At 38.1% G+C, this 144,179-nt stretch overlaps 4 protein-coding genes across 9 annotated transcripts; all 4 read left to right on the plus strand.

The window, feature by feature from the left end:
• Positions 1–309: 309 nt before the first annotated feature.
• On the plus strand, positions 310–30,409 carry LOC127660100 (C-terminal-binding protein 1-like). Of its 3 annotated transcripts, none has more exons than XM_052150174.1 (11): positions 310–418; positions 2,947–2,996; positions 3,170–3,327; positions 17,333–17,487; positions 17,573–17,717; positions 17,825–18,031; positions 18,739–18,953; positions 21,490–21,620; positions 21,828–21,955; positions 25,982–26,102; positions 26,220–30,409. In XM_052150174.1, the coding sequence occupies exons 3-11, from the start codon at positions 3,270–3,272 to the stop codon at positions 26,407–26,409; spliced, it is 1,350 nt and encodes a 449-aa protein (XP_052006134.1). In that variant the 5' UTR covers positions 310–418; positions 2,947–2,996; positions 3,170–3,269; the 3' UTR covers positions 26,410–30,409. The 3 variants fall into 3 exon arrangements, with proteins under 3 accessions (XP_052006134.1, XP_052006135.1, XP_052006136.1); XM_052150175.1 differs by having other exon boundaries at positions 3,243–3,327; XM_052150176.1 differs by lacking the exons at positions 310–418; positions 2,947–2,996; positions 3,170–3,327 and adding an exon at positions 10,862–10,979.
• A 10,969-nt stretch (positions 30,410–41,378) lies between these two features.
• Positions 41,379–70,528, plus strand: LOC127660101 (spondin-2-like). The gene is made up of 6 exons (XM_052150179.1): positions 41,379–41,454; positions 47,440–47,668; positions 55,278–55,498; positions 64,948–65,139; positions 65,614–65,788; positions 69,668–70,528. The coding sequence occupies exons 2-6, from the start codon at positions 47,440–47,442 to the stop codon at positions 69,853–69,855; spliced, it is 1,005 nt and encodes a 334-aa protein (XP_052006139.1). The 5' UTR covers positions 41,379–41,454; the 3' UTR covers positions 69,856–70,528.
• A 6,390-nt stretch (positions 70,529–76,918) lies between these two features.
• LOC127660095 (lysine-specific demethylase 3B-like) lies at positions 76,919–97,499 on the plus strand. Of its 4 annotated transcripts, XM_052150167.1 has the most exons (26): positions 76,919–77,319; positions 81,236–81,403; positions 81,505–81,618; positions 81,750–81,855; positions 81,980–82,116; positions 85,206–85,274; positions 85,419–85,592; positions 85,737–86,141; positions 86,541–87,795; positions 87,939–88,146; positions 88,997–89,211; positions 89,553–89,705; positions 89,819–89,923; positions 90,027–90,158; positions 90,294–90,548; positions 90,757–91,004; positions 91,499–91,771; positions 91,867–92,038; positions 92,193–92,283; positions 92,384–92,514; positions 92,608–92,727; positions 93,700–93,723; positions 94,885–95,024; positions 95,180–95,356; positions 95,448–95,582; positions 96,532–97,499. In XM_052150167.1, exons 1-26 carry the CDS (start codon positions 77,155–77,157, stop codon positions 96,613–96,615), a joined length of 5,256 nt encoding a protein of 1,751 aa, XP_052006127.1. In that variant the 5' UTR covers positions 76,919–77,154; the 3' UTR covers positions 96,616–97,499. The 4 variants fall into 4 exon arrangements, with proteins under 4 accessions (XP_052006127.1, XP_052006123.1, XP_052006125.1 ...); XM_052150163.1 differs by having other exon boundaries at positions 85,419–86,141; XM_052150165.1 differs by having other exon boundaries at positions 85,419–86,141; positions 89,822–89,923.
• Positions 97,500–98,414: 915 nt separating this feature from the next.
• LOC127660103 (receptor expression-enhancing protein 2-like) lies at positions 98,415–112,350 on the plus strand. The gene is made up of 8 exons (XM_052150185.1): positions 98,415–98,568; positions 101,250–101,322; positions 102,142–102,218; positions 102,919–103,039; positions 103,126–103,239; positions 107,818–107,959; positions 109,594–109,760; positions 111,655–112,350. The coding sequence occupies exons 1-8, from the start codon at positions 98,537–98,539 to the stop codon at positions 111,727–111,729; spliced, it is 801 nt and encodes a 266-aa protein (XP_052006145.1). The 5' UTR covers positions 98,415–98,536; the 3' UTR covers positions 111,730–112,350.
• The last annotated feature ends 31,829 nt before the right edge of the window (positions 112,351–144,179 follow it).

The following is a 144,179-nucleotide window of genomic DNA, read 5'->3' on the forward strand; positions in this document are numbered from 1 at the left end:
ACTCAAGATCAAGAATAATTATTTTTAGTTATGTAACTTTAATCTTAGCTAAGGGGAATACAACCTATTATTACATCCACCAGAATGATGCATGCACACTAACATTGTATCTGTATTTAAACTAATACACCTGATGTAAGACAAAAAATGAATATCTCAGAGGTCAGACCAATGGTTCATGTTCAAGCATGTTCATGTTCGTCCCTAGAGAGACTAAAGTATCACAGACTGACCTTTAAGAGGCGCTCTTCTGTTCAGCGCTCATGTCTCTGGCCTTGAATACTCGCTCTTTCCACAACACGTTGTCTGTGCGGCCTCGACTTCCTTTTCTGTGCAGATTTCATGGCGAGTGATAGCGGGGAAGAGTTGATTCATCTACCGTGACCGAACTGACCCGTACATCAGGCTCTATTCTCGGGTGAGTGGGGCTGCATTGCGCTTTTTGGGCTGTGTTTGAAGCATAACTCGCATCAGACTCTCGATATTGTGTGCTGTGAGGCTGCAGTGTGTTGTGATGACTGTTAGTCTCTCACACTGTGTGTGTGTGTATGTGTGTTTGTAATGTTTGGTAGCTTAGTTAGCAACCACAGTCAAAGCGCCTTTCTCACCGAGTACATTAACACTCATTGGAACAACACCCCCAGAGACTAACTGCTCTATAAAAGCGATCATTAATTACGAATTATTGCTTCGGATATATCCAGGATTTTCTTTAGGTGTTTTCCAAACTAGTTTTAGTGGTAATTGAGTAGGCAGTTGCATTGTGTCCTGCTGCATGTGCTAATTAGCTAGCGCTGCGCTAAAACTGAAGTTCTTGCACCCCGTCGACGCGACACAACTAAAACGTCCCTGTTATAACCAAGGAAACGGCACGTTATACCGTTTCACGTGAATGTTTTGAAGCCGCGAGCTCACTGACCGCGCAGTTTTGGAGTCTCGCGAACGCTCCCATTATGACGAGCGAAGAACGACGCCTCAGAACATTTATTAATGTTTTTACTTCATATACAGTACGGCGCATAAGTCTTAGGCACATTAGATGTTTCACAAAAGCATTTGTCTTAAGGTGGTTATTTATATCTTTAGTGTGTCAATAGGAAATATAAATGTTAAGACTTGCAAACATTACTTTTTGCTAATAGATTAGATTAGAAGAACAGGGAGCCCTGCAACAGATGTCATGGCCCCCACAGAGCCCCCACTGAACATTGTGTCAGTCTGAGATTACATGAAGAGACAGAAGCAATTGAGACAGCCTAAATAGATTGAAGAACTGTGGTGAATTCTCCAAGACGCTTGGAACATCCTATCTGCCAACAACCAAGAAAAACTGTGTCCAGGTGAATCGTACCAAGAAGAATTTGGGCTGTTTTAAAGACAAAGGTGGTCACACTGAATATTGATTTAACTTTTTTTATGTTTACTGGACTGTGTATGACATTAAGTGATGATAGTTTTCATTTGTCCTTATTTTTGAAGACACTATGCAACATTTTTGATAAGTGCCTAAAACTTTTGCACAGTACTGTGTGTGTGTGTTTATATATATATATATATATATATATATATAATGCGCACACACTACCATTCAAAAGTTTATGGTCACTCGCCTGAAATGTTTCGCATGTTCTTAAAAATCTTTTGATTTGTTACAGCATATAGATGGGAACTCCTTCAATACTTTTTAATAAGCATCCCACGTGATACCTCAAGAAGTTGGTTGAAAAAATGTCAAGATTACATGTCTGCAAATACTAAGCAAAGGGAGAATACTTTGAATGATGCTAAAATATAACACCGTTTTGATTCATTTTTGATTTTTTTTGTCACGACATAATTCCCATATTTCTATTATTCCATAGTTGTGATGACTACTATTATTCTAAAATGTGAAGAATGAGTAAGTGACCCTAAACTTTTGAAAGGTTGTGTGTGTGTGTGTGTGTGTGTGTGTGTATATATATATATATATATAATTTGCTGTAGTTTTGCTTGACCTTAGGTACTCTACACACTCTTAACTGATGGTCTTGTGTGTTATGAGCAACAGGGGTGGGATGGATGTCTGAATAACTGTAAGAAATGAGTGTATATAAACCGCTCAAAACAGCGACGTTTCTGAAATTTAAATGCCCACTATCTGACCCATGCCTTTTTGCTTAAAGGTGAAGACCCAACCCTATGTATGTTTTGTAATATTCCCTTATCTGTCAAACATATTTTACTAGATTGTCCTGGTCTTAACACAAGTAGAATGCTCTTTTATGAAGTTACCTCGTTAAAGGACTTATTTAATGAGATTGTGCCTGAAAAGGTTTTGGATTTCTTATCATATATTAATCTTAAAAAAAATATTGTATAATATGACTTGCTATTTATATTTGTTTTGTTTTTATTGTATTTATATGATATTTGTTTTTTGTAATTGAATTCTTGCCATGAAAATAGCTTTGATCGCTGACATGGCATTAAATAAAACATACTACTACTAAATGCCCACTCGTTTATTTTACGTTTTTAGATTTCAACTGTCAACAGACACAGAAATTGTCTTTTAAAATGTTAAATAAATTTGTGCGTTTGAAACGGCAGTCCGGTAAAGTTTCTCTGAGGCGCTCATCAATTGATAGTGAAGATCTGGCCGTGACGTCACTTCCAAATGCCCCAGCTGCCTAATTATTTGTGTTAAAAGTTATTTTAATATTTCTTTGATGTGTGTTTACTGTTCTTGAATGTAAAGCAGTAGAAGTACTGCATTCATGGGAAGAATATAGATAGTAGTTTGTTATGAATCTCTGAGTTTTCTTATGAACAATTCTTATATATTATTACTTCTATATATTTTAATACAGATGTTACATAACAAAATATTAGATTTTGACATTGTTTCTTTGTTTGCTAACATGATCTGTTATTATTTTAACACTTGTTCCCCTTCCCCTCCAGTCGTCAAGCACCGTGACATCAGAAGAGTAGTTGATTGGCTTTGACATCAGGCGAGTCATTTCTTTAATGTTTTCCAGTACCATCTACAAGTATCAATTGCTTCAAAATGTACTGTATATGGTCTTGAATACTTGTTAGATATTTATGCCCAGTGAAATGCATGCCATGTCACACAACCTGTAGCATACATTTCTGACTCAACCTGTAAAATTGATCATTACAGGTATTTTTAGGATTTGGGTGGTTTCTGGACCTGATTCTGTGCTGTGCCCTCTCTCATTGTGTTGTGGCCTTAGCTGGTCTTACTGAAGAACTGCCAGTCGATGGCTCTAATGGACAAACACAAAGTGAAGCGGCAGAGATTGGACCGCATCTGTGAAGGTGAGGACTTATTTAACGTTATTAGTTGGATGGAATGGATGCTGTTGACTTCAATAACCTAAACCTTCAACTACCAAAAAAATCAGACCCTTATTTTAGTCAGTGTGAAATTACTTTCTCAAACCATTTTACTTCTGTAATCTGAAATATTTCTTGAGTTAAACCATATTCAATGGGAAACAAATGCAGGCTGGAAAATTCTTTTATTCTGATTAGATTTTGAAAAGTGGGCGCTCTATGCCTAGAATTTGCAGTTATGGAGCATGATTCCTGTTTTGAAACTAATTTGGCACATGTTGGTTAAAACTTATGTGGCTAGGTGACTTCAGCTGAGAACAAAAGTCTTTTCAGATGCAGAGCAAGTTATTATACATTCATCAAATATATATATTTTTTCTTTGGAATTAATGTGCACAGATGAGAATTAGGGATGTCCCGATAAGCTTTTTTGGCTCCCGATCTGATATGTAAATATGAAATGTCTGCGGATTCAGAGTCCCGATCCGATACTTGTATTTGCCTAGATAATAGAGCTGCGGACTGTTTTTTTGTTTACAAAAATAACAAAGTAAACAAAGGAACTAAAAGATGTCTTCAGCTTAATGCATTTAACTTGGTGCAGCTAGTATTTTTATAAAACGCATATAAAATCAACTTCTACAAATCACTAATTATTAAGCAAATGCATGAAGATGCGGTGTCATTATTGAAGGTTAAACAGTTATACTTATTATAAATGATTTTGTGACCAACATTAATCTGATTTAAATTGGAATGAGGTGAGTGTGAGTGTATGTCTGTCTATGTGTGGCCCTGCGATGGACTGGCGACCTGTCCAGGGTGTCCCCCGCCTTTCGCCCAATGTTAGCTGGGATAGGCTCCAGCCCCCCGCGACCCTGTACACAGGATAAGCGGTTGACGATGGATGGATGGAAATTGGAATGAGTGACTGATGAGATAGTGAGAGCACCTGAAGAGTGCATGTCTTTAATTGACACTGAGTGCTCATGTTAAAGAGAGTAAAGCTAAAGCGCTCATGATTGCTCAAACAGTCTCTATCACTCAACACATCGTCTGATTGTCACAGCTCACTTCATGTATCATGTATTTGCAAGTTTATTTGCAGTTTAATTTGTTTTTAAACCTGTTAACAGCCTCTTATATCCTCTTCCTGTTCACTGTGCAATGAGTCAGAATAACTACCGTAATGACTTTAGAAAATGGGCAAATTAATATTCATACACATGTAATTCTTACACGTTTTTAAAAACAAACCGGCATATTCATCTCAATTACATCATGTCTGAAAGTTTAAATTGGTGAATGCTTAGAATTGCCAACAACTCCCCCTCCATAGGCCATTCTGTCATGCTTCAAGGGCTGAGAAAGCACTCATTCATTACAGCAGTGGATGTGTGATTTCCTGCATGCTGCAAAAAAGATCGGCTCTAAATATAGGCATAATCGGCTGATCACTGATTTAAGACGATTATCGGCTGATTTTGATCGTCGGCCGATCGATTAGGAGATCTCTAATGAGAATAATAAGACCTGGAATGTTTATTAAAGTAAATTTGGTCAGTGTCATGTTGACTAAATTATGTGCATTTCTGTTGCGACTGAAGGTAGTCAGATTTCAATTTGCTTAAATTATTAGACACACATGGTGTAGCCATGGGTGGGTCTGGGTGAGCTGAGTCACAACCAATCATTGTCTTATGCCCCTATTCCACAAAGAGCCAAAAGCTTGCTGGCCTTAAACCACAAATTGCTAATGTAAGTGGATGTTTGGCTGGATAAAGTCAGCAACAAAGGTTTCAAAATAACAGCAGCTCAAAAGCAAAACAGAATTACTCTTATTGTAATGAAGCGGTTTACACTGTAAACACCCAACGCAGCTATTAAACACGCGTTCCCTTATTGTGCAGTGGCTTCAACCACTTTATTATCCCTGTCTAAATTTTTTTTAACAAAGTGTGTGTGTGTATATATATATATATATATATATGTGTATTAATAGCTATGATTTGGATTTATATTTTAACTTTTAACCTGAGCATCAAAACTAGATCTAGTTGCAGAAGTAGCTTTAGATGTAAAACTCCATCCACTCGCCTCAATCTGGCGGAGGACGAATACCAGCTGCCTCTATGTCTGAGACTTCAACCTGTGCATCTTATCACGTGACTTGTTGAGACATAGTATGTATGGAGGCTTCACGCTATTCTCCGAGGCATCCGTGCTCAACTCACCACGCGCCCCTCTGAGAGCGAACCACATTATAGTGATCACGAGGAGGTTACCCCATGTGACTCTACCCTCCCTAGCAACCGGGCCAATTTGGTGGCTTGGGAGACCTGGCTGGATCACTCAGCATGCCCTGGGATTCGAACCAGCGAACTCCAGGGGTGGTAGCCAGCCTCTTTACCACTGAGCTACCCAGGCGCCCTCACACTTTTCTTTTTTTTTTAAAGATATGTTTAGTTTAATTACACATAAATATGAATTGGTTATGAATTTTATTTGTTATAATTATTTATTCATTGCATCAAAAGCAGCTTGTAACAGCATAAATAAGCTACTCTGAAATTAATTATTTTTGATCAAATATTTTCAAAACTCTTATAAATTTCAAATGTGTGATTTTTATTTTTTTATATATGTCATAACTCGCAATAAGTGATGGGTGTAGATTGCTCAGAATATTTTTTTCTCTACCTCGGAAACTGATTCCTTTTAAGGTTGTGCTATCGAATTTCTCACCTACTTTAATGAGAGTAGAGTTGCGACGCAGTGACACGATCAGAGAAAAGTAATTTTATTGACAGGAAACCATAGCTACAACACACATTTACCTAATTTACATCCATCCAAAACCATGTTGACAAATTGGTTCATTCTATGGTTAAAATGGCTGTTCTGTTTTTAAATAAAGAAATTTAGGGTAAATCCCCTGATTCCCCATATAATAAATATCTGTTCTCAGCCACAAAGCATCCTAAATTTCCTTATGTTATGCATGTTAAATAAAAAGTGTCTAATTGCACTCAAACACGAATATTGTTGCTTGATCTTTTAATATTCTTAAAGTAGATGACCTTTAGTATCTAATTGTCCTAAATATGCCCCTGAAAACAGTTTGCTAAACATTAAAAATTTATAAATAACTTTTAATAAATTAAGTTTACATATTTACAAAAGTTCTCATGCAATCGATAATTTCTCTTGGTCAATCCATCCAAAAGTTTCGGAATACGATTTTGCTTCCATCCAACTGTTTATAGCGAAATAAAGTTATTTATGCTAGAGTAAATTGTGTGGCTCTGTCTGACTCAGAGTGATGGATGGGGCTTTATGATTGTTTCTTGAATGTGTGGCATGTTTGTGGTAAGACAGGTAAAGGAGCTTTGAGACAGTTAGACCTCTGTTCTCTATCTTTTCACCTTCCTGTCTGCTGCAGGGGCAGCTTAATAAGTGATCTGAGATCAAACGCTCACATCGCTGTTTTTAAAAACCAGTGACAATGTGTGGTTTAAAGCGTTGCTCAATTTCATACTGTATTGCTTCTGAAAGAACTTTACAGCTTAATTCCTCTACATTTTCTCCATCTGTCTATCTCACAAAGAGCTGTGATATTTAATCAGAGAAATGGGAGGAATAAATCCATTCCACTGTATAAAAATGCCTCTTCCAGAAATGACTGACATGGCACAGCAGTATTATTTAACATTACATCACAACACAGGCATGATTGTTAGATTTGCTAATAACACCTTATGTAATTCTGCATCATGAACTTCTATCTCGAGGTTGCATTTAATTGACAAAACAATTTGAGGATGCTCTCACTATATTTAATATTCTTATTTTTAGGTTATGGCCTGTGTTAGCATGTCTTGTGATTTGTGCTAAGCAATTCTTTTAAATGTGAAAATGAATCATTAAATGATTCAAAAGGTGTGAATGAATCTTTTTATATAAAAGACCAAAATGAAAAATACATTCGGAAGCCAAATGAAGGCAAATAGAAAATGCTGCTCTGGAAAAAATTGAGACCACTGCACAATTTTCAGTTTCTCTGGGTTTACTACTACTAGGTATGTGTTTGAGTTTTATTCTATAAAGTACTGACAACATTTCTCCCAAATAAAAATATGGTAATTTAGAGCATTTATTTCAGAAAATGACAACTGGTCAAAATATTAAAAAAGATGCAGTGTTTTCAGACCTTGAATAATGTAAAGAAAACAAGTTCGTATTCATTTTAAACAACACAATACTAATGTTTTAACGTAGGAAGTGTTCAGAAATCAATATTTGGTGGAATAACGCTGATTTTCAATCACAGCTTTCATACATCTTGGCATGCTCTCTACCAGTCTTTCACATTGCCATTGGGTGACTTCATGCCACTCCTGAAGCAGCTCTGCTTTGTTTGATGGCTTGTGGCCATTCATCTTCCTCTTGATCACATTCCAGAGGTTTTCAATGGGGTTCAGGTCTGGAGATTGGGCTGCCCATGACAGGGTCTTGATCCGGTGGTCCTTCATCCACACCTTGATTTACCTGACCATCAAACAAAACCGGGCTGCTTGAATTTTTGTGCCAGGAGTGGTATGAAGTCACCCAACAGCAATGTGAAAGACTGGTGGAGAACATTTCTAGATGCATGAAAGCTGCGATTGAAAATTTTCAAGTTATTCCAACAAATATTGATTTTTTTTTTTTTTGACCAGTTGTCATTTTCTGATAATAAATGCTCTAAATGATGATAATTTTATTGAGAATTTGGGAGAAATGTTGTCTGTACTTTATAGAATAAAACAAAAATGTTCATTTTACTCTCAAACACATACCTATAAATGGTAAATCCAGAGAAAGGAATAATTTTTCAGTGGTCTCTTCATTTTTTTTCCAGAGCTGAATTTTCTGTATTCGTTTCTTGTTTTAAAATGGATGGATCCGTTCCTGGATGTAAGTGTTCAGTATAGCACTCATACAATGCAATTATGCTCTATAGTAACCGCTTGGAAAGGGGGATATGACTAAACTATATCTTGATAATTTTCAGCCTATTGACGTTATTTGATGTATATGTTGATAATTATGTATTTGCTCTGTAATGCTCTAAAGTGTTCCTTGTTTTAATCAGAGGAACCATCTCATCCAAAGACCCATTGTAGTCAAGTAGATTCAATATTTTAAAGGCATTTAATACAAATCTATTTTAAAAATAATGAAGGCATGTTTTTCTAAATGAACACAAGGGCATATATTAAATGTTTTTTATTTGCACTTTTCATATATTTGTTACTTGCAATGATGCATAGCAGCTTAATAAAAAACATTTACCTTTTATATTTTTATTAAAATATGTTTTTAATGAACGAGGTGTGCAAAAAAACTTGACTTTATTTTTGTAACCTAGTTGAATATTGCATTATAATAAATTATTACTTTGGGACACTGTAAACTTTATTATTATACTAAATTATTATTATTATTGTTCAGAATATTGGATTTTTTTTAATACAAAAGTAATATATTTCTGTCTTATTTACTTCACCTTCACAAAGCTTTTATTTTGACATTGAAAGTACAGCGTCAGTGTGTCTTTGACAGTTTATAATGTTCTGCATTTGGTGAAGCGCTGTCATGTTTTGTAGATTTGTTTAATTAACTTGTATGCTTGAATCTTTAGTACTTTCACTATGTGAACCGCTCTAAAAGTGCAGAAAACACGAGTCCATGAGCCCGTGCGAGGAACGGAACAGCGTGTCACCCGCTTTTTCAGAAGCGCACAGATCATGTTTAATTGACATTATTGAATGCTTTTTGCAATTTACTAATCACATATTACCATGGAACCATTAGAAAGGATTGTGAAATGAGTCTTCTAATGCTCTTTATGAAACTTAATGGGCAAATAACCTTAGCAAAATCATCAAGATTATATGGAAAATGTTCGCTATATTCCCAGCTCTAGTAACGGCTATGACTCAAAGTACTTTTTTACAAAAATTCTATTAATATTGTAGAACAGCACAAATATTGTTTCTTCTAGTACAAGGTTGGGCATATTAAATTTACCAAAGAAAAATATGGCTTAAATTAAGAGTTTTAAGAAATTTATTGTTTTATAAAAGCAATATAGAAGGCTGTACACCACTACTTCAGTCCTTTTTCAGCCTCTGTGCCTTATTGCTTAATGGTGGCATTTTAAAGGAATATTCTGGGTTCAAACAAGTTAAGCCTAATTAACTGCATTTGTGGTATAATGTTGATTTACCAAAAATAATTGACTCACCCCATGTAAAAAAAAAAAAAAAAAAAGAGGATACGGTAAAAATGGAAGTGAATGGGTCCAGTCCATAAATGCTAAATACACATTGTCCATTGCAGGGTGTCATTAATCTCAACAAAGTTTGATTATTGGATGCACAGAGAAAGTTAGTTAAGGTCAAAGAATTCTTCTGTTGCCTGCGTTGCTGATAGGAATGCACCCAGTATGTGTGACGCAAATTTCTTCCGATTTTCTCGACATGCGGGCAGTCCTCATCTGTGCGCATCACATGTGCATGCACCTGCCGATGACTGAACAAAAAGGGTATGTCATAAAGCATTCGTAGTGCACATGTGTAGAATGAGTTCGTATTCACTTGCGGACATTGGAGTATACTTTGAAAGGCTGAGCTCTCAACCACGTGTTAAATAAAACTGAGCATTATATGATTATATCACACTAAAATCATGTTAACATGGGAATTATTTACATCTTGTGGCTAAATCTTTTGAAATAAGATGTAGTGTAGCGTTTATGGAGTGACCCTCATGGACTCTATTGCAATGCCTCACTGTAAACATGATTTGAGCTTTTTGTTAAATTAACAACGAACAAGTAAGCAAATAATTTTTTTTTTTGTTGTGGAAATCAACATTATACCACAAATGCTGTTAATTGAGCTTAACTTGTATTTTACTTGCAACATCCATGTAAATGCTAATCAAATAAGTGTCTTGTGCCACTATGAAATTTACATAGACCTAGTAAGTGGCAGCTTTACTTGCTGATGTGAGTGGTAAGATTACCCCAGTTGCCTGAGCACAAGTCATTTTGCTTTGTTTAGTAAACATCCTTTGAGTGTATTTTTAATCTCCTCTTCTCGGGCCATTTGACATAAAATTTTTTATTTGATTTACTAAAATATACAAAACAATCTTACTAATGTTTCTCCAAGGATACAAACTCAGTTTTGCTACAAATGGTAATATTTATTTTTACAAGTTACCGCGAAAGAGCAATTGAGGTCCAATGGGTAGTGTGGGGGATGAAAGATGGATAAAGGAGGGGCTTATTCCGAAAAGTGGGGTCATTGTAGATTCAAGTCGAACAAGACGCTGTCCCTTTAAAAAACAACAACTGCCTAACTGCCTTGTCAATGCTGTGGAGGTTTGTGCTGGTTGGCTGGTGCTCAAAGCCCAGGCCTCTGATTGGACCAGTGCAGTGAGGGGAGGGGCAGAGTGTGGATGACATAGGAGATGGGTATCTGCCAGGCAAAAACAGCCTGACACTGATTGTAAAGGGTGGAGAAAGAGGCCGATAGAAGGAGAGGAGGGGAGAGAAGACAGGCGTGTGGATATCATGATGCAAGGTTTGGATGAACATGTACCTGTGTCATATTTGCTGTTTTGTGTGTGTGTAAAGCTTGTAAAATGCAGTGGGAGTAATGCAGATGGGTGTGGTGTCCAAAACGGCCGTTATGTTCCTTTTTGGTGAGTCTAGAGTGTGTCCTTGCTGCTTGAGAGGGTGAGATTTTGTGTGTGTGTGTGTGTGTGTGTGTGTGTGTGTGTGTGTTGGCCAAGCAGGAGGCAGGGTGTGGTGCAGCTGTTATCATCCCACCCACCCTTCCCCCCTCTCCTTAAGTGTGTGTGTGTTAATGCCATGTGTGGGGTGAAATGCGGAGGGAGGGAAAGCGGGAGAAGGTTTGCAAGGGGGGTGAAACGGAGGAGAAATGAGCGGTGAATGAATGGCATTGTTTGCATGGCCATGCTTGTGTTGCAGTCTTTTCTCATGCACTCTGGCGCGGTCTCAACACACGGCATCTGTGCTCTCAGCGCCATTCTTGCGATAACCCTTCAGGAGCAAGTGTTTGCATTGTTCCTACGAAAGCATCATGGACTGATTTTTGCCACTCAGCCATTTTACACTCCCATATCCCACTTTTGTGATGGATAGAACTAGAGCCTAATTTTTTTTTTTTTTTTTTTTTTTTCCTGCACCCGGAACAAAATCTATCACTGTCTTTGTGTGTACACTTCCAAGAAGCAATGATATGGAGGGTAAAGAAGGCAAATATTTGTCTAAGGCCTCATCATAGCACACTCCTTAATCAATAGTTGTTTGTGTGTCTGATAGCATGAGTGTGCATGTTAGTGAACATCATTGAGGCATCTTACCCCACCCCCCATATCAGCCGCCACTGCAGCAACACCTGTCAGGGATGGAGGGGGGTGGTCGGGTCTTAAAATCATAGAATTTATCATGGCTTTTCGGATCATCATAGTAGATTTTGTTCTCACACAAACATCGTTATTAGAAATATGAATTATTGGATAAACGGCTTAACACCCGTTTACCTCAGCTATTCTTAGACAAATGTGATAATGAGATAAAGCTAAATTTCGTACCCAGTTTTTCAATACGTTTGGCAGTTGTCACATGATTGTGTGAGAAACTGGATTTCCATTTTGAAATGTAATGGCTTTTTTTCTTTTCCACTGTTTTGACTGTCTTGTCCTACCATGACTTCCTACCATCAATGACATGGTGTTCACTTTGTAACCCTGTTTGATTTGCGATCCAGTTTTATGATCTTGGCACCTCAGGATGGATGATAGGAGAGTCATTCCATGCCAACTTAATCAAAGCTTCCACAATGGACATTTGTTTTCAGGGATGAAATATTAATGTGCCTGAAAGCAGAATTCCAAACTGTAAAACACATTTCTGAATGGGGTAAAAATGACATTTTCAGAAATTTATAAAACGGCTTGATTTTGGAGCCAAATTGCAACCCTAGGGAACGTCTTTCTAATCGATCAAGACCCAAATATTGCCACTTTGTAAAATGGCTGTATTGTAGAATTCATACTGAAGTCAAAATAAGCACCAATCTTTTCATGTGCATGGCTGGATTTGAGGTTCATAGAAAATGCAAGTGTATAGCCCAAAAGTTTTTTTTTTTAGGTTGCCGTCAGCCAGCTTTTGACTGAAGTACAATTATATGAAGGCTAGGAGAAACTTAAAGGTTCAATATATAAGATTTAGAAACCCATGTTATTAATGACACCTGTGGCCGTTAAGTGAACCGCAGCCAGCTTACTGGTGCTCGTGCTCGTGCACACACTCCATAGGGACTCGAGCATTGACCAAAACAGTTACGTAATGTACAAAGAGACTGAACTTGATTCACCAACATCATGATGACAGATGAGGTAGCGTAATTAAAATTACACAGTTATGATTGTTTTACTACAAACTTTGAGACTGTATATTATATTTGACTCTCCAGTGCTGGAACAGGGCTAAAACAAAGTGTGGATATACTGTAGGTCTGATTATGCGAGACTGTAGTTTGAAGTAATCACTTTTCTTTGCATGATACATTGACTGCATTTATACAATGTATATTATGTCGGCGTTAGCTAGCTAGCCAATTTTATCAATATCTGTTAGCAAAATCTGTTGTATGATGACAGTAGCTGTTTATAAAATAAACTCTTCATTTATAAATATGTTGCGACAATTCAGTATTGATGTGATTCCATAAAAACTGTCATTTTGATATATCGATGCGCTATTGTTTTATAATAATAGAATGTAAATATTTTCTGTATAACCAAGTTACGTTACACTAATTAATGTGTCTCTTTGCATTATCTTCAACATTGTCTAGCATTAATTTCATGTGTTATTGTAGTTTAGCTAAAATTACACTTATGACACTATATTTCACATGATTTGCAGTTATGTAAGCTTACCTGTCCAATAAGAAGAATGGCAATTCAGGGTCTGTTTTGATCCCCAAAACCGAACTACGGTCCCTCCAGTAATCAAATGCCCTGCTGATATTCACTCTAGTTTTCGCTCGATCACGTTCCCGCTTAACCAGATGGGATTAAGTAGATACATTAAAATTTTTTTGGCTAACTCAGAGTTTGTGTAGTAGTCGGTGTTGTGCTGGGAGCCAGACGTTTGCTGGATTCCATCTCTAAGATAACGGTACCTAGTGTTGCAGACTGTCTGTTGCCGCTGTTGCGGAACAGATGCATGAGGCAAGGCTCTCTGGTGCATGCATAAACGTCACATCCTTTGGATTTTCCCAGCAATAGCGACCCGGTCCCTTCGCATGAAAATCAGGCTTTAATAGGCAATCTAGGAAGACCGGGAAGGGCTAATTTAAGTTTCTTTTCAAGCCGTTCACACATTGTCAATTGTTTTTTATTTTAACATATTGCACCTTTAATTTTTATTAGCAGCCAAAGTCAGTTAGAGCTTGAAAATACAATATGAAATGTTTTTTTATGTTACAACATTTTATGACTGCAATGTGATCTGAATTAATCAAGTGTTCCATGTTTATTTGTAACCACACTTATTTAAAGCAATTGTAAAATAATGTAATTGTATTTAAATGTTAAAAATTATAAACTGTTTCTGGAAAACCAAAGGTTTTGGATCTGAAACCTAGGATTACCTCAACCACAAACTTCATAGAAACCGAAAATGGGGAATGTGATCGCTACATTAAGTACACATCTTGACTGATGTTATCAGTGACCAGTTGTATCATTGGGGTTCATCTAAAAAAGGACAATGTCAGAAGACTGAGTTCACAAGCAAGAAGGCTTTGTACACCATTTTTGGCTTGTCAATAGAAGAGCATGATCTGCTTCTCAAAAGGACAGAGCCAGAACGAGATGCAACTACTAATGTGTTTTCACCATTTAAAAGTTGTTTCTCTGGAAATACAAGTTCAGCATACCTGTTGTGATCCATGGAAGCCTCTGGGAAAATCTCTTCACCCCCTTGATATGCCTTCAGCTGACAGAATAAATTGAAATGGGGAGAAAGGCCAGAATCTCTGTATCCAGTCTGAAGAGCTGTCTCAACTAGATGAGGCCATGGAAGCACTGGATGCCAGGCTCAAGGATGCAGGCTTCTCGCCATTTAAAAGTGAAAAGGATCAGTCAAAGAGACTGACTTAATTATGGCAAACGAAAGGCGGTAGAAGGTAGAGAGGTCACATTGCTTGTTCAAGAACAAGTAGAAATGAATGGAAAAACCGTTCTGATTACATGTCTTTTATGGCTGCACTTCAAAAAAAGTTCAAGCTTCAAGAAAGTGCAGCCCCAGAGTTGGACACACTAGAAGCCTGCCAAGGATTTGGGTATTTCTGTATGTCTAATAAAAGATGTCAAGAGCCCTATAGAAAATGGCCAGTATTTCTGATGTTCTAATGATAAAGATGCTGACTTGGTTGTCTTTCAAGTTATCATGATACAAGTATACAGGTTTTGTTTTTTCTTACTAATTGTTACTTGATACTATCCTTTTATCTCAACCATCATGTTCTTCTTCCGGAGCTTTTGTAAGCATAATTTGTGTATGTGCGTGTGTATGTGCGTGTGTATGTGCGTGTGCGTGTGTCTACTAAAATGCTTCTTTTACACACTTTAAGAGCTTGATTTCATTTATTTATTAATTCCCAAAATGCACTGAAGACTCTCTGACAACATAAAGCTTGTGTCTGTACTGTATATGCAGTTAATTCAGTGCTGCTTTGTGGGATGGTTCGGCAATTCGGAAGCTAAATGCTTTCGTGAGTAAGACCATCCCTTTTCGTTTTACATTTTGCCCTGTTATGATGCTAGATCTTCACTGTAAGACTGTCTTGTCATCTCCCTCTGGTCATCTCCCACCCCTCTCTGCTATTAAATTTAGCCAAATAAAAGCTATTTTAAATTCACGTTGATCAGACATTTTGCTTAAGGATATGTGGTTGCTGTATAAGAAGTCCTCCAGGAGGGTAACTGACAGTATGCAACTAATGAATAGGCTAAAATACTTTTAATAGCACAACTCTGAGGAGCATCTTTAAATTAATTGTATCTTTTAAAATTCCCGTTTATATAAAGCTAAAAACAAACCTAGATAAATTAATTATCCAACCTCACTAATGACTAGTCCTGACACATCATTTGCTATGTTTCTTACCCAAGCTTACTCAACTAAAGTGTCAGGCAATTTTTGATTTGCAGACTTGCGGCATATCTGATTAAATGAAGCCATTAAGATATTTGATGCAATAATAACAATGAATATTATATAAATTTCCTGCCTGTTAAAAGTTCTATGAAACATTTCAACCTATTTGGTTTTAAGTTTTGTGATAGTTGTATTTTTCTTAGATTTTTCTTTGTTATATTTAGAGCCGGTTATATTATGTGTATTACGCCTGAAGTAGTTGGTAATAGTTGGATGGAGGAAACAAAGATAATTTAGCTTCCAGTCTACTGAATGTAGGTCATTATGAGTCATGTGAAGACTCCCTGCCCCCTTTCCTCCTCTCCTTCCCTCCCCCTGTCCCCTGTTCACACTTTCATTTGTCAGGTTCAATACCACACTACAACAAGGCCAGAACATTTATGTTGTTATATTTGTACGCTTTGTTGTAGTTTGGCATTGATTGTTTGGCATCATGTTGAAATTATAAATCCCCATATCATCTTTTTGACTGGAAAATTGAGAGAACTTTAATACTCTTGAAAGGATCATAAATTGAGATGGCTATGGTTACTGGATGTAGTTGTTTAATGTAGCTTAATTTTGGGCCAACATTGCTAGAGAAAACTGCCATTCCCAACAAGCCAGTGAACCGATGATACACTGCACCTAACCTGAAGTAATGAACCTTGAAGTAATTTTCATCTTGGTAGCAGAAGATGGCCTATATGGCTGCTGTTTATTAAAAGGGATGGAACACTGGTGATTGGACTACAAATGTTTGTTGCCTATTGCAATTTTGGTGGCATTTTGTGATGGGTTTTGGTGCCGTTTTACATTAAGGCCCTGATTTACTTTCGGAGAAGTTATTCTTTGTTCTGTGTTAAAAAGAATGTCGAAACAGCCTAGCAACTGTATACTGTTTGTGAACATTCAGGCACCTGGCATATCACTGTGGGAGGCATTTAGAATTATATTTAAATGACAACGCTCAAAATTACATGTAAAGCCTTAACTAATGTGACATTAAAATGCGTTATCAATGACTTTGTCTCAGTCTATGAGTAGAAAATGCATGAGGTCAGTAAAAGTTGTTTCAACCTCCCGATGATTGAAAGTAATATATATGCAGTAGATAATATTTAATTTGTCTTTACATTCTGAGTACACAGAGTAAGACGTTTTCCTGAAGATTTGCCCCGGCGAGGTGATTACAAACCACTGATACATCCTTGGACACCTTCTTTTTGGCCAGATTTTGTTCTAAATTATGTCTCGCCCATTTGTTCTTTGATTTCGTATGAAGTATATCAGGGCCTGTAGTGTCAGCGCAGTGCGTCTATAAATGGTTTTAAAATGCTAATCTTTTTAGAAAAGATTGTCCCCCATAACACCAATACATTACTGGGAGACCTGTCATCACTGATTTTATTTGGTAATCTGTATAGCTTTTAACTGAATCACTGAAGTTTTAATTGGTTATATTTGTTCTATTTCTATATTTCTAACACTGTTGTTTGTGCTGGTCCATGTAAACATGGCTGTTAAAGGGTCTTTCTTTTTTGCTCAATATTATATTTTTTTTTTTTTGCAAATTCTAAGTGGATTTTTTCAGTGTTAAATCCACTTTTGTCTTTTGTTGCCCAAGTAAATCATTAATGTAAATTTAGCATTTAGCAATGACTTAATGCCCACTTAAGTGATGCATGTATCATGCAGGCATTCGACCACCCATCCTCAATGGGCCCATGCACCCTCGTCCTCTTGTGGCACTGCTGGATGGGCGGGACTGCACAGTGGAGATGCCCATACTGAAGGACGTGGCCACTGTGGCCTTCTGTGATGCCCAGTCCACCCAGGAAATTCATGAGAAGGTATTGTCTCTATACAAATGTCTCTGCCTACCTCTAATACAATAGTTTTTTCAAGTTTTTAATTTGACCGTTTGTGCTACTGTAGGTTCTAAATGAGGCTGTTGGAGCTTTGCTCTACCACACTATTACGCTCTCACGAGACGACCTGGACAAATTCAAAGGTCTTCGGGTCATTGTGAGGATTGGCAGTGGATTTGACAATGTCGATATTAAAGCTGCAGCAGATCTGGGTGAGGTTTAACCCAGTTGTGTCCAGTTGTGTATTGTCAAATGTTCTTTTTTTTGGGTTGAGTTTCAGAATTGACCATTTAAATTTGTTCATCTTGATCATGAACAGGTATTGCAGTATGTAATGTGCCAGCGGCATCTGTGGAGGAAACGGCAGACACTGCCATGTGTTTAATTCTAAATCTGTACCGCCGTGTCACCTGGATGCATCAGGCTCTACGTGAGGGCACTCGTGCCTCCAGCGTGGAGCAGATCAGGGAGGTGGCTGGAGGTGCTGCCCGCATTCGAGGAGAGACGCTCGGCATCATCGGGCTTGGTGAGTCCTTGATCAGTCCTTAAGATGATTATTGGCTATTATATGGCTATTATGTTGTATTTGATTTTAGTGTTTATTGTAGGGATGTTAATGATTAATTAATCATCTTTTAAAAATTTGATAGATTAAGCTTAAATGCGTTCAGTAATCATGCCAGCAAACTTTGATAAGGCTGTCTTTATATTTATTGCGCATTCATCAGTGTCTCCTTATTTTGACGTTTAGTTGGGTTAAAGTATAAATGATGGAGAGCTGAACTTTTATGTAACAATTAGCCACATAATTTGGTCTCAACTATGGCAGTTTTGTGAGTATAATGGCTTGTCTGATTCAACTCATTAAAAAAACCTAGCACCAAACCTAACTGCTCTGTATCCAAATTGTCACCATTATTTGCAACCAAAAAAGTTCAAATACTTAAATGATTTTTTTTTTTTTTTTGCATCAAACCTCACTTTGAATTTGAGAATAAATCAGATAATTTAAGTGGAAAATTCAAATTTGGTGTGAAGGATTTCATAGAGATGCATTTAATCTTTAAATCTTGTTTTGGTTTGAATTGGTCCCAAGACATTAAAAAAGTAAATAGTCTTTTGATTGAGGAATCTGTCTAATCCAGTTTTTATACTGACTTCAGTTTACTTAGTGATCCATTTTTAACACATTACTAATCTGAAGACTGGTTTCTGATAATGGCTGTTCTTTAGGACGTGTGGGCCAGGCAGTTGCTCTGAGGGCAAAGGCCTTTGGGTTTGGCGTGATTTTCTATGATCCGTACCTGCCAGATGGTGTAGAGAGATCACTAGGGCTCCAGCGCATGGCCACACTACAGGACCTGCTCATACACTCTGACTGTGTGTCGCTACACTGCAGTCTGAATGAACATAACCATCACCTCATCAACGACTTCACCATTAAACAGGTACAAAATACAGCTTTCCAGCAACACACTTCTTATTGTGAAACGCCACTCAATACGATGTGTTGTGCATATACACATGGTAATGCACTGACTAGATATATACATGAATCAAAGCATAGTGACCCAAACCCATATTTGACTGATCATAGTCCAGGGCTCTTCAGTTACTTGTGGGGGCAAGATTATCCAAATTAAAACTTAACAGGGACAGAATATTTAGCATTTCATTATAAGTAACATGTTAACATGAAAAGCAAAATTAAAGGCCATTAAGGCCATAGGTTCCTCATTAAGATCTTGCTGAAGTAAAAACATGACTTCATAACCTTAACCAACAAATGGGTTTGGATCCACTTTGAAAATAAAAACATAATTATAATTTTTTGACATATGTTTACAAACTATGAAAAGTACGAGGAACATTTAGATTTCAAAAGCATATATCTTTGACAGTATCAAACCACAAAACTATAGCCATGTAATATAATAATTGTCATTTAAAACTGAAAAAACAAGAATGTCTATTCTTTCCCCCCCCCATCTTGTTAATATTGTGCATTTGCAAACAGGAACCACTGCAGGAGCCAGATATTTGTGCAGATAATCATTGGTAAACAAAGAGATTTGATGATATTCGGGATTGAGAACACTGATACACATCTGTATATAGAACCAAACAAAGACAGGATATATGCAGGTTCAGTGGTTCTTCACGGTAGCACCAGGGATGCTCCGATCGATAGGACAATGCTCGTTTTTGGCCATTATCTGTTATTTAGCTGATTGTTTAAACTGATTGTTCTTGTCGCAAAATTGTACGGCTCCTTTAAGACTTGAGCAGCACTGTCATGGAATCACAGAGTGCTGGGATACTGGCATAGTGTTTTAAGACAACAAAATTGATTCAGCAGTTTAGAACGATGTAGTGGGAAAGGTATGGCAAATATGAAATGCTTGTGTACTGTTAATGTAGCGTTTCACAAGCTACAAGGCAAATGGAAAACAACGCGAACAGTGAAACAGTCCTTATTATCATTCATGGCGGCGGCAGCTCCGTCTCCGCCGGGCATAGGCATTTCAATAATAACACGAGTTACAAGATGTGGGGTAATTTAAACATCTTTATTAAATATCTCCTGATTAAACGGCATTACCAATAGTAGCACCCATAAAAAGTCCAGAAACATGCGCTCTTTCTCCGCTTCCTTTCATCTCTTACCCTCATGAGAGAGCATGTTACCCTCTTTCAAGTTCAAGCATCAAGTGAAAAATAAACTATTAATACAATCATCCAACTAAATGAAAAGGCAGGGAAGGAATTTATAAATATAATAATTCTTTATACAATATTAAGATACCACAATTTAAATGCAAAAATAAAATGTGGAATAATAATTATATGAAATGATGACCATGAATCAATAACATGTCACATTAAGTTTTATTGCACCTATGGGATATCAGTTTGACACTAAGCTTCATTTGTTTATAGGGCTATCTATTTTAATATAGGGAATATTTTGTTAGCCTATACTTTAATAAAAAGTCTTGTTAAAAAAGCTTTTTTAATAAGCCTATTTAACTATTACAAACTTTTCTTTGCATTTTCTTTGAAGGTTTGCTTGTCGTCATTGATTTCTTTTTCGTTTAATAAGATTGTGCATTTGAGTGACATCACTTCTATAACAACTGTTGTGAGATATTTTTACATCTGTAGATTTGACCGAAATCTTTCAGATTTGCAGCTAAGAAATTTGCATAAATACATTTGAATAAATTAGTGGCGATCAAGTATGCTCACCTAAATTGTCTTTGTTCATGTATTGGAAAGCAGTGTGACTGACCTATCGGCAGAAAAGGGTAAACGCGCACTCCGGTCCAGATCTGTACGCTTTTGTATGCTGTTGAACACTCCTGAGTTTTGCGCAATGTTCTGATAATCGGACTGCAAGATGATTTTTTTTTTTAATCCAAATTAGACAGAGGGTCAGATAAAAATTATTGGTGACCCACCAAATGAATAGCCCTGTCATAGTCTAAAAGACCTGATTTCAGTCATAACAAAATGTTTTATGCGTTGGTACTGCAGTTTCCCTTTCCGTGGCAGTACATTTCAAATTGACTGCAGTATGGCTCACAGTTGGAATGAAAGCAATCTGGCCTAATTTGTGGATGTGAACTGGTGACGCCATGTGTTTGACTGTTACACAATCATTCCCAAGATAAATGCCAAAGGTTTATTATAATATTCCAATGCATCTGCCGCAAACGGTCGCAAGTTTCTTTCTGTGTCAGGAACAAAGCGGAACAAAAGAAGAGTCAAGAAGTGAAGCAAAAGGCGTCATTACATAGCTTCAGTGGTTAACAGCTTGCCACACTCGTTTTTCTATTGACGCAAGCTAAATTTAGAGCCAAATAGTACAATGTGTCAATTCTTTGGGAACTTTGGTTCTTTTCAAACCAAGTTTGGAATTTTTTGTGCAAAATCTGAAGCAGATAGTTTTCCACTTTTAATACTGTTTAATGTGTGTTGCAGATGCGTCAGGGCGCTTTCCTAGTGAACACTGCGCGTGGAGGGCTGGTGGATGAGAAAGCTCTGGCCCAGGCTCTAAAAGAGGGAAGAATACGGGGAGCAGCCCTGGACGTCCATGAGACAGAGCCCTTCAGGTAAGAGAAACAATGTTTGCTCTTTACTTTTAATATGACATGTTTTGGACTTTGGTGCAGCCTAAATCCTCTGAATTGCGTTGCTTGGTGTAACTGAACATCAAAGTGAGAAGATTAAGCAATTTTATAATCCACATTCAGTAACTGGTCTATGAAAGAACCCATAGCCATTACTGCGACAGATAACATTATTTGCTTCTGCATCAGTTTCTCTCAGGGCCCTTTGAAGGATGCCCCAAATCTTATCTGTACCCCACACACATCCTGGTACAGTGAACAGGCCTCCATTGAGGCTAGAGAAGAGGCAGCGAGGGAGGTGCGCAGAGCCATTACAGGTCAGAAAACCACAGGTGTTCATTATCGATCTGTGCCTGCTGATTTCTTTGCAGATGGACATTACTGCTAAACATCTGCAAATTGTCATTGGATTTTTTTAATTTTTTTTAAGCTTACAGGTCATTCGTTAGTGTTGGCAAACATCTCTAAACAATTCCATGTTTCATAAAAATAGAATCAAAATCAAAACATTGATATATTTTGTTTCCACATTCAACAGGTTAGCCAAAACGGCTGTGGTCTTTTTGGCGAAATTGACGTTTTCATTTGTTACTTTATTTCCTTCCAATTATCACAGTAATATAGTATAGGACTGTCTGTGACATAGTAATTTAAATACAATTCTTAAGCTCTAAAATTAATTGACGAATAAACGTTATACTTATATCACTTCACATAGTGAACAAGGGGTTCTCCTCAACAACCACTAGTGTGCAGCATCCACCTGGATGGTCCCACAGCAGCCATAGTGCGTCAGTCATGGTATGCCAGTACGTGCACCACACACCAGCTATGGGTTGGGAGGAGATGGTAAAGTGATGGAGCAATTCATTAATGGGGATTAATAGGAGGCCATGATTGATAAGGGTCAACAGGGGAATTTGGCCCGGATGCTGGGGTTACACCCATACTCTTTTTTTTTTTTTTTTACGAGAAGTTCCCTGGGATTTTTAATGACCAGAGAGAGTCAGGACCTCAGTTTAATGACTCATTTGGGAGATGGTGCCTTTTTACATTATAGTGTCCCTGTTACTAGACTGGGGTGTTAGGACCCACACAGTTAGTGAGCACTCCCTGCTGGCCTCAATAACACCTCTTCCAGCAGCAACCTTTGTTTTCCCAGGGGGTAGAGCTGTGGCGAATTGTGAAATTTGGCTGACTATTAATGGTCAAACAAATAATTGCTATTTATGAGTATTAATTGTCTGTTTTAGGGCTTTGATGATCATAATGATTGATTGTCGTACAAGTTGTCATGCTTTTGTCATAGGTAATTTTTTGTGCATTTGTCATTTATTCATATTTTAACTTTTAAATTATTTTCTTTTTAAGGTTTTAAAAGTTATGATTATGAATTACATGAAATATAATATTTTAAATATCAAAAAGTTGCAAATGACTTAAAATATCTGTCTTTTGGTAAACTTTAGTCTTGGTCATTTTGCATTTACACTGTTGTTGTTGGAACCAAGCCAACCTAAATATCTATTATATATATATATATATATATATATATATATATATATATAGAGTGAGGAAAATAAGTATTTGAACACCCTGCTATTTTGCAAGTTCTCCCACTTAGAAATCATGGAGGGGTCTGAAATTGTCATCGTAGGTGCATGTCCACTGTGAGAGACATAATCTAAAAAAAAAATCCAGAAATCACAATGTATGATTTTTTAACTATTTATTTGTATGATACAGCTGCAAATAAGTATTTGAACACCTGTCTATCAGCTAGAATTCTGACCCTCAAAGACCTGTTAGTCTGCCTTTAAAATGTCCACCTCCACTCCATTTATTATCCTAAATTAGATGCACCTGTTTGAGGTCTTTAGCTGCATAAAGACACCTGTCCACCCCATACAATCAGTAAGAATCCAACTACTAACATGGCCAAGACCAAAGAGCTGTCCAAAGACACTAGAGACAAAATTGTACACCTCCACAAGGCTGGAAAGGGCTACGGGAAATTGCCAAGCAGCTTGGTGAAAAAAGGTCCACTGTTGGAGCAATCATTAGAAAATGGAAGAAGCTAAACATGACTGTCAATCTCCCTCGGACTGGGGCTCCATGCAAGATCTCACCTCGTGGGGTCTCAATGATCCTTAGAAAGGTGAGAAATCAGCCCAGAACTACACGGGAGGAGCTGGTCAATGACCTGAAAAGAGCTGGGACCACCGCTTCCAAGGTTACTGTTGGTAATACACTAAGACGCCATGGTTTGAAATCATGCATGGCACGGAAGGTTCCCCTGCTTAAACCAGCACATGTCAAGGCCCGTCTTAAGTTTGCCAATGACCATTTGGATGATCCAGAGGAGTCATGGGAGAAAGTCATGTGGTCAGATGAGACCAAAATAGAACTTTTTGGTCATAATTCCACTAACCGTGTTTGGAGGAAGAAGAATGATGAGTACCATCCCAAGAACACCATCCCTACTGTGAAGCATGGGGGTGGTAGCATCATGCTTTGGGGGTGTTTTTCTGCACATGGGACAGGGCTGACTGCACTGTATTAAGGAGAGGATGACCGGGGCCATGTATTGCAAGATTTTGGGGAACAACCTCCTTCCCTCAGTTAGAGCATTGAAGATGGGTCGAGGCTGGGTCTTCCAACATGACAATGACCCAAGCACACAGCCAGGATAACCAAGGAGTGGCTCTGTAAGAAGCATATCAAGGTTCTGGCGTGGCCTAGCCAGTCTCCAGACCTAAACCCAATAGAGAATCTTTGGAGGGAGCTCAAACTCCGTGTTTCTCAGCTGACAGCCCAGAAACCTGACTGATCTAGAGAAGATCTGTGTGGAGGAGTGGGCCAAAATCCCTCCTGCAGTGTATGCAAACCTGGTGAAAAACTACAGGAAACGCTTAATTGCAAACAAAGGCTACTGTACCAAATATTAACATTGATTTTCTCAGGTGTTCAAATACTTATTTGCAGCTGTATCATACAAATAAATAGTTAAAAAATCATACATTGTGATTTCTGGATTTTTTTTTAGATTATGTCTCTCACAGTGGACATGCACCTACGATGACAATTTCAGACCCCTCCATGATTTCTAAGTGGGAGAACTTGCAAAATAGCAGGGTGTTCAAATACTTATTTTCCTCACTGTGTATATATATATATATTTTTTTTAGGGCTGCTCCTTGATAGTCGACCAAACATTAGTTGAAGTTTTGATTGGTCGGTTGGTTGCAAGAAAAAAAAGAAACTGCAGGAAACGGAGCGTGTATTACTGGTGATTGGACACTAGGTGGTACTGTGGGGGTAATTTTCGTTAAGCAGGGTTATGGTTAATGAACTGCTCTGTGGAAATAATGTGATCTGAACTCAAAACACTTCCTGAGCTGAGATGTCTGAGGTAATTTGCAGCACTCATAGATGATACTGTTCTTGCAAATAATAAAATAAATCTGAAGACCGAAAGAAAAAGTGAGAACCTTTTACATGCGCGTGTTCCATGAGACTGCACGCCTCTGTATCGGCGTGTCATACATGCGCATAGACGGCTTTTCTGTCATCTGTTCTTAATAATATAATAAAGTATGTTTCTTCAAGTGTGTTTGTTTTGTGTCTACGGGCAAATTATTTGATATTAATTTGATGATAATTATAGCCTAATAAGAATTTAATACATTCATGGGAAAACATGCCAAATATCGTCTTGACATCGTCAAAGGCATCAGCTATTGTGATCTCTCTGAACATCGTTGATCCCCGAGATCATAGTCTGTCGGCACAACCTTTATGTGCATTTCTCTATAAATTAACAAAATGTTTAGACAGTCTCCTTGCTGGTTTTACAGACACATTCAGAGTCATTACCGCTTTTGCCGGTGTCGCTGCGGCTCACTTTCTGCATGCGCTTGTAAAATTCATATTTTAATGGCTCATTATTACAGTTTTAATATTTCTCTGTAATGTAGAACAGTGTTAACAATGTTACTTCTAACATTCTCAGCCCTGGAACTCCATTTTCTGATGCCCCCCAATTCCCTTATTTGAACAGTAAAATGTGATTGGAATTTAAAGTGCACAATAATCATGGTTATCTTCATTAACCACGGTTGGATCATGTACCAATTACACCGCAGTTGGAGGGGGTTTCCCATCCAGGTACTGACCAGTCCCGACCCTGCTTTGCTTCAGTGGCTGCTGGCTGGCATTATTTTGGGATAATGGTAGAATTTGTGTGCTCCAATTAATAGGCTGTGGTTGATTAGGCAAAGTGTTCATATGTATTCTGTTGCTGATGTTTTTGTAGTAATTGTTAGTACTTTGTGTATGTGCAGGCCGTATCCCGGACAGTCTCAAAAATTGTGTTAACAAGGAGTATTTGATGTCAGCATCTCAGTGGCCATCTATGGAGGCAGCCACTGTGCACTCTGAGCTCAACGGAGCTGCAGCCTATAGGTGAATATACCTCAAGCCAGTCTCAATTCACAGCTTAAGCTGCCATTCTTCCTCTTTCCACAGTATTATAGCTTATTTGATAAGTAAAACCTACGATCATTTAATTTGCTTTTACAGGTTCCCTGCTGGGCTGATTGGTGTAGCAGCGGGTGGTTTGCCTGGAGCCGGGGCAGGAGTGGAGGGCATTGTGGCTGGATCTCTGCCCCTGGCCCACGCCATTGCCCCCGTCTCTCACCCCCCTCATACCCCATCTCCTGGGCAACCCTCCAAGGCAGAGGCTGACAGAGACATCCCTTCAGACCAATAGCATCCCAGCACATTCCATCTTTGCCCAGATTGATGCCCTTTCACCTCACCCAGGAGTCGGCCAAGGCTGACACCCCTGCTTTCGATGTGACCTTTGGTCACCCCAGTCCAGCAGAACATGTGTACAAACCTAGGAGTGACCCACTCGAAACCCTCTACCCCCAGTTTACCTGTCATTTCCACTCGCTGTATTATCTGTTTCTCACTTTGGCAGTAAGCAATAACTTCTCAAGGACTCAATAATTGGGTTGATACACACTCTCTAAGCTACAAAATCCCAGTTTCTTTGCTTTGTATTTACTCTGGACTAGTTGGAGTTTGTTTCCGAGTAGTGTTTCTTAAATTTCTTTTCATTGACCTTCTTTTATTTCCTTCACCCCCCCCATTCTCCTCTTAAGCATACATTTTGTAAACCTTCTCAATCTGTCTTGTCTTAGCAAAACATTTGATCATCAAAACAAAGCAACAGCTGGCTTAAGTCTTTGATTAAATTCCTCTAGCCACGGTTTCAACAGCCATCAGCGTTTTTCACAGCTGGTGTTCAGAAATGGAGATCATGGCCTAATGATTAGCCCATGGCTAAGAGTAACTCGGTTTATGGGAAGAACTCCGATGTTTTGAGTTCCTCTCACTCTCTCTTCATGTGGAAGGCATCTTCTAGAATTTCCCATACGCTCCCACTCTCTCTCAGAAAGGTGTTTGCAGAAAACATGAGCTTCACCCGCTCAGAGCTGTTCGGGGTTGGTCTGATCATGTGCTCGCTTTAAGTCACAAGATTTACAGTATCCATTAAGCCTGAGGTCAGCATTAGTGTCATTGAAATAGCATAAGTGAAATTCCATCGTCTTGTGATAGCCGATTTAACTTTTTTGTAGCTGCTTGTGTTGCTTGGTAAACCGGTTGATGATGATAATGGGAGATCTAGGATTGCTTATAGCCAAATAAAGCCATATTCAAAGTCACATTGTGTAACATTGCTGGTAAAAAAAAAAGACATACCTTTTTTTTTTTTTGCTGCAGTGCCGTTTGAAAAATAATCAAAAAAAGGTTTTTAATACACCTTAAACTCCCCCCAAAAAAGAAATGCCCTTTTACAATGTGTGTACAACATTGACTTCCGCTTGACTCATACTGAGATCCACCATAGCTGATAATATAGGCACCTTTTTTATGCTTAGCCATGTAAAGTCAGAATATATGCCTTGTTTTCCATATCTTGTCTCTGTCCTGAATATCTCTTGCTGTACTTCCTCCTTGTGCCTCCTTTTCCAATTTGGCCTTCTCTTTGTGACACAGCGAGGTGCCCTCCTCCTCCACCCTTCATATCTCCACTCATCCTCACACCCATCTCTTCCCATGAAATCACTGTGTAGCACAACATCCCTGCCCTTCCTCTCCAGTATCTCCCACAAGGCACTTAACTCACTGTCTCTCCACTCACAAACACATTTTCATACAGGCCTAGTATACAATTGCAAAGAGCTTCGATTCATCCACCTTTTTGGGAAGAAGTCCTAGTTTAGGCTAGGGCTTATTCTGCTGATTTTAAGCCCAATATTTGCTTTGGAGGATGCATTAATGTGATTTAGCCAGCAGGAGGCAATGGCTTGCTTTCTCCCTGTGTATGTGGCCAGCTTACAGCCTATTACCTCACTTGTTGTGGATTTGGCTGGTTAATTCATCCCAGCTCACCATCACATGGCCAATGGTTGCTTGCACAACCTACCTTGTGTTTATAACAGACAATTTAGCATTAAATCAGACTGCTAGGGCTGCACTTTCCACAGCTCATAGTCTTGAGACTTCTAAGTGCTCTGGATGAGTGATGTGACTGTTCTATTCCACACTTTTCCACTAATCTGCACAGACATACCCTGCTGTCAACAAGTGGCATTTTTACGGGTGTCTTCTATGATATCAGCATATGAAACAGCTGTTTGACCATTTTAGATAACTTTTAGAGCACACATGGTTAAGTGAAAAGGATGCAAGAAGCTAGGTCACACAATAGCTGGTTGCTTTCCAAAGAAGGTAGGTCATCCCAAGCTTGAGAGTGTCTCGGGATACCGTTCTGTGTGAAGAGCAAGGCCTTTTATAGTACCTCAGTAACAGATATTGAATGTATGCTCAAATCTTTTTCTTTGTACAGCTTTTTTTAGGCCATAGGTTCGTTTGTCTGAGGGGGGGTGTATGCGTCTGCATGTATGTGAAGGTGTGTGACTGCTTATCCAGTACATCAGTTATACGCAAATTACAGAATTAAGCTTTTTTTCTTTCTGTCTCTCCCTGTGCTTAGGATGTCTTTATATATTATTTCATTATATGTAGTTAAAATCTCAGGCTTTAGCTTAAGAACGTTCTGTGATTTTGTAATTTTCTGTACAAAGGAGCACAGTTTCATGTCTTCGTTGAGATGTTTGCTAATAAATGGAGATGGGGTTGCGAAACGATGTAATTGGTACATAAATGAAACTTAATTTTTGAGGTGATGCTTTGCAGCCTACCAAAAGTCCATTCTGTGTACCTGATGATGTTGTAAGTGTCCCCAGATGGTTGTCATCCTTGATAGTCCCTACTCATAAAATAATGCAGAAAAATATTTCTATCAAGTTGTACCTTTTAGGACCCTCCCCTTGTTCCTCAATGGCCTCATTTTGGTGTCGAGTTTTGAGTGACCTGCAGCTTTCCTAGACTGAAGTGACGCCCCTTTATAGCTGCTCTGTAAAAAATTTTATGCTACGGTTTTTAAATTCTATTGCATTTTTTTTATGTTTCTTCTAGCATTATCGTGGTGTTTCTTTGCTGTCAACATCATCCAGCTTTGATATGAGATGTGCACTGTGTTAAAACCAAGAAATTACAAATTCTGGTCTTGTTTGTGTCATTCAGTGTTCAACATGTTGTACTGAAACATTTCAAGATGAGTATTGATCAATATTTTTGCCAACTGTTGTGATTCAGCATCCAGAAATCCCTCTTGTTTGAAGGCCCTTGCTATATTAAGAGTGTAGTTTTCATGTAGTTCCCTCGCTGCCTTATGGTTGTAGATTGTGGTGGGCTTGGTGAGTTTCCTCCCAATCCTTTCCCCCACTTCACAGCCCTCAACCTCTACCCTTACCCCCGCAAACACACATGCAAGAGAGAGAAAGCTGTTTTCTTTAGCCATGTGTTGCTCTGTTTGCTTGATGCATGTTTCTGGAGAACACAAATGGCTTTCGCTTTTAAGTTGTGAAGTGCTCAGGCACTATGAATGACCCTTTCAGGACATGCCGATCCCTGCGATGGGATGAAGCTGTGGCTAAGTCTAGTCCATGAAGGGAGGCTGGAGAGGAAAGATATGGACTTGGAGCAGTCAGTTTCTCTCTCAGGGTTCCATAAACACATATCCTTCAACCGTCTCTCATAATCTTCATCCATCCTAATGACTCATGTTCTAGTTCTCTCACAAATTCCATTTCTCTTTGATCTTTTCCTTTCTATTCCGCTCTCTCTCTCTCCTCTGCTTTCTTTTTTGCGTATTTGTCGCACTGACACCTAACAGAAGAATGAATGTTTTAATAAAACTGCGTGTAACGTTGAAGTTGGGAAATGTATTTTTACAACATGTGAACTTTTGATTCCTTTCTCTTTTTTTTATTTTATTTTATTTTTTTTGTGTGTGTGAATTAATTCCCCCATCACCAGACTGCAAAAAAGGTAAAAACAACACACACAAAATGTATCCTGTAACTAGGCTCTTAAGCTTTACTTTTGTTTTGTTTACTTTTTTATTAGAAAACAATCATGTTTGTGATGGTAACCTCTGATGGTAAATTCCACAAGGTATTTTAATAAAATCGTAAAGATTATTCACTTGGTGGCTCTTTTTTACTGATGTAAATTGAGAAGCTGAACTTCGTCATGAAACTGCATTTGCAACCTTGTATGTATATAATACACACAAGTTTAGTTGGCAAATTTATCACAATAAAATCATGTTAACAAGCATACCGTTTACATCTTGTGGCTATACTTTTGAAATGGTTAGTATTTTAATGTTTATAATTTGGCCCCATTCACTTCCATTGTAAGTGCCTCACGGCAAGCTTGATTCTTGAAAAACTAAATTGTAAAAAAATGTACGTCCAAATAAATGTTTGTGGTAACCAACAAAATAATGCCACAAATTCAGTCATGATCTTAACGTTGATTGAACCCGGAATTTTCCTTAAAGATCGAAACATGAGATTGCTTACACAATGGCTAAATGGCTATTTGACTATTGGTTAACACTGAGTTTGTTTACATGCACGTCAATGCGTTTGTAACTATCAAAAATGATTGGATTTCAAATAATTGGGTTACTCTCTCCTTTTGTGTCAGAAGGTAAATGGGCATGTGCACAGAAGCTGCTCGCATTAAATGAGTAATATGCAGCTATGAATTGCACAGAAAAGGACCAGGAGTGTGTATTAAATTAAATTGAATCTCTTGAATTCAAGCAATGTTTTTTTTAATTCCTTCTTGGAAAAAATCTCGGCTAGACTGAACATGATGTTATTGTGCATCCTGTCCTTACTATTTGCTCAAACACATTGTACAAACCGATTTGTTCCACTGTTTTGGATGTAGGTCAAAGAAAAGCACATTTTGGATGTGGGTCAAAAGAAAAGCATATTTTGGAGACTTGGAGGTAATAAAAGGAGAAAAAGTGTTTTGTAGTGTAATTTTAGTGGGGTGCACCCACTAAATATGCCTGATGGCTGTTTATCAGCTAATGTCCCAGGGTGGTGATGTGTTGCTAATCAGGTTAATGATGTTTTCAGGGCATATACCCCTACCATGTCTACCAGCTAAAATTGACACCAGATGGCTCCTAGAGAAAACTGGTTCTGCCACATTTTAAGTTCCGTGTTGACATCTGTTACAGTTAGAAAATCTTTTTATCTTAGCAAAAAAAAACAATTTTTTTTTCCATTGTGCAGTTTGGAGTCCCTGCCATTTAAAATGTTTATTTTTAACCTTAAAGTTTAGGAGAATAGTTTAGCCCTAAAAGTTTGGCTATAAACAGTCTTTCTCTTGTTAAATCAAGGAAACCCCTCTAAATAGGCTTGGAAAAACAGTGTAGCTTCTAAAAACTACAACAACAAAAAAAAGTGGTTTCCTCTCTACTTAAATTCCTTGGGTATATAGGCACGAATATCCTGTTGAGCTGAGTGTAGTTGTATGTTATAGATGTATTGTTTAGAAACAAAGTAAATTGTGAGATTTTGACTCCCAATTGTGACTTTCTCGCAATTGCGACTTTCATAAGGCCCCATATTTCACTGATGCAGTTTGAGACCAAATAAACCTTCTTAGGCCTACAGGTCAGTTCATCTATTCAAAGTCTATATATATATTCCAAACTTTTTTTTTATAGTTAGTTATGTAGTGTTAAGCATTTCGGGGCTGATTTCTTCAAAGTTCAGCAGTTACCTTTTCCAAAAAAGAAAGAAAAAAAAGATGATTTAAAATGCTTTTTTATAAAGGATGGGCCTATTAAAGTAGAACCAAAGTCCATAATAAAGGTCATATGTTTAAGTGACCCAAGCTCTACTACAGACATGATACTGTATCATATGACTTCAGATGAGGTGACTATGTATTATGTCTAAAACGGCTTCCCTCAGACAAAGACGTAAAACTATATACCACTGTTTATGGCAGTCAGTCAAGAGAGAAGGATTGTTTATGCTTTAGTCTGTCCCCATATAAATGTTTTTTCTGCAGATGTTATCTCAGAGTTCGAGTTGCTGTATACTGTCAGCTTATTTGACATCGCTTCAATGCATCTTCACTTAATCCCACAAAATGAGGTCATGCGTTCCGTTGACAAGTTGTCAGATGTGAAATGATGGGGGGAAAATGAGCTTGTGAAGGAACAGACAGCCGCACCTGAAGAACTGCAGAGCTGAAAAGACTTTCAGGTTGATACTAAAAATGTTTTATTGCGGTGAGACGACACAGCAGTGATCTCATTTAGATTAAGTCATTCGTAACCCATTTGTCTCAAAACAAATGGAAGTTTTTGGATCACCGAACTCTCTGTTGGTTACGCTTTCATAACATAACCGCAATTACAGTTGCAGGGGGAGTAAAAGCCATTGGTTCACTATTGATTTGTGCATAAATTGGTCATAAAATTGGATCTGATCTTCAAACGAGTCACAACAAAGACAAACACAGACTAAACACACTAATGTTTTCCTGTCTTTATTGAACACACCCTTTAAACATTTACAGCATAGGGTAGAAAATGTTAAATGTGTTCGATAAAAGCATGAAAATGTAGCTTTGTGTGAGATTTGTTTAAGCAGACTGTTGTGGCTAACTGAACATCAGTTCAGGTTTTATGGCTAATTAATACAGAAATCCAAGATAAACTCAAAGGTTAACATACATTGTCCTGCAACTGCATTGAACTGAACCAATTCAGTAAAAAAAAAGTTACACTTTACAGTAATGTTCTAATTGTTAGCATTAGTAAATGGATTTGGTATCGTGAATGAACAATATTTTTAACAGGATTCATTAATCTTGGTTCATATTAAATTATAAATACATTTTATAATTTGTTAACTAATGTTCACATATGCAACTTTTAATTTTGAAAATGTATTAGTATGACATTAACATTAACCCAGATTAATAAGTGCTGTAAAAGTTAAATATTAATGAATGCAGAACAACCTTGTTGTATAGTGTTAAAGTAACTGAAAATTCTAGGTTAAATATTTGCAAATAAACGGAGCACCAAGCTTACAGCACTTGTAAATTGTACTTAAAAAAAAATTGTTTTGGTGAAAATGCTAGGTCCTACATCCTCTTACATTTCCAAACTCTTTTGCTATCTTGGCCATTTCAACTCTTTCTCTCTTCCTCTCATTTCTCCCACTTGCCCATTGGCAGATTTATCAAGGGCCTATGTCCAAGTGAGGTTCACGTTAGGGTCAGTGTACCCAGCCTGAACTTAACACTCACGGAGAATGAAACTGGTCACTCACCCTTTACAGTGTCAGCTAAAGCTTGATCTGTCCAAACCCATCTGCGTCAATGCAAGCTAATCACAGTCCAACCTGGGCTCTGATGAAGTGCTTTGTTCCCCTGCTAGTGATGACTACCTTCGCCTTCTAGATCTGACTTTTCCTGTGAATGCCAATCTTGATTTATGGGCCCTGGTAAAATACTTGAGGTTTTAAGCTACAGTATATTTTTGCTAGCATCTATTCTTGACAGGCAAATCAGTTACAAATGTGTCTTTTGTTGAATTCTCCAATGTCATTTACATCTATGAGTGTAGTACTATGAAAGCCAATCTTCCTGTACTGAAACCTCTTATGCAAGTGTAGGAGCTGTAGATCAGCCATATTCTCTTTTTTTTATATTAAGGCTTATTACTGTTGCTCATACTTGCAGTTAGGGATTCGAACAAACCCATAACCTTAAGTATTAAACGTAGGTGTGCAATTTCTCCTGCATCCACTTGTGCAAGATACAGACATGAATGACACTTTAAATGTTGCCTTGTTGAGAAGAGGTATGCTAATGAAAAAATATATTTTTGTAGCTTGTTCAATTTACTTAATTCAAATAAAGAAAGCAACGCAGCTATAGAACATTTTGTCTCATCTTGATTTCATTGCATTTTGTACTAAGTTTACTTAGGCTAATACATTTGAGTTGGGACTACATTAATACTTTTTGTGGTGTTATTGTAGCAAAACTGGGCAGATGATTTCCATTTTCCAGCATGCTTTGCATGGTTTTCAATAGGGAGAGTACATTTTCAATTTAAGGGTTTATTTTATGTGTTTTCATACAAGATGAATACATAGAGGGATACTTGTTATGCTGAAATTTAGAATAGTTTCTGTTTTGTTGGAGTTTTTGGGTTACCATTATGGTGAAGAGTGGAGCTTGAACTAATGATGAGATCAGGTAAACATGTGGAGCCACTGTCCACAACTGAATCAGCCAAAGAGCTATTTTCTGTTTGTTCAAGTGTATTACTTCTCTAAGCAATTTATGAGATTTGCAAATTTTTTTCAGAATATGACAGACAATAGAGTTGACAGTTGTAAAAACCCTAACAACCACCCTGAACACCCTAGCAATCACATCAATGCACTAAAAACCACTCCAAACACATTAGCAACCACTGTAGCAATGCCCTAATCACCCACAACAATCTAGTATAATGCCGGCGAGATTTGCACTTGCAGTCTTTTAAAAAAAAAATGTTTTAGCCCTGCCGGTACAGGATTTATGGTATAACCAAACGTGACAGGATGGGTCTGATATACCTTGCCAATATTAGACAGAGATTAAATATTTCAGAAGGTCGTGGGTTTAAGCCCCAGCACCACCAAGATGCCACTGTTGGGCCCTTGAGCAAGGCACTTAACTCCAGGTTGCTCCGGGGGGATTATCCCTGTAATAAGTGTACTGTAAGTCGCTTTGGATAAAAGCATCTGCCAAATGCATAAATGTAAATGTAAAAGTATTTTTGTTTTGATCCACTGCAAAAGAAAGAACGAAACAAACAAACAAACATGTGGATGCCAAAGATGTTTTAATTTGAACATGTTCTGGAAGAAATGTTGCATTATTTGAAAAAGAAAAAGAGACAAAGTTGCCAACATTTCTGTCCATGACTGTGAATCCTGCTCAAAATGTCTGTCCATGCATGATGAGAATGAGATGACTAGGGAAAATTTGCCCATTGATATCAAATTTCCCTTGAAGGAAACTATTCCAAATAAAGGAAACTTTTTCAAATGAAGGAAACAGATATAAAACCAATTGTGTGCCAACTCTTCTTTTTATGTTATGTAACGTAGCTCTGCTTTAATGAAGGTTTAATGTAATCAAAGCTATCCCCTCTTTGGCAATGCAGATCGATTTTGGTCTCGCGGCTCAACGTCCGAGGCTATTGGCTGACCAATTGATGGCCCTGGCTCATACTGGCCTGATAGTGAAAACAGTGATTTTCTGAAGTGTTTTTTTTTTTTTTTTTTTTTTTTTTTACAAATGTGAGCATGTTCAGAATCAGAATGAGCTTTATTGCCAAGTACTGTATGTTTACACACAAATAATTTGTCATGGTAATAGAAGATTCCAGTGTAAATAGAATGCATTTCTCTTTTAGTGACATAAAAAGATATAATAGATAAATAAAAAATACAATAGAGCAATAATGTAGTTCGAATATTTTATATATAGATACTGTATACAGTTAATTGCATGTGATGTAATGTATTGAAGAATAGGTAGGATTTGTTAAAAAATATAAATGAAAAATAGATATAAGTAGGAATGGATGGGTTAAATATTGCACATGATTGTGCTGACAAAACAAAGTGTTTTAGTTTAAACTGTTCATGATGTGATTCTGGTGCTCAGTGTTCTGTTTCGCCAGCCAGAAAGCAACATTTCAAAAAGTGAACTGGGTGAGTGTGGTCCAGAGTGATTTTGCCAGCCCTTTTCCTCATTCTGGAAGTGTACAGTTCTTGAAGGGAGGGCAGGGGGCAACAAATAATCCACTCAGCAGTCTAAACTGTCCTTTGTAGTCTTCTGATGTCTGATTTTGTAGCTGAACCAAACCAGACAGTTACTGAGGTGCAGAGGACAGACTCAATGACTGCTCAGTAGAACTGTATCAGCAGCTCCTGTGGCAGGTTGAACTTCCTCAACTGTTGAAGGAAGTACAACCTCTGCTGGGCCTTTTTCAGGGTCGAGAGTGGGGTTAAAAGTGATTTTACCAGCCCTTTTCATTACTCTGAATGTGTACAGTTCTAGCAGGGTGGCTAGGGGAGCGCCAATAATCCTCTCAGCAGTCCGAATTATCCTTTGAAGTCTTTTGATGTCTGAATTGGTTGCTGAACCAAACCAGACAGTTCCTGAAGTGCAGAGGACAGACTCAATGACTGCTGAGTAGAACTGTAAGAGCAGTGCAGGTTGAATTTGGCAGGTTGAATTTCCTCAGCTGGCGAAGGAAGTACAACCTCTGCTGAGCCTTTTTCAAATTGTCCACCAAAATGTGGGTCTCCCACTTCAGGTCCTGAGAGATGGTAGTGCCCAGGAACCTGAATGACTCCACTGCTGCCACAGTGCTGTTCAGAATAGTGAGCGGGGTTAATGTTGTGGTGTTCCACCTAAAGTCCACTATCATCTCCACTGTTTTGAGCATGTTCAGCTCCAGGCTGTTTTGACTGCACTAGACGGCCAGCTGTTCAACCTCTCTTCTGTATGAAGACTCATCGCCATCTTGGATGAGGTCGATGACAGTAGTGTTGTCTGCAAACTTCAGGGTAGGGTTCCACCAGCTGTGTGTAAGGTCTCACGTAAGTTGGGATGTAAAGTTCACACTAAGGGCTTAGTAACTACTAGATAGTTTGTAACTTATTCAGTGCTTAATTTGGTTGCACCAACTGTTCTGAAGGCAAGACTTTACTAGTGGGTCGTAAGCTCTCTGTAAAGTAATGCGTAGTCACATAATATGACGTTAACCTGTATTGATCCAATAAACAGCCTTAAAATACATATAAATACATATTATACACAGAAGTGTTAAAAAGCCGTGAATTTCAATTTGATCTTGTACCGGTTGATGTTCAAACCTTGTTGGCTCACATAACTCTCAGCTGTAATACATTATATCCCCATTAAATACAATATGTAATAAAAGTAGATTTGATGAATAGTATATTTTTCCTGTATAAATAACAATATATAGGAAATGTATCTGAAATAAATAAGGGGTGATAAATAAATAATTATACAACAGGCTGGAAAAAAACAGACATTTATTCATTTTACTATCCTATATATATATATATATATATATATATATATATATACATTCACCTAAAGGATTATTAGGAACACCTGTTCAATTTCTCATTAATGCAATTATCTAATCAACCAATCACATGGCAGTTGCTTCAATGCATTTATGGGTGTGGTCCTGGTCAAGACAATCTCCTGAACTCCAAACTGAATGTCAGAATGGGAAAGAAAGGTGATTTAAGCCATTTTGAGCGTGGCATGGTTGTTGGTGCCAGACGGGCCAGTCTGAGTATTTCACAATCTGCTCAGTTACTGGGATTTTCACACACAACCATTTCTAGGGTTTACAAAGAATGTTGTGAAAAGGGAAAAACATCCAGTATGCGGCAGTCCTGTGGGCGAAAATGCCTTGTTGATGCTAGAGGTCAGAGGAGAATGGGCCGACTGATTCAAGCTGATAGAAGAGCAACTTTGCCTGAAATAACCACTCGTTACAACCGAGGTATGCAGCAAAGCATTTGTGAAGCCACAACACGCACAACCTTGAGGCGGATGGGCTACAACAGCAGAAGACCCCACCAGGTACCACTCATCTCCACTACAAATAGGAAAAAGAGGCTACAATTTGCAAGAGCTCACCAAAATTGGACAGTTGAAGACTGGAAAAATGTTGCCTGGTCTGATGAGTCTTGATTTCTGTTGAGACATTCAGATGGTAGAGTCAGAATTTGGCATAAACAGAATGAGAACATGGATCCATCATGCCTTGTTACCACTGTGCAGGCTGGTGGTGGTGGTGTAATGGTGTGGGGGATGTTTTCTTGGCACACTTTAGGCCCCTTAGTGCCAATTGGGCATCGTTTAAATGCCACGGCCTACCTGACCATTGTTTCTGACCATGTCCATCCCTTTATGGCCACCATGTACCCATCCTCTGATGGCTACTTCCAGCAGGATAATGCACCATGTTACAAAGCTCGAATCATTTCAAATTGGTTTCTTGTTCATGACAATGAGTTCACTGTACTAAAATGGCCCCCACAGTCACCAGATCTCAACCCAATAGAGCATCTTTGGGATGCGGTGGAACGGGAGCTTCGTGCCCTGGATGTGCATCCCACAAATCTTCATCAACTGCAAGATGCTATCCTATCAATATGGGCCAACATTTCTAAAGAATGCTTTCAGCACCTTGTTGAATCAATGCCACGTAGAATTAAGGCAGTTCTGAAGGCTGAAAGGGGTCAAACACAGTATTAGTATGCTGTTCCTAATAATCCTTTAGGTGAGTGTATATATATATATATATATATATATATATATATATATATATATATATATATATATATATATATATGTTGAAACTTGACACCGGGCGACACATCCTGAAAACTGCCCTGTTAAAACAGTTTCATACTGAAGAACTGCTTAAAAGTAAAATTTTCTCTCTCCTAAATGTAAACGAGTGTAAATGTCAACATCATAATGTATGTTGAAATGATTGATGCCTCTCATGCAAAACATGAGTTAACTGATGTCATAAAATATCAGACTGCTTTTTTATTCCATCCGTTACTGCTGGTCAAAGGCTTCTGTAAATATTTAGTTTATACGTAGGGTTACATCCTACCTTAGTTTAATGGTGCAAATATATAGTAGTGCATAACTTGTGACTAAGTGCCCATTTATGCCACAACTATGCTAAGTTGTTTCTTAAGCACAGCTGGTGCAACCGGCCCCAGGAGCATAACAGAGGAGTCCTTGGCAGTGCAGTCGTTTGTGTAGAGGAAGAAGAGTAGTGGTTAGAGTACACATCCCTGGGGGGTGCCAGTGCTGATTGTACATGTGCTGGAGGTGAATTTCCATTCTCACTAACTGCTACCTGTCTGTCAGAAAGCTGGTGATCCACTGACAGATAGAGCTGGAACATGTTGAGCTCACAATGACTGATCCAATCCCAACAAATATTCTTTTTTTTTTTTTATAGAATACTTGAGATTTCATTTGAAAATAAATGCATGCTTTCTGAATTGCATAATATGGAACTCAAAAAAGCATCTAACTGTCTCAAAACTATTTGCATATGTTGACAATTTTTGCCCTGAACTATTGTAACTAGTAACAAGTTACTATTACTAGTAATATACAGTAAATAGAGCTATATTCCCACTAGAAGACTGTGTGTGGTCTGCAAATGAGCACCTCTTTGTAGTACCAACACAAAGTGGCACCAAATCACTTTCCCGGACTTTCGGCTTCACTGTACCTCGAACGACCTTCCCCAACTCTAATCACAAAGCAGACTACCTTGCTGAAGACACATCATTTTCATGAGCACTTGACCATTCACTCATAAAAATAAAAAAATTCTTGTTGCACTCTAGTCTCTGTTTTTTAGTAGTATTTTTCTCAGTGTTGTAGTCGAGACCAGCTCATCCTAGTACAAGTCCAGTACAGTAGGTCGAGTTTGAGTCAAGACAGAGACCAGAAGAGGGCCGAGTCTGAGTCGAGACTGAGACCAGTAAAGCCTGAGTCTAAGACAAGAGGTTTTTTATGAATGTATTAAGTGTATAGTTTAAAGAACTATTAACTCTAGCCACATATATCCAATAAACCTCATTTATTATTTTCTTAAGTTTATATTGGTTAAACAATATTACCAGTTAATATGTGAACAAATTGGCATTACTATTACGACATGACAGTTTTAACAAAATGTCAATGAAAAACTTCAATTAAAGATTCAAAGTGCTTATGTGGCTTATCATGGAGATACAAACTACCTGCTTCTGTAAACTACAGCATTATATTCCATTCAAGTCAAGTTAACGTTTCTGCTTTACAAAATACAGTATTACTGTACAAAAATGGGCCTAAAAGCTAAACAATTATGTATTCAATATGACAATATGGCAGAAAGTGAATATAAACATTTGCATTCAATTTGTTAACAATTTCCTCATTTGCACTACTACATTTCATTCATTGAAAGTGAAGAAAGCACTTCTGGTACTCACAGAAATCGTTCAATTTTTTTCAGAAACCATTCGGTTCTGATTACACTGAGAGAAGTATTTTTTTACATTTTCTTCAGTATGTGTAGCATTCATGTAACTAACGGTTCAAGTATTTCTAAAAGACTAGACGCCGTTCACACCAACGCAGTGCAACAAACCCAGAAAGCACATGTACTTCTCCGAGAAGTTTATTTTAGATCTTTTCATCTGGAAAGCATCTAAAATCTACAAACCATCTTAAAAAGATCAGATTTACAATCATTCTAAATCATAAACGTGTAGTGTTATTTCAAGACATTTGCTGAATGTCTTATTGACATCCAAGACATACTTATTGACATGTCTTATAGATAGTTTTTGTTTTGTTTCTTAGCTCTGTAGGTCCATACAGTACAGTGGCCAGAATTGTGGCCAGAACTTTGAAGGTCCAAAAAGCATATAAAGGCAGCATATAAGCAATCCATATGACTCTAGATGTTTAATCCATGTCTTCAGAAGTGATATGAAATGTGTGGGTGAGAAACAAATAAGTATTTATGTCCTTTTTACTATAAATGTCCACTTTCACTTTTACTTCCACATTCTACTTCTTTTGTTTTTGCCAATTTGCATTCTTTGTGCATATCACCACTTACTGGGCAGGGAGGAGAATTTATAGTAAAAAAGGACTTAAAGTTGCTTTGGATTAAAAGCCTGCAAAATTAATAAACGTAAATCTAACTAGTAACTTTGTAATCAGATTACACCCAATATTATAGTGATACATTTTGCGACCAGAAAAAAGGAACATTTTCCTTAAGGGGTGCCTTTAGCCCTGTTGTACCCTATTATTTCTTTCCATGATATCTAAGCTTACTGTGAAATATGATTTGCGCTAGTGAGAATGACCAGCTCTTAATCCAAACACAATGAACATGATTCCATGCCTATAGACAGCTATAAAGTATAGATTAGTGGTTATAATTAAATTTACATTTAAATACATCAAGTTCCTATATTACACATGGGACTGTGTATTATCTCAAAGAAGAGTGTGTGTGTGTGTGTGTGTGTGTGTGTGTGTGTATACCCATATATGGAGAGGTGGGGTGAAGAATGGGAGGGGAGGAGAAAGAGAGGAGGGGAAAGAAAGCAAAAGGAAGAATGAGAACAGAGAGGTGTCTAGATCTGAGGAGCACATCTCCACAAACCCTGTCCTGCAGTCCACTCGTCACAGCCAGGTAAGTGTGATCTTCTCAGGTTCCATGCTTGTTTGTGTGTGTGTGTGTGTGTGTGTGTGTGTGTGCATGCTTCTGTGAGTCTTCTGCACCCATGCTCTCTGCTGTGGCAAAGGTTAAGACAAGGCTTGCATTTCTGGATCTCTCCTTTCCTTCCTGCTGTCTCTATACGCCAACCTTCCCACACTCTTTTTCTGTAGGTTTGATGTTTCTTTGAGGAACAATTCCCCTCTCCTTAAATGATTTAACACGTGTGCCTCTCTTAACAGTTATTTTACTGTTTCCTCCTTTTCCTTTTTTTCCCTTGTCATTCATTTCTCAAACTCTAAAGTCTGTCCATGTGGTTTCGTATTTGCATGAAATTGCTCAAGATTTTTCAGCAGCACTGCGCCCGCATAGTAAGTTTAAGCTCTTTTCCCCCCTCTAAGTGGCCAAACGCTGCAAGCTCTTTTCTTTGGCACTTTTCCGTCTGCCCTGGTCTCATTTGTGCTGGGAGCCGAGAATTCCCTTTCTGTAGGATGTTTGAAAATATGGGTGCCTTTTGACACTGCATTTGAGAGCGTAAACAGAGAGACGTTTGCTTTGAGCTCAGTGTCAGGCAGCATCTGCAACCATTGACAAGTGCTGCTACTGATTTCATTGAAGTGATAGTTCATTCAAAAATGACAATTATGTCACCATTTACTCAACATGATGTTGTTCCAAACCTCAAAATGACAGCTTCAGTCACCATTCACTTTCATTGTTGGTAAAAAATAAAAAGATGCAATGAAAGTCAATGGTGAATGAGACTAACGTTATTCCTAACATCTCCTTTTCTGTTCAACGTTAGAAAGAAAGTCATATGGGTTTGGAACCACATGAGGGTAAATGATCATTTTGAACACTCACTTTAAAAGAGAAGATTTTATTCATTCTATTGTAAAAGCCTCAAATAAGGGAACATGGAAAACGTGATCCGGCAAGTGAGGGACTTGTGTTTGAACACTTGCATAATATCGGCACTAACCGGCAATCGAAACATTTGTACATTTGTAATTATTGTCAACAGATGTCTTGTGGAAACATTGAATTCACCGGACACAGACAACACAGACATTGCCTTGTTTCTACAATGCATTGGTCACTTTCTTACAAAGAACAGATTTGTTTGTTTTGAGGACAAACAACATGAAGGAATTGTAGAGTGTCTGTCTGATCCAAATGGAACTTTAGAGATTCTGAAAGATGCTGAAACTGAATCTGTCAAATATTTAAGAAATAAGGACTCTGAGAGTTGAGGAAAGAGAATGAAATGCCAACCGCAAAGGAGTGCACGCTCAGTGCTCATAAGATTTTATTTATGTCCTGTTGAACCTGCGGTTTAGCCTGTTTAAAACAAGAGACTCAACCCTGAACGGAATTCATTAGACATGAGGTCATTTCAGATGACTCAATAACTCTCTCTCCTAATGGATCTTAATATATCTGTTCATTATGAGCACTGTTATAACCCCATCTACTGCTTTATACACTCATGTGCATACAGGTTCAAATGTCTTGGATTCCAAGTCTAATCTAAACCTGGAATTAAATGGAAACTTTTAGTATTTTGAACAATTTAAAACAAAGTAAATAAGAAATATTTAAGATAATTTACTATTTCCTTGTCACTAATCAAATCAGCAAATGTATGTGTAAAGGGAATTAGACAGGTAAGGAGGAGACGAGAACCGGCTTGACAATATAAATAATAGTTTAATGAAGAAATAAACAAAAGACACAAACACACATGACGGTCAGCTGCCCGTAAACGATCTCTCTCTGTCGCAACACCATTCGCAGTCGGCCTTTGTCAGGCTTAATTAGCCTGATAAGGGGCCGGGTGTGCAGAATCACCACCTGGCCCCGCCCTCCGCCCTCCGCCCTTTGCCCTGTCACATTCCTCCCTCGATCTCTCAGACCGGGGAGCCCCCGGCATGACGTACACCCCCACCCCCTCCTCTTTCCCTGGGGGAGGGCATGCCCTAAGCCCCACCTACCGGCAGGTCATCCCCACCTTCCTGAATCTGGGAGGGGACAGGGGGAGGGAAACAGAAATAATTAAAATGGGGGGGTACTTCCTGTAACAGTTTAGTACCCCCCCCCCCCCCCCAAAAAAAACACTGCACCCCAGCCCCTGGCGGACAGAACGCCCCGCAGCGTTCTCGGGGAACAGAAGGGTTCTCTCCCACCCCTAGCAGCGGTTCTCCCGCTCCAGGTGGTTGGTAGCGAGCTCCTCCCCGCTCGCGGTCGGCGGTCTTAGACCCCGCCGCATTTCAGCGGCTGGTAGGGAACTTCTCCGCCCCTGGCAGCAGCTCTGTCTGCTCCAGGCGGTCGGTTAGGAGCCCATTCTCCCCTCACGGTTCTCTGTCCCCCGGCAGACGGCCGCGGCTGTTCCATTGGGGTGGATGGTAGTGGCGAGAACTCTACTACGGCTATCCCTCCTCCTTCCCGGGTTTCGGCACCAGTGTCAAGGGATTTAGATGGGCAAGGAGGAGGCGAGAGCCAACTTGACACTATAAATAATAGTTTAATGAAGAAATGAACAAAAGACACACACACACACACACACACACACACACACACACACACACACACACACACACACGATGGTCAGCTACCCATAAACAATCTCTCTCTGATGCACCACCATTCGAAGTCGGCCTTTATCCCTTAATTAACCTGATAAGGGACCGGGTGTGCAGAATCAACACAAGGCCACACCCTCCGCTCTGTCACAGTATGACATTGACCATGTTAACTCATTTGTACATAAGGCTCCATTAAAGCACACAAGATGCCCTTTGGAATGTTCTCATATCATGCTAGATAAAACGTATCATCAGGTTTTGCACAAACTTTTGGAGTCCATTCAAACTTGAGTGCATCCTGTTATTAGAGTAAAGGGTGACTTATCAAATACTAAGACTTCAATCAAATTGTTTTGCTGATAATGTAAGTTATAAAAAGAAAAAAGCTGAATAAAATATGCAAGTTAGACTTTTGAACCCCACTGTATATTTATAAACAACCTGTCTATCCTAAACCTACATTAATGGCATTCAAATTTAAAAAGCCAGCATAAAAATACCAGCAGCGGAGAGTCTGTAAGCCTGTGTCTTTGATATGTGGGAGTCTGTCATCTGATCATGGCTTGTTAGAAACTATAGGGATCCAATGTTTGGGCAAGAGCATTAGTCTGAGCCTGCGGCGATGAACTTGTGCCCTTTGTCTCTTTGCCTCTTTATTATGGGATAGTGGCAGACGGTGCAGCTCCATGTATCTCATGCAGTCATGCTCTAAATCTTCCGCTGGAGTCTAATCCAGTCTTGTGTAACACACACACAATCATAAGCTATATGAGATGAAAATAACTCACAACAGGATTGCTAGTGTAGTGTTATTTCAATTTAGTAGAGAAAGAATCGTAAGCCTGGCAGAGAGGGAACAGGTTTGATGTGATAATAAAGGGTTGACTATGGTGTGTGGTTCTGCGCAACCTATTCACCTCATCGCACATGCCTTCAACAGCTGTTAATTGGGTTTTATTTAAAGCATAAAGTAAGTATGTATTATAAAATAGATTTACCTTTGCAGGCTGTTCCCCTGTAAAGTGATAATTCATCCAAAAATGAAAATTCTCTCATTATTTACTCACCCTCAAGCCCAGTAGCAGTTCTAGCTTGTATTACACCCTGGGTGAAACACACTTCAAAGTCCAAAATTCATATAAACGCAGCATTAAAGTAATCCATATGACTCCAGTGGTTTAATCCATGTCTTCATAAGCAATATGACAGGTGTGCATGAGAAACAGATAAATATTTATGTCTTTTTTTGCAATAAATATCCGCTTTCACTTAAACTTCCAAATTTTTCTTCTTTTGTTTTTGGCAATTTGCATTTTTTTTGCATATCCTAACCTACCTTGCAGCGAGGAGAATTTATGCTAAAAAAGGACTCAACTATTGATCTGTTTCTAACAACACTTATCATGTCGCTTCTGAAGACATGGATTTTACCACTGGAGTCGTGTAGATTACTTTTATGCTGCCTTTAAATGCTTTTTAGACCTTCAAAGTTCTGATCACCATTCACTTGAATTGTATGGACCTACAGAGATATGGTCCCTTCTAAAAATCTTTATTTGTGTTCAGCAGAAGAAAGAAAGTCGCATCTGGGATGGCATGAGGGTGAGTGAATGATGAGAGAATTTTCATTTTTGGGTGGAATATCCCTTTAATGCTCATAAAGAAATGCTAGTATGTATCCTTTTCTGCTGATTGGACAGTGAGTGCAGTGTAATTTCTCCAGATGGCAGTCTTTCTATAAAGGAATGGCTCACCCAAAATGGAATATTTCACAATTATTTATTTACCCTTATGTCTTTCTGAACTCATATGACTCTTTCTTATGTGGAATCTGAAATGAGATATTTTGCAGAATGTTCATGCTGCTCTTACAATGAAAGTGGCTTTTTAGCTTAAAATATGGCAAAAAACTGCCATTAAATTGTATTCATGTTTGCATACGTTCAAACACGGCACGTCAGAATCAGAATGAGCTTCATTGCCAAGTATGCTTACACATATAAGGAATTTGTCTTGGTGAAAGAAGCTTCCAGTCAAGACATTTTGCTGCAGGTTTAGTGACATCAAACGTCTCGCATGTCTTGTTACTGATGCTAAATCCTGCACAATGCATCATGTTGTGCCATGTTTGAATGAATGCTAACCTGAAAGAGATTTGAGAACTATAAGGGAGGGGAATATTTACATTAAATAACGACTTAATGTTAGTCTGTTTCTAACACAAATCTACTGCATGGCTTCAGAAGATTTTGAATAAAGTGTGCATTTAACATGGACTACTTTTATGGTGCTTTTCAGTCATTTTGGAGCTTGACAGCCTCAGATCCATTAGCGCAGATGTGGGTGGGGTGGTGCAGACCTCCTGAAATGCTGAAATTCAAGAATATTAATTAGGTTACGAACTGATTATTTCAAATAGTCTTTACTCTTTTGATAAAATAGTCACTCTTGATGACCCATTAAAGCACTTCAATAAATATTTCACATAATTAATTTGAATTCATCCCTGCATCTGCCACTGTTGGTCCTGGGATTTTGTTAGTCTTAGGATCAATGGCGTCATTTATGGGGGGACAGGTGGGACATGACCCTACCACTTTTTGCCTCTTGGCTCTTTTTGCCAATTTTTTTCCCATTACTTTTTGAAATATTAAAGAAATGGAAGCCTAAGCAATAATCCTCGCAGAGCACAGTAGCATTATGTCATTAATTAATTAATTAAATTCTGGCATCTCATCCAATCATGATCTAGCCTATGCCTTATAAATCCCACAACTGTGTGTCATTGCTCATATGCCACGTTACTTTCACCCACCGCCACCCCAACACCACCAGTTTAGGTCCCGTCCTGTTGATGTGTGTGTGTGGGGGTGGGGGGGGGGAATGGACATACAAACATTTTCCTTTTATATTCCACTAAAGAAAGAAAACCATATGGGATTGAAACGAAGGCGAGGGTGAGTAAATGATGACATGGGTGAACTGTTCCTTTAAGCTGTTTTTCAAGTGGGATTTAATAAACTGATGTCACTTGTTTACAGCAATTTATTACAGTCTGACAGTGTCTGTCTTTAAATGCACTCTGAACCACAGCAAGCTGAAAATCTCAGATGCTTTCCTCAGACAACTCTGGATTAAGGTGTCTTGGTTCAGGATCCACTGTTATATAATATCCTCTTTCAAAACATATTTGCTCCATGAGTGGATCAGAGTTATAGTACAATAAATCTCTGAAACGTGATTGATGAATTAATTGTATTTGCACATGGCCGTTTCTTTAATATATAATATAAACAAACTGTAGAAAAGAAAAAAAAATCCTTAAAGAGAAGTTGTTCATGGCTAATGACTTTTCCTGCTCTTTTTTCTGACACAGATGATGTCATCAGGGATCCTCGTTCCTGGTTGGCTGCAGCAGCTGCTTGTGTTGCTCCTCAGGTTCACCCTTTCATGTTCCACCACGGTGAACCTGACCAATGGGACGGAGTGCACAGCTCGAGGACCCGCCTCCTATATCCTTGTGTTTACTGGCCACTGGAGTCCACAGACCTTCCCAAAACAGTATCCCTTATTCCGACCCCCTGCACAATGGTCAAAATTAATGGGTATGACTCCCTTGAAATGTGAGAATGTGAATGAGAGTTTGTGAGCATTGTCAGATGAGGTGAATTATCAACAACCTAGATGTAGGTTGCATTTAGTGACAAAATGTCTGGTCCTTACTGCAGCTTATTCTGGCCAAGAACCATCCATTTACATAGGAAGAGCTGTTTGACTGACATGGAAAGTGATCAATCGCAGTTCATATTTTCTTTCTAGGTAGCCTACTGTTTAGGGCAGGTTTATTTGGTAATAGTCAAACCTGAAAAATAAATAATGGTGCAGCATACTCCATAAATGATTGTACAGAAAAATAGCGAGGAAAATGTGCAGAGAATCTGGGCCAATGACGTGATGCCCTTTTCTTTGGCCTGGATCAAGTAGGTTATTTCAAAAAATACATAACAAATGGAATTCATTTTTGATATTTTTTTTCTGGGGCTTATAGTAAGAAATGTCATGTAGTGTAACCATCTGGAGAAATGTTGGCAGTAGTTGGAGTAGTGCAGAATAATCTTTTATTATTATTAAAAAAAATCTGTGAAACACTTTTGTTTCTAAATATGATTAATATTTGAAAAACCTTTGTCCACCAAAGCAATGAATTTTTTTTTATTTAGAAAATGACAAACGTTTTTCAAAATTGTATGAAACCAAACTAGACAAAGATTGCATTTCTACAAACTTGACATGTCTGTTTTCAACCAGATTTTTAAAAGATTTCTTATTTTTATCACCTCAGATAACCTTATTTGTCAATGACCACAAAGTACAATAATTACATTGCAGAAAATAAGTACAGACTATTTTACAGACATACTTATACAAAGTAGAATATACAGTTTTGATTGTGGATATCTAGTTTACTTGCTACTAAGAGCCTCAAACAAAACTACAAATGTCTAAAAGGTTTGATGTCCATAACCAGACAAACTATGGAAAATCCAGTGATTATTTAATCATCAAAAGTGCTCATTGTATCAACCCGGTACCTTGTAAACAAAAGAAAAGTCAGACTGATAAATACATATTAAACAACCCTTACGTGTGGAAGCTGGTTCAAACCAGCCAATCAGATTAGCATTAACTAGATTGAGACAGTGTTTTCCAGTTTTGTGGAATCAGTCGGTTAGCGAACTGACTGTGGACTGAATGTCTCGTTCCATGAGTTTAACCGCAGCTTCTCCAGCAATCATTCCATGTGCTCTACGATGCTGTCAGGGATGAGGACATTCAAACTTGTCTTTCCTCACCTTACCATATGTCAGGCATAGAGTACTCACAGCTGGCCTGTTAACCCTGTGATCTGCCCCAACGACCCAAAACACTCCCCAAATTATATGCGACACCACCCAGCACTGTGCCATATGGGAGCAGGGCAGTCTAATGAGGAAAGCAGAAATCGAGAGGGAGGTGGAAGAGAATAACTGTTGCCAGATGACATGAGCTGCCCTGTAGGTTTGCCCTTGTCTTTTATGCTCCTTCCATAAATACATGATGCATGCAGCCAAAGTCCAGCGGTCTACAATGTCCATTGATTTAAATGCAACCCCTGTGTGCTCGCATTTTCTGAGAATCTGCTTTCTGGGTGTCACCGGTATGTCATGACATGCCACCGCACGCCAGCCAAGATGAGCAGCAGACGTGGACAACCTCAGCCAAAACATTTACAACCCAAAGCTCTTGAAAGTTCAGGCTGCGGGTTTGGAGCACATAGATGATGACTGTGTGGTTTCTCCTGCCTCCTGGATGGCTTTCCGCCCCCTTTCTTTATCCATTTATCACTTTTGTATCACAATTGTGTTGAAAACCGCACATTTTTTAATCATATGAAAAGGTTGTGAATGATTACATACTTATACTGTGGACCCACTGTATTTAAGAAAGGGATAGTTCACACAAAAATGAAGATTTGGTCATCATTCACTCTTCATCATGTTGTTTCAAACAAAATATCAAAGAAAGTGGCATTTATATTAAATGAATACAGCACAAGGAACACTTTTCAAGCAAAACACAAAAAGAACAAAGAGAAATTGGTTTTTAAATGATAAACAAAAGATATAATTTAAAAAATGAATGCATTTAAGTAATATAGCATGAGCAAGAGTGCTGTTTTACTGAAAATCAGCACTTCTGTGATTCAGCTGTAGACACAAGGCTGCAAGTAATCACCATGCTGATATTCAGTACAACAGGACGTTTGAGAGTGTGATATTGCTATTATAACAGTTCTAGTAACCTCTGTCTAGAATTTTAGACACAATTTGGCCAGTTAATTTGTTTATTTATTATGCTAATTAAAATAGTTTTAAATTCAGCTAAAGCAGATACTAATTGTTGTATTAAAAGTATGGTTGTCAAATGTTAGTGAAACATGTCCATAGTCCAACTAAAGGGGAACTGACTTCATAAATCCACTAAAAATGACATTGACACCATTCACTTAAACGTCATTGCATAAATAGCCAAGAAAAGTGAAGTTAGTTCTTTAGCATCTGCAGATGCCACTAGGTTTGATGTTTTGTTATCTATGCAAAAAAGAAAAAGAAAAAAAAAGAATACCTTTTTAAGTGTGGCTAAAGTGTCCAATTACTTCTGGGGCCACTGTATGAACACACCAGATAAATGCATAGAGAATTAGGAGAAAGACTAATGAGAGACAGTGAGAGAGAAATGGTGGGAGACGGTTTTGGTTTGTGGTTTAGCTGATTGAGGTCAGGTCTCTCCAATTTTTCAGGTCCACATTTGCGCCAAGCCGGTCAGACATGTTGTGTGGTGAGACAAGACGTGTAAATGTGCCAAACGTGCTGCTTGCCTTCCTGTCATTCTCACTTGTATCTTTTTCTTTCTCTCTCATTCTCTTGCACTTTTGCTCCCCGAGGCCTGCCAGACCAAAATGGTTTGTAACTATGAAGAATGCAGTAATACATTAAAGAGAAGCTGAAAGCATCATTTTAGCTCTTTCCTCTTTCAAAGCTTCTGTTATGAAATCAAGCTCTAGTGGGTGAATTATAAAGCTCTTCAGTTGGTTTCTAGGCACATTTTGTACTTAATTAGTTATTATTGCTCTCACTTAGGGTTAAGGATTTAAACAAACCCCTAACTAGGGATGCACCAATGTGAAAGTTTTTGGGTAATACCGATTTAAACAAAATCCTATAGGTCGACAAGCGATACCAGTATTTTGCCACTTACCTTATTTTGTCAGGTTTAGTAATCGCACAAGGCCACATTGCAATTTCAATCTTACTTCAATCAATCATGCAGCATTAATGGATATCATACATATATCTCAGAAGTCAAAGTCTGCTGGTTTCAAAGCATTTTGGATGGTTTCCCTCATCATGTAGCCTAAAGGGAAGGGCCGCTTTCACAACTGTCATGTGCGTTAATAGCGTTTATTCCACATACCGTGAAAAAGAGACTTACAAATTTTAAATGACATGTTCCTAGGAGTGTCAACCCTTCTGCATACTGTGGCTTTTATTATATCTGTATTGTGCATGTAAGTTTTTACAAAGCGTGTTCCTAAATAATTATAAATAAACCATCTGTTTGGAGACACGTGACGCCATGCGAGGTTCGGACGTGTGAATGGTGAGCTTTGCGCACTTTACTAGTTTTAACACTATTCTATAGATCTGATACACTCTGTTCCATAACTGTTCAAGGAAGACAATATGTGAAAGAATTCAAAATCATCAGGCTCTGGAGACATTAAAAGATACTTATGTTCTCAAGCTGACACCCCCGAGAAGGCCGCTAGCCAGGGAGCCGATTTGGTCGGAGAAATTAGGGAAATTCTGCGAGAGATGTTGAACATGTCAGCAATGCTGACGAAAGCCGTTGCTGACTTGGAGGATCTTGCTGTAATACATTGATCGATCACTGCCATGGAGACTCAATTATCTGAGGTGGTTACAAGAGTGGGGGATGTCCAGAAACGGATCGATTATCTGGAGTCATCAGAGAGGAAATTATCTGCTAATCCGCTAGCGACCAAGGTGGATTTGTAGCATGTCTGGGAGAAGTTGGAGGACATGGAGAACTGTAGCTGGCGGAACGGCCAACCATCGGAATTCCTGAGGCCAAAGAGGGTCAGGATATGGTGAAATTCCTGGACGGGATCTTTCTGAATCTGCTTGATATAGCAGGCCATAAGCTGGAAATCGAGCAAGCTCACAGGGATCCTGCAGAGGGAGACAGGCCCCAATCAATTCTGGCCAAATTTCTGAGATCATCCGATCTTGTGTTATGCGAGGCGAGGAGTAAAGGAAGGCTTTTTTTGAAGATCCACAGCATTTTCTTGTTCCTGAACTTTGCGAATTATAAAAGAGAGAAACGTGATCGATTCAAGGAATGAAAGAAACTCTTACATCAACGGAAGGTCGCTTTTGCACTGATATTCTCGGACAAACAGAGAATAGATGCTAAGGATGGCTGTAAAACTTTCACTTGCACACAGCAAGCGATGTCCTTCATAAAGTCAATGAACTGAGTAAGTTATTTTATGGTACCCACATTGCAGCCGAGAGGACCGACTGAACATTCACTTAACTGAAACCGAGCGCTCTTTTTGTTTCTTTTTGTGCTGGTTCTGCCTAGCGGCTGGAGTTTGTTTTGTGGAGTAACACTCTTTTGGGACAGTTTTGTGGATGATTATTTTGTAAAAATCTTGGTCTTACAGATATTTAGAGACTTTTGAACCCATCTGGTCTTTTTTTCATCAGTCCATAAGATTTACTCTAGAATAGATTTTCATTTCATCTGTTGTTGATTGCTCAATTTGAAACATTTTAGTCTCGAGGTGTTGCCATATAAAGAGAAAAGGAAATCATATAGTTGTCACATTAATGTATCCCTTTTGTTAAAGGCTGAAGTCAATGTTTATATGGAGACCAACTAATCCTCAGTATCCTTTGTGTTCGTGGCTTTGGAAGCAATTAAGGTGGTTCTCAGGGGCCAGATCATTCAGTATGCCTCATTTACCAAAAAATCCAAAGCACGAGAACTCGTGAAATTGGAAGGAATATTAAAAGTGCCGAGGCAGAGCTGAAAAGCTGAATGTCGTCTGATGGCCTCAGAGAATTGACCCGATTGAAATACAGATATAAAACTATTTTGTCACGGAATGTGGAGTTTTGGCTATTCAGGGCAAGACAGTCATACTTTGAGTTGAGGGACAAGGCAGGAAAACTTTTTCTACTATTCCCTCAGTGAAATCTGCTGGTGGTGAAATTTTTACCTCAGCCATTGATATTAAAAATGCTTTTAAAGAATTCTATCTTGATCTCTATAGTTCCATGTCTTCATCTGCTGATGAGGATATTAGAAACTTTGTGGAACAATTAAAACTTCCTAAACTGAAGACTGAGCAAAAAATTATCTTGATTCTGATATAACCGGTGCTTGGCGAGGTACTTAAGGCCTTGCCTACAGGCAAGGCTCTGTGGCCAGATATATTTGCTGCTTGTTTTTTAGATCTTATGCTACAGAACTGGCTCCACTTTTGCTAGAAGTTTTTACGGAATCATTAAAGAATGTAAAGCTTCCGCCAACCATGATGCAAGCCCGGATCAGTCTGATTCTTAAAAAGGACAAAGATCCAAGCAAGTGTAAGAGTTACCGTCCAATTTCCCTGATCCAGCTAGACATTAAAATATTGTCATAAATTTGGGCTAAACGAATAAGTAAAGTTATGACTTCTCTTACATCACACTTACTTATAGATCAGGTGGGGTTTATTCAGGGCTGTAGCTCTTCTGATAACATTAGGTGTTTAATCAATATCAATATGGGAGAAAGATTTAAACTTGGTATTGGAGGAGGGAGTGTGGGCTAGGATTCTAAAAACGTCAAGTCTGCATCTAGAGATGCAAGGGTACGCCTTATGTACCCTTGCATTCTACACTGATTCTATTGGACCTCCTCTAAATTGTAGAGGCTTGGCCTTGGTCTTGGGATGTTTGCTGGGTGTTAGGTTTGGGATTGGGAGGTGGGATCAGAAGATGGAGACACAACCCATGTTTTTTGGTGGTGTATTAAGATCTTCAATAGAGTTTTATGTGTGACGTTTTGGGCACTCAAATTTAATTTTGTCCCAGACTCTCACTGTATTTAGACGATGAGACTGTCATCAATATAGGGGATAAACACATAAGTGTTATGATCAGAAGACAAATTGTTTTAAGGGGATGGAAGTTAGCTGGAGTTCCCTCATTTCAAGAGTGGTGCACAGAGATGGGGAGGGTGGAAACTTTCGAGGAAATATCATGTAGAAGGCTGCGGAAAATGGATTCATTTGATGGGAAATGGGGCAGCTATTTGGCATTCTTGGAGTGCTCTCGTGGAGGGGTAGTAGAGAGGGAAGTATAGTTTTAAATGTGTGTGATTATTATATATATATATTTTTTATTTTTTTAAAGAATTGCGTGTGTGTATATTCATATGTGACCACATGGGTGTTTGTTGAGGGTTAGGGTGGGGTTGGGAGGTGTAATAGTGGGGTTAAATGTTGATTCTGTGAATATATGTTTTGCTTTCCTTTGTTAACTGTATGAATCAATAAAAACTGTTAATCAGAAATAAATAAACCATCTGTTTTTCATATCGTCATTTTCATGCTTATAACCAATATGCATATGGTTTTAATTTGGTCAATAATTGGCTGATAAATATCGGCAGCCGATGCATCCCTACACCTAACCATTAATCTTTGGTGTTTAGACCCATGCCATTGGTGTTAGAGACATGAATGATACCTCAAACCGTGCTACTTATTGAGAAGAGGTATACTATTACTTTAATAAGCAATCAGACATATAATTTTGCCAGGCAGATGATAACGCGGTGGGAAATAAATCCTATAGACTTGAATTGAAAATGGAGCCACTTAAGCCATATATGAAGACTACAATATCACAGACTGGGGTGTATTGTGTCTTTTGGCTCAGTCTAGAAAGCAACCATTGTCTTGTAAAATGTAAAAATCAATTTAGTTTAAGCTCTCATTCGGGTTTTCGTTGGCTCTCGAACTGATTGTTATTAAGGAAAAGGAACTGACTTTTGAAAAACTGATTGGAACGTAATGTGCTTGATTGATGTGGACAGAGGTGAGAGATTTGGCTAATGATCAGATAAATCTATGTGCTAAGCACCCAAAAACAGTGTTGCACCACAATATTTATTGTTTATTTTGCCCCTTTATTTAATATATTGCACAGCCTTCTTACATCCCCTGTTACCCCTGAACTTTAGGTGTGCTCAAAGCTTTCTTACAACCCAGAGTCTGGCTTTTCTTTCAGGCCTAGAGATTTTTTTTTCAGATGTTAAAGGTTTATTTTCTAGGCAACCACATTTCTGCATGGCTTTATTTGAACAGCTCAATGTGTGTTTCGCTGACACACAAGGCTTGTGTGTATTTGTGTGTTTCACAGATTTTTATAAAAAGCCATAAAAAGTCAATGGAGTGGCAGTAATGTTCAACAGGCCACTACGGAACCTGCCCATTTAAGTGTTTCCACTCAGTTTACCTTTCATGCATTGGCTACTTTTTTGATAACTTGAGACAATTTACAGGGAAATATTCTTTGCTCAATTTCTTCTGTGCAGCTGTGACCCATAATGAGCAGTACCGACTTTGGCAGGAAGGGACGCTGGCGAGTGCTGGAATGCAGAGCTTTGCTGAAGTGGGTTTGACAGTGGAGCTGGTAAAGGAAGCAAAGGAGGCAAGGAAGAGAAGGGTGGTGGGGTCCATGTACCGCACAGCTGGGATCCTCTCTGGCATCGGCCACAGCTCCACAGAACTGCTTTTGACGCCCAGGAGTCCACTGGTAAGATGGGCATGGTCACTAATACATATCTGAATAACAGTCACAAAAAGCATGATCTGCAAGTAATTATTTGTTTCATAGATAGAACAAATTATTTATAAGTAATAATAATAATAATTACAATACATATTCTTAATTAACTACATTTTGGAACATGTTTTCTCAGATTATTTCTGAATCGAGAAAAAAATAAAATAAAGCAAAATCAACAATTTCAGTTCATTGGACTTTCTTCAATGCCTTAAGTAAATGTAATCAAGGCCAAAGCTGTTAAAGATGTTGCAAGTCAAAACTAATTACATGAAACAAGTAACAACACTTGACTGTAAGTAAAGGCAACTGGATTGAATTAACCAATACAAATTTGGTATATAAGCAAATATGACCTTTCCCATAAATATTTCTTTTATCGTGACAATAGTTTTATTTTGTTTTCAAAATAGTGTAGCATTTCCAGTCACAAGCTCTCCTAGAATGACTTCTTTCTCATAGACAGTCTTAATTATTTCAGTGGATTAGTTTGTTCAGACTCACTGATTCACTTCAGTCGCTGCACAACATTTTAAATATTTTTGTAGCAAAATATTTTATAGGAATAGTTGTTTTTTATTCACCTTCATGTGGTTCCAAGCCTGTATGATTTTAAAACTTATTCGGAACGCAAAAGGAGATGTTTTGTTGAATATTGCTGACTGTATTTTCAACACAATGGATAGTGCTTCACATTAAAGCATAAAAAGGACCCAAAAGAATCATAAAAGTAGTTAATGTGATACAATCAACATTTTGCAGTGAAAGTCTTGATGAGAGAAGCTTGTGCACAGTGGTTTGTGTGTTCACATGAGAACGTGCGCTGTTTAGAGCAAAAACAACGCAAGAATGACTTTATTATGGTTTATTGCTGTATTTTGGACCAATTATATAAGTTAGGGTATTTTCTAGTTTATTTGTTGTATATAGTATAAAGTATCTGTGCAAGTTTAATGTTGTCACCCTGTAAAGGTATTCAATGGAAAGGAGAAGGCGAGAACCGGCTTTTCAATATAAATAATAGTTTTAATGATAACTCAAAAGACCACATAAACACACACATGACGGTCACACATAAACGATCTCTCTCTCCCGCACGATACTCTGCAGTCGACCTTTAAACCTCGGAGGCTTGATTAGCCTAATACGGGACCGGGTGTGTATGATCACGACACGGCCCCGACCTCCACCCTGCCACACACCCTAACTAATGTTTTTTTTACCTTATAAGTATCATAGGCTAATGCTAAATATTGCAAAAATAGATTGTTATCCAGTAGTTATACACTCACTTAGCACTTCATTAGGAACACCTACTTAGTCATGGGCTTATCTAATAAGCCAATCATGTGGCAGCATTGCAATTCATAAAATCATGCAGATATGGGTCAGGAGCTTCAGTTAACGTTCACATCAACCATCAGAATGGGGAAAATATTTGATCTCAGTAATTTCAACCGTGGCATGTTTGTTGGTGCCAGACGGGCTGGTTTGAGTATTTCTGTAACTGCTGATCTCCTGGGATTTTAACGAACAACAGTCTCTAGTGTTTACTCAGAATGGTGCCAAAACCAAAAACATCCAGTGAGCAGCAGTTCTGTGGACAGAAATGCCTTGTTGATGAGAGAGGTTAACGGAGAATGGCCAAACTGATTCGAGCTGACAGAAAGACTACGGTAACTCAGATAACCACTATGTAAAATTGTAGTGAGCAGAAAAGCATCTCAGAATGCACAAACCTTGAGGCGGATGGGCTACAACAGCTTCGGGTACTTATAGTGTCCATAGTGTTCCTAATAAAGTGCTCAGTGAGTGTATACTGTATATTCATGAAGCAATTTCCCCATTAAATAGCTTCAATCTACTTTTTGTTTGTAACTTGTAAAGTACCTTTCCAAAAGTGTAGCTTGATTGTAGTTAGACTACTTTTAATTATGAGTTGCTTGTAGCCTGCCAAACTACAGTTTCAAAGTAGCTTCCACAACACTAATTTGGGCACTGGTTGCTCAAACTAATGGGACATGGAACAACCTGAATGAAACTCAATGAGTCAATTTCCTAGAAGACATCTTTAAAAATGCAATATATATATATATATTATATATATTGTACAAAGACAGACAGAACCAGAGCAGGTCTCCAAAACCACATCCAGAGTTCCAGGACCTCCAGACCACAACCCTCATTCCTCCCTTCCGTTTTCTGTGCTGTTTTCTGCACCCACCAGATCTCTGCAGATATGGGAAGGCTGGAACTCTTCCTTCTCCAGCTCTGGAATAATTATTTCACTGTTACCCATGAGTCAGTTTGTTATAGAGTCTACAGGCAGCACTGGTGCTGCTGATGACCTACATATCTTTATTGCCAAAGTTGAGAATGCAAAGGAGACTTATTAAAAAGCAGCAATTACCCTTATATGTGCCTGGCATTCACTCCTGCTGGCATATAACCACAACAAGGCGGGATGTCTGCACCGCCGTTGCTGTTTTTAGAGTTGCAGGGCAGTGAGGTATGAGTAAAAGTATGAATGTGGCCTTTGAATGAATTGGACTGTGTATATGTGTTAGGGATTTGCAAAACAACCAATTTTCATAAACGACTAGTCAACTAGTCGGTGATAAGGATAATATTATATATTAAGATGTTCACGTGACCCCGATCAGACGCCTTTAAGAGGGATATACGGATGCCAAGTGCAGCACTTCAACATGGTGACTAATGGATATTCAACAAATAAATAGGCTAAATAGCTATTACATCATATTGCAATTAATTTTCAAAGTAGGAAAAGTAATAAATAAGAAATCTCTAAATCATTAATCTCTCCACAGCACCTCATAAATACAGGAATATTACTTACAGCAGAGGATTTCATGTCTGACAATGTTCTTCTTGAAATATATGGTTGATGTGCTGTATTGCTGTAACCACAGTGAATAAAAAGATGAAACTTAAATCATTAAAGAGACGAAACTGACTGTTATTCACTGTTAAGCACATCAAGCTATAAGCACAAAAACACTTTTAAAAAGTTGCATCTCATTTGAGAATTGTATCTCCCCTTAAAACCACCACTATTTAAATTATTAATGTTAGTAGTCAACCACTAATTCACTAGTCAGTTGTTAGATGACTAGTTGATAAGTCGACCATCCTGGCACATCCCTAGAGTGTGTGAGCAATAAGATCTCACTGAGAATTTGGCAAAAGTACGTCAAAATTTCTGTCTCTTTATGGAAATTCAAACCACTACCCCCAGTGGACAAAGCTGGAAGTGTTGTTTAACGTATGGGAACATGGGGAAATGCCCACAAAATTGCACCAAAAGTTCATTGTTTTTAATTGGAAATTATGTTATAAAGTCAACAGGAATGCATTTTTGATTTACCATTAAATGTAAAAATGTAATCTTCGAATTGCACTCATCATTGATTATGTGAATGCATTTACTTCCTGATTTCCACAGGACCAGAACACATGTATTTGAGGCTGCTCAAGCAACGTGCTATCAGTAGTGCCACAGGAAAACACATTTGAATTGATGCAAAGATGTCTGATGGGGATGGTGCTTATCAGTATCTCTGCAGAATGGGGTGGATGTCAGGATACTGTATAATTAGGTAGCAACATGTCGAGATTCTGTGTGATCATGTTGGTTTAGGATACGTTATAGGGGCGTAAGGGAGCTTATTATTGATGGATGTACTATACACTAGACCCTAAGTGTAGCTGGACATTTGAGCTAGGGGAGGTAGACTGAGCTAGTCACTATGTAAAATGCCTAACCCACAACTGTACTGGAAACGTATGGCAGTAATGAACATACTGTGTTTATTTAATCAAATGTGTTACTTACAATAATACCACATGCTGAAAGAGAAAACACTACAAGGGGGCGTAGTGCACTGTGCACCTCTATAGCATGCATACAAGTTAAATCAGCTCTACTGGCAACCACAAAGTCAGATGATAAATATAATAATTATAACCAGATGAAAAATGCTCATATATATAGTTGTACCAATAAAGTTACATAACAAAAGAACATTGTACCACTAAATCTGCACCAAACCATGCAAACACACATAGACATAAAGCAAAATTTTTAACAACATTTTGTTTTTGGGGATGAAAATGCAGTGCCTTACCTAGTGAAAATATAAAGCCTTTTCTTTCGACCTGCAAAGATATCGAGTCGCTGTAATATCTGCTTCCATGTGAAGAATTCCAAGAGCAGAAAACCTTTGTTCACTCATTGTTGTGTGTAGCCAGTTACGAATTCTCCACATTGCCAAAAAACTCTGCTCTGTTGTGGCTGACCTGACTGGGAGGGTCAGTGCCAGCTGAAGAAGTTTGTTAAGATTTGGATACGTGTCTTTTTTCACACTGTTTTGAAGATGTATCAATGAAACAGTGGGTCAGAGTGGCAGAGGCCTTAACAAGGTCCATCTCCGCTCTCACCAGAAGTGGGTGAATGCACAGTGGTTCAGCGTACTTCTGTAGAAGATGTTCGAATCATTCTTTTTCACATTTAAACACTGCAGCACATGCTTTAGCGAGGTCAATTGCCTCTCCTGTTAATCGCCTGTCAAAGATCACAGCATCCAACACAGGAAGATAGAGATTTTGTTGCATACTCCGTGCAGAGCATTGTGATGTTTCAGCGTGTGCTTCACCTCTGTTCTTTTCTCTATGGCCTAGTGAAGTATGTACTACGTAGCTGTCCAAGGTACATGGGACTTTGTGCTAAATGGACAAATATACAAGCCATTTAGCATAGACTGCAGTTCTCTTGACAGGCGATGAACCGCCAAAATGCAGATGAATCACATCACAACTTCATACGCAAATGAGATTAGGGGGTGGGATTAGTAATTTAAGTTTCATTGGATTTATTTTTATTTATATATAAAATAATGGTTAAAAATTGAAATACCTACATATATAAATATTTATTTTGGGGTTCAAAATATCCTTTATTTGTAAAAATCTTTAGTAACATCTTTCACAATCCCCCTTGTTCTCCCCCTGGTGACTCATTTAATCCGTCCGGGGTTCAGAGGAGCAGGTCCGGCCGAACCCCTCCCAACTCTGGTCATGGGTGTGCGAGGATGCCAGTGTGTGCACACATGGAGATTTGAAGCCGGCTCCCAGAGAAGAGGCGCGATCTGTGTTTTAAAGACAGCGGTGATGAAACATTATTCACATTAGGTGTGCTTCATCCACCGCTGTCAGAACAAGGCTTATTAATTATGCACCTCTTCTTGCTCTCCTGCCCAACCCCTGTCATGAGCCTGGCTGAAGGGCGGCCCTAAGAGGCGGGGCAACGTTGATGAGATGGCGGGCCGGAGCATTCTGCCACAATTCTGACTAAATACTTTTTTCAAACAATAAATCGCAAGTATTTTAGAGACTGACTGTGACCTTGAGGGCAGAAGTGACATAATGTGAGTTGCAGGTTTTTGCTTTGGCCTGCAGACACAGTGTCTTACTTCAAGAATCGAAATGTTGGGCCACTGTTGGGCCACAGCCTAGTTTGAATCTTTTGCCTCAGAAGCCTCTGATTGTTTAAGAACTCAGAATGGAGTCAAATTTCAGATTCTCACCTATACACCTGATGAGCAACACCCTAAATTCAACAGGAAAAATAAGTAAATCACAAACAGCAAACATGCCCCTCAAAATTACTCATGAAGTCTCTCGCATTTAATAGGATCCAGACAGCAGGAGTGCTGTGGCTTTCTACAAACCGAGAGCCATGCAAGAAACCACAACACATTCCAAAAACACATGCAGACAGACAAATGAATAGATGAGTTGTGTATTATTTTTCCTGACACTGTTTTGGCAAATGAGAGGATTGGTTTGGCTTGGACAGGTGTCAGTTATGTCTTAGTGTGACTTTATGCCCTTAAGAGGGCATCAGCTCTATTAGCGCAGAGCCCTAACAGACAGCAGAGAGATGAGGCACTGCTCGCCTCCAGTGCCAGAGAAATTGAAATAGCAGGAGGTATTCCTGGAAAAGCCACAGAATGAGAAGAGCCATAGGAGAGATGTGAGGGAGAGACAAGAGTAAATCCAGCCTGCTGAAGTGTCTGGGGTTGATTGGATATTTTTTATTACAAGTACCGTATGCATTACTACAGACTACAGATTTGTTTTGTGTTATGCTTCTAATGATTACATTCAGAATGACCTATTCACGGACAAAATGGACAACATAATATATACGGAATCCCTGAACCGCAAGGTGAAGAAAAAAAAAATAAACGATTTGAATTTATTTAATTTATTTTGTTTTTGCCTTCCTGTGCCTATGTCCTACAATTTCTGGGGAAAATTTTTATTTTTTTTTGTCTTCTAATACATGAAATCCCACAATTAAATGAATACATCTCAGGTTACATATATTTCATATGGCTTTAGTCATCAAGTGTGACAACAGGAGTTATTTCTGATAGTTTGATGACCTTTACCACTGGGAATATCTATGCTGCTTTTGATTTTATGCTTTTTAATTTGTTGGCCTATGAAAACATGCACTAGATGGACATCTTTGACCATTGCAATGTGTCTCTGTTTTTTTTTGTTTTTTTATTTCAACTGTGTTGAAATCTTGATTGATATGACAATGAATGCAGTATGAATCATATATTACCTGAGGTTAGTTTAAAGGAATATTTCACCTTCTTCTGTAAAGCCGATGTGTGTTGTGAAAGGTACTATACAAATAAAATTGACTTGACTTGACCCAACAATGAAAATTTCACCCTGATGCCATCCCAGATGTGTATGACTGTCTTTCTTCAGCAGAACACAAATTAAGATTTTTTAGAAGATAGCGCTCTGTCAGCATTTTGATGGTCCAAAAGTTATATTTAGGTAGCATAAAAGTAAACCATATGACTTCAGTTGATCAACGAATGTCTTCTGAATCAAATCAATAGGTTTATGCAAGAAACAAGTTGATAATTTAAAAGTTTTTATCTTTAAATCGGTGCTTCCATCAAGTGATCTGATGCATATGTAAATAAGCGCCGCTTCCGAATTCTTGCATGAACTCGGCAACACTTTTGCATCGGCTGCTGGCAGTAAGCACTTTTTAAAAGTTAATAATGGTTTAATAATCAATTTATTTTTACACAAACTTATTGATTTGCATGTGGCTCTCTCTCTCCTGAACTGCCGCATTCCTCTGCACTTATTCCTCTCCTCGGCTGATTAGCCAAATTGGGGGCCATAGTCACGGCCTGATCGCACCCTCCTCCTCGTCACACTGACTATGGGCTGTCAAAGTGCTGGCACCCATGTACTTCTATTATAAGGACCTGACAGAGCTCTGTCTTCTTCTAAAAATCTTCATTTGTGTTCTGCTAAAGAACAACAGTCATACACATCTGGGATGGCATCAGGGTAAGTGAATAATTAGAGAATTTACATTTTTGGGTGAACTATTCCTTTATTTGTAAGATTTTGTGTATTAGAAGTAGAAGTCTGCAACCCGACCTGGGCTGACGGGACCCGAGAACCTGACGGGTTTTGGTCTGGGTTGGGGTCAGTTTTTCAAGTAGGACTTTGGGTTCGGGTTGTGTTTGGATTTGTAATTAATAAAAAAAAAACAGGCTTACCGAACTTGTTTCGCGCATGCGCTCTCACTCACAGACACGCGGAAACGAATGAGTTAGGGGCCGTTCACACAAAATGTGTTTTTGAGCTGTTTTCCCATTGTTTTAACACGTGCTGGACAAATGTCTTTGACATTTGCAATACTTCTTGCTTTTCCTTCAGCATCTTGCGTAGGATTGCCATATTTTAAACACCATGTCATGATAAAAAGAACTTAAAATTTTCAAAAACGCACGTTGAGACACCTGCGATGTTTCATTCTATGTGCTGCTTCTAGATTGTTTTTAGCACAGTTGTCACAAAGATTCAACAATCAGAATAGGTTCAGGCTGCATAGAGGGGACTGTTGCATTGTTTCATTTTATTCTAGATTGTTCTGCACCAAGTGAAGTTTCAGCAAATAAACGGTAATTCGATGCTTTTCCCCCTTCTGCTCTAGTGTACTAAGGGGCTGCTGTGACTTGTTAAAATTGTGTATATTTACTGTTTCAGTACTGTTATTAATGTTCCCTATATGCTTACATAAAATATAGCCTATTGCAACAGTACTTGCTAGGAGAAGATATTAGATTGTGATTGATTTCAGGTTCGGGCTTAAAATCTGATGGTATGGTTTGGGCTGGGTAGGATAGGGTCAGGCCACACAGTCTCGGGTACGGGTCGGGTTCGATTTTAAGGCCCGTGCAGACCTCTAATCAGCATTGACTGTCTAACATGTTTTTTTCTTGATTAAGATTTGCAAAACATTCTTGTTATTGTATAATACTATAGTTATAAATCAATAAATCAACAGATAAATTACCACAGACATTCTGTCACCTTTAAGCATAACATTTAATACTTACTGGTAGTGGCACCTGGTGGAAGAAGTTGGCACCATGAGGTTGGTTAGCTAGCAAGAACAAATCTTTTTTGTGGTGACTTTTGAGGAGAAAAAAATTCCGGAGCGAAACAAAACATTTTTAGAGAGAAAAAAATAAGTAAGAAAGAAAAAAAATTCAGAGAGAGAGAGAGAAAAAACAGATTTTTTTTAGGACGTAGGCTCGGAGAGGCACCAAGACACTGAAAAAAAAATTCATCTAGCAAATTTGTTTTACTTTGCAGTTCAGGGCTTCCGTAATATACTCTACAACAACAATTTCTCAGGATACAAGTTTGAGTTAACACAGAACACTTTAGCAACCTTATAGCAATGGCAACCACCAACCATCATAGCTTAGTATTATGGTGGTGAGTTTTGCACTGGCAAGCACCACTCACATTTTATTTTTTTTTCATGAAATGTGAAAATCTAGTTTGTGAGTTTTCTTTTCTATGACATTTTAAGTGATGCCCTTTAAAAGAACTAAACCAGGCAGAATTGCCTTGGTATTACTGTATGTCTGACAAATGATATCAGTCAGGCCACTTGTCCTCATCTTGAAATAGCCAATGTCACTCTATGCCTCATTTCTCTCTGTGTGTGACTGTGTGTGGCTATTCCCTCATTCTGCTCTGACCAAAGGGCTCTTCCTGCATGAGGTCATAGCCAAAAAGGAAACATTCATCACTATTTAAAGCAAAAAAAAAATTAAATAAATAAAAGCCAGATGGCGTAACCTAACATACACAGGAAAGAGTGGAAAGTATTGGAAATGGCTACAAAGAAAGGTTTCATTTGTGACTTATGAAACCAATTAAGTTAGCATGTTGAAGTAAAGGGCATACGTTGCCAAAGGTGAATCAGCTTATAAATGTCTATGTTTAACTTTTAAACATGTAAGTGACAGATCATGTTGTCCTTTTTCACACAGCTGTCCCTGATAGTGAAAGTAATCCCCAGTCCTGATTGGTTTGTGGGAGTAGACAGCCTGAACCTGTGTGAGGGCGGCCAGTGGAAACAGGAAGTGACCATTGACCTGCACCCATTTGATGCCGGCACGGATAGTGGCTTCACTTTCTCCTCACCGAACTTTCCGTCGATACCACCAGAGAATATCACCATGGTGAGATGCGTTTCCCATTCAACTGCATCTACACTACCAGTCAAATGTTTGGATACACTTGACTGAATTTGTTTGCGATGATCTTAAAAACCTTTTGATTTAAAGGTTCATCCTTAAATGTTTTAAAGTAGTTTTGTAGACAAATATAATCTGTGCATTCATATGAATTTCTTTTCAAAACTATCATTTTAATAGATAAATTAAAAATAGATAGTCAAACGTCAAACATGGGAATACCTTGTGGTGTGGTATGTCCATGTTTCCATGACAAAGTAAACCCTGATTCTTGTTTGATTCAGGAATTGGTTAAAAAAACAAAAAATATATATATTTTAGTTTTTTAATTTTGTATGCTCTCAAAAAAGATTTGAGAAATTTTAGATTTGGAATGCAATTGCAAATGACTATACTAGCACATCTATTACTCACACCAGTGCCTGCGTTACCATTTTTCTGTTGTTTTATTCTATACAGATCACCTCTCAGAAGCCAAACCACCCAGCAAATTCCTTTTATTACCCTCGGCTAACAGAACTCCCGCCTCTGGCCACCATTTGGCTGAAGCGACAGGCACGCTCACCTGTCCGTCAACAGAACCGTGTGTCTAATCACATTCTGCCCGATGTAACCAAACCTCAGAGATTCTCAGGTACATTTGCATACACATGTAGGGGAATAAAAGGGCATTAAGGGTTAAATGTTCTCCAAAACAGAGGAGATTTTTAAGGTTAATACTCTATCGAGTTTTAAAGGGGTCATGACATTCTTGTTTTTATTATTTTATTACCTTCCCTGAGGTTCACTGATTATGTTAAAGTTTTTTTTTGCACCAAAACAGTAATCATTTAGTAATTTATGATAATTTTCCACCTTGTCTCTGGCCCTCTGTCTGAAACGTTTTGTTTTGGCTTCAGCCAAATGGATAACAGCCCCTCGAATACAGCCATATTTGAAATTCAATCGGAAGAGAATGAACAAGCTCCACATTATAAAACAATATTTCCGGTTTTACACCTAACGCAATTGTCCAATCCAACAAATTGCATCCAAATATATTAAATTGTTCACTCAAGCACAACAGTAACATAACTAATAAAGATTTATAACATTTGAAATATTCATGAATGAAACTGTTGGTATGGTTTTCCACTCAGGTCCATCCTTCAATAAGAGTTCCTTTGCAAAGCTTGAATCATATTGTGACTGGTTCGCAAGAAATCCACGCTAATATGAGCTGAAAGCAGAAGTGGAAAAGACCAGAACAGACATGTTTAAAAAAAGTGCGTTTGTACCACTCTTAAAACATGATGCACATATCCAGAAACTCATCAAAAGGAACAAAGATGTCCATCTAGTGCATCAACATAGACCAGCAATTAAAAACAGCACACATGGGAGCAAAAATGCATCCTGGATGCGTTTATAAACGCATTTTTACTCCCATGTGTGCTGTTTTTAATTGCATGATAATAGTTAAAGCAGTTTGCCTAGTGCATGTTTATGTAGAAAAACATTTAGGCAGGTGTTCTAGGTAAGTAAGTCCCCTTTGGTGCAAATTAATTTCCCACGACAGATGAGGCCCATCTCTATCCTCTTCACCTGTCTGACTGAGTGTTAGTAGTGGGTGTTGATGTCTTGCTGTAGAGCAGGGGTCGGCAACTTTTTTGACATGGAGAGCAATTTTTTATTTTCCTGGTCAATGGCTGTGCTGATTTTGTGGAATCTTAAATATTTCTTATATTATGTCATTGTACTCAATGATCAATAGCAAAAAAGCAACAGCGAGGAGCAGGCTATTTTGTTTATATGAAGTTTTTCGCACCTGCATTCCAGTCTACATCTTGATGTAATCCTTCCTCATGATCACGCTACGTGCTGAATTAACTTAACACTATTAAAGTGTGACGAGACTCGCCCTGTGTGTGCAAGCCATTCGCGCATCCTGAGCTGATCAACTATTTAGCCCTTTTCTGTGAATTGGACTTGCTAAATCCTAAAACTTTATTTCCAGGTTTAATTTATATTTTGAATAGACTCTTTTTAACCCCACAATGTGACCATGGTTTAAGGAGGGTGTACCTGTATGCTGGGTTGGTAATCTCAAGGAATAATAATGGTGTTTTCCTTATTATATGTAGTTCTGAATGCAAAAAGACAAATGCATCACAGCTCAGCCTGACCGTAGCAAAGCGGGCATGATTAACCGAAAGTGTAGCACTGCTCGTGATGCGCGAATGGCTTGCACGAGTCTGTTGGGTATACTGCTTGTCACATTTTATCTTTTTGTTTAGTCTCCCATTCAGCTCATGAAACTTGCTGCATGAACATTAGGAATGATTACATCAAGATGTAGATTGGAATGCAGGTGCGGAATTTATTTTTATAAAATAGTCCACTCCTCTCGCCGTTGCTGGCATGCCAGTAATTACCCCTCCACGTGCCAGTGCAGTGCACATGTGCCATAGGTTGCCGACCCCTGCTGTAGAGGCTGTCTTTTGCTGAAGTATTGGTCCTTGTGTCTTCATAAAATCCCAAAAAAGCAATTTTTGCATCTTGGTTTAAAGGAATGGTCTTTTTCTATTGAGGAGGAAGTTTTGAGTTCTCAAACTTACAATATGTTTTTTGCAGTAGAATTACCTGTTATCAGAGTTGGGAGTGTTACTTTTGAAATGTATTCCGCTACAGATTACAGAATACATGCTGTAAAATGTAATTTGTAACACATTCCATTAAATTACAACAGGTCAGTAACATATTCTAAATACTTTGCATTACTTCTTCAGCACTGGTAGATATTTTCACTTGTTTTAACTATAAAAACTCTGCCAGTACAATTTGACAAAATACACACATTAAAAATACATTCTCTGAAAAACCAAAATATCTTATGCCATGTTGTTTCTTAAGGTAAATCAAATTTATCTTGTTTTAAGGATTGTTAGATATTTTGTACAGGAAAACAAACCAAAAATTATTATCAAGAATATGATTTTTGCCCTAATATCAAAAAGAAATGATGATACAATGTGAATTTTCCTGATAAAAAATATGATCGTGCCTGGTAACATGTTCATGTAAAATGGCTAGAAATAGCATTTTAGCTTAACGTAAAGCTGACAATTTACACAAGGTTTTTTCTATTTCTTCTGCTCCAAACTTACTTCTCTGTCTGCTCGTATGAATGTAACACATCATAAAAAAGTGTTTCACCACTGTTCAAATGCACTTTGGATTGCATCATTTATATGTAGAAATGTTTTCCATCTGAAAGGACTAAATATTAAATGAAACAAATGACAATAAAATGCAAAGTAATCTCTTCAGTTATCAAAATACTTTTTGAATGTAGCTGTATTCTAATTACCAATTATTTAATCTGTAGTGGAATACAGTTACTTTTATTTTGTATTATAAATACGTAATCCCAATACATGTATTCCGTTACTCCCCAACACAGGAAATATCAACCAAACCAGCCTTCCAACCCTAAACCTTCAGCCTAAACCTAACTGGTAGTATCATAATGTGAGAAAATGTGAACAAATGTGAGATGAAAAATGCAGTACATCGCAAGTGCCCTACTCTATCAGTTTAGCTTCTGCGCAATTTGATTAGAACGAGCTTGTTATTTGGTTATGTAAAGCAAATATTAAAATGTATTGCCTTAGAAGTCATGCACTACAGTAAAAGTGTTTTGATGTCATCAGAAAGCGCCATTTGAGGAACAGGGTGATAAGTTAGTGTTTATGAACTGATAATCTGCCCTTTTACTATTCATTTTTGTGCAAGTCAATAAAAGTAATTGTTGTTGTAGAGTCTCTAGTGTTCATTTCACCAGGACACTGCTGTGAGCCACGTAAAAATCATTTTGCAAAAATGTAGGTATAGTAACGTGATTGAATGAGACCAGGTTGTCATCTTTTAAAAGAAATTGAACTTCGTTTTTACTGTTGCACAAATCTAATTTGGAATAGAAAAGGTGTTTTTTTTTGGCTGGAAAAACAAAAAACTAGTGTGACACTCTCTGCTTTTTCTAGCAGTTTTGGTTTACCACAGTCATGTGGCACGATTTAACGTTTTGCACCATGTTGTTTTTTATCAGTTCTAAATTAAAACAACAATTCAAACTTGATGAGAATCCTAATGCACACCATATGGTAAACACACTTTTATTGGCCTGCACAAAAATTTTAAGCATGTGTGTTTTTTCCACTAACTAACATGTTGGCTTTCAAATTCAATTTTTTTTTAAGGGATTAAGTATTAAAATGTCCATGACATATTGCTAGAATCAAGTGGAAATTTTGACGTGTCTCACAATTGTTTTCATACGCCTACTGTAAAATACACATTTCTTTCATTAACTGGGAGATCTGACCCTGTTGGTCCTAAATCTTGAGTACGCCAGTGGCATTCTTTGTTAAATTAACCATGCATAAACATGCACATTAACAAACACAATATCTTTAAGATTGTTTCCAGACAACTTTTATAGCTAGCATCCTCATTATTCCTGCATGTCTTGCAGAAACACCGCTGGACTGTGAGGTGTCAATGTGGTCGTCTTGGGGGTTGTGTCATGGGCCGTGTTCTCGCGGGGGACTGCGCCATCGCACCCGTTATATCCATCTGAAACCCGCCAACAGTGGCACGCAGTGCCCTGAGCTAGAGGAACAGGAAGAGTGCACTCCACACAACTGCCTCACATATCAGTGATGCCGGTCACGCCACTGGCATAGACACTTCGACGCTGTCCAAACAGAGAGCCGAGTTTAGCTTCATGCCAATGCTGAGTCACTGCTGCAGAATGCGGGCAAGCCACCCAAATGGACATCCAGTGAGCTGCATTGGCCTCTCTCCTCACTGGAAAAAAATGCCTCATATTTTGTTAATAGAGACTTTGATTATGGGTGCTGTGTTTACAGTAATCTCATTGTATCTTCTTTACATAGTCGCACTGTACTTCAACAATGTAGATCTGTGGAAGAGACAACTTTCAGTTGCCAAAACCACTGTTTCAAAAGTCTTCATCTTTATCTCACAACAATAGCAACCTTTTACAGTAGCCTAGTTGAGTTTTTAAATGATTTGACAGATGGTGTTTTTAACAAGGCATTAGTAGACTGTAGTTGTCAACTACAGTAGTAGCCCATTAGAAGTCTGTCAAAGTAAAGTAATAATAATAACAACGACGATAATACAAACCTTATTTTTAAGATGAAAGATCATGCATTCATGCATTAGAAACGCTAAAAATAATGTCAGAGATCAATGCAGTCCTATCATGTGAAGGAGTGCACGTCATATCTCATTTACCACATAAGGGACTGTTAATACGTTGTATATATGTTATATTTTATGTTTCTTCTAATAATAAAATATGGAATTCTCCCTCTTAGATTGTCTCTTCTTGCAGGATTGTATTCTGGTGACACTTTACAACTTCCTTCATTAATAATATTAACAAACAGTACTGTTCCTGTAGGTCAACTAATTGTACCTGTATGCAGGATATCTACACTCATCAGCCACAACGTTAAAACCATTGACAGGTGAAGTGAATAACGTTCATTATCTTGTTACAATGACACCTGTCAAGGGGTGGGATATATTAGGCAGCAAGTGACCAGTCAGTTTCATGTGAATTGCATGTGCTGGAAGCAGGAAAAATGGGCAAGCAGAAGGATCTGAGCTACTTTGACAAGGGCCAAATAGTAATGGCTAGATGACTGGGTCAGAGTATATCCAAAATGGCAGGTCTTTTGGGGTGTTCCCAGTATGTAGTGTTAGTACCTACCAAAAGTGGTCCAAGGAAAGACAATCGGTGAACCGGCGACAGGGTCATGAGCGCCTAAGGCTCATTGATGCACGTGGGGAGTGTAGGCTAGCCCACCTGGTCCAATCCCACAGAAGTTGCACAAATTGCTGAAAAACGTAATGCCGCCCATGAGTTGTCAGAACACAATGGGGCTGCGTAGCCATGCTGACCCCTGTCCATCGCTGAAAGCACCTACAATGGACACATGAGTGTCAGAACTGGACCATGGAGCAATGGAAGATGGTGGCCTGGTCTGATGAATCACATTTTCTTTTAGATCATGTGGACGGCTGGGTGCATGTACGTCATTTACCTGGGGAAGAGATGACAGCAGGATGCACTATGGGAAGAAGGCAGGCTGGCAGAGACAGTGTGATACTCTGGGCAATGTTCTGCTGGGAAACCTTGGGTCCTGGCATTCATGTGGATGTTATTTTGACACGTACCACCTACATAAAGATTGTTACAGACCACGTGCACCCCTTCATGGCAAAGGTATTCCCTGATGGCAGTGGGCTCTTTCAGCAGGATAATGTGCCCTGCCACACTTTAAAAATGGTTCAGGAATGGTTTGAGGAACATTACAAAGTGCTCAAGGTGTTGACTTGGCCTCCAAATTCCCCAGATGTCAATCTGATTGAGCATCTGTGGGATGTGCTGGACCAACAAGTCTGATCCATGAAGGCCCCACCTCGCACTTAAAGGATTAAGAGGATCTGCTGACTACTTCTTGGTGCCAGATATGACAGGACAACTTCAGAGGTCTTGTGGAGTCCATGACTCAACGGGTCAGAGCTGTTTTGGCGGCACGAATGGGACCTACACAATATTAGGCAGGTGGTTTTAAAAAAATTCAGATTTCAAAACTTTGGATATTTTTATATTCATATTTGAGTCCATACCAAATTATTGATCTGTTAAGCATTATTCAATGTTTGCTAATGAAAAATTATGGTTTACTTTACAGATGTAGGCCAAAACCAACATGATCCTTTTCAAGTGATTATCTTATAGCCCAAATTTTTAGCATGAGTCATGATGACATGATTGTGTGTGTCACATTTCACACTGTGGTTTTAATTAACTGCTCACATTTATATTTACCAGAGAATGTGATAGATATACTAAATAAAGATAATATTGTCACATGGCACATGTATAAATAATGTACTCTGATGACGGTGTGTGGATGAGGACACACACTCTTTTAAAAGCATTAGCTGCAATTGGAAGTGCTTTACATTTATGTTCGACATCGTAAAATAATGCATTCAGAGAATTACTCTATGTATAACTACACTGATGCAATTGTATCTCTTCATGCAAAGTAGTGGGAATAGACATTTCAGTCTAGATATTCCTTCTCAGCAGGTATGTATTCTTGCTGTATTTGTGGAAGTATCTTTGTAGTAATGTTGATTAACATATAAAAAAAGATAACTTCCCCCAAAAAAACGTTACAATGAGGCACTTAAAATGGAAGTACTGTAAATGGGGGTCAATTGTTGGAAGGTTTAAAAGGCAGAAATGTGAAGCGCATAAGTGTAAAAAGCACTTGCTTTAATTTAGCTGTTAAAACTTGTGTATTTAGTCATGTTATGTAGTCATGGCAACGAAGTTGTAAAATTGGATATAACTTTACACAGAAAAGGTTAGTAAGAAATTTTATCACACTCAAATAATGTTAATACGCATATTGTTTATGTCTTGTGGCATTGTCTAGAGTATTTTAATGGTTTACAGATAAGCCTCATTTAACTTCCATTGTACAAGTACCTCACTGTAACCCAGATTTTTGCAAAAAGGGAGGACAAAATAGATTTTTGTGCCAATCAACATTATGCCTGTTACAATCCTCCCCATCTAGGGTTTAACTAACAGGCAGCTAAAGAGTGTCCTCTCCTGTCCCAGCTCTCACAAAGATCACTCCAATCTTAAATCATTTTTATTCACAAGATCACACATGAAAAAGGGAAGCTTCAAAAGGGGACCAGGCCAAAAAATAAAATATCTTCTGACTTAAAAAGAAAGAAAAAAAAAAAAAAAAAAGTACTTGCTAGCCTTTACAAATAAAATTGAAATCAACAACTCTTCCCTTACTTCCTCTCTAAACCAAAAACAGGAGAACAAAATGTTAACATGAATAACAAAAATGGCATCCTCCCTACAGCTTCCAAAAATAAACAATAGATTCTCAATTAGGATTCTCTGGGAGTATCAATATATACAAATATTTAACCCTTAACACCGTTACTTCAATAAGCAACAGGCTGTACAATCACAAATGGTTACAACTACAACAAGTTGAGGAAACACTTTATATTCAAGCTCTTCATCCAGCAACCAATCAGAACAAGGCAGTAATCATAAGGTAACCATTGTTGGCTGGTGTCCATTAACCTTTGCAACGAGGAGAGAGAGTGAGAAGGAAAGAGAAAGAGAGAGCAAAACACCACAAAACACTGCCACAATACAGACAACACCTACACAGGAAGCAGTACAATTATCACTGCCCATGTATCACATAAATAATCACGCCCTGGGACGTAACAATGCCACAAATGCTGTCGCTTGATCTTCATTTTTATTGAACTTGGAATGTTCCTTTAACTTTTTGAGACTTTTTTCTTTCAAGAAAGTCAGAGGTGTAGGAAAACCTCAAACACTTAAAGAGATGGAAAAAATAAACATATTGCTCTAGAGGGTTTTGTTGTAATTTTTCATCTATTTGAGGCAACTAACGGATATGTAGCTACTTATGCGTGGAGTCAGAGGCCAACAACTGAACTTGAGGAGTCCTGTATGTAGATGAGTTCTGTGTGAGGGCGATAAGTGTTCACTAGGGGGAGCTCTTTCTTTTTCTATAAGTGCTTAAAAATGACAGGTTATGAGCTTAAATGTAACTGTTTTTTTCTCAGCATTGTCATAATTTTACCTTCATTTTAATTCGCATTTGGATAAAAAAATTATGCAGAGTTTCATTAACACCCTGAGTACAGAGAGTCTGTCAGGAACAAGTCAATCTTGAGACACATTCTATTACACACCATTATTTCCTCAGAACATTCAGTCTCTTAGTACAAAAAAAAAAAAAAAAGAAAAATCACACGTTTTTAGAAGATTTACAACAAAGTGTAGATATTATGTCAATTGCAATTACAAGTGTGGGTGGTTGAGAATATGTGTAATAAATGTACACAGCACAATTTTTGGAAGTACACTTTTTAGATTTGTTTGTTAAGGTTAATACATTTGGCTGTAATTTTAATGTCAGTGTGTCAGTGTCTTAATTTCTCTCGCATCTCAAGGAATTTTATTAAAGGCTGACTCAATAATTTCTTTCCTCATTTCAAAAGTTTTACTTCTAAAGAAAATAATAGTAATTTTGAAACATATTTAAAAAATCATGGCCATTCATGTGAGAAAGTCCAGTCACATCAGTAAACGTATAAATTATGCCTTCACGTGATTTTGGAATTATCGTAAATATGAGTTTCCCACTCGGAAGTTGCACATGAACAACCGACACCTCAAATCGAAATTACGACAGGGAAACTCTGAGATTATTTTGATACCTGAGTTTCCGAGATGGGGGGAGTCATAAACTTTCAACATGGCAGAGGAAATTACAGTTTCTGTACTGAATGACAGGTTTTGTTCATTTTTCTAAATACAGCTAATAAAGCTTGCCATTTATGTATTTTAGCAACCATTCTAAGCATGTTGTAGATTTGAACACCATGAAAATAACTTGTATTTGACCAAAATTCAATTTTCCAATTCCAATTACTCTGAATTATTCAACATATTTTGGTATTTTTTTTTGCACAGAAAGTGTAGGCAGGTGCATCTAGCTGAACTAGAAAGGCTGTCTAGTTAGGCAGCTCACTCAGACACTACCATATATCTATATATATTCAGCAGAGGGCCCATTATGATCAAAACTCATCAAACACAATGGCTGCATCCAAAAGCAAGAAAATGCTGCCTTCGTTGGCTGTATATGGAGGTAGGATGTATATAAATCAGTGCTTGAATTGGAAGAAAAAAAGCAAGTGTTGCCGGTACTCTCCAAGATAGTATTTAACTTGATAAAATAATAATAAAAAAGATCTGTCTGAAGCACAAATATGACCTTACATCCTCAAATAACAAAAAGGTTTTGATTAGCTTTCCAAAGTAAGGCTATTATTTATGAAAACTGTGAAAGAATATTTAGATTTACTAAAGTCTGTATCTTTGTCAATATTAACACGCATAAGAGAACAATGGCCATCTAATGTAGAACTGTCTTTTTACACAAAATAAATGTAGCCTAAAACTGAAAAAGAGCATTATGTCTGTTTTTCCTTTTTTAAATTTGATTCTCCTCCCATTCAGTGAAGGCAAAATTTGCCGTTCTTATCCTGCACAAATTAATTTGCACACAAGAGCCAGATACTTGTGCAGATAATAATAATTAAAAACGGTGAAAAAAATTATTTGATGTTCAGGATTGTGAATGATGTCCAACACTGTCAGGATTTATGCATAGGCAAGTTCAATGACAATTCACATAATCTTTTTACAAGCACTACAGAAAAGAATGGGAATAAAAGCTAATTTTCCTATGTATTTTCATCATCGTTTTGCCTCTTGTGAAAAAAGGTTGTGCATATGAGCTGAGATCCCTTCTGTTACAGCTTTTTTTAAGTCTGTAGTTTTGACTGCACCGAGCAGCTAAGCAATTTGCATAAATATATTTGAGTGAATAAGACACGATAAAAAGTGCTCACCCGAAAGATGCTGGTTCATGTTTTGAAGAAGAACGAAACTGAACTATGTCCAGAGACAAGCTTAAACATGTGAGCTCCTCTGGAACTGGACCACGGATAGCTTGATGATCACTGATGCTGTTGCACGTGTTGAGTGTTGTTAAACTCACCTCTGAGTTTTGCTCAGAGAGCATTTGGTTGTTTACCGTGTTTTTATCAAAATCATTTGGAAGGTCATATAAAAGTAATTGGTGGGCCACATCAAATCACCGACTTACATAAAATAAAGACATTATATCGTACCGGGAGACTCTGAAAATTGATAATTCAAGCTCTCTTTGACAAGAAAAACTGCCGGTACTCTGTAGAGTACTCTGCGCATACACTGAATGTGTGCCGGGTCTTCCAGAAACAGAAGACAAGAAAAGCACAGGGCCCAGATGTGGTTTCACCCACTTGTCTAAAATCCTGTACCTCCTTGTTTTGATTATTCCCGCCTGAATCTATGCCCCTGTTTGTATGTATGTATATACATTGCATTCTCTTGCACCAAAAGTGGTCCAAGGAAAGAACAGGGTCATGGCATTTCAGCCTCTTGCACAGGAAGCTTCTGTCACCATGACAAATTCCTTGTGTGTATAAGCATTCTTGGCAATAAAGCTCATTCTGATTAGAGTAAATTATAGAAGTGCAGGTACTGCGTACTGCCCAACTTCAAGCACTGATATAAAACAATTGTGAAGTTTGCACTTTTTGCAAGTCACTCTGGATAATAAAGGGTATATGCTAAATGTCTGACATGTAAAGTACTATCTGTTCAATAAACTTAAAATGAGAAAAAGCAACAGAAAATAGCCCCCTGAGTATAGAAGTTAAAGTATTACACTCAAGTCAAATAGTCAGTATGATTGTAAGTATGTCTAAATGTCTCCATCATCAGTTGGTGGATCATTTTCAAGATAATACTGTACTTATTTTTTGGTTGTCATGTTTACTTATGGCACATGCCGTTTTATGTACAGTCCAAACCAAACCAAGGCCAGACTGACTCAAGACCAAAAGAATAAACTGCTGTGTAGCTCCACCATCAATAGACCTCCAGAAATGTGCGTTCACTGCATGACGCTTACAGTGTCCAGCAGAGTGCGCTGCTCTATTTCTCGGGCACCCAGTGAAGCGCAGTCCCGCAGCAATACGAGGGGTGCGTTTGAGAACTGCACAGCTAAATGGCGGATGAAGACAAGGGACTGTAGCGCGAACAATAACACCACAAACCCAACAAAGCTCTTGTGAATCGGTTCACTTTGCAGATGCAAAAGCCGCTTGCAGAGGGTGCAGCCATACCTATGTGTCAATAAACATACATTGATTAAGTTTAGGCGCGATTGAACACGGGTTTGAGCGAGCTCCAGAGGAAGTCAGTCTCTTCATGGTGGTTGTAATATGGGGGATTCGCTCGGTCTGATCGGGAAGCGGCTGCTGCTGCTGCTCAATGATGGGAGCACCGCGGCAGCGGCTGGAACGTGTGGTGAGATGGATCAGGCGGCCTGGCTCCACGGTACCGTGCGGGCGGTCAGTGTGATCGGGCTGGCGAGTCCTGGGTTGGAGGTGAGACCAAAATAACAACAACAACAGACCGACAATACATCAAACCGATAACAACCGCAAAAAAAAAAATCGCTACTTGCGAATAAACACTGATGCGTTCAAAAGTTTAAACGTGTAAAATAGTAAGAGATGGGTTTAGGTTGTGTCTGAATTCAGAAAGAGATAATTAGATGGATAAATGCATGTATGTTTGAGTGCTAGTTAGCCAAGTAGCTAGCTGCACAGATGGTCTGTCTGCAAACCTAGTTGCTGCCTACCTACACCGTAGTTTTGGGCATCATATGTGTTTATTGAATTTAAGCTGTTAATGGGCGCCTATAATGGCCAAAAATGATGTCTAGTTAGACAACTATTCATTCAGCAAAGAGCCATTTGTGATTAAAACCCATGAAACACATAGACTAAATGGCTATTAAGATTAATACAAAGAAGTATGGAAGACTAAATATGAGTTCATTGTAATTCGTTTTATTTAATGTGGGATGTTGGCATATATAAATGGTTTATTGCTATTCAGATACAATTAGGAAAGATATAATAAAGATATGCCAATATTGATATTAAAACTCGGACCATAGAGCCAACATTTTTTGAGAAATAACTTTTTGTGTTGACAACGCCATATTTTTATATTTTAGATAGATAATTGATCAGTTCTTTTGTTGAAGGTAGCTAATGAGTCCATGTAGTGTGTTGTTTATATCAGTCATATACCAGTTGGGGATGTACAAAACGACCAATTTCCATAATCGAGTAGTCGGTCGGTTGTTTGAAAAACATGTCGTTGTTAAGGAATATAATTAGGCTCAACATGACCCCGATCAGAGGAGTTTCAGTGTTTTATACGGACGCTAAGCGCAGCACTTCAACTTGGTAACAATCCGATATACAACAAATAAAAAGGCTAAATAACATCATATTGCACAAAACTATCAAAGAAAGAAAAAAAGTGGCTCCTAGGGATGGGCATGAGTACTCGGACATGGCAGCAATGATTGATCATGAAAACTATGATCGATAGTGATCTTGCATGATGGGACTTTTTACGTACGAAATCCAATGACAATTACCTGACAACTAAACACACAAAGAGGGAGCTTATTTTTAATTTTAAGATTTATTACGTTGTGGTTTTGAGGGGTACATTGATTGTCAGAAACGTCTCATCTCAACCAAACCGATACAACACTGCAATGCTATCTTACTAATCAAAAGAGCGTGTAATGAACCCTGTTTTGAAAACCTGTCTCTGCAAAACGTTTGCTAAACACGTTTTATTTCATTTAGTGTAAGAACTTTGACTCGTTAATGGATATTATTTAATAAAAGTAAATGTTTGTCACTGACTGCAAACCTCCCTGCCTGGCGTGAAGTAAAGCTGCGTTCACACTGTCAGCGGCTTTCATTTTCAATGAGAGCTGGCAACTTCCGGTAACACGAGCGACAGTGACCGTTGGTGACCGGATGTGGGCATGTCCAGCGACGACAAAGTTGAGAAAAGTATAACTTTATGAAAATGAAGAGTGACTTCCGGGAACGACAGCCAATACGAGAGAAGATGGTAGAGATGGAAAAAGAAACAGTCCTGTTTAGACTCTCCATACACACCACTTAGCAACCTAACCGCCAACCACTGGCGACACGCAGCAACAAAGTAGCTGGCAGTGTGAACGCAGCTTAACACATCTCGACAAAATGGGAGTTGTGATTTCTGCAAGAGTTTCCAAGTTAGATGTCCAATATAAAGTGTCATTCTGTTGCACTTTCCTCAGTTGAAAGGTGGAAAGTCAGACTCTCCGAGTTCAATGCAACACTTCATGATTCACAGCAACAACAATCCAGAGCATCACAGCTTTCCTCAAAAGAGCGAACATTTGGGGGGTGCACACACACACCAGGCCGGTGTGGCAGTGGACTCAACGTGCTGAAGCAATGCATATACAGCAGGACAGAGCGCAGCTAAATGGAACACAATGACACGCATTCAAATTAACATGCATATTAAAAAAGCAATGGTTATGGCATCTCCTGTTATTTGAAAATAGATGGTTCAGACATTAACTAAAAAAACTGGTGCGTACTTATTAAGATTACTATGGTAACCCGAAGGAAGAACAGACAGACGTCCATTGGGCACATTCTTTCAGAGTTGGACAGTGACTCTTCACATAATGATAAAATATGATGCATTATATTTTGAATCTTTTGTACATTGTGTAACATATTATTTTATAACAGCCTATAATAATAATAGATGATACACTGGAACAAGACGCAATGTAGCAGCCATAGACGTTTGTGACACTTTATTATATATACAGTTATGAACATGTAATCACCCCTGGAGTACTCGACAATTGCTTGAGTAATTAGACCGGGTACTCGAGTAGACAAAATGTCCATCCCTAGCTCCAATACTAAGTGGCACGAAACTGCTTATGCACATCCTAAATGCAGAATGACACACTTTAATGTAACCGGAGTGTTTTAGGGTGGTCCTCGCTGCACATTCAAAAGCGCAGAACTGCAAGATAATATTACGGGTACATATCAATTTCACGACATCACAGTTTAAACCTTATTTACTGCAACTATTTATTGAAGCAATGTCAGACAGAATCAGTAAAAGACTCTAATTTCTCCACAACCCTTTTCACAAATATGGGAATATTACTCGCAGAGGAGGATTTAGCATCCGACAGTGATCATCTTGAAATGTATTTTGATGCAGCACTTTGCTGTAATAACAGCACATAAACATACTAAACCTAAAGCTTTAAAGAGACTAAACTTCTTGCAAAGGGTTTTACTTTGCTGACTGTGATTTACTGTTAAGCACAGCAAGTTATCATCAAGCAAAAATGCTCACTAAGAAGTTGCATCTCTAATTAAAACCAGTACCACTAAAAATATTTATGTTAGTAGTTGACCCCACTAATCGACTTGTCAGTTGTTGGACAAATAGATTATTCGACCACCCTGCCACATCCCTAATATCAGTGCATTCCTAAATGCACATACTGCAGCTTATTTTTGCTATGCAGTGATTTTATCTAATCTAGAAATGGCTTTAGATTCCAATGCCATAAGATTTATCTCTATTGTCCCCATTTACACCTTGCATAAAATGCATTATCCGAATAGTATCTGGATATTCTATAGCTGGATTGCATTTACACCATGCAGTCAAATGCATCACCACTGTGATCGGATAGAGATCCAATCAGTTACCCACGCAAAATGGAAAACACTGCTTTCATATTACATATTACAATTTAGCAAATTTTTAAAAAACATTGATGGATAATTAAAATGCTTTCCAAATCCAACACCAATTGATAGTCAAGATGTTTTTCTTAATTTAATTATTTTGCAGCAACCATAGCTAAATTTTGGGTCGCCAAAGTAAATTTACTGATCTCGCATTCAGCGCTTTGTAATTGCTAAATATGTTGCTCGTCTGAAACGTACAAGGGAAGCCAGGTTTCATGTGAGTGTCTTGCACGCAACATAGTGACTAGAGAACAGGAGAGAGATGTTGTGTTATTCACATTGCATTGACAGAATAAACAGAACAAGGCAAGAAACTGCAATACAGTGCTTTATCAATGGATGACTGCAGTGCAACCTCTCATCACATAATTAATTACTTGCGTAGTTGTATCTATATAACATAAAAGCATTTGCATTTACACCTCCGAATGTGGTTTCAATGACCCAATCACTATCCATTCACAATGCATCTTTGGTGCATTTACATCTGTCATTTAATGCGGTCAAGTGCTATCCGATCACTGATGCCAAAAAAAAAGCACTTAACACAAGGTGTAAATGGTGCCATTGATTGAAATAAAACCTTTGACATGTATGTTTTTTTAAGTGTTAGGCATAACCTAACCTACCCTTTTCATTGCAGGTGTTCATGGAATTTGAGGACAGCCCTTGGCGGCAGCGCTCCTGGGTGCAAGTGTATGGGGATGAAGTGCGTGCAGTTCTGATGGAGAGTGCCATTATCTGGGCAAACTGCAGTGACCCTTCCCTCTCTGCTGTTGGAGGAGCTGGCGCAAGTCAATGGCCAGCCTTGGTGAGTACAGATGCACATCTCACAATCCTTACACTCCCAGTCATTTACAACACCCAGTATGTACTGATTCTTTGTTTCCTGAATGCATATGATCTTCTCAGATGTTCAAACCACTAGTTGACCATGTGGGTTTGGGATCCCTGGTTCCTGTCGAGTTCTTTGGAACTAGAACTTTGGCGTTCCTCACCAATGAAAATTCACTGCATGCTTTTGAGGTCAGTGACAATCATATGATTTATGTTTGAAAACTTTAGCACTGCAAGAGTAAATGGATTAATGAAAGGTTTCACTTCCATGCCTCTCAAGAACACCTATGCTGAAGGTTACGCTATCTGTCTTTCTACAGGCTGAGAAAGATTTAAGACACACTCTACTAAAGGAGCAGCCAGCACTTCAAGCTGCCATCAGCAGTTGGCACAGTGACTCTGAGTTGCAGGAGATCCTGCGGAAAGGTCAGTTACATTCAACTATAAATAAACTGGCTCTAAGTCCACAAGTAAACCTACCTATACAAAGCCTCGATAGAGGTCCTAGTGACGATTTGGTAATATAAGCTTTTTTTGCTCTCTTGGGTAGGATCGTACACTATTCAGGGACGGAGAGTGCAAGTTTACCAGCCAGAGTTTGAGGAGTCCTGGGCCCAGGGACTTGTATCACAGCATGATCCTGTTTCACACATTATGGAGATTACCATGGACCAGGTCTATAAAAAGGCACATTCACTATTGATATTATATGCAATGTCAACATCTGCTGTCAGTGTGCTATCTGTTTAGAAATTATTAATAAAAATAAAAAAAATAATACAATTTATTAATTAATCACAAATGACTGCAAAATGGGTTAAAACATTGGTTAAAATAGGGTGGGAACTTTAGTCTTCGGTACGGTTCGGTATTTGCTTTGTTAAAAAAAACCATTACTGCCAAATCCAAAGAATAATCTATTTGGAAAACTCTTCAACCGGTTTGCCCTTACATAACAATCATTGTTTTACAACAGTAACCATAATTTAACCATGGCATTTGTAGTAAAATCATAGTAACTACAATGGGCACTGTCATGGTTACAATATATATATAGTCAAATAAATACTATATAAAAAGTACAGTATTACTGTTATAAATCATGGTTAATTGTATCTAAACCCATGTTTTCATAACCCGATCCTTCCGACGGGTGAACATCCGTAAAGCCGCGGGTCCAGACGGCATTCCGGGCTGCGTCATCAGAGTGTGCGCGAACCAACTGGCTGGTGTTTTTATGGACATTTTCAACCTGTCCCTCTCCCTGTCTGTAGTCCCCACATGCTTCAAAACGTCAACCATTGTGCCTGTACAAAAGCAATCAAAAATCACTTGTTTAAATGACTGGCGTCCTGTTGCTCTGACCCCCATCATCAGCAAATGCTTTGAGAGGCTAATCATAGGTCACATCTGCTCTGCGCTTCCCACCTCTTTGGACCCATTGCAGTTTGCCTACCGCAACAACCGCTCCACTGATGATGCCATTGCATCTACAATACACACTGCTCTCTCCCACCTGGAAAAAAGGAACACATATGTGAGAATGCTGTTTGTAGACTACAGCTCAGCATTCAACACCATAGTGCCCTCTAAGATTGATGTGAAACTCTGGGCTTAAACAGCTCGCTGTGCTGCTGGATCCTGGACTTCCTGTCAGGCAGACGTCAGGTGGTTAGAATGGGCAGCAACATCTCCTCATCACTGACCCTGAACACTGTTCTCAGCCCACTCCTGTATTCCCTATACACACATGACTGTGTGGCAACACATAGCTCCAATCCCATCATTAAGTTTGCTGACGATACGACGGTGGTATGTCTGACCACTGACAATTATGAGACAGCCTACAGAGAGGAGGTGCACACTCTGACATGCTGGTGTCAGGAGCACAACCTATCCCTCAATGTCCGTAAAACCAAGGAGCTTGTAGTGGACTTCAGGAAGAAAGACAGATAACATAACCCCATCACCATTAATGGAGCACCGGTGGAGAGAGTCAGCAGCTTCAAGTCCTTCGGTTCCACGGAGGCACTCACATGGTCCGTCCACACTGAGGCCGTTGTGAGGAAGGCTCACCAGCACCTCTTCTTCCTGAGATGGCTGAGGAAGTTTGGACTGAACCACCACATTCTCACACGGTTCTACACCAGTACTGTAGAGAGCATCTTGACTGGCTGCATCACCACCTGGTACGGCAATAGCACCGCCCACAACCGCAAAGCCCTGCAAAGGGTGGCGCGAACTGCCAGACACATCATCGGAGATGAGCTTCCCTCCCTCCAGGACATGTATAACAGGCGGTGTGTGAAAAAAGCTTTGAGGCTCATCAGAGACTCCAGCCACCCAAGCCATGGGCTGCTCTCACTGCTACCATCAGGCAGTCGGCATCGCAGCATCAGAACCCTCACCAGCCGACTACATGACAGCTTCTTCCCCCAAGCAATCAGACTTTTAAACACGATCAATATACAACAGCACTGCACTTTATTAATCTTATATCTTACACTGTACTGTCATAATTATATTCGCCACAATACAATGATTGTATATATTTTTTTTATATACTCTTATTTTTTATTGTATGTGTTTTCTATATTGTGTACTGTACATTGTATATTATTGTGTTGTGTAAGTATGTGTACATTTGATATGTAAATTGGGTATATGTCATCACTGTCATGACTGCTATGTTGCTCGGAACTGCACACAAAGCTTTCACCTACTGTTGAACATTTGTACATGGTAGCATGACAATAAATTGATTTGATTTGAAACCATGATTTCTGTTCAGAAAACCATGGTGACGGCAGTCATGGTTACTTAATTATTACTATAGTAAAACATTTTTTTTTTTTAACCATTTACATAATTTTCATCAGGGTCCTTAACTAAAAAAAAACATTTTCTGTAATTACTAAATCAATATTTTAACTTAATACCTGCCCTAATACGCTACATGCATCAACATAAAGTGCGCTTCAAATGAATCTCAACATGCATTAAATATTTGGAAGCTGTACATCACTATAAAAGGAATAACCTTGCTATTAAAATACATATACGAAAAAGGATGATGTGATAATGCTGCTAAATAATTTTAATCATACGTGGAAATGCCACATGAACACCCCAAATGCTTTATTGTTTCATGTCTGTCCGAATTAGCACTGGAAAGGAGCACAGTCGGTGTAAAAGATTAATCAAGTATCAATGTTTTACTATAACGGCATCTTAATGCTATTAATCAAAGAGCATTATTGACGCTCGCGATTACAGCTGCACCAGGAAAGGGGAAGAACTTGCGTGCGCATTTTAAATAAACCCTCACGCACATTATTGACGTGTATTACCAATTTACAGCACCTGTGTCGAGCAATGTCTGCAAACAGTGCCTGTTTTGTATATGTCTTTTGACCATCGCTGTTGTCATTGGCTTCAAAAAAAATTTATTCCCAGAAAGGAGAAATGCAGGAGGCTTCTCTATTTGCGACTCGTTTTCTACACTTGCCATTTTTAACTACACACAATGCTTGCAGGACAGCGATGTCATCAAGTTGACTCACATGAAACGCAAGCAGAGCATATCCATTCAGATGCATTAGTGGAGGTTGTAACTGTTTGATGCTTTGTTTTCTTGACCAAAACTTGTGCTCAATATACGTCATTAAACTTGAGATGAACCTAACTGTGTTTTTTTTACCGAGAACCATTACACTTCTAATAGACTTAGATTTTAGCAGTGTGTGGCTTGATATGTTAATGTATTTTTTGTGCAGGGTGAGGAAACACAGGTGGTCGATCCTCGTGTCATTCATGTAATGCTTGCTGTGGAACAATTAGATGAGGTATGAGTTTGTTACTGCCAAGGTCGATGAAACCGTAGATTATGTCTGATTCAAGAGTAGATTATTTTATTTTAAAGTCCCCATCTACCATGTCATTTTGTCAACTTAATTATGTGCCTATGTCATCTGGCATATCTTTTAAAGAGCCAAGATCGACGCAGGAAGGAGGTTGATAGTGGCAAAGGTGAGGGCAGTCGGCGGCGCCGGACAGCATCCGGAGGAGATGAAGATATTACTCCCAAACGTTTCAAAGGAGCTGGAGAGGGTGCCTCTGACAACCAGAATGGGAATGTTTCCAACAAGGATCCCGAGGCTATGGTAACATGCGTAAAGATGCCATCAGTAAAAGTAGTGGAGGGAAACGATGGAGGGGGTGGAGTAGGTGGGAGGGTGACGAGCACCTGTAGTCCAGTTGCATTGCCAAGCCAAGACTCCTCTAACAACAACAATTCCTCTCAGCAGGACCACTCCCTCATAAGGACTGCAGGTTTTGTCAAGGAGAATGGCAATTCTGTCCAAAACCAAGAAAGGATAGCTTCAATATCAGCTGTGCTTCCTGGGTCCACTCCAACACCACCTCCATTGAAGCCTGCCCCATCACCCTTTTCTAACGCTTTTCCTTCTTTGGGTCAGATGCCCAGTTTGGTACCAGGGGCCCCTGCCCCCAAATCATCCCCCTCAATCCCTACACTAGAGAAAGAAGAAAGTGTCCTTTCGGAGTATCCTAAAACAGCTGCCCTGGTGTCTCCAGGTCCTGTGACCATCTCATCACCTTCCCAAAACAATGCTTCAAGTGTGGCTCTTTCTGCTCCTGTAGATGCAAATCAAAAGTCCAGGATGTGGGGATCAAACTCCGAGGCAGTCCAGGTTTGAAATTAAAAGTCACTGTTTGTTTTGTACTCTTCAGTCGTTTTGTTTAAATTTCTTAAAGGAATAGTTCACCCTAGTTCAAATGAAAATTCTGGTATAATTTATTCACATGTCATTCCATGACTTTTTCTTATGCCAAACACAAAAGGAGTTCAGGTCCATCTTTTCAATAGAGTTGATAGAGAAGCATTTTAAAGCTTAAAAAAAAAAAAGACACAAAAGTATTATAAAAGTAGTTAATGTGACTCGTTAGCAAGTTTTCTGAAAGCATACCTATATCTGTTTTGGTGAAAAGCAAAGGTTGAAACATGACATTTTTCATTTTCAAGTAAACTATTCTTTTAAAGTGAAAATGTGTATCATCATATTGATTTGTTGTACTACTTTGTATTTCAGACATCCAAGACCCCTGCTTTTGCTGCCGCAGGATTTGGTCCCTTTCAACATAAACAGTCAAGTGAGGGAGTGGTAGGGGGGGTCCCTGCACAGACAAACGGCTCTTCCAAGGAGGACAAGCCTTTTGGCTTTCCCTTTGCAGCTGCAAATGAACCGCAGAGACAAGAATCTGATCCCTCACAGAATCTGTTCTTCCAATGCATGTCTCAGAACCAGAGTATCACTCAAGGCCAATCAAAGACCTTCACATCTTTGTCGGAGTGCCTGAACAAGGAGGCACCCAGCCTGTTCAAGCCTTCCGCTCCCTCTGAGGGTTTCAAAAAGTCGGTGTTGGCTTCTGCATCTGCTGGACTGTTTGGTTCAGCACCTGCTAGTCGCCATTCACCACTGAAAGAGCAGCCAAAAGAGCCTGATATCAAGCCTTCAGGCAATGGAATTCTAAAGAACAAGCCTTTCGGAGTGGTTGGGGAGGCACACAGCAAACTCCCAGCCGCTTTTCCCACTGCTATAGTTGGCGGCAACCAAGTTGCGAATTCTGGAGAGGTTCTAAAGCCTCCCTTAGGACTAGGAACCAGTGGACTTGGAGGCAGTAGAAATGTTATCAATTCTAACCCAGTCAGTGGCTTTGGTTTGCTTACTGGCAATAAGGTTTCAGAAACTCATGAAAACCTGTTCCTACAGGCTTCAAAGGAGACAAACCCATTTCTTGCATATGGTAAAGCTGTCTCACACAGTCCTTTTAGTGCATTATCATCTTCCAAGTCATCCTCTGTTGTACTCCCTGTCCCGTCCACATCTGCTATTCCACCTTCGGGCAGCATTAGCCTACTTTGTAAAGATCCTCCTGTTAATGATGCCAAACCAAATTTATTCACCATGGTAGAACCCCCTAAAGGAATCTTAACCCCCCAGTTTGCACCTTCCTCTCTTATGACCACTCCTGCATCGGTAGCCCTGGATGGGCAACAAACATCCAAACCAAACAAAGAGGGTTCAGATGTTAGCACCAGTGTCAGTGATGAAGGTCAAGGTGTTGCCATGTCCCTTGACCAGACGTCACAGAACTTTTCCCTGGAGGAACGTGAGCAGTCCACCAAACGGGAGTTAGAGTCCAGTAGCAACAGTGACCTGTCTGATTTGAGTGACAATGAAGAGAACTCTGGGCAGATCCAAAAGCCTGGGTTTCAGGCAGCAGCTGAGGAGAAAAAGACACAGCCTGTGGCTAAGAGCCGGCCACGGAGCAAACCCTTTACAGGTAACATGCTTGTCCTCTTATCAGTTTTGATAAATTAAATATTATTTTGCTTCAGGTTTCATAACCTTCCCTGAAAAATGTAACTAAATACAGTTACAATACACAGTAATCTGATCTTGGCTTTTAATGTGTGGTCTATCTAGTGGGACAGTCAGTTTTGAAGGATCAGAGTAAGGTTCGTCGATTGAAGCAATCTGGCGAGTCCTTTCTGCAGGATGGTTCCTGCATTAACGTGGCCCCTCACCTCCACAAATGTCGCGAGTGCCGTCTGGAGTGCTACAGGAAATCCCGCGAACAGGACTCGGATGATGATGATCCCAATGTGGCCTGTCGATTCTTCCACTTTCGCAGGTAAAATGCGAGTATTTTAAGTTTTAGACAAAATTTGTAGAAAGACTAGCTGAACTGTCTTTTTGGATCATGTCTCTGTGCCAAGGTATATTCCATATTGACTAGTAACATTTCTACCCTCCTTAAGGTGCGTACACACTGCCAGCGACTTTATCGCTGCAGGTCGCCAGTGGCTGGCGGTGAAGTCGCTAGTGGGTGTTCCCACTACTGGTTGCCTGGTAACGTTTATAAATGACATTCACGGATGCCATTCCATTGCTGTTGACAGCGAATCTCTTTTCTTGTCACTAAAAACAAACATTTTGGAGGGAAAAGACTAAATATAAATGGAATCAGTACATAAAATGCTTTATATCAAAGATGAATGAGAAACAAGGTGTGCTGTTTGCCAGAGCGGCTGTTTATCTGCGGCGAAAATTTAAATGTCGTCTGTCTGGGTCCATAAAATCCCCGTGATCTCAGATACACCTTTCCACGCAGTATTTTTCTTAAAAATGTCCTTGTACGTGGGAAGAGACATATCATAGAGCACTGGAAAATTTCTAACAGCAAGAATTAGCCTTTCATCCATCTTTCCGTTACTGCAGGAGCTGAGAGAGAGAGAAAGGATCACGTGAGCTCTCCCGTCTTCTCTCCTATTGGCTGTCGCTTCCATTAGTCACTCCAAATTTGAACTTTTCTCAACTTTGTCGCGTCGCTGGACACGCCCACATCTAGCGCCAACGGTCGCAACAGCTTGTGTCGCCGGAAGTCGCTGTGCTCACATTGAAAATGAATGGTATTGAGTCGCTGTCGCGCGCGATGTCGCTGGCAGTGTGTACGCACCTTTAATGTTTTTCTGTCCTTACAGACTGGCTTTTACTAAGAATGGAGTCCTTCGTGTGGAAGGTTTTCTGAGCCCCCAGCAGAGTGATAATATTGCAATGGGGCTGTGGCTTCCCACCATTGCAGCAAAAGAGGGACTTGACTTGGACACATCTAAATACATTTTGGCCAACGTTGGTGACCAGTTTTGTCAACTGGTCATGTCAGAGAAAGAGGCCATGATGATGGTAGAGCCCCATCGTAAGTTACACCTATCATTTGTACTACTAAGACTGATTAAAGCCTGTTTACTCCAAGTCTGATTTAACATGAGGCGACGTAACATGAAATCCTAAAAATATTGCAATAACATCTATTCACAAGACTGATATCAGGTTTTTGGCACTCTTTAAAAATGTTTGGATACTAGAACATTGAACTAGCTTCCATCATCACGGTACAATATTTTGAGTTCATACACCAACATTATTTCATTTTAAATTCTTTGTACTTGTTTTACTTGTTAAAAATTAAAACTTCAACTTGCCTCATGACTAATGTTAGCACTTTAAATAAGGTCTGAGAACTCTGTGATTTTGCAGAGAAAGTGGCATGGAAACGAGCTGTCAGGGGAGTGAGGGAAATGTGTGATGTGTGTGAAACGACACTCTTCAACATCCACTGGGTTTGTCGTAAATGTGGCTTTGGTGTTTGCCTTGACTGCTACCGGCTACGCAAGAACAGGCCACCTGAAGGTAGACATAAGAATCTACAGAAGGGCACAACAAATGTAGAATTTAATGACCACTATCTTGTATCAGGCACTTCTATTACACTATGTCTCTGACTCCTAGTACCCCTCTTTCAGTAGATGATGGCCCTGAAGAAGAGGTGTTCTCATGGCTAAAATGTGCTAAAGGCCAGCCACATGAACCACAGAACCTCATGCCTACTCAGATTATACCTGGCACAGGTTAGTGCATTTACTTCTATTGATAGTTTTATAGAAACTAATAAATGGTGCAACAAGGAAAAAAACATTGTGCATTTGTTATTCTCTCCATGTATCCCTTTAGCCTTGTATAGCATTGGTGACATGGTCCATGCTGCCAGAGGAAAATGGGGGATCAAAGCTAACTGTCCATGTACTAGTCGACATAACAAACCTTTGTTGCGGCCCAGTGCTCCAAATGGCCTTTCACAGGCAAGTTCTCTTCTGTCATCAAAACGTTTGATTTGAAACCAGAATTACCCCTTTAAGAAACATATGATTATCGTTTTATATAGTTTTTTAGCTGCTTTCTTATCTTACATTTTCCCTTACTTGTAATTGATACAGTCAGGTGCAGCTAACATTACAGGTAATGGAGCCTCCTCCACTCCAGCTCGTCCGAATGGCGAATCTGCAACTAGTGCAGTAGTTAAAACCGAACCTGTCGAAGAGGGGGACAATACTGAAACAACATCAGGCACTAGTGGAGCAAATACCAGCACAACTACCCCTGCTGCTGCCCAGACTTCAGGCACAAAGGATGGCAAAGGCAATTCCTCAGCCCTTCACTGGCTGGCTGACCTGGCCACGCAAAAGGAGCCTAAAGGTGAGACCAAGTTTAGAGCGGTTTGCACTATGGCACTCTATAACATTCTATGTTAGAGGATCTGATGCTCACTTTATGAAACATTTCTTGATTTGACCAAGTTTATCCCTGGATGTTGAACATTATTAAAAAAACACTTAATCTTTGTGCTCAGATGCAAGATTCTGACTCAGGCTCTTCCTGTTTACTAACACTTGTGTCCTCTCAGAATCTCTGCGATCCATGATGGGTCGTGACTCCCGTCCTCTGTTTGGCCTGGACTCTTTCAGCACCCTCTCCAAATCTTCAGGGTCTAGCCCTAAGCTTTTTAATAGTCTGTTGCTGGGCTCTGGGCCCTCCCAACCGAAAGCAGAGGGAACTAGCCTCCGAGATCTGCTTAATTCTGGCCCTGGCAAACTCCCGCAAGGTCCCACAGAGGGTGGAGTCCCCTTCCCTTCAGTGTTTTCCACTACTGGGGTATGTAATGTTACAATATAATAATTATTATTTTTTTCTCCCTAATTTGGATTGCTCAGTTCCCAATACACCCTTAAGTCCTCATGGTGGCATAGTGACTTACCTCAATCCGGGTGGCGGAGGTGACAAATCTCAGTTGCCTCCGCATCTGAGACCGACAACCCACGCATCTTATCACTTGGCTTTTTGAGCGCATTACCACGGAGACATAGCGCATGTGGAGGCTTCACGCTATTCTCCGCGGCATGCATGCACAACTCACCACGCGCTCCACATTATAGAGCCCACGAGGAGGTTACCCCAAGTGACTCTACCCTCCCTAGCAACTGGGCCAATTTAATGCTTAGGAGACCTGAATTCAAACTCGCGACTCCAGGGGTGGTCCTCAGCATCTTTACTTGCTGAGCTACACAGGCCCCCTCAATATAATCAACCTTTTATAAATCCTTTTCTTTTTGCAAGTTCACAAGTGTTTTATTTTTTCTGCCTTGCAGTCAGACAAGATGAAGGGAGGCCTTCCTAACTTCCTGGATCATATCATTGCATCAGTGGTGGAGACAAAGAAGGCAGAGGTTCGACGTGCATCAGGGTCAGCAGAAGGTGGGGAGTTGGGGAGTGTTCCTCGCAGAGAGGGGGTGATGGGTCTGAGTGTTTTAGACCCCAACACTTCCCACTCCTGGCTGTGTGATGGGCGCTTACTCTGTTTGCAGGACCCCAGCAACACTAACAACTGGAAAATTTTCAGAGAGTGCTGGAAACAAGGGCAGGTGAGAAAGGAAGCAAAAATGGAAGGGCTTACCCTTCAGTGTTTTATTGAAGTTAATGAAGACTTCTTGTTGCTAATAATGTTTTCTATGTTTAGCCTGTGCTTGTCTCAGGCATAGACAGGAAGCTGAAGGGTAACTTATGGAAGCCGGAGGCTTTCAGTGAGGAGTTTGGAGACCAGGATGTGGACCTTGTCAACTGTAGGACCTGCGCCATCATCTCTGATGTCAAGGTTCGAGACTTCTGGGATGGCTTCCAGGTCATTTCGAGTGAGTACAGCCTCTTTGACTTCTGCAGAATTTTTATTTTGCTTTTCAACTCTGAGAAAGGCTGAATCTTACACCCCTCAGGGGTGGAATTGCACCGTAAGCAGTTAATCAGAATAACTTGGAGGTTTATTTCATTTTTATTTTATTCTCTTAGAGCGGTTGCAAGGTGGAGATGGCCAGCCTATGGTACTTAAACTTAAAGATTGGCCTCCTGGAGAAGATTTCAGAGATATGATGCCAACTCGGTAGGTTTGCTGATATATCATTTGGTGCTGTATTTATCTGAGTGTAGCCGGTGTATCTGCGAGTTATGATTGTGCTTACTGATGTTCCCCTTTTTTGCAGGTTTGATGATCTCATGGATAATCTTCCCCTACCAGAGTACACAAAGAGAGATGGCCGTCTCAACTTGGCCTCTCGTCTTCCAAACTTCTTTGTTCGCCCAGATCTTGGTCCTAAAATGTACAATGCCTATGGTAAGGGGTCTTCATTTAAAGTTCTGCCACTACTTATGAACATTTCATTCATTCATATTTTTTAATCCATTTCTTTTATCCTTGTCATTTCAGGTCTTATTTCCACAGAAGACAGGAAGGTTGGCACCACTAACCTCCATCTGGATGTGTCTGATGCAGTTAACGTCATGGTGTACGTGGGTATCCCAGAAGGAGCCCGTGACCAGGAAAATGGTAAGCACTAATCTTTTGTTTGTTTCGATGCAGCAACTAGATTTTTTGAAGATTCTTTTATTATATTTCTGCATTTCACCTATACTAAAGCTAAAGTAGACTGAGCTTTTCTACATTAGATTAACTATTTTTGCTATTGTCAGAGAAATTCTTAATAGGTTTACAGTATATGTATAGTTATGTGCCAATACTGTTGTGTAATTCTGTTTATATTCACTAATATTTATCTGGTTTTAAATCATATGTCTTTATAAACTGCTCCTGTGCCCTCACCATTTTAATGTAGCTCATTGAAAAACTTGGAAAAGTTTATAAACTTGTAAAATTGAAAAACTTGGAATCCACATATGTTCAATATATATGATTTCATGTACACCGATTTGAAACTACAATGTTTCAAATCAGTGGCTTGTCCCAAGCCTCTCTAATGAGCATCTTATAGACCTTAGTAAGAGTAGAAGCCATATATAATTTGATGCAAATGAAAACAAGACTATGATAAAAGTACAATCTATTCAAAATGTTATACTGGTTTAAGGTCACGTCAATTACAAATTTGTGGAAAGACATTTTCAATGTTTCCTCAGTTGAACAATCATTACCCGGGTAAACAAGAGACATCATATTGGAATGGACTCTTCTATTTCTCACAGCTTTGTTTTCTTTGTCAAATGTAATATGGCATCAACTCTGGTGTAATGTGTAATATCTAACGATGGAATTTATCGAGATCATAAGGATCACAGTTTTATAGTCATGCAACATAACTTGTATCCCCTTAAATTGTTTGCTTGTTTGGCCTGTTGGCTTTGATTCACAAATTGTAGCTTTAACTAAAATCCAGTTACACCCTAATATAACGCATCTGAATAGCTTGCAGAATAGTCATCTGGGTGCAGTTAAGGCCTTTAGTATGGCCTGTGCTCTTGAGGTCATACTACTTTTGATTTTGGCACCATTTCTCATTCACAGAAGCAGACCTCGCTGGATTCAAAGGTCTGTGCATTTTTTGTGCAATTTGTCTCACCTCACAGGCATGCCCCCTACCACTTTTCTTATTCTCACTTGGTCTTCAATCCCATTGCTTTCATCTGTCTCTTACTACTTTGTATACTAGATAAACTGTTGTACTGTGTGTTGAAATGCTCATTTACAAACACAAGAAATATCTATTTCTGAGACCTTGTTACTGTCGAGAGGGAGATTGCAAGGATGTACTGGAAAAACAAGATGCAAATAATGAATCAAAGCATTTTCTCAGTGTGCCATTATGTAAACTCCATTCAGATTGTTCCACAATCATATATCACAGATAAACAAATCACAAAAAATGTTTGACCATGATGCTTTCCCTCTACATCTCACTGTGCTGAGACTCCACATCTTGTTGGATGAGCTTTATTTTTTAAATGGTTCATATAATGAAATCAAATTGTCCCATATCATTTGAAATAAATGCATTATGAAAGAAGTCCAGTACAATTTAGAAAGTCTAAAAACTAAACTGTTTGATTCTAAGGGTCAACTTAATTATGACACACAAAGTTTGTCACAAAAAAAAAAAAAAAACTTAACATTATGAGTGGGGAAAAAAATTAAAAGTATGATATGACCTATTTAAATGAACATTTCCTTTCTTCTATAAGAGACAAGCAAGTTTTTATTTAAAAATGTTATTTCCATACTATTCAGTGGTTGGTGATTGACCTTCATATCCTGTCATTTCTTCTTTTAAACATTTAAAAAAATACTTTCATTGGGATTTGTCACCATTTTTTATACCAGGAATCTGTGCGGTCAGTTTTGCAGTTTTTACATAAAGTAATCTGTTTGTGATTCTGTTGACGTATATTCATTATACGAATGCCAGTAGATCCTTTTTTCCCTTTAAACCTTTTTTTCTTACTCTGTAATTAGAAGTTCAACTTTAACGTTTTAATTATTTACCCTTTTTTATTGTATGTGCTTTCATTTGCAAATATTATTTGATGTTGATCATCGTGGAGTTACCCTAGAAACACCTGAAGACACTTTGTAGAAGATATTTAGTCTCTAACAATCAATATAATTAACTGCTGTAGTTCAGCATCTTTTATGGCAAGGGGAAAGGGTTTTGATTATGCTTAAGTGTGTGTTTGCTACCTATTATTACTACAGAGGTGATGCAGACCATTGAAGAGGGTGATGTCGATGATATGACCAAGAGAAGAGTCTATGAAATAAAGGAGAAACCTGGAGCTCTCTGGCACATCTACGCAGCCAAAGATGCTGAAAAGATCCGCGAGCTCCTCCGAAAGGTAAGAAAGACAGCCTTTTCTCATTTGATTGATGAAAGACTTGCCTGTCTGCTGCTCTTATTTTAAGGCAGAATCAACAGTAGAGCTATGTTCCCAAACTTTTATGTTTCAATTTAGACTACATAACCAAGGTTCATTTCACCTGCCTATTTCAGGTTGGGGAGGAACAGGGCCAAGAGAACCCACCAGATCATGACCCTATCCATGATCAGAGCTGGTACCTGGACCAGACACTGCGTCACAGGCTATATGAAGAGTATGGAGTCCAGGGCTGGTCCATTGTGCAGTTTTTGGGAGATGCTGTTTTCATCCCCGCGGGAGCGCCACATCAGGTCAGCACTGACATTATTTGAACCTTGGTTTAGTTCAAAATCATGCATTTTACATGAAAATGTCATGCTCATTTCCTCATCTTTATCCCAGGTGCACAACCTGTACAGCTGTATCAAGGTTGCAGAGGACTTTGTTTCTCCTGAGCACGTGAAGCACTGTTTTAGACTGACACAAGAGTTCCGTCACCTTTCGAACACTCACACTAACCACGAGGACAAGCTACAGGTATTTCTTAAAATGCATAAAGAGTAGATGTTAAAGGGTTAGTTCCCACAAATAAAAATTCTTCTATTATTTACTTGCCTTTGTTCCAAACTTTTGTGGAACACTACAGCAGAGAATTCAAGGAATAGTTCACTCAAAATGCTAATTCTCTAATCATTTTCTCATGTTTTGTCATCTCAAACTCGTATGACTTGCTTTCTTCCGTAGAACACGAAGAAAGATATTTCAATGGAGATATGATGACTATTTGTCCATACAATGCAAGTTAATGTGACCAAATTTTAAAGCTCCAAATAGGACATAAAAGCAACATAAAAGGTAATCCATACAACTTCAGTGGTTTTATCCATGCCTTCTGAAGCAATCCAATAGGTTTTGGGTGAGAACAGACCAAAACAGGACTCATTTTTACTTTACATCTTCCATTGCAGTCTCTGATGATTTCAAGCTCGATTACACTTCCTAAATTATGCGCAGAGCACTACGATGTGTAATCGAGCTTGAAGTCATGATCGCCATGGAGATTGATGATATTTTTATAGTGAAAAAGGACTTATATTTTGGTATGTTCTCACCCAAAACCGATTAGATCGCTTCAGAAGACATTGGTTAAACCACTGGAGTCTTCTGGATTACCTTTATGTCCTTTTTGGAGTTTGAAAATGTATTCACTTCCATTGAATGGATAAAGCGACATCATATCTCTATTCAATTATCTTTGTTTTTGTTCCATGGAAGAAAGTCATATGAGTTTGAGAACATTTTGGGTGAACTATTCCTTGCATTTTTCCATAAAGTAGTGTTAAAATTTTGCCTAACATCTCCTTTTCAGAATTTTCATTTTTTGGAGAACTAAGCCTTTATTTCCCATATTGTGTGGTAAAATCAAGTGTTATATACTGAACACTTTCTGATGATTTAATGTTGCATATATTACTGTTGTTCACAGGTGAAGAACATCATCTACCATGCCGTGAAGGATGCTGTGGGAACACTAAAAGCCCATGAATCTACTAAGCTAGGCCGCTCTTAGTTGTTTCCAGTCAAGCCTGAATATGGTTGGGAAATCAGTCAGATTAGTTCTTGGGTAGAATGTGATAGGTTTGGATAAGGCCAGTCTGCTTGCAAAACAAGCTGTTTATAATGGAATGTCACAGCGTTCTGGTAGGATGAAGATTCTGCTTCATCAGTGTTACAGAACCATTGTTTTGTTTTCCAATCTTTTTCTCCGTATTTAAAAGTCTGTACTGTCTCGGCATTCAAAGTTTGGTAGACAATTCCAAGAGCTGATATAAGATGACATGCATTTTTTAAAAGGCCTTTAAGAAGGTTCCTATAAGACTTATGTGAAACTGTGAGCACTGGGTTTCTTTCTTGGCGATCATTCTTTTTGGACTCTTCAGTGAAGGAGAGCTTTTATTTGTGAAGGGGGTAAACAGAAATAAAATTGATTAAAAGTTTCCCATCACTTTTTCCTGAATAGGTGGTTAAGAGCATGGAAGGGAACTAGACCAAAGTTTTGTATTTTTAGTTCACATTCTTTTTTAGATGAGAACATTGTTCTTGTTTGCTTTTTTTTTTTTTTAATACGCCATTAGATGTTATTTCACTGACAACAAGTGTTAGTCTGGCTTTGAGGAATGGTCATTCAAGAATCAACTATTCCATTTCTACAGAACTACTGGTGATTAATATGTACCAATATATATATTGATATTAGCAGTGTGTATTTTTTTTTTTTTTTTCAAAATAAAAGTGTAAAAAAAAAAAAAAGAATAAAAAAAAGTTTGGCCCTGTTATTTGGAAATGACAATGAATTTCTTAGCTATTTATTTGTTCAATGCTTACTATTTTATTTGATAAGACATTTTGTGGTTCATGGATGACACTGCAATAAACTAAAGCTTTTGAAATATTGATCTCGTTTTCATTGAATTGTTCATGATACATAAGCTATATTCAGTGTTAAGCAAAACATTTAAATTAAAATAACATTTAGCAAGAGTTTAAGCCATATCATGTCGCCTGAACATAGTTAAAAAAAAAAAAAAAGAGAGAAAAGTGGAATACTAACTTTTCTTATCTGTAGTAACCAACCAAACAAATGTAACAACTTGAATGTAAAATCATAAAATAATACATTTCAGTTATAAAAGAAAACTGATAACTGCGGCTTACCTGCTCTAAGGGAGATGAATATGCCCGAATGTATGATATAAAAGCTACTGACTAAAGGGATAATGATCTGTCGGCTCACAACAGTTATTCAAATAGCAGAACGGTTGACGTCATCGTGGCATAGAGTTGATAGTTTGGCGCCAATTTGCCCATATATCATTGGTTGAATAACTGGAACGAGATTGTAATGTAAAAATAATAATTCGTCAATAAACACGTTTGCCATCAATTTTCATATATATTCAGTCATTTGTTTTCTTTAATACATGAATCACTCACAACACAAAGGACATGTTGACTAGTTTCCATAGTACATCAAGATTAACAGTGATCATTTAATATGAGCAACCGCTGTCATTAGAAAGTTACATTAAAATGACAATTTTTGAAAAGTTCACTGTTTAATTTCTGCAGGAGAACCCATACTGATGGTTTTGTCAAAGCAACACTAACTGTAGAAACTTAAGTATATTTTTTTTGGAAGCTATGGTTACTCATATGTTTGAGTAACAAAATAATTGTCATTTATGTCAATTAAAAAAATATATATATAATAAACGGAGCAAGTGTAAAGATGTCGCTGTCCCTTTAAGAGACGCGAGGTGACAGCGCATATGCAGCGGCTCTCTCCGGTAGCTTGTGTTATCACCGTTCCATTGAGAGACGTTCAGACATCGGATCGGCTGGAATTCATCCTGATATTAAGCATCAGTCTTGTCGGAATGGAGGTGCAGAATAATCCGCTAAAATAAGGAAAACTCCCCACAAAGATCAAGATGGTGTCGTGGATTATTTCGCGGATGGTGGTGTGAGTGTTTATGCGGTTCGCGCGTTTTTGTTGTGTTGCTGCGGATGCATGACGCTTTTCATTGCAAACACATTATTTTTGCTTAATTTCTCCTTGAAATGCTTTAGTTTAAATTTAGGGATTTAAAGATAATCGTCTACTTTGATTAATTAAATAAATGACTAAATTAAAATAACAAAACGATGACTTCATCTAGACGAGGGTTCCATTTGTGTTGCTTCTGTTTTTCTTTCCACCTGGAACGAAATATGCATAATAGTGTAATTTAATTGTCCAATTACGTCAGTAGAAAATGTCAAATAAGTACATTTGGGCTTAAAAACAGAAACAAATGAGCAGGTTTAATGCATTCCAGCTGTTATCATTCACTACACCCATGACATCATCTCTCTTGTGCTTTGATGTCAACATATGCTTAGATTTGGAAATTGGGATCGAAGTCTTTTTGAGATGGTTTGCGAAGTGTTTAGCAGTTTTAAGGCCTACCTGCCCAGCTAAATTTTTAACTGTTAGTTATTTCATGTGCAGGAGGACAGTCTGTGCCATATGAATCCCACATTTGTTCTGTATGTGTGGGTCTCAGGTGGGCACTTGAGTGGGATTTACACATTCAGGTGACTTTGATTCCCATAGGATCACACTGAGTCTGTCAAGTAAGATTACTAACTTCCTGATGAACTGATTACGGCAAGCGCTCAGGCTGTATTCCAAATAGGATGTGCTGGGCAGAAAGGCCTGGATGTATTGATCATTATTGTGGTCTTGCTATATCTTATGGAATGCTCTTTGGAGTGGCATTAACTGTGTCAAGCAGATGTATTCTGGGAGTCAGGCTTGTTAAAATGGGACAGAGGACATGTGATCTGCCATGCGCCAGAATACCATGCTTTCATCCTCTCATGCTTCACTGTGCATTACACAGTGTGCATTCTACACAAACATGCACATTTATAGAAACAAAAATAAATGCACAATATACACAACCATGGGTAAAAGCATGTGCTGAAAGGGATCGGTAACCCAAAAAGAAAAGTACTGGTCCTCATATAGTTCCAGATCCATTTATCTTTTTTCTTCTGTGGAACACAAAAGGAGACGCTCCTTAAAATGGTAGCATCATTCACAATTCACTTCCATTGCATGGAACAAATTATGCAATGTAAGTGAATGGTGACAGACTCCATCAGTCCCTAACATTCTCCCTAACATCTCCTTTTGGGTTTCACAGAAGAAAGAAAACAATATAGGTTTGGAACAACATGAGGGTGAGTAAATTACTTTAATTTTTTATTTAACTACTGTATATTCCTTTAAGCTAGTGAACATGAAACGTGACTGGGACACATATCAGATGATGTCTGCAGTGGGTAGGAGTGGTTTGCCCTGTATCCCGACAGCCTATATTGGATTCGTCATTGCAGAATGTCTGGTATCTTGTCACATCAGCACAAAATAACATATCTGTTTGTGTGTATGAGAGGGAGAGTGTGTTAGAGCACGTAGTGCACATGCGCATGCACGTCTGTGTCTAATTTTGTCCCTTTGTGTGTAGATTAATCTCCATTCACTCTTATTCCATCATAAATTATTTTCTTTTAATGGCTCAGATACTAAGTGTTTGCCTTCAATGGCACCTTGAAACATGGTTGTGAGTAAAACAGGACTAGTAATGTTTACTGCAAGTTTAATGGCTTTGCTTTTTAAAGGAATGGTTCACACTAAAATTATAATTCTGTGATCATTTACTCACACTCATGCCATCCCAGATGTGAATTACTTTCTTCTGCAGAACACAAAGATTTTTAGAAAAATATCTCTGCTCTGTAGGACCATATAATGCAAGAAAATGGTGACCAGAATTTTGAAGCTCCAAAAAGCACATTCATGCAGCGTAAAATAGCCCATAAAACTCCTGTGATTTGATCCATATCTTCTGAAGCAGTCCAATCGATTTTGGGTGACAACAGACCAAAATGTCTCAATGACCAATTACACTTCCTAGTGTTTGACACATGCACAGAGGGCTAGATGATGCTAGGGAGTGTAATCAAGCTTGAAATCGTGATTGCCAAGGAGACTGTTGATGTCAATTTGAAAGAGAAAAAGTAGTTATATTTTGGTCCTTTCTCATCCAAAATCAGTTGTATCTCTTTAGAAGACATGGATTAACCCACTAGAGTTGTGCGGATTACTTTTAATGCTGCCTTTTATGTGCCTTTTGGAGTTTTAAAGGTTAGGTCACCATTCACTTGCATTGTATGGACCTACAATGCAGACATATTCTTTAAAAATCTTGTGTTAGCAAAAGAAAGAAAGCCATACACATGTAGGATGGCATGAGAGTGAATAAATGAGAGAATATACATTTTTGGTGAACTATCCCTTTAATTAAACTGTACTGTTCTAAACATTTTGATCAGATATTCTTGTATTGATTGGCACATCCATAAATAGATTTTTACTGGATGAACCAGAGATATCTTTTCTTCCCCTAACATGTTAGAATGAAACTGGGTACAATGTTGCCTCTTATGTATCTATATTGTATACTTAAGGTAATTGTGCAAGTGAAATTGTATATGCTTAAATTAATTGCGTAATGGTAAGATGAACTTGTCTGCATTGTCTGGGTCAGGAAGCATGCTTTCATTTTACAGTCTGATGGTCATTTCTCCCTGCAGCCTGGCCTTTGGGACCCTCTATCCAGCCTATTCCTCCTATAAGGCTGTGAAGACGAAAAACGTCAAGGAGTATGTGAGTATTTGGCTTCATGTCGTCTCTCTGTTTTACCCTTTTTTTTTAAAAAAATTTTTTTTTATATAAAATGTTCACATAAACCGAATCGAAAATACTGGTTCATTAAAACCATTACATTTTATTTTAGGTTTGTAAATTAAGTGCAACAGCTGCTATTCATGCTCATTTGATGTGTGAAGATGTTACTTAGTCCTACAATATATACTGTAATATAATGTTATAAAAAAATGTATCTAATATGGTTTCCCATTAACTTCAGAAAGCCTTAATTTTCCTCACTGGCCCTTTAGTATAAATATACATAGATTATATAAATCATTAGCTACATGTATGTATCATGTTTTTGTATATTTTTGGGAAACCATATTGATCTCTTGACACCCAGATGGTCGAGTTCAGAGTATCTGTATTCTCCGGTTACTGGTTGCTATGGAAATCAATAGGGCAGCAGTTGGCCATTTTATCTCATCTTGACAAATATGGGCACATTTAATTATTTTAGAATTTTTTAGGAAGCAACTTGTATCTTTCACAACCCTTTAATCTGTTTTCTTGTGGATCTGGATTTCGTGTGCTGCTTTTGAAGGCAATGGTGTTATATCGTTTTGATAATTGCTCAGTTGGATATAATGTTATTGTGTGAACAGATGGAGACCAAACTTGCTTGTGATATGGCAATCACACAACTTTCATAAACCATTTTTGCATAATGCACAAGGCTATGTTCAGTAACCGCATGTGACCGAATGCATGCAGATGTCATGAGAGGTGTGTGTACACTTGTGCTTTAATATGTGTCTGTGTTTCCATTCTTAGGTGAAATGGATGATGTACTGGATAGTATATGCGCTTTTTACAGCAGCTGAGACAATCACGGATATGTTCCTCTCCTGGTGGGTGAACCGTTTACAGAATATTTTTTTTTTCGGTTATACATATTTCGTAGTGTTTCACAATTGTTTGGAATTTCAACGTTATCCCAAAGTTGGCCACGATATGTAGAAGGGGACAGGGAGACACATGATAATTTTTTGTTATGAAAATAATGTCAATACAAAGTTAACTTAGACATTTTTTTCCTCATTCAAAAAGTTTTACTTCTGAAGAAATAAATGAATTCTGAAACATTAATAAAATCATGTCCACTCATGTGAGATGAAGATTTCAGTCATATCAGTAACCTTATAAAAGCTGTTTTATTCTACATGGAGCAGGCATGCCTAATGGGGGCAGCCATGTTAGCGTCACATGACTAGCTGAATACTACTTGCTTAATCTCAGTAACTGCCATGTTATTGGACACTTTCATTCATGGATTAAATTAATCCTGGCTTCCTGTGCATGGTGAATTTCTACAACGTTATTGGTAACTGAAAACTACTGTGTTTGAATTATGCAGCATCCAGGCCACAAGGTGTCAGTGTTAGCCATACTTCGACATACTTAAAAAAATACTGAGTGCACCTTTAATAGGTTTCGTAAAATATGGCTTTGTGAGATTCACCCATTTGATAAAGCTTCACAAATATCTGTGTGCAAATATAATTTTTATTCTCTCCAATCAGACCATATTTTGACTTCCCATTTTCCCAGGTTTCCATTTTACTTTGAGCTGAAGATTGCATTTGTCATCTGGCTGTTGTCCCCGTATACCAAGGGCTCCAGCGTGCTGTACCGCAAATTTGTGCATCCCACGCTCTCCAATAAAGAGAAGGTACAAATGAACATGCCCAATTATTTTGTAATAAAACTTTTGTTCATATGGTGTAATGTATTTGTGTTGTATGTCTTGTGTTACAGGAAATTGATGAGTACATAACTCAAGCTAAAGACCGCAGTTATGAGACCATGATGCGGTTTGGGAAGAGAGGCCTCAATATCGCAGCCACTGCAGCAGTCACAGCTGCCACCAAGGTGAAATAACTGTTAGACGACACAGGATTTAACATTTTCTTGAATATTTGTTTATTAGAAAAAAAATGTATGCATTATCCATTTTTGGTTTCACTTCCTGAAGTTTTTCCTCACTTCCTGTGGATAAAATTGGTATAAATAAATTTTCAAGAGGTACAGGCTCGACTTGACTGCACATATAGCACAGAAACTGATTGTGTGGAGCAGTGCAGGCACAGCGCCTGTCCAGGGCATTATAAACAGGGGAGCAGATTTGAAGTACGGAGAATGGAGGCTTCACTGCAAGTGGTGAGCCAAGTGTGGGAGAGATATGTTCCAGCTGCCATTTTACTTCTCTTTGCCACAAAGCGCTCACTCACTGTCATCTGAACCAGTCAGTATCCAAAGTGAACCTGCGCAAAAGAGATTTTAAACTTCAGCAAATTAAACTTCAGCATTCAATTTGTTTTGTATTTGTATGTTAGGGCTGATATCGTGGCGAAGATATAAAGTGTCAATCCATAGGGATTTTGCCATATCGTGTATATCGTTATGTAAATGTGCACAGCGTGGGCTTATCTATCAGTGGGCAGAGAACTTTAGAACCACGGGCAAGGTTTTATGTCATAAATGTTTTTGGTGGCCGCCCGAGCAAATTCAATGACATTCATCTTGAGTTTGACGCTTCATAAGCGTTCATAATATGCTTCTCATCTGACAAGCTCATCTGTGTTTCATGTGCATAGCGTGCGCTATATCTGGAGCTCGCAAGTGCATGCGAATCCAGCTGGCTTCACGATATTTTAAGGAGAGCGCAGAGCGTGATCACTTGCGCTACTAAATAATTTTTGACCCAGGAAAAACCCTGAAAAACCTCTCCACAGAATGAGAATACTACCAAACAAGAATGAAGAGGAGCTTGTTATTAAAAAAGGTGTGACATCTGAGTTTTTGGTTCACAGACGCCAACACAGAGCAGAAAATATTTTATCTGGAAACTGTCACACAATGATAATCACCAATAGTGCATGCAGTTTGTATTGCTTCTTCAAATGAAGCGCACCAAAGAACATGATGAAAGCCCAAAATGCCTTTTTTTTTTTTTTTTTTTGGAAGTATTTGCAGTGTTTGCAAAAATAGGTATTAAAATATGGTTTAGTATATTAAGCAATTTGTATTGATAAAAAAAAAAAAAAAAACTATATCGTGATATAAAATTACTCGTATTGTGATTAATACGATTTTGGTCATATTGCCCAACCCTACTGTATGTATAGTTAGGGCTGGGCGATATGGCCAAAAATATTATCACGATATTGTTTTTCATATCATTCAATATCGATATTTATCACGATATTCAATCACATTTGCACATTGCAAATTTTTTTGAATTTCCATAAAAAGAGAAAACAAAATCCTAAACATTCTAAATAGTCTTTACAAAACTGCGTTGGGGGCCCAGACACCGCCAATGCAGTGGTGTCTGAGGGATCTTCTATGAAAATAGAAGAAATAGAGTTTATCAATTGAGTGCAGTTGGATCTGAATGTTATAAGATGATCTGTTAATTTTGAATCATAATGAAAGTGTATATGCATGTGTGTGTGTGTGTGTGTGTGTGTGTGTGTGTGTGTATATATATATATATATATATATATATACAGTGAGGAAAATAAGTATTTGAACACCCTGCTATTTTGCAAGTTCTCCCACTTGGAAATCATGCAGGGGTCTGAAATTGTCATCGTAGGTGCATGTCCACTGTGAGAGACATAATCTAAAAAAAAAAATCCAGAAATCACAATGTATGATTTTTTAACTATTTATTTGTATGATACAGCTGCAAATAAGTATTTGAACACCTGTCTATCAGCTAGAATTCTGACCCTCAAAGACCTGTTAGTCTGCCTTTAAAATGTCCACCTCCACTCCATTTATTATCCTAAATTACATGCACCTGTTTGAGGTCGTTAGCTGCATAAAGACACCGGTCCACCCCATACAATCAGTAAGAATCCAACTACTAACATGGCCAAGACCAAAGAGCTGTCCAAAGACACTAGAGACAAAATTGTACACCTCCACAAGGCTGGAAAGGGCTACGGGAAATTGCCAAGCAGCTTGGTGAAAAAAGGTCCACTGTTGGAGCAATCATTAGAAAATGGAAGAAGCTAAACATGACTGTCAATCTCCCTCGGACTGGGGCTCCATGCAAGATCTCACCTCGTGGGGTCTCAATGATCCTAAGAAAGGTGAGAAATCAGCCCAGAACTACACGGGAGGAGCTGGTCAATGACCTGAAAAGAGCTGGGACCACCGTTTCCAAGGTTACTGTTGGTAATACACTAAGACGTCATGGTTTGAAATCATGCATGGCACGGAAGGTTCCCCTGCTTAAACCAGCACATGTCAAGGCCCGTCTTAAGTTTGCCAATGACCATTTGGATGATCCAGAGGAGTCATGGGAGAAAGTCATGTGGTCAGATGAGACCAAAATAGAACTTTTTGGTCATAATTCCACTAACCTTGTTTGGAGGAAGAAGAATGATGAGTACCATCCCAAGAACACCATCCCTACTGTGAAGCATGGGGGTGGTAGCATCATGCTTTGGGGGTGTTTTTCTGCACATGGGACAGGGCGACTGCACTGTATTAAGGATTAACATTGATTTTCTCAGGTGTTCAAATACTTATTTGCAGCTGTATCATACAAATAAATAGTTAAAAAATCATACATTGTGATTTCTGGATTTTTTTTTTTAGATTATGTCTCTCACAGTGGACATGCACCTACGATGACAATTTCAGACCCCTCCATGATTTCCAAGTGGGAGAACTTGCAAAATAGCAGGGTGTTCAAATACTTATTTTCCTCACTGTATATATATATATATATATATATATATATAATGTGTATTTTTTTTTTTTTTTTTTTACATTAAAATTATTTTCATATTTCTTTACATACAGATATCCAAGTATGGGGGCATAGAAGCCCTTGTGACTGATGAATGATACTATATGGGGGTTCAGGGGTATCTCCAGAGAGAAAAGTTTGAAAATGTCTGAATGGACCATTTTTCTATTTTCATTAAAGTGAGGAAGACTAGGCAACAAACTTGTAATTGTTTTGTCTTTCATCCTTGTCAGAGATGAAGACACTTGAATCATTTCACAAAATTAGAACAGAAATGTATTAGTTTATTATTAAAGGCTTGGAACATGCTGATTAATAAAACAAAATTTAGAAAGAAAAAACATTATGTTCTAAAGGCGCTCTGGAAAAACGCACCTCACGTTTACTCACATGTGGGGAAAAGAGGAAGCGGGTGCGGACCGGGACAGGGCATCAGTGAAGTGTGTTTCAGTGCTAGAGAAAAATATTCAAGAATACAGTGCAGAAAGATCAGATATAATGTAACCGGCACTGTTGTTTTGTCACGCTGCTCACTAGAGACGATGAGTGGGCGTAATGGTCGTCATGATGTCTTGTAGTCAAGATGGAATCAATCTGGGTTCCGGATCCGGAACGCGGCGACCTGCGTAGCGGGGGCAATAGCAACTTCATACAGTCTGAGGCAGCATTTCCACTGAAGTGGAAGAAATCAGCACAAAACCACTCCCAGCGCTAGGGAACCGTTTGCCCCGTGCTGCTGTCAATTTTACAATCCAACTCGCAAGCTTGATACTCGGCTTCCATAGGAAGGAATTGAAAGTGCTCGCTCACATTTGCTCACTACGCGCCAGTGGAAACATTCGATGAGAAAGCCAAACTGCTAGTGTTTTTAGCATCACGCATGTCTAGATGTAGAACACATGCTAAATATAGAATATTACTCAAAAGCTTATTGTCGATGTCATGGATTTTGTTTTATCGCAATAAATATCGATATCGTTTTATCGCTCAGCCCTATGTATAGTGTCTTATAATGCATTGGCAATGTGCATTTAAGTTAGTCTTGCCAATAAAGCTTGATATTTAGTAAATCTAACCATTTGATTTTTAAGAAGTCCACTGGAAAATGGCAGAAGATTTTGCCCAGAATTGATGGCGTTTATACTGTACGTATGCTTGAATCAAAGATTTATACCTGTGAAAATGTGTCTAATCAATTCTATCCTCAAAACAACTGAACATTTAGATATTTAAATAATTCAAATATGACTAACCAATTTCTTGCAATATCTTTGAGACATTATATAAAGCAAATATAATTGATTAATTATGGTACATTAAAAAATAATCTTGATTCATCATAGAAAAATGTGTGATTAATTAGTTAAACATTTGTAAGCCATTAACAGCCCTAGGGTTTATGAGATCTTTTGTTTTTATGTACTATTTTCAGTTGCAGTGGTGTTTGTGATTTTATAGAAACTGTAAAAGAAAATGTGATATGAGACTTTGTCTAACTCATAAATTAAAAAAAATAAAAAATGTAGTTTTGAAAAGACATTCATATGTAGGCACAATTTATAGTCTACAAAATTCTTATCAAGCCTTTTGATCAATAGGTTTTCAAGATTACGAGATGCAAATTTATTCAAGCATGTCCAGACCTTTTTCTTGCAGTGTCTTTGTGTATTTAAATCCTACAGGGTCAAGGTGTGTTATCGGATAAGCTGCGCAGTTTCAGCATGCAGGATTTGACTCTGATTCAGAATGAAAACGAGCTGCAGCTGCCAGAAGACACCCACACTGCAGCCACGCTACCACGTGCTAAATCAGCCATGCGCACAGGTAACATACAGTGCAACTACAGTCCTATCTATACTTTCTCACTATACTAAACCCCCATAATGTACACTCAGCACAGACACACCGATTGTGTGAAAAAACTCAAATATTTATAATAGTCTGTCCTAGCCTGTTCAAACACACTGGCCAAGGTGCTTTTCAGAGTGTGTGCGTGTGCTGACTCACTTATAGCCGCTCTGCAGGCAGCTATTGTCCCAGCCTGTTTATAATGCCGATGCTGATGTGACCAGCATGTGATTTGGCTGCCCACTGGATGACAGAGAGAGAGAGGAGGGGTGAATGCCTTCTGCAGTTTGTTGATACGCAACTCACTCTTTGTTGGGGCCCTAAATGGCAGGATTCCTCAGCATTTAACCTCTTCACATGCCGTCATCATGCCATTCATAAATATTTAAAGGCTGTCACCCATGAAGGAGGTCAAGAGGAAAAAGGCAGAGGGTGTTATGGAGAGAAGAGCATGACAATGATTGAAACCGCATACAATCCTACTACTCATACTTTTTCTCTAGGTTGTTTGAAAATGTGTTTAACAAAGTCAGTCCAGAATTTGTGTCAGAGTTTGTATGAACAATGCATTTTAAACATCTTGGAATGGTTTTATGTATGTAGGTATGTAGGTATGTATGTAGGTAGGTAGGTAGGTAGGTCCATTTGTTAACATTAGATAATGCATAACAATGAAAAATATATTTTTTTTACAGCATTTATTAATCTTTGTAAATGCTAGCTAATAAAAATACAATTGTTTAGGTTAGTTCATAGTGCATTAACTAATCGATTTAAAAAATGCATTGGTATATGTTGAAATTAACCTAGATTAATAAATGCTGAAGAAGTATCATTCATTGTTAGTTTATATATTAAACCAGATGAAAATAGAAGCTGGCATGGTGTTAAAAAACAAACAATTCACAGACTTCCTACATTTGTTTATTCAGCAGTCTATAGTGCTTTGAATACTGTATCCCGAAATGTACTGTATGAGACTTGACCTTCCAGCTAACCTTTCCAGTGTGACGAAAGAACCGGAAGCTGAACTAAACATGCAGTGAGGTCATGTGGAATGGAGCTGCATTAACTGTTCATTGTTGCATACTGCATATTGTTTCAATTTGATTCTTCAAAATATAGTAGAAAGCATACAATATTGAGCATTATGCCATGAGCAGAACACTAGTATTACATTCCAAACATAGCCCACATGGTTAGAGTCCATCTGAGGGATGTTGTCCCAATCCAAGTAGCCCAATCACAGCAAAAAAGATTCCACAGAGGTAATGAGATCGGTGGTGATTCTATTAGCATGTTCATTGAATTACAGGGCGTCAAAGCTACATTGTGAATGGACAAGCAACATGCTCCACTTTAGAAATCTTTATGGATCAGGCTTTGAATGAGGTCTTGAATGGGACTTGAGAGACCCACACAAAACCTCTTCAAACCATTTGCTGCCTTAACACTAATAAAAAGGTTTCAGAAACATGACACGTTCTTCAGCTGCTCATATAGAGCACAGCATAACATGTCAACATTGGGATAAATTGTGTTAGCATGTGCTGCAGGGTTGAAGGAATTACAAAGTCTCAAAGTCTATCCTTCATTATTGTTCTCCTCAGTTCGTGCCATGCCCATACCAGCTGATAATGAGTCACTGCACAGCTCCCGGTCTGATGATCAATCAGACAGCAGGACTGAGCATTCAGATGAGGATGCAGCAGACAAGGTCCCCAAACGCACCGCAAGTGTCAAAGCAGCTAAGAAACCCTCAGTTGCCAAGACAGAGGTACACTCTTTGTTTCTTTTATTAGTCATAGACTGACTCTTATTAGGCATCAGCCATTTATTCAGACTTTTAAGTTAATGCAATGATTCAGGCAAGGGTGGATGGCTCTTTACTCAGGGAAGTGTGAGAAAATGTTCCTAATTTAAAGCACGTTGTTGTTGTTGTGACAGTTGTTGCTTTTTCAGTATTTGTGTATTGCATCAGTAAGACAGACTATTCAGAAAAGCGAACTCGCGACTCAAGGGATGGTAGTCAGCGTCTTTACTCGCTGAGCTACCCAGGCCCCCTTTTCTTAAAGGAATAGTTCACAGAGACATAAAGTAATTAATTACTCATCCCTATGTTGTTACAAAATTAAATGATTTTCCTGTACCTCAACTGGTAGAGCATGGTACTATTGTACTATATACTTTGAACTAAGTAGCTTTGGATAAAAGCGTCTGCTAAATGAATGAATGATTGCGTCCGTACGTGCGAGCGAGTGAGCGAGCGAGCTCTGAAATGGCTCAAAACTGATTTGAATCAGAGGAACCATAATTTCATCCAAACAGCCGTTGTAGCCAAGTAGATTCAATATTTTAAAGGCATTTAATGAAAATCTATTTCAAAATAATGAAGGCATGTTTCCCACATTTTGTCACTTATTTGTTTTAAGCTAGTTTCATATTGCATAATAAATTATTACTCTGAGACCCAGTCAAGTTAGTTATGATAGAATAATACAGAATTACCATTATTATTTTTAGGATTAGATTTGTTTTATACAAAAGTAATATGTTTCTGTCCTAGTTACTTCACCTTCACCTAAAGCTTTTATTTTGACACTGAAAGTGCAGCGTCAGTATGTGTTTGACAACTAACAATGTTCCTCATCTGTTGAAATGCTGTTATTTCCTTTTCTGTTATACTGTGTTGCATTTATAGATTTTCTTAACTTGTAGCGGTTACTAATATTTGGAATTGCGCGAATGTTTGAACCTGCAGTTCTGTTTTTTCACAGTGCATGTGAACTGCTCTAAAAGCAATTAAAAAAAAAAAAAGGGAGCCCATGTTCTTATTCTGAAGTGCACACAGACCATGTGGATCTGTCTTTAATTGCAGCCTTTTGCCATTTAATAATCGCACATGACCATATAACCGGTTGGATGTTATTTTGATTAATTGTGCAGACCCAAAAGATCGTGAAATTAGTCTTATGATGCTCTTCATGAAACTTAATGGCCAAATAAAAAGCACATTTATGTAATTGCGATATTCACTATATTGCTTAATCTTATATATATATATATATATATACAGCAAAATCATTGTGATTATATTGTGAATATTCAATATATTGCCCAGTGCTAGGAATGAGATAAATTGCAGAATGTTCACCCAGCTCTTTTCTTTAAAATGAAAGTTGATGGTGACCAGTGGATGTCAAGCTCCAAAAAGCACAAAAAAGTAAAGTCCATGATTTGTGCGTTATATTGTGTCTTCCGAAGCTATACAATATATACTATTGTATTAATATGAAAATTTGTATTTCACTTATTTGTAAAGCTTAGCTTTCTTCTTGTCCCTTATATGGTTCTAGCCTAGAAGTTTTGTGGAAGTTATTTATTATTCCCACAACCAAAAGCTTTTTTTGCCACTAGAAATCTGTGGTAGTTCTCTGAAATAGTCTGCAACAGCCACCTGTTTCATTACAAAATTAGATTGAGAAATATCTTTTTAAATTTGAAAATGTGCATCCACGTGTGTATGTGCTACGATGAGCATGTGCCTGCACTGTGAAATGTGCTCCGTTCGTCTAGTTGTTTGAGTAGTTTAGTGTATTTTTATATTGAGTAAATGGGGTTTTTATGCATGCTCTTTCTCTTCCTTTTGTTTTTTCTGTTAATCTGGCCAGACCACCAAGACGGTGAAGAAACAGCCAAAGAAGAAAAGCACCACCACGGCCAACAACAATGCTGAATCATCATAAGTCACACTGTATTCATCATCCCTGGAAAGCACTGACAGTACATACTCTATACTCCATACTAACAACCAAACATTAGAGCTTTTTGCTTTTATAGATTCATACTGACTCGTGCAGTTACACATACAATACGTTGCCTGGAGCGGTTTTAATCTTGTAGGTTTAATGCAGTTTATAAGTTTAGACCACAGGCTTTCATGGTTAACAAGACAGTTCTCAAAGCTTCCCACTTCAAACCATTTATCTAATGTATTTGTGTGCACTTCCGTGTGTGTGTGTGTGTGTGTGTGTGTGCGTTAAATAAGGCTGTGTCGTGAATATTAGTGGGCACCTCTGTAAAGCATAAGCCCAGAATGCAGAGCCAGCAAATGAAAAGAAATGCATAAATTCTTCTGGAGCATTCCATTTGCCCTTTTAACCAAAAATTTAAAGCTAAAACCATATAAATACATTTTATTGAACAATATTATTGAGAGCGAATTATTAAAAGTTTCCAATAATAGAGGCCACAACACCCCCCCCCACTCCCATCACACTATGGGACAGACAAGAAATGAGCACAGGAAAAATTGTCTTTTAATGGGATAGTTCACCCAAAAATGAAAATTCTATCATAATTTACTCACCCCTATACCATCCCAGATATGTATGACCTTCTTTCTTCTACTGAACACAAAAGGATATTTTTAGAAGAATATCTCCACTCTGTAGGTCAATACAATGCAAGTGAATGGTGGCCAGAACTTTGAAGTTCCAAAAAGCACAGAAAAGCTAAAAAGTTATTTGCATAACTCCAGTGGTTAAATCCATATCTTCAGAAGGCATATGATAGGTGTGGGTGAGAAACGCATAAATATTTAAGTCCTTTTTACCATAAAGTCTCCTCCCTGTCCAGTAAGTGGAGATATGCACAGAGAATGCGAATCGTCAAAAACGAACGAAAGTGAACGTGGAGATTGGTAGTAAAAATGACTTTAATATTGATCTGTTTCTCACCGAGAACTATCAAATTGCTTCAGAAGACATTGATTTAATCACTGGAGTCTTATGGGTTGAGTATATGTGCCTTTTGGACTGTCAAAGTTCTGCCCACCATTCATTTGCATTGTATGGACCTACAGAGCTGATATATTTTTCTAAAAATCTCCATTTGTGTTCAGCAGAATAGAGTAAGTCATACACATCTGGGATGGCATGAGGATGAGTAAATTATGTGATAATTACATTTTTGGGTGAACTATTCCTTTAAATGACATATAAAAGCTTCATGTAACACATGAGAACATCAGGAGTTCTCATGAGAACTCAAGGAGTTTGTGTTGAATATTTATGCTTAGAGAGGTCATATCTACTGGAACATACAGACACTCAAAAGGCCTGAGCTGGAAATACTTGGTGCTCATAAGTTGTGCCTTATGATGCCAGTATTGCTGAATTTAACAACTAGTGTCGTTCAATGCTTTTGAGGTTTTTAATATAACATGATGTTACTGCTGCATGTTTTAGACATTACGGCATTATAAAAAATATAATTTCAAAGGATGTTATAAATGGCATATCAGATTAGTAGTACATCAGATCTCTGGTGTCATCTGGTGTTTTGGTGGAGCAAAAGATGAAAACTGAAATCACATGCTGGCCAGTAAAGGACAATATCCCTTGAAGACAGCCTGATTCACTTTGCCCTGGATTTGATGTTTTGTTCATTCTGTTTTTAGTGTCCTAATGATTGAGTCCCTCTGTGTGAATGCATCTCTGTGCTACACCAGAATGACTGACTTTTGAAGTGAACCGTTTCGATGTTAGGTTTGTTATGGCCTGCAGAGATTACCCATCATTCATATCAGTTTATGCAGTGTCAATTTGTACAGTATGGACTCTGTCAGGCTTAACATAAACCTAGGAGGTGCAATAACATCAACTGAAAGTTAGCAGATGTTGAAGGTGGCAAAATTGTCAACAGTCCTTGTTAAATACAATTAAGAAATGATGTGGGCCTAGATATTTATTTATTTATTTATTTTTTTAAACTTTCAAAGATGGTCTGCTTTAGATAGACTTCTTTAAAAGTTTTTTTTTTTTTTTAAGTTTAGGAGATTTTTTTTTGTTTTTTCTTAATTTGTATTCCAGTATTGCCTATTCGACCCTGTGATCCCAGTTCTTCAAATTCAGTGTATAGCCCTAAATCCAAATGTTGGCAGATGTGTCTCCCAGCACAGCATGTTCAGGACTGAAGGATTTGTGATTTGGTATTTGGTATTTGATTTGTGTCTGCTGGGCACTGCATTTGGGGCACAATGTTGCATACAACTAAGAGCTGATAGGGGGCGCTGCTGTACATGAAGAAACTCAGTTATGTGTCAGATTGAATTACATTGATTAGGAACTGTTTTGAGATTAAGAATCAAATGTTTTACACTTGGGGTTCTAATATCTCTATTCAATCTGTTAATTATTTTAAATTAACTAAAAAGTGTTCATTTGCATAATACTATTGACTGTACAAAATATCTGCCTTACTCTAGTAGGCTTTATTAAGTTATACATTTTTCTGTTTGGACATTTACATTTATTATTTTCTACATAAAATAGGATGTACAGAAAGATGTTAATTTCTTGTAAAAAGTGTAATTGTTTTTTGCATATTGGAGTGTTTTAAATTATGACGTTTTTTTCTTCTCTATTTGTGTATTTTGTTTTGTAGAGAAAAGAAACGTGATTGGTCTTAAATGGTAGTAAAGGGGACAGTAGTGTTGGAGAATGATTGACGATCATTTTACAGTTTATTTTAACAGTGCAAAAGTGTAGGTAACATACGTCAATTAAATTAGATTCAGCCTAGCAGATGTAGATGTTTCCGTATGAACACAAGGTTTAGTAATAACATGCATCTGTAGTCATTTCACACTGCTGTCTTAAAGTTTTTCATGATCTTCAATTCAGTGCTGATTATCAACTACTTGACGCATTTCTCTTATCTCAGTCTCCTGCGTAATTGTATTTCTTATTAAGACAAAAGTTTTTCATTTGAAGTGTTTTCTTTTAATGAAATTAAGTTTGGGTGATGTTTACCAACCCACACAAAATATGTCAAGTGAGTCCCACTCATTCTTGCCTTATGTTATATATTGTTTTTTTACTTATTTGCATAATTCAAAATGACAATTTCAACTTTTTTTTTTTTTTTTTTTTTTTAAGTTCACCAACACTGAGTCAGACATGACAAATTAGTTATATATTCAGTTTCTTATATTTTCATTAGTTTTGTTTGGATTGTATTATGTGAGAATTGTCAACATTAATATATTGTTTGTGCCAATTCTTAATACTCATAATATACTGTATATTAAAAGAATGAAAATAGATAGGAGCCTCAAGATTGCTGCTAAGTGTGTACTAACTCCCCTTCAATTATTATTCAATAAAAATGTAATGCAACCTCCATGATGTGTCATTTATTTCATTTGTTTTTCAGTACCAAATTATCAAATTTTTTTTTATTTAATTTGTAATTAAATTATTTTGTGACGCTTTGGCTTAAGTTTACTGGGAATTTTTACCTGTCAAACTACTCGTCATTTCGCTTGTTGCCCCAGAACATCTCATGAACGGTATGTTGGCCTGATGTGCTGATCTGTACTGGATTTGTTAATTTGATTCTTGAGTTGTGACATTTTCCAATTCCCCTTCTTCCTATAATTTCCTAGCCTCTCTTTATTTTACTCTAGGAAAAACATGGCAAATGTTTATTTGGGTAAAGAAATGCCATTTGGCTGAGTGTGTAACTGTTATAGGAATGTTGTGGTATGAGTTTTAATCACAATATTGAGAGCAATATGACAAGTTATAGTTGAGATTGACCACATGCCAATACTAAACAATGCCACTAGGGGGCGCAAGCAATCCAATAAAATCAGTTTGCAAACTGAGGGACTGAATAACCTTACAACAGATAGATAATTACCCCTTGTGCAGCTGTAATGAATGCTGATTGGCGTGTATCTCAAATCTCTGTAATGAGAAAGATAATTATCTTTACCGATTAAAACCAGTTTAACTGCAAATAAACAGTGAAGCAGATTGAAAGTGCAATAATGAATAACACTTTCATTCAGACACATTTCAAGTCAAGTTTTCTCCAGTTTATCTCACAAGAGCTTGCATAATTAAACAGCATATGACATGCTATGTTCAGTATGACAGTTTTCTGTGTAAAATATAAATCGTATTTAAATATGGTAACGCTTTACAATAAGGTTCCATTCGTTAACATTAGTTAATGTATTAGGTATAATTAACTAATTATTAACAATATATTATTAATATTTGTTCATTTTAGCTAATAAAAATACAACTGTTCAATATTAGTTTATATTAGTTAATAGTGCATTCACTAATGTTAGTATATACAACTTTATTATATGTTGAAAAAAACATTAACCGAGATGAATAAATGTTGTAAAAAAATATATTGTTCACGTTAACTAATGTTGTTAATAAATGTTGACAAATGGAGACTATATTATTTATAGTGGTGTCCAAATGTCCCATAACAAATCTGGGATTCAAATCTTATTTAAATTTGAACATAAACCCAGTTTTAAGGTTTTGAAAAATTTAGGAAATGTTATGACATAGAATAATTTTTTTATTTATTTAATTGATTCTGCACTATTTTCGAGGTCACTAAAGCAAAAACAAAATTGTGACATTGACCATGTTAACTTCTGTTTACTAAAGGTCATATTTTCATCCTTCAATTGAACAAGGTGCTCTCTGGAAAAATTCCCAAATCATGCTGGGATGAAATTCATGTTGATTTGCCAATTAAACTTTCCACTCAAATTGTTAAACAGAAAATATAATTTGTATATAACCCCAATTCTGAAAAAGATAATGCTAATTCTACTTTGGTGTTTGAGTACATTCTTGTTGTGTTTGCATGACTGTATGAGTGGATCACAGGCAAAAATGTCCCTAGTCGGTTACATAAGGCTCTGCAGTAACTGAATCTCATTACTGCTGCAGTCCTGTGGTGTGTGGGGTGATCCCTGGGACATGGGTTTGTGTGAGCCCCAGATGGGGGAATCCCTGATTTTGCCCAGTGCTTGCATCCCCTCTTCTCTGGTCATTCTCCTTTAGGTTTGTCTCCCTCGCACCTCTCCTCCTTTGCTCACCCCTCTCCATGGCAGCAGGAGGATGGGTTGCTAGGTTGCTAGCTCTTCCTTTCTTGCTCTTTTTTTTTTCTCGCTCTCTCTGTTTCCTTCCCCAGAGATTGCAGGGTTTACACAAAATGTTCTGACGTCAGCGGGAGAAACCCAGTTACTCAGCCTTATATGGGTTTGCTACTGTGGCAGGTCTCAGAGGAGGCCCACATAACAGTTCTTTCCACTTAGTGGAACATATCAGTATAGTTTACCTTGGGATTAACTATACTTGTGGTTACTCTGCTCAGACACCTGTGTGAACTTGAGGGGAATTTACTTCATACCTCCTCAAAAAATGACACTTGTGCCAGTTGGTTATAAGTAGTTAATGGCAAAAAGTTGCCCAGAAAAGTTAAGTTAGTTCTGAGAAAATGTCTGTCATCATTTGTTTGACATGGTTATCTAATTTAATGGCATTACAATTTTTTTAAGTGTGGCTTAAGTGTCTAAATAATTTCTGGGTGTACTCTAAACACATTTAATCGACCACATAAGATACACTTGCTACCAGTTCGTTGGCTCGAACACTCAAACTCCACAAGTAGTTCTAATCTTCTGGTGACCACCAGAGGGCGTCATATGATAATTAATCACTGAGGGAAGTCTACCATAACGCGATTACTGTGCGAGAAGTTTTCAGTTTATCAGCTCTCATTATTTCATCTATCAGAAACCAATGTTAAGATCAGTTATGAAAACCTAATTCTACTCTGTTTCCTCTCATTGCATTAATAACTATTCTTTTCTATCAGATCAAAAGATGACAATTTCACACGTGGATGTGTTGGGGTAAAGTCTGGCACAGTTAAGGAAAAATATTATGTCATGTATTACATCTAGACTAGACCTGAATGTTTTAGACCATTATTGTCTCAGTACTGTAACACACTCACCCACAAACAACCTGTTGTGTGTGATTGTATGTAGCTTTACTTTCAGTGAGGGGATTTTGACAAGCGACCTCAAATTTGTAGTGTTTGCAAGGCACTCTATTGATATTCCTCAACAATTTTCTGAAATGAATTAAACTCGAACCATCTGATGTGTACAAACCATTCAAACTTTGTTTTGTAATAGTTTGTTTGATAATTTCAGCCTTAGGTGCTATATATTTTTGGTATTTATAATGTTTATACTTAAATAAAAATACCAATAAAGTGTGAATATCTCCCTTAAACTTTCTTTGACATTACAATTTCGCAATTCAAACCGACAGCGATGACTGTTGTAATATATATATGCATACTGAATTGCGACAAGTGTCTGTCTGTCAATCGAGATTAAGGCTGAATGTTATGGCAACGGTCTTGTCTGTTTGTCTGTCTGTCTGTTTGTCTATCTGTCCGTCCATCCGTCCATCAATCAAGATCTATGCTGAATGCCATGGCATCTGTCTGTCTGTTTATCTATCTATCTATCTATCTATCTATCTATCTATCTATCTATCTATCTATCTATCTATCTATCTATCTATCTATCTGTCTGTCTGTCTGTCTGTCTGTCTGTCTGTCTGTCTGTCTGTCCAGACAAAGGCTGAATGTCATGGCAACTGTCAGTCTATCTATCTATCTATCTATCTATCTATCTATCTATCTATCTATCTATCTATCTATCTGTCTATCTGTCTGTCTGTCTGTCTGTCTGTCTGTCAAGACGAAGGCTGAATGTCATGGCAACTGTCTGTCTGTCTATCTATCTGTCAAGATGAAGACTGAATGTCATGGCAACTGTCAGTCTATCTATCTATCTATCTATCTATCTATCTATCTATCTATCTATCTATCTATCTATCTATCTATCTATCTATCTGTCTGTCTGTCTGTCTATCTATCTATCTGTCTGTCTGTCTGTCAAGACGAAGGCTGAATGTCATGGCAACTGTCTGTCTGTCTGTATGTCTGTCTATCTACCTGTCAAGATGAAGACTGAATGCCATGGCAACTGTCTGTCTGTCTGTCTATCTGTAGAGTATGTCTGTCTGTCAGTACAATGGCTGAATGTCATTGTAACTGTCTATCTGTCTGTCTGTCTGTCTATCTATCAATACAAACACTGAATGTCATCGCAACTGTCTGTCTGTTTGTCTGTCAAGACTAAGGCTGAATGTCAAGGCAACTGTCTGTCTTTCTGTCTGTCAAGATGGAGGCTATCTATCTATCTATCTATCTATCTATCTATCTATCTATCTATCTATCTATCTATCTATCTATCTATCTATCTATAGTTAGACCAGTGGTTCTCAACCTTTTTTTGATGAATGCCCCCCTATTTCATTCGCTTATTCATTTTTTTATATTCCCTCACTCCCCTAATGTAGCCTATGACAAATTTAATAAAGCTGAAGTAGTGATGTGATAATATGTATTATGAATTTATTTCTGCCTAAAGTTAGTGTTACTATAGTAAATTCAAGGGTGGTCATGTAGAATTCTGTGCCGAATTCAAATGGTTTCTGCATCTCGTGCCTTGCTTCTCACTGTTCTTGCAGTGCTGCAATGATCAGAGTTGTGCATTTAAGAGCTCGAGTAGAAAACGCACCTGCTTTGTGCTCGTGCTACTCTGTCCATTGAGCTGTATTAACCTACAGAGCCATGCAGGTGCATTAGCAGAGTTTGTGACATCGCCTGCCTATTTGACGCTGCTAAACCAGATATTTCAGGTGCGTCGCTAGACTTTAGAACCAGATGAAGCACTACAAATGCATACCAAATTGTATAATGGAGTCTAGATAAACATTTGAATGCAAACAGGAACTTGATGATAGATTTGATTAACATGAATGATAAACGCCTCCCATTTGTAACCTAACGCCCCGCTCTCTTCTAATTTGCTCTCAGCGCCCCCTGGCATCCTTTGAACGCCCACTGAGGGGTGGTACCACCTCCGTTGAGAACCCCTGAGTTAGACCTTATTACTTTTTTGAAGTTTTTGAATTCAACACAACTCAATTATTGTGTTATTGTTATGTAATTTAATGTATCAAAAATAGAGGTTCAGACATTTGTACCTTTGCTACTTTGCTGTAATGTGTTATCCCTAAATAATAACAGCTGTTTTATCCTCTTTCTGAACCACTATACACATTTTTCTGATATTTACCTAAATGCAAATGTAGTTGTATGGTGTTCACCCTTTTTTTTTTGTTCATTTATTTATCCACTTTTCATGCATGCATGTCAGCATTATTTAACTTTAGTGTGTCATTATTGTAGAATTTGCCATGGGAAAACCAATCTTTAGCCATGTTTAATGCTGTTTCTGTTTGGATCATGTATAATGTTGTCGCTTTCTCTCTTCCTCTCCTCTTACTGTCTTTCCTCCGCCCCTCCATTCTTGTCCTCTGGTAGCCATAGCAACGTGCTGCGATGGTGCAGGGCCTCTGGCAGGTGACACAATGCGGCTAATTACTGGCACTTAGCTCAGCGCTAATTAAAGCGAGCTCAGCTAATCGGGGGGTCAAGTGGACCTGCTGATCCATCCATCCATCCATTGCTCCATCCATCCTTTACCTTTAGCCTAAACTTCTCTAGTCTCTCCTCAGAGTGCAGCTGTCTCCCTCTCTCTCTCTGTCTTTCTGTCTCGCTCTATCAGACAGCTGGCATGAACACAGGGGTTGAGGGTTTGACCTTCCTGCTCTCCAGGCTCTCTCAGCATCCGAGTAAACAGACAAATGAATCTCTACAAAGGTGAGGGTCAATTTATCCAATTTGGTCGAAGTAGGCAAGCCAAGATTACCTTGTCACTACTGGGAGGTACACTTCTCTCTCGCATTTTTTTTGTCTCTAGTCCTGACGTTCTTCATGCATCGTTCATGATCTCAGGTTCGACAGTATGTTCCAAACGTTACACTTTATTTCTCGTCTGAAACAACTTTGCTTTGCTTTTTCAGATCTCCTTCAATCGTTTTATCCTCTTTTATAATTTGATTTTGGTCTTTTTATTCCTCTTCTTTCGTATAGGGTACAGTGATGGCATCAGATTGTAAGACCAATGTAGTTTAATATGTAAAATTCTATATTTATAAATCATAGTTTTACCTAGAATATCCTGGTATACCATGGTGCTTATCTAAAAAACATGATTGTACATTTTCAAAAAGCAAAGGAATGACCAAAGTACAACTCCACAGGGTCATGGTATTACAATAGTATAGTACATGTTAAAAAAAGGATGGTGTTACCATGGTAAAAAATAAGTTATTAAATTGTACTTGTATTTAGAATCCAAGTATGCAAGCCAAAGGTGACTGTGGCAAGGAACACAAAACTACATAAGATGTTGGTTAATGGAGAAAAATAACCTTGGGAGAAACCAGACTCACTGTGGGGGCAGTATATAATGCCAATATGACTTATGAATTGTGCAAGTCATGGTTTAAAATGATTAAACTATGTAAGTGTTAAGGGCCAGTGTTTAAACCAAGATTTTGTAAGAAATGTAAGATTAATGTCTAATGTCTTTGAAGTTCATCCTGGATTACCTGCAGAAGTTCACATAGATGCCTTGTCCTTTGTTAGTTGGCTGATGAAAGCTTTTGTTGGCAATTCATTGATAGTCTATTTATTCCATTATAAGAGCGTAGTACATCATTAGACCGAGGTGATGCAGGCAGAGATCAGTGAGGTACATCGCAGTTCAACCAGCCGGTAATTTCGGTGAGGTCTATCCTAAGTCCAAGGTTCAGGCAATAGCATATGATGTCTTATGGTTGGAGTTGGCATCAGTTCATCCTCTGATGTCCATTTTAATAGATTGAAGTGATGTTTGTCTGGCACCAGCTGTGTTAGTCATCATCACTTAGAGAAATGTAGCAGTGGAGTCCAACACGAAGCAGGAATGGAGCTGGATCCAGCCGGTTCTGGTGACCTCAGGATAGGAATCTAGAGGTTGAGACAGGGATACAAATAGAATAATATTAGCATAGATGCCATTCAATTTATTGCAGAATTATATATCATGATCAATGTTTCTGGTTTCTGGTTCCGGCAGGCCTTACTAAAGCAGCCAAATATCTAAATAGATGAGTCTGTAGTCTAGACTTAAATTGAGTGAGTGTGTCTGCAGCTCGAACAGTGTTAGGGAGACTATTTCATAGTTTAGGAGCCAAATATGCAAAGGATCTACCTCCTTTTGTGGATTTTGATATTCCAGGATCTATTAATATCTATTGCGATCGTAATGAACGTGATGGAATATAGCGTGGTAGAAGGTCACTTCAGTACTGCAGAGCAAGACCATTCAAAGCTTTGTACGTAGTTAACAGAATGTTAAAATTAATACGAAATTTAACAGGTAGCCAATGTAACGACGAAAAAATGGGGCTAATATAATAATATTTCTTGGTTCTAGTCAGCACTATGGCTGCTGCATTTTGAACCAAATTAAGTTTATTTATTGATCTTGCTGGACATCCTCCCAGTAATGCATTACAATAATCTAGTCTTGAGGTCACAAACGCATGAATTAGTTTTTCAGCATAAGCAACAGAGAGCATGTGCCTTAATTTAGCAATATTTCTTAGGTGGAAGAATGCTGTTCTACAAACATTTATAAGTTGATTTTCTAAGGACAGATTGGTATCAAATGTAACACCTAAGTTCTTTGCTGTTAAAGACGATGTAACAGTACATCCATCGATAGTCAAATTATATTTTAGCTGCTTATTTTTAGAGGTTTTTGACCAATAATTAGTACCTCTGTTTTGTCAGATTTGAGTAAAAGCACATTTCTGACCAGCCAATCTACAAACAAAGTGGTAGCAGTCTGCTAAATAGGACCTAAACCATGCTAATGCAAGTCCACAAAGGCCAACATAATTCTCTAGCCTGTTCAAGAGAATGTTGTGATCTATCATGTTGAATGCATGCACTTTTATGCAGCCGCGATCAGATGATAAGAGCAAGTCATTTGTAACTCTGATAAGTGTAGTCTCTGTACTGTGATGGGGCCTAAATCCTGACTGAAATTGTACATATATACTATTTCTCTGTAGAAATTAACATAGTTGCGAGGACACTACATTTTCTAGTATTTTTGACATAAACGGGAGATTTTAAATCAGTCTATAATTAGCCAGTTCTCCATGATCAAGTTATGGCTTCTTAATAAGTGGTTTGAGAACTGCCATTTTAAAGTTTCTTGTCACATGTCCTAAGGATAGCGAGGAGTTAATAATATTAAGAAGAGGTTCTGAGATTACAGGGAATACCTATTTTAAGAGCTTAGTTGGTATTGGATCTAACATACATGTTGTGGCTTTTGATGTTTTGGTAAGATTTGTTAGCTCTTAATGACCTATAAAAGCGAAGGATTGAAGTCCAGTGAGGAAAATTATGAGACACTGTTTTCTGAGGTACTGTGACTGATGATTGCATAATTCCAATTTTATTTCTTATTATTTAAATTATATCAGTATAGAAATTCATGAAATCATTTCTGTTGTGCTGCGATGGAATATCTGGTTCAGTTGAGGCTTTATTCCTAACCAATTTAGCCACAGGACTGAATAAATACCTACGATTGTTGTGGTTATTTTCTATGAGTTTGCTAAAATATGCTGACCTGGCAGCTTTTAGTAGGTTTATAGTAGGTTTTTAGTTGGTAGTTACAGACACTATCCTTCCATGCATCGTGAAATACCTCTAATTTTGTATTCTTCCACTTGCGCTCTATTTTCCCAGCTGCTCTCTTGAGAGCACGAGTGTGATCATTTTACCATGGTGTGGAGCATTTTCTTACATTTTCTTTAATTGAAGGGTAGCGACACTATCAAGAGTGCTAGAGAAGACTGTATTTATTATTTCATCAAGTTCATCAAAGGCTTATTGAGTGTATGAGTTAGATCTGGAAGATTATTAGTGAAGCTGTCTTTAGTGGTTGAAAGAATAGTTCTACCTGATTGATAGTATGTTGTAGATTGAATAACATTAGCTGATCGCAGCATACAAGAGATGAGGTAATTATCTGTGATGTCTTCACTCTGCGGAAGAATTTCTACAGCATCAACATCAACTCCTATTACAGAATTAAATCTAGCGTATGATTATGGTGATGAGTTGGTCCTGTCACATTGTGTCTGACTCCAAGAGAGTTGAGAATATCTATAAATGGTAATCCCAATGTGTCATTTTCATTATCTATGTGAATGTTAAAGTCACCAAGAATTAAAGCTCTATCTACAGTAACAACAAGATCTGATATAAAATTTGCAAATTCACCAAGAAAATCTGAGTATGGCCCAGGTGATCTATATACTGTATATACGTTTAAAAAAATATATATATTTCTGACGGTGTCACATTAAGCATTATTAGTTCAAAAGACTTAAACTTATATCCTGTCCTCTGAGTAACACCAATAACTTCACTGTAAATTGTAGCAACACCTCCTCCTTGACCCTTCAGACGAGGCTCGTGTTTATAACAATAACCTGGGGGAGTAGATTAATTTAAACTAATTTATTCATCCGGTTTAAGCCAGGTTTCGGTCAAAACAGAGTGCATCCAAACTATGATCTGTACTATTTTAATTTACAATTAGTGCTTTGGTAGAAAGTACATTTGGTAATGTTTAGTAGCCCTACCTTCATTAGGTGTTTACCTTTAATTAACTTAATTTTTTCAAGTTTGACCTTAATCAAATATTTTCTAAATTATTTAGTGAGAGTTTTGTGTTTGGTAGTTTGGGGAACAGACACAGTCTCTATGTGATATCTAGGTGATACAGTAATAATAATAAAAATAATGGTATAACCATAGCACATACAAAAGAAAAACACATGGCACCATTTCCAAATAGACATGGAATTACTATGGTACATGTAAAATAAAAAAAACAAAAAACATTTAAATAAATAAAAATAGAAAACAACATGTACTATCGCATAACAAACAAACATACTATTACCATGGTACCATTTCTAAAAATACAACATGGTATTACCATGGTACTATTTCCAAAAAGACATGGTATTACCATGGTACATGTAAAAAAAAACATTGCATGGCCATGGTTAAAGTCCAAATCGATGGACAACAATGCCATTGTATTACCATGGTACATGTCCTTTTTTAATTTAATTTTATCTTTCTTTTTTTCTCTCTGTCTTTCTGTTGCTTCATCTTTTCTGATTCTTTTCCGCCATAGGGTGCACTCTCTCTCTTTCATACACACACTTTCTGTCTCTTTTGTAGAAAGGATTCATCTTAACTTTGACAAATGAGGGCAGATGAATATTAGAGTTGCCCTGCAGTGAGAGGCAGATACTGAGCATACGTGCATATGAGGAGATGGAGTGATGGATGGATGGAGTTTAGAGGAGTGGATAAGGTCAGAGCTCGTCAGCAGGTTTGCTGTTTACTGATGTTTACCGTGGAGCCCCTGCTGACTGGACACCTGGTGTGCTGTCATCATCCACCACACACACACACTCATGCATGCATGCATACAGGCACTGAGATATAAAAACAAGCTGTATTTTACAAGTATACAGTCAGGTATACAGGCACATGCAAATATACATACAGAGGCAGGTGATAAAAGCCATGGTTCAAGTCCTCCCCTCATAATCAGCTGCCTCTCTCTACACATTGTGGGCTCTGGAGCTCTCCGTGGTTCTGAAAACACTGAATATTCCATAAGCACTTTTAAAGAGAGAAACAGACTGAAATGAAGTGCTATATTTAAAACAGGCTTCATTTTTATTAATGAGCGGTTGTTTAGACAGATCCTGAGTGCCATTCAATGTATGATGCAAGTGTCAGTAGGGCATTTCTACATTTTTCTTTCTAAATGTAAGATTAAATGCATTTTTGCAGCTGTTGACTGCTTTAAACATGAATACGTGAAATCAAAATGATGCATATGCATTATAAAAAGAACTTCGACCTGTGGAAGAATAGAAAAGTTTTGTATATTCAAATACATGCTGTTTACAAGACTGAACCCAAGGTTAGATCTTAGAGTATCACATGATCCTTTGGTAATGGAATATGAATGGGTGGAGTGTCTAACTTGTGTTAAAGCTGAAGTATGTTACTATTTCTGTGTTATAATACTTTCTCTTATCCCAACTATAAGTAAGCCATTCTCAAAAATTATAAGCACTGTTTCTGTGGTGCTATGAAAATTGTGTTTTGAGTGACATTCTTAGACTCACCTCAACAACGTCACACAACCAATGGCATGAGTTGGGGGCAGGACTATCTGTGTTTGACCAACAGCTGATGGGGGACGTATTCAGAAAGCTGTTTTGAAACAAAACAAAACAAAGTTTATTTTTGCAATTCCATCGGTGGTACTAGTGGTGCAGAAATGACATACTTCATCTTTAATGGCCAATGGCTACATACACACTGCATACGGTTGTCAATCCACTTCGAGCATTGTGTACTAAATGACTTGTAAAGTGATCAATCACAGTCAGTTTTGCCATTAGGTGCTTGAAATACCTGCGCTCTGTTCTGTTGGTTGCGCTGCGTCTAGCTTTTATAGCACAAGAATGTGTTCTGTCTGAGTTGCCCCTTACACTTTCACACCTTACACACTCCAGAGAGTGCACGTTCTTTAAAAGCAGCAGCTTTTAAACATAAATAAATCACTGTGTCTTAGTTAACCAACATTTAGTTACCTTTGCCAATTGCAGTTGTCCCCAAATTTTACAGTGTGTACGTAACCATAGTGGATGCAATGCTAAAGCCACAAATAGAGTGTGGACAGAATGAATACATTATGAGCTAAAAATTTGGAATGTGGTTTATGTGTAGTAAACGAGTGTCAGATAAGATTTAAATGAATGTTTGTTAAGTGGTTGCAGTGAAGAACGGTTTGTCTGCAAGTTTCTGTGCAGTCACACCATATTGTTGCTTATTAAAGCACTAATTCAAAGTGTTTCACTTACCAAACACAGACTCAAGCATCTATTCATACACAAAGACATGACAACACGCATTGTCTCCCCCTGATGAACAATTCACTCATGAGAACATGCAAACACATCTATAGAAACACACATGCATACACTTTCATGCTTTCATACATGCAGACACGACAACAATCAGTGTATCCCCCCAAAGAACAATTCACACATGAGCACATGCACTCATGTGTTTGCTTAAGGGGGCATGAATGACACAGGAGTGTTCTGACAGTCGCCTGGAAGATCTCACAGGGCAGGAGGGAGATCAGTGGAAAAAAACGATTTGTTTCCCCATTCTAGATTGATGAGTGCGCACACACAAACACTTACAGACGCACACACACTCCGTGAGTCACCATGGCTCATTGAGGCCATGCTTTACCAAACTGACAGCAGCAGGTCTGTGGGCAAGCATAGAAAAGAAGGAGAGGCGGATGGGTATGCAAGAGAAAAGAAAGAGAGAGCAAGAGAATAGGGGATGGAGGGAAACAGGAAACAATGTTGAGGGGAGAGGTAAACGCAGGAAACACAGACAGCGGGAGCAGAGCAGTCCCTGTGGCACATTGTTCTTTGGTGTGTTGTAGTGTCACTAGAATACAGCAACAATTCTCATCTCCCCTCCAGCAATGTTATGATGGAACTAGAGCTGGACAGATCCAAAACTTTATAAATATACAAATGTACTCTGTATAAACAGGGTTCATACTGATGTGGAGTTCCTCACCAGGTTCCTGGTCTTTTAATGGTTTTGGAGAGGTTAAGCATATGAAAATATTTTGTTGATTGTTTAGAATCTCCTTACATGTAAGAGGTCAGTTACAAGTGTAATGAACCAGAGAGAGCATGTTTTGCATGACGAAATATGAAAAACAACATGAACTTGAGACCGTTCTTTGGTTGCAGGCTCTAGAAATGTTTTTTCTTGAATTAAAGCAAGAATGCTTCAAAGGCTGAGAACACTAGCTCACAAACCTAGTGAGCTGCCTACTTAGACAACAAATTAAGGTATCATAGGTGCACTCTCAATATTGTAAAAGTGTTAATGTGCATGTATTACCTTTCTCCTTGATCTCACCCTTAAAAATAACTTTAGCTGGTGTAACACAACAAGACAGGCTGATGTCAGATTAAATAATTTTTTGACTTGAATAAAATCAGTTAATTTAGATGTTACCATATGACGTAAATGTTTAGGCATATCAGAGGCTGTTTCTCAATAGCCGCATTTCCACTATCAAGCCAAATGAGGCAATGCTAGTGTGTGCCAGGGCCAGTTGCGTTCCCACTGTCTCTCCCGGAGCTTTATCGTTCCTACTCGAAGCTTCCTCTGGGCCAACAGCCAAGGGCCCTGGCCCGCCGATTACGCTTGGGCCAAAGAAGGCCAACTGTGTATTGAGGGATCGTCAATGTCAAAGGTGTAGTTTCGTTGAGTCAGGCCAGAGATTTCGGCACATTCTCATTTCCCAATCTTTCAGCTTACCTCAATAAATCAATGGAGAATGGAGAATTATCAGTATTAATCAGTAGATGAAATCAGGGCTCTCCTGAATATTTGGGCTGATGAAAATGTGCAATGTCAGCAATCGACAGCATCTGCCGAAATGAAGATGTGATCAAGTATATTGTCACCGAACTTGTCAAGTTGTGAATCCAGCACACAATGGTAGAGGTTCTCAAACAAATATAAACAATTGTGGAAACAGTACAAATCAGTGTTCATTTCAAGTGCGAGCTAGTCTCCAGAGTTAGAAACCTCAGCTTGCATATCTGTCTTGCTTGTGAAATGGGTGAGGTGTGTGGCGTTGGCACCAGGGCGGTGAATTAACTGCGGTTTTAGGGCAATGCTGCAGGGCTATAGCCAATGGTGGGCCAATGGTGGGAATGCAGATCGATTTTGGACTTGCGGCTCAAGGTCCGAGGCTATTGGACCCGGCTGACCAGTTGATAGCCTTGGCTCGCACTGGCTCGATAGTGGAAAAGCGGCTAATGTGTGTTTTTATATGGTCTTACTTTCTCGTAGACTCATTCAACATCATCATCCACTGTCAAAGTTAATTTCTAATACTCAAGAACGCAAGCACAGCGGATCCATAATATTACCTGGATGTGTTCTTTATCAGGCTTTATCATGACTTGTGAGAGTCATCATACTCCATTAGCATTTGTTGTTTTGTTGCGCATTGTTTTAATAAAATAATAAACATATGGAGGAAATTAGTATTTAAAATGTGCTGGGTTGAGCAGACAGGACGATAGCAGCACATCTCAAAGCTCGCAATAGATGCGTGCTACGTCCTCCTGTCTTTCTAAGTTAGTTTTTTCAAGGTAGCTAAGCATGACTGTCTTCATGAGAAAGCAAGTCCATTTTCTGCATTCTTAGCAGCATGTTTATGTTAAATTTTAGTGGATTCAGTTGTGAGTTGGGTATCCCATGCACTTAAATTGAGGAGCCCTATTTATGTGTGGAGTTGCTGTTTATGTAGAGCGTTCTTAATCAAGCCACGTCTTAACTAACGTGTTTATGTTTGAAAACACATTGATTTCACTACATGTATGCACAATAGAACACCATTTGCTCCACCGAAAAGGGAGACTTTCAAAAATGCTGTCCATAGCTGCATACTTCGGAAAAAGAATGACGTTAGGCAACTAAAAACAGAGTTTTCAAACATAAACAGGTGTGTGAACGTGGCATCAGTCACTTATGAGGTTCCATTTTAGTTAATATGCTGCCTTAAGGGCCATTCACACGAATAGAGCAGAACGCAGGTGTCAGAGATCCGTTTCAACAGCTGAAGTTCTTTTGAACTTGATACGGCATCTAAAAAACATGGCGAGATGCTGAAAGAACAGTGAGAAGCACCACAACAGTCAAAGACATCCGTCTAGTGCATGTAGTACAACTGAAAAACGGCATGGACAGATGCAAAAACATGTTTTGTGTGAATTGCCCCTTAGAATGTAGCTGCCTATGTAGACGGTAAACAACAAGGTAACTCATTAGGTTTTGGTACAAAGCTATGGAGTGTTTGAGTTTGTGTAGAGAGAATATGATATCTTTGTTAACATTATTGTGTAACATAAAGGGGGTTGGGTTTTATTTTAAACAGTGTTTTGCATCTACACGAGTATGTAAGTGATCTCTTGGCTACATTGTGGATAGTAGGAAAGTCTGGGCTTGTGTGTGTGTGTGTGTGTGTGTGTGTGTGTGTGTGTGTGTGTAAGCTGTTCTTCAGTCATACCGGGGAAGCCCTTTTTCCACCCACTTGCAGCTTGCACATGAGTCTTTTAACACCAGCAGTATTTGTCCTCCTCCACTCATTGCTCCCTCCATTGCTCTAAATAATGGGACATGAGTCTCCTGATATTACTTCATAAATATTACATTACAATAATCCGACACTAATGTTTTTCCCCAAGTTATATTTTCCTAAATGCCACGTGCATTTGCTTCCCTTCTACATGTCTTCGGTTACAAGTAATAAACTAACATGTATGTACTGTATAGTGAACTTGCATATATGTTCGTGCAGTTGTTTCAAATATGCATGCATCTTTGATGAAAATTGCTAATACATTGTAGTTGTAAGTTGTTAGCAGTTTAATGTTGTTTATGAGCTTATTCCATTGTTTATTGAGGTGCTTATTAAAGGAATATTTCAGGTTAAATTCAAGTTAAACTCTATGGACAGCATATGTGGCATGATGTTGATTACCACATAAAATAATTTCAACTACCTTTGGCTGTAAAAACAAACTAAATTAATTTTATACAGAAATGCACTTACAAAGCAAGTCTATGGGGCAAGTGTTGTATGCACATTGCAATCCTCAATGCATATCTACTGTAACTTTCAGAGAAACTAAAATGTGTTGCATTTTAGTATGAATAATAGAGTCCTCCAGTTTGTGTTTCCTCTGTTGTGTATTCTGTTTTAAGACGAATAGCATGCACAGTCGACTAGCGGGTGGAAGTAAGGCCGAGGGTGGGTGTTTCATTTTGTGTTTGTTTGCTTTTTTTTTTAATTGAGCCTCTGGTTGCTGTGGAGAGCCTGAAGACTATAACTCATCCCACTCAGCGTTGTCATGGACGACGGTGCAACAGCACTCATGGAATTAATACGCATGTAGTCTTCCTTTACTTACAACAGACCTGTAATGAGCATGAATTTTGCACTCCTTCAGATTAAATTTGTTCCTTTTAAAGAGACTTAAGTAAATGCTACTTTGTGCACCAGGTTTTTTTTTTTTTTTTTTTTTTACACGTTTTTGCATTTCAGAACATGTTAAGAGGCTTAGAGGACATTTTGTAACGCAACAGTGGTACATGTTGCATTTTCAGCATCACCACAAGGGGCGCTATAACAGACATTAATTTAAGCTGTCTTCTACTGAAAGTCTTTTCTTTAAGGCCAAGAACATAGCCTTATGATATGATTTCACACGTTGTTGCATTTTTAAATATGTCAGAGCGCACATGATGCAACGCAAGTACGTTTGCATTTTCAGTGTTGCCACAAGAGACGCTATCCCCCATTATCCTACATGTGAAAGTGTTCCACGATTCATAACGGGACCCTGTTTTCATTCAGTGTTTTCACCCACATCTGCATTTTTCTATTGCATAACATAATGTGATGTTTAGCACATTCCATTTGTAAAAATTGCCAAAGTTTAAAGAGTAGGTAGATGATCTGAAGCGATGGCCCGGGGTTAGTTACGTTGAAGTTATTAACTTCTTTGAGTTATGACAGCCGAAAACTGCACAAGTTGAGGCTGAACTGATTTTCACTCCAACTAACTCTTAAAATGTTTTTTGTTCTCCATCTGAATGGCTTGTTTCTTTAGCGTATACACAGTTTCTTATGGAGACTGAAACATGAAAACAGTCTAGCGACAAGCAAAATGATCATGGTTGCTCCCAGTTGGTTGGTCAGAAAAACTGTGGATAGTATGTATTAGCAAACTCTTTCAGGTTTCTCTTTCAGGTCAAGTGTTGTCATGGTGGAGCAGCAATTTTTATAAGAATCTTCCTGAGAAAGTTAATTAAGCTGTCGACATGTTTATAGTTAGCTACCTGAATATTAACACATCTGGTTTAACCCTTAAATGCATTCCTCAGGTCTTTAGTGACCCGGGACCTCATTCCACCCCCTGTACCTCATCCATTTTTTGGATTGTGCCCACACCTCTTTAGGATTCTTCAATCTCTTTCATAGAAATCTCTCAATTATAAAATGACAAAATTGATTTTCTATTTATGATGGTTTAAGTACCAAAAGTGTATAGGGTCATTAGAGACTTTAGGTATATAAGAGTGTTTTTTTTGTGTGTTTTTTTTTTTCATATCTGTATAAAATACAAGTTTACTATCACATGATATCTATGTTTATTACTAGAGAAATTATTACTATATTATACAAATAAATACTATCACGTTGATATTCTGTTGACACCGATCTCTTCCTTCAGTCTTCCTTCATGAGTAATAAGGGCTCACAGGTTCAATCAGAGAGCCTTAAAATAATGTGTGAAAGTGAAGAATCTAAGACATACTGTATGCAATATAATATAATATAATATAATATAATAGCTATTCAGGTTGGCTGGGTTTAAAAACCAACAGTGCAAATGTAAAATGGACCAAGACTAAAGTTGTCCAAAAAGAGTGACATATTTTATAAAATAAATATAAATATTTTTATATTTATAATATTATTTTAAGATTTAAATCCTTAAAGTATATCATACATCCCTATTTTACTATCATTTAAACATTTCATTTCCAAATTGAATGAAGCAGTGGCGTAAATTAGACCCAGGCCCACCCAGAATATTAGAGATTATTCTTTGAATTCAAATATATATTCATAAAATAGTTTAAAACTTAATAAATTCTAATTTCTGAAATAACTTTTTGAATGCACTGCTTCTCTGCTGTTAAGGAAAATTTGGCAAAAAAAAAAAATGTGGGTAAAAACTTTTATTGAGTCCCACCCAAAAGTAATTTCCTGGCTACGCCCTTGGTATGAAGCATGCATACACCTAAAGAAGTTTGACAATTTATATGACAATTAATCGTTGTAATCATGAAAACAGACAATTTATCACCATAATCGCAATTATTTGTTTGACAATTAATTGTCAGCCAAATTTCATGATAGCCCTACTCAAGGCGGCGCTGATGTTTCAGTGATTGACTTGATTTACGCATGACATTGCTATTTGATGAAAAAACTAAATGGAAGTAAACTATAGCAAGTGTAACACATGAACAGTATGATATGATGTGATAGATATACAGTACAGTGCAAAAGTTACAAGCACTTGAGTAAAATGTTGCTTAGTGAGGATGTCTTCAGAAATAAAGACATAGATAGTTTTCATTTATCAATTAACATCATATGAAGTCCAGAAACATTAAGAAAAGCTAAATCAATATTTGGTATGACCACCTTTGCCTTCAGAACCGCACCAATTATCCTAGGGACACCTTGACAAAGTTTTTCTTGGTTGTTGGCAGATAGGATGTTCCAAGCTTCTTGGAGAACTTGTCAAAGCTCTTCTATCTATTTAGGCTGTCTCAATTGCTTCTGTCTCTTCATGTAATCCCAGACTAACTCAATGATGCTGAGATACGGGCTCTGTGGGAGCCGTACCATCTGTTGTTGGGCATCATGCTCCATGTTCTTCTTCTATTGAATTCTATTTGCAAAGTGAATCTAAAATGGATATTTCATACTCATACTTTAAAAGCGGAAATTAATGTTTGAAGACAAATGTTTTTGTGAACAATATAGCGGCTAAGACTTTTGCACAGTACTGTAAGTGCCAGGTCTCTAAAGACCAGAATATGTAAGAATGTTTGGTCAAATTCCCATGCATTTAAGGGTTAATGGCACTGATATTTGAAAGTATCTCTATCACCCTCTTGCATACTGAGGTTTGCTGCTGCCACAGTAACACACATCAAGAACCTACAATGGGATGCATTGACCATGCATTTGTGTCTGCGTACTTACAGAGATAATTTTTTTGGCATAACATATCTAATATATAGATCCTGTCAAATTGCATGAAGGTGGAGACAGTTAAATCCACCCTGCATTCTCCAAACTATTTTCCCCTTCACCCCCTTTCTGGCTTTTGCAGATCAATCCCTGTTTCTTATTTCCATCTCCCCTTTCATCTCGTTCTTATAGTGTTTGAAATCTCATAGCTCACATAGAGAGGCCAGTGCAAATATGAGCTGTATGTTCCCCTTAATGTCTTCAGAAAAATGAATCTCCATTACGTCTGAAAGCTTTTCTCCAGCAGTCAATATCTCTGATATGCACGGAGAGATTACAGAGTGAATCAGCCCAGGGTTGCGCACAGGCACAGCGATCTTGAGACTTTTAAACATGAGAGATACGGAGCTGTGAAGGCACCTATTTTCAAAGACGTGCTCTGTCACTATTGTGGCAGCTTCAATATGCGGAGACGTTGTCCAAGCATTGTGCAACGTCGTTGCATTTTGCAAGTGCTTGATCAACACCTGGCTTTGATATGATTTATAAGTGAAAACAGAAGTGGTGATTGTACCACGGGTGGAAAAAATATGCATAATTCACACTGAGAAGTATAAATCACTTGTAAACCACTTTAATTTAGAAGCATAGAAAGTTTAAGTCAAAAGCTGACCTACCCAGATAATAATAACCATCACTTTTATATCCTCCTGAGTGGAACAGTTTTACTGGAAACACTTTTATATGGAGTTCTTTTGCGAGTTATGCCTACACAGGAAAAAAAGGGCACATACTGTTTTTAAAATAAATGAAAAGAAGGTTAGAAAGTATTGATCATCAAAGCTGAGCCATAAGCATTCACTTTGAAAGGAGTAGCGCTGGTTTTTGTGTGTCTCTGTGCGTGTGTGTGACTGGCGTAGGAGGCTGCTGGCTCTCCCGTTACAGCTCCGGAGTGCTGCTGAGGGGGTGGGATGGGATGGCCGCTGCTGGCTGACGAAGGTTTCCGTCTCCCTAGCCTGTTGTTAGGAGAAAGTCCCCTCCACCTCCACCACCTCCCAGTCCAGGGACAACCTCTCCATCTAATAAACCTCCTCTCCCCCTAAACCTCCCAGCATAAATGCATTAAAATGCTGCATGCACGTTCCTCTGTTTCTTAGAACATGTCTACACCATTCATGTCAATCATCAACATGTGATTTGATAGTTCTTGACTGGGACAAATGTATATCTTAAAACCATATGTGGAGGGTGAACCAAGTGCAGGGAAAGGCTATTAAGTGTGCCCCCCTCCATACCTTATTTTTTCTTCTCTAAACTAGACATAAATAAAGAATTTATTTAATGCCATCTGGAGGCATGCATTCTCGATCTTCAAATTGCATGTAAAACATATGGTGCAACGTTTACACTTGATATAAAACACGGCAGATGAATAATTAGTTATTAGCGGTATTTACACAGATGACCACATACAAGTGCTCACATAATATTGATAATTATATAAGCAAGCATGCATGATAGCAAACTCGAATAACAAGTAATATCAAGTGCCTTTTCTAACACAGCCAAATTAAATTGAAGTCTTAAACGTACCCATAAGTCATATCATCCATAAAATCCATTGGAGGATATCTTGTTCACAACTTCAAGGTATTCTGGTGAATTTATTATGATTCCAAGTAATTTCCACACAAGTTAGTTTTGAGTTTGTTTGAGAGGTGTTCTCATATTGATTTAAATGTGGATATGGGTGTAATAATAATAATTAAAAAAAATAACATTCAACATACTTTGAAAAACTCATTTTTAATGCTACCATTAGTTACCAAAAATGTAAAATAATTTCAGAATTGAAGAAATTTTCTTTGTGCATGCACACAGAGATGTCAGATGAATTTGCCTTCAGAATACTGATTTAGAATCAGCCTTTTCTTTCAACTAGAAATTAAGGTTTGGAGTCTTAAAGGTGCAGTCAGTAATCTTTCTCTCATTTTACTCCTAAAGAAATGAATAGTAATTCTGAAACATATGTATATAAAATCACGAGCACTCATATAAGATGAAGGCTCCTGTTAGTAACCTTATGAAAGCTGTTTGTTCTACATGGAGAGGGTCCCCCTCATGGGAGCTTCCATGTTGAGATCACATGACCAGTCGAATACTACTCAATCCCAGTACCCGCCCTTTTATTGGACACTTTTTAACTTATGAATTAAATTAATTATGGTTGACTGCGAATAGTGAATTTATACAATCGCATTATAATTAAAAACTATTTAATTTGAATGATGCTTCATCCACACTGCTAGGTGTAAGTGTAAGTCCAATATGACAAAATTACTGAGTGCACCTTTAAATTGGATTTGGTGTGAGGAAACTGATCCGTCTTTATCTCACCCTTATGCTTTTCCATCCTTTTTTCTCTTTCACCTTTATATGCAATTTATGTTTTCCTCTGTTGCCCTTAATGACCTGACAGAACAGTATTGCAGGCTGTAGTTTTACAGAAAAAAGCAGGAGCTGCAATGAAAAATATTTTACCGGAAAGAGTGCAAAAAGCTCAAAGTTAAATGTGTATGTGCTTCTTTCTTTTTTATATATATAAACACACTCTTTAACCTTAGTGCTTTGTGCTTGCAGCTCCATACTGAAAATCATATTAGCTGTAAATGGCAAGAGAGTTGCTCTCTCTCCCCTTGACCTGTGCTATACCTTATTAATATGAGGATACTCGGGCACTCAGAGCAAAGCTGCAAACCTTTCTTTAGCAACATATACAACAGCAAGTTCAGAGAAGGCAAATGTTCAAAGAGCTAAAATTACTGAACGTTAGTTTTCAACATGATCTGGGTCTTTTAGAGTTATAAGGTCTGTTACATAAAGCTTCAGTCTAACTTGAGTAAATATCAACAAGACTTTTACATTTTCTCTAAATTTTAAGGTTGAAAGGTGTTTCGAGTAGCTACATAACACATGTTGTTTAGTGGTTGGTAGGCTTTTTCATGGCTTTTTATTTATAGTATGTTTTGAGTAGGTCTGAACGATTTGGACAAAAATCGAATTGCGATTATTTTGAAGTATGTTGCAATTGAAATAGTGAAAAAAAATAGTGTTTCCTTTGAACCAAAATGAAGTCATGGGCATACCGTACATGCCCTACTGCCTATTGAAATATTGTTTAAGATAGGGTGTTCCCATTTGAGTCCTCTTAAAAAGAATCAGAAAAAATTATAATAATTAAAATACAGTAAAACAAAGAGGGGGAAGAAACAGATTCACATCACCATTATATTGAATCTGTTCACTGTGAACCTGTTTTTGTCAACTTTGTGATAGAAATACATTATCATTAAGGTATCATTAAGATGTTGTAATATAACATTATTATTATTATAAAGCAGTAGCATATATGTATACTAATTTCATGTACTAATTTATACCTGCATGCGACATAGCTATGTAGTCTGGTTAAACCTTTAAGCCTCTATTTTGGCGAAAGCTTTTATTTTGGCGGAACACTGAAGGAAGATGTTTGTTTTTAGTTGAGTTGGCCTTTTACTGCAGATAAATTGAGTTTAGATTTAGATAGTAACTTTTAGCAGCCAAGCACTGTATATTTAGAACAACAAAAATGTGCAATTAGTGACTCTAGAGTGCTGTAAATATAACGCACTCAGCTCATTAGCCTCAAGCGTGCTTTGAGGATGTGTAATCCACTTCCAGAGAATAGCACCGAATGCAAACTATTTATTAATGTAAGTATTTTGCAGGTTTGAAAATCGCACAACATCATATTGCAATTTCGATTTTATTTTGATTAATTGTTCAGCCCTAGTTTTGAGTGACTTTTAGAGTGTTGCTTGAGTATTCCCAGTAGTTGCAATTGTGTTCTAAATGGTTTCTAAGGTGTTCTGAGTGACTTTTAGCATGTTGCTTGGGTGTTCTGTGTGGTTGCTAGGGTGTTTGCTAGCTGGTTGCTAAGGCGTTTTGAGTTGTTACATTAAGCATGTTGCTAAGTTGTTGCTAGTGTGTTCTGAGTGGTTGCAAGGTGGTTGCTAAGGCATTTTGAGTGGCTAAGTTGAGCATGATACTAAGTGGTTGCAAGGGTGTTTTGAATGATTGCTAGGGTGTTCTGAGTGGTTGCAAAGATTTTTAGCTTGTTTGATTTTTAGGTATTCTAGGTGGTGAATATAGGGTTGCTACAGCAGGTGGTTGGTAAGGTGTTTTGAATGATTTTTAGCATGTTGTTAGGGTATTCTAGGTGGTGACTAGAGTGTTGCTTCAGCAGATGGTTGCTAGGGTGTTCTGAGTGGGGTTTAGCACATTGCTATGTGGTTGCTAGGTAGTTACTAGGATGTTTTGGTTAGTTGCTAAGGTGTTCTGAGTGGCTTTAAGTGTGTTGCCAGGAGGTTCTGGTTGGTTGCTAAGTAGAGCTGGGTGATATATCGAATGGTAATGATATAATCCTAATAATTTTGCAGACAATATAAAATTCAGCAATATTGTGTATATCGCAATATAAAAATGCTTTTTATTTTGCCATTTAGTTTCCCAAAGAGCATGAATTTACTAATTTCACAATCATTCAGACTGAAGCAAAATTAATAAAAATAACATCAAAATGGTTAATGGTCAGATGTGATTATTAATCTGCAAAATGCTGCAGTGAAAGACAAATTAACATGGTCTGTGTGTGCTTCAGAAGGTGCGCTGTTCTGTTTACGCACAAGGCTCATGGATTCATAGAACAGTTCACATGCACTGTGAAAGACATTCATCACTTTCCATGTCAAAATAAAAGCTCCACCTTGTTCATTCACAGAAATGTTTCTAAAAAAAAATATGATATGAAGGTAAATAATGCTTTTTATTATGCTACAATGTATCTTTGAATATAAAATATAAATGTGCATATCAATGAAAATGATTAGATAACATCCTCCTTTGTGTTCATTTAGTGAAAAACATTGAGGAAACATTTCTTTATACTTTTTAAATATATATTTATTTAATGCCTTTAATAAATGTAATCTTTGCAACAATGGCTTGATGGTTTGTATTAAATGATGGTTTAAAAAAAACAAAATTTTGAGCAATTTCAGAGCAAATACATAATTAATAGAATTAAAAATATAGGGATGTAAATTTTGTTATTGCTAAGACATTGCTAGGTAATTGCTAGTGTGTTCTGGGGGATTTGAATTTAGTTACTGACTGGCCCAAGTCAAAAGAGCCTATCCCCAAATCTCCATGATATTCTGGTCCTTAGATATGGTTTTGGACCCTCCTTCATTGTAATTCTACAGCATTCTATTTTCAACAATTTTAACATCCACTTAAATTTCCAAGTCTGATTTGTGTAAAAAAATTATAACACTCCTCAACAAGCCACACAATCTGAGGTACCATTCATGTCCATAACACAAACAGTGCGGGGTGAGTAATGCAGCAAAGTTTAATACTTAAGGTTACCTAACCATGAGTAATAACAATAATAATAGTGATGCTTACCTCCCCTTTCATTCAACACACACGGCTTGCATTATTTTAAGTTGCATGTATAAACAAGCTTAAAAATACCAAAGTGCTTTCCAAACAGAGAGGGTGCAGAGTGAGCCCTGAAATATGAGCATAGAAAATGAATAGATTTTAAGAGATTTTAAGCTTGCCTCTTAACATGTTGGAATGCTGCCATGTGGTAACAATAGTGTTGGAACACAAGGATGATAATGTAAGACTGGGTAAGGCAGGATAATACAGGATTAACCACTGCTCTGGGATGAAGGAGCACTGGAGGAAAATAAAGAGAGAGAGACCCTCAGGCAAACCACCTACTCCTTACTATTCAGACATGATCAAATAGCTACACAAACACACAAACATTTGCACGAACGAAGCACACATAGTTGAAAGGTGGTTGCTATAAATAACGGATCCAAAATCGCTCTCTCTTTTGTAAATTTTGGTTTTGTCCTTGTAAATGAGGCTTCAGGATTAATCCAAGACGCTGACAGAGCTTTTCCTGGATAAAGTGACATCCTCAAACTTTTGCTTGACAAAGTAAACTGATATTATGCTCTATTTAGTGGTACTATTGATCATACTTGGGATTTGAAACTCATTGGGATTCGGGATTGTTGCATAACTCATTCTAACCAATTTGTCCAATGGACTTGAATGATACTGTTCCAAATCACGTGGCTTGTTTAGGAGAGGTGAGTTATTACTTTCCCAAGTGACCAAATGATATAATGGGTTAAACAAATTGCATAGATTTACATTGAAGGAACCCAAGATATACACCGATCAGCCAAGACATAAAAACCACCTACTTAATATTGTGTAGTTCCACATCTCACCACAATTGTACAGAGCAGTGCCAGTACTGATTGTTGGTGTCAGACGGGCTGGTTTGAGTATTTCTGTAACTGCTGATCTCCTGGGATTTTCACACACAAAAGTCCATAGAATTTAATCAGAATGGTGCCAAAAACTAAAAACATCCAGTGAGCGGCAGTTCTGCAGATGGAAACGCCTTGTTGATGTGAGAGGTCAACAGAGAATAGCCAGACTAACAAAGTCTATGGTAACTCAGATAACACTCTGTACAATTGTGGTGAGAAGAATATCATCTCAGAATGCTATTCTGAGATGCGGGTTAGTGCTGTTTTGGCGGTACGAGGGGGACCTACACCATATTAGGCAGGTTGTTTTAACGTTGTGGCTGATCGGTGTATCTAAGAACCAGAATATCATAGAGATTTGATTGGGGGTGGGATCTCTTGACCTGGGCTAGTAAGTAGCACCCTTTCACTCAATGCAATATAAACCATTTGTGACATTTTAGCAACAGCATAGACCAACTGGCCTCAACCCGCAATAGCCTAGCATCATATAAGCAACTATTGTATAGGCAAACATCTCTCAACTATTTTTCAGAAATTAAAAAAATCTAGCTATGTGCAATTAAGGTCAGAAATATATTTGTATAGAAATTTGGATTAAATTGAACTAAGCGTCATCAACCACACAATACCTGTAAAACCTAGATGTCTTGAGTGGCTCATAAGAAATGTTCACTTATGGCGTGGTCTTTCCTGAGAGCTGTTTTTTATTGTGCCCCTGACATCGCTCAATATAATACATCTCCTTCTTGTCCATCTCTCTCTCTCTCCATTCTCTTTATATTTACTTCCATCCCTCTCTCTCTCTCTCTGTCTCTCTCTCTGTCTCTCTCTCTCTCTCTCTCCAGATTTGCTGCTCATGATGAAAAAGGTTTGCTTGCCATAGCAACCACTTTTATTCTCTTTTTTTTTCCTTACAAAAAGTGTGGTGTTGGAATATTGGTGCAATGATGGTAATACCATGGTACTTTGATTTATACCATGGAACTGTTTGAGTAGAAAATACTGTGTATATTAATATACAATGGTATTTGAATGAACATGAAATTGCCATGGTTTTACCATGGTACATATTTGCTTTTTAGTAAAGGTCTCATTTTATTTCTGTGAATCTTATTCAGCAAGTGCACAGTTTTGAAGATGACAATATTCATTCAGTACTCTTTTGTGCATACAGAAAATTACACTACACTGTTATCTTGAATACTGAAGTTTGTAGTTCCCTTAACAAAAGTTGTCCATGGTAGTCATAGATTCTGCCAAAATACCAAACTATATATATATATATATATATATATATATATATATATATATTTGCTGTGTATTATTTTTTTCTTAAATAAAGCCTGTTAAAAGGTTACCACATATACATTTTTGGGGGGTATTTATATAGTTTGGTATTTTGGAAGAATCTATGGCTAAAATTCTTTTTTTGTTTCTTGTTTTCCAGAAAAAATATCTAAACATTCTTAACCCTCCTATTGTGTTCTGGTCATTGTTGACCTGAGAGATATATACATTTTTAAATACCACATAGTTTTTAGTTCGGGAACCAAATTTTGTGATTTTGTCAATACTATCAAAATACATATAATAATAGATTTCTTTGCGTTTTTTTCAGATTTTTTAATACAATTATTTAAGAGATATAACCTTTTAAAATGGATTGATTTATTTGTATTTATTTATTTATAAATGTTTTACATCTTTTGCATTCGCAGGTCAGTTTTGACCCAGGCATCAATTGACATGCTTTACATGATTGTGGCAGGGCGGAGGGCGGGGCCGGGTCGTGATTCCACACACCCGACCCCTAATCAGGCTAATCAAGCCTCAGAGAGGGATAAAGGTCGACTGGAGATTGCAGTGGGACAGAGAGAGAGATTTACAGATAGCTGTCAGACACCTGTGTGTGTGTTAGTCTTTTTTGGTTCAGTTTATAATTAAAATATAATTTATATCGTCAAGCCGGTTCTCGCCTCCTTCTTTCCATTAATCCCTTTACAATGATATTATGTAGATTGAATCTCTCACTCACTGAGACGACATACACATACAGTTACACACAGACATTCTTGTAAAAAACAGACATGACAGATGTAACAAACATAACATATAAACTAAATCAAAGGTATTACTGTTTAAAGGGTGCAAAAGTTCATGCATACATTAGTCTTAATAGAGCTAGCAAATTGTCCATATTTTACTGTGCAGCCATCTGATGCCGAACCAGATTGCAGCATACTCAAGCATCAACATTCAGTAGTATATGCACATGAATCTAACAGATTTAGCTTAAAAACAGTAAAGAAGTATAATGTTGTATATTTGTGTTGTTTTGATGATGTTTAGTTGAAAAAGAATGTTCGTTTTATCATTTTTGACCATCAAGTTGTATTGAGCAGTTATGAGTAATAAGAAATTCATTCAAATTACTAGTAATCCTTAGTTTAGATGTTTATACAAATTGTATATTATGTTTATTTAGATAAAATTTCACATAAATATTGATATTGACGTTTATGCTTAATACAAGAAAAATGAGGTAAGAAAGAAAAAACTTGAAAGCGAAAATGTTATTTTTATAACCCCATTGATAAATGGGTCTTTCTTGTTTTAAGTATAAACCCCCACTAAATTGTTTTAGATATCTCTGAAAACAAGACTTGCATAGTGTACCCAAAAATAAAAATTCTCTCAAAATTAAAATACATCAATTTAAGCCAAGTTTACACTTCATGACGTCCTGTAAATCACAGTCTGGTTTTTCATCGTGCTGGTGTGAACACTTCAGGACTGTAGTGTTTCAGCTACACGACCATTCGTCCCTGACTGAGACCATGTGCAGCCACATCTGGTATTAAGATGAGTTTTGGGTGATCCGATTGTACAAGCGATGTACAAGCGATAACCTACATCACCATTACACTTGTGGATTTCAAGGAGAGAGTCTTTGATTACATGAGGACAAACATCGATCATTACATCTGTGTTTTACTGAATAATGATCAATAATAATAATAATAATAATCAACTTAAATGGACCGCCGGACGGGGCCTAAGCCAAAGAGAGAGACATTACTTTCTGTTTTACATTTATCAAATAAATGGCATCTTAAACTTCACTCAAGCCTGCGTGTCTTCCCGATAGAAGTATAATAACATGAAACCATGTTATTATAAACCAGCTTATCGGAACAAACTTCCCAGGCCTTAACTTGACCAAACTGTAATCGAATCACATTGGGTGATTCTATACCTATCCTTGTCATTACAAAATAAGACACTGAGCTTTCAGCTCTTGCCTCAGTCACTAGTTATGAGCAAGATGTCAACATTATTGCGACAGCCTGACCCTGATTACCTGTGGCCATTTCTTATTTTAGTGCTGTTGCTTTGCTTTCGCTCCTCATCTGTCTCTATGGCAACCACTGCAGCCCGAGCTCAAGCTCCTGCGCTCTCTCTCTCCATCTCTCACATGCCTGTGCTTCATGCCTCCAGCCGTGTTCGGAATCTTCCCGCTCAAAGGGTTAAAACGTCATATCCGGAGGCCGCAGCTGGGAGGACGGATAACTGCCATTTCAATATCAGCGCAATATGATTTGTGACAGCAAAGTGCTGATGTTGTGTGTCGCGGGCATGGGCTGACATTGATGCTAAAGCTGAAGGAATAGGTCAATGTGTCTGTAAATTTGTAAATCTTGCCATGAACGAGATCATGGCGTTAACACTGATGTGCCCATGTCGCCCTCTGCCAGACAGCATTTGACAATCAGACAAGATGTGTTGCGACACGGGTCAGAGTGACAGATGTCCACTAGCGGAGTCTGGCGAAAGTCAGTATCGGGTGTCGGGATCACTTGAGGCTAGAGCCAGCAGGATAACAGAGGAAATTACTGTCATTAAGATGACAAAT

This window comes from Xyrauchen texanus, chromosome 19 (genome assembly GCF_025860055.1).
Source record: "Xyrauchen texanus isolate HMW12.3.18 chromosome 19, RBS_HiC_50CHRs, whole genome shotgun sequence".
Lineage (NCBI taxonomy): Eukaryota > Metazoa > Chordata > Actinopteri > Cypriniformes > Catostomidae > Xyrauchen > Xyrauchen texanus.

Excerpts from the sequence above, each read along its gene's own strand:
- LOC127660100 (XM_052150174.1), top strand. The coding sequence starts at position 3,270 with ATGGCTCTAATGGACAAACACAAAGTGAAGCGGCAGAGATTGGACCGC. Across the intron at positions 21,621-21,827 it reads CATGAGACAGAGCCCTTCAG|TTTCTCTCAGGGCCCTTTGA; the intron begins GTAAGAGAAACA and ends CTTCTGCATCAG. Across the intron at positions 26,103-26,219 it reads AACGGAGCTGCAGCCTATAG|GTTCCCTGCTGGGCTGATTG; the intron begins GTGAATATACCT and ends TTGCTTTTACAG.
- LOC127660101 (XM_052150179.1), top strand. The coding sequence starts at position 47,440 with ATGATGTCATCAGGGATCCTCGTTCCTGGTTGGCTGCAGCAGCTGCTT. Across the intron at positions 55,499-64,947 it reads TGACGCCCAGGAGTCCACTG|CTGTCCCTGATAGTGAAAGT; the intron begins GTAAGATGGGCA and ends TTTTTCACACAG. Across the intron at positions 65,789-69,667 it reads CAAACCTCAGAGATTCTCAG|AAACACCGCTGGACTGTGAG; the intron begins GTACATTTGCAT and ends CATGTCTTGCAG.
- LOC127660095 (XM_052150163.1), top strand. The coding sequence starts at position 77,155 with ATGGGGGATTCGCTCGGTCTGATCGGGAAGCGGCTGCTGCTGCTGCTC. Across the intron at positions 90,159-90,293 it reads AAATGGCCTTTCACAGGCAA|GTGCAGCTAACATTACAGGT; the intron begins GTTCTCTTCTGT and ends TGATACAGTCAG. Across the intron at positions 95,025-95,179 it reads TCCGCGAGCTCCTCCGAAAG|GTTGGGGAGGAACAGGGCCA; the intron begins GTAAGAAAGACA and ends TGCCTATTTCAG.
- LOC127660103 (XM_052150185.1), top strand. The coding sequence starts at position 98,537 with ATGGTGTCGTGGATTATTTCGCGGATGGTGGT. Across the intron at positions 98,569-101,249 it reads ATTATTTCGCGGATGGTGGT|CCTGGCCTTTGGGACCCTCT; the intron begins GTGAGTGTTTAT and ends TTCTCCCTGCAG. Across the intron at positions 109,761-111,654 it reads CCTCAGTTGCCAAGACAGAG|ACCACCAAGACGGTGAAGAA; the intron begins GTACACTCTTTG and ends TAATCTGGCCAG.